General features: G+C 44.4%; 4 protein-coding genes and 1 long non-coding RNA gene across 19 annotated transcripts in view; 2 read left to right on the top strand and 3 right to left on the bottom strand.

Annotated features, from left to right (window-relative positions):
• PSMD11 (proteasome 26S subunit, non-ATPase 11) overlaps positions 1 to 1,534 on the bottom strand; it is a 30,362-nt gene extending 28,828 nt beyond the window's left edge. The window contains exon 1 of the mRNA XM_060082004.1: positions 1,407 to 1,534. Within this exon, the coding sequence (XP_059937987.1) occupies positions 1,407 to 1,497 (91 nt within the window). The 5' untranslated portion in view covers positions 1,498 to 1,534. The remainder of the gene's footprint in view (positions 1 to 1,406) is intronic.
• A 53,790-nt stretch (positions 1,535 to 55,324) lies between these two features.
• On the bottom strand, positions 55,325 to 70,939 carry ZNF207 (zinc finger protein 207). 6 transcript variants are annotated; one of them, XM_060081228.1, is made up of 12 exons: positions 70,763 to 70,939; positions 69,208 to 69,334; positions 64,589 to 64,727; positions 63,707 to 63,877; positions 63,512 to 63,587; positions 62,937 to 62,984; positions 61,783 to 61,853; positions 59,600 to 59,757; positions 58,323 to 58,415; positions 57,076 to 57,318; positions 56,319 to 56,478; positions 55,325 to 56,176 (listed from the first exon to the last, which is right to left on the bottom strand). In XM_060081228.1, exons 1-12 carry the CDS (start codon positions 70,801 to 70,803, stop codon positions 56,016 to 56,018), a joined length of 1,488 nt encoding a protein of 495 aa, XP_059937211.1. In that variant the 5' UTR covers positions 70,804 to 70,939; the 3' UTR covers positions 55,325 to 56,015. The 6 variants fall into 6 exon arrangements, with proteins under 6 accessions (XP_059937211.1, XP_059937212.1, XP_059937215.1 ...); XM_060081229.1 differs by having other exon boundaries at positions 63,707 to 63,874; XM_060081232.1 differs by lacking the exon at positions 58,323 to 58,415.
• Positions 70,940 to 74,961: 4,022 nt separating this feature from the next.
• Positions 74,962 to 92,521, top strand: C18H17orf75 (chromosome 18 C17orf75 homolog). Of its 7 annotated transcripts, XM_060080919.1 has the most exons (11): positions 75,033 to 75,051; positions 75,127 to 75,248; positions 76,124 to 76,204; positions 79,317 to 79,442; positions 80,348 to 80,488; positions 80,733 to 80,790; positions 82,850 to 82,969; positions 83,751 to 83,815; positions 83,969 to 84,105; positions 84,922 to 85,025; positions 87,121 to 88,336. In XM_060080919.1, exons 6-11 carry the CDS (start codon positions 80,779 to 80,781, stop codon positions 87,334 to 87,336), a joined length of 654 nt encoding a protein of 217 aa, XP_059936902.1. In that variant the 5' UTR covers positions 75,033 to 75,051; positions 75,127 to 75,248; positions 76,124 to 76,204; positions 79,317 to 79,442; positions 80,348 to 80,488; positions 80,733 to 80,778; the 3' UTR covers positions 87,337 to 88,336. The 7 variants fall into 7 exon arrangements, with proteins under 7 accessions (XP_059936901.1, XP_059936897.1, XP_059936900.1 ...); XM_060080918.1 differs by lacking the exon at positions 87,121 to 88,336 and adding an exon at positions 92,325 to 92,521 and having other exon boundaries at positions 74,962 to 75,248; XM_060080914.1 differs by lacking the exon at positions 87,121 to 88,336 and adding an exon at positions 91,745 to 92,182 and having other exon boundaries at positions 74,962 to 75,248.
• On the bottom strand, positions 92,189 to 137,659 carry RHBDL3 (rhomboid like 3). Of its 4 annotated transcripts, none has more exons than XM_060080909.1 (9): positions 137,514 to 137,659; positions 135,981 to 136,004; positions 121,996 to 122,154; positions 117,920 to 118,144; positions 114,565 to 114,713; positions 112,345 to 112,457; positions 106,986 to 107,086; positions 98,825 to 98,885; positions 92,189 to 95,850 (listed from the first exon to the last, which is right to left on the bottom strand). In XM_060080909.1, the coding sequence occupies exons 1-9, from the start codon at positions 137,622 to 137,624 to the stop codon at positions 95,579 to 95,581; spliced, it is 1,215 nt and encodes a 404-aa protein (XP_059936892.1). In that variant the 5' UTR covers positions 137,625 to 137,659; the 3' UTR covers positions 92,189 to 95,578. The 4 variants fall into 4 exon arrangements, with proteins under 4 accessions (XP_059936892.1, XP_059936895.1, XP_059936893.1 ...); XM_060080912.1 differs by having other exon boundaries at positions 92,189 to 94,289; XM_060080910.1 differs by lacking the exon at positions 135,981 to 136,004.
• A 430-nt stretch (positions 137,660 to 138,089) lies between these two features.
• LOC132479060 (uncharacterized) lies at positions 138,090 to 142,800 on the top strand. Its single transcript, XR_009530448.1, has 3 exons — positions 138,090 to 138,181; positions 138,938 to 139,034; positions 142,163 to 142,800. It is a non-coding gene; the product is annotated as an uncharacterized LOC132479060 (long non-coding RNA).
• The last annotated feature ends 927 nt before the right edge of the window (positions 142,801 to 143,727 follow it).

Raw genomic sequence — 143,727 nt, 5'->3', positions numbered from 1 at the left:
CTCACATTAGTTCTAAATATTAGTGTGTATTCACAGGAAGAAAATACACATTGAAAATGACTCTGGTTCTTAACTAAAACTGACTTAAGTCAAGATCAGAACTTCAAAAGGAAACACCCTTTATTTACCAATATCAGCCATTCACTGATGCATCGTAACCCCCACTTCCTCCCTTTTTCTAGTAACCCCAAAGATAAAGACATCAAGATCTTGTCACTGTCCTTCCTCCATGAAAGTCGAGAGTACCAAAATTCAACGGACTAATGAGTCGACATAAAAGCCAACAGCCTTGAGGTCCCACATACACGTGCAAACTACTTGTTGATTCAACCCGAAATCTTCTCAAGCTACATTAAAAAAGATCAGACTACTACATGTGCAGTGAAGAGCTAGCCCATGCCCTAACTGAACCCTTGATGGCTGAACATTAAACGCCCTCTCTGTCATGATAAATTTGTTTCTGGTCGCACCTGAATCCCAGCAGAAAACTGTCGGAAGCGACGGGCTCCGGCTCCCATTTCAGTTTTCCAGTCGTGTGCAAGGTGTAAGGCAATCATACTACAGCGCTAACATGTTTTTCTTTGATTTTCTCCAGCAACGTGCAGCCGGCCGGTTCCAAAGAGTTCCCAGAACTCCGCGGCTGACAACTAACTCCCCGAACTCTCTTCCACCCTCTACGGCAGACTAGGACCGATTAGTCACCTCCTCTGGCCGGGCGGTCCCACGCCAACACCTCGCTCTCACACCCTACACGGGGGGCAAAGGAACGTCTCGGTCACCTCCCCAAACCAAATGCCAATCCGAGGTGTGTGTCCCCTCGGTATTTCAAACCACACTCAGAAAGAGACCCCCTGAAGTGGAGCCTTCCGCGGAGGGGCTGCGAAAAGTAGCAGCTCCCAGCGTCCTGGGGAAGGAAACTCCAAAAGAACGAGCGCTTGCGCTCGCGCTCCCACCCGAGCAGGCTGGGCTGAGAACAACGGCGGGAAATGCCTGTCCAGAGCGGGTTTCGCCAAGGCCCTCAACTCGAGGCGCTCAGCCCAGTTCGCGACCAGCCCACCGGCCAGCACCGCTCGCGGTCCCGGGCCAGCCCGCACGGGCCAGAGCGGGAGACAAGGCTGGATAGTGGTGGGGCCCCGGCTCGGCCCACTCTCCCACACCGCGCCAAGCCCACCGTGAGTCAGCAGCCGGCGAGTGAGCGCCGGGGTTGCCTCGGGGCTTCCCACCGGGGTGGGGACCAGGAAGCCCCAGGGAGCTCCGAGCGGCCTGAGCCCCCGGCCCGGCCCCCCTCACACACACAGTGAGTCAGCAGCACCAGAGCCCGCTAGCCTGGCCCCGCTCCGCCGCCGTGGACCGACACAGGCAGAGCTGGGCCGGTGGGGCCGGAGAGGGGGCGCGGCGACCCTTACCGATGGAGTGGAGGATGTCAATGGAGGCCTCCCGGTCGGTGCTGAGTAGAGACTGGGCTCTCTGGAACTCCACCACTGCCGCAGCCGCCATCTTACCGCTCTCACACCGTCCCCGGCCGAGGCCGCCGACGCCGGAAACACACGCCCGGAAGGCCCACCCTCGCGGCTCTCCCCACTCCCCTCATTTGCCCCGCCTCCTCCACTCCCAGAGCACCACGGGAGTTGTAGTCTCTCCGCGGGGCGGGGAAGGAGGGATGTAGGGGTGTGGATGAGAGCTGGGGAGCTTGCCGCCCACCAGCGAGGCTCTCCAGCACCGCCCAGCGGCTACCCACGAATAAAAGAGGCGGTGTCTAGCAATAGGAGCCCGAGGCTAATCCCCACCCACCCTAAAAGAGGCCTCTTAACCCCGACTCCCCTCGCTCGCCCTTGACAGGAGTATGTGAGCACCCGGTGGGTATCCAGTGAAAGCTGTTTAGCTTTCTTTGTAGCTTCCACATTCAGCCATTCATTCACGGCAATAAATGATCTTATAAAGTGCTCACTATGTGGCAGACAAAGAATAGCACCATTCAAATGCGTTCAAGTGTTCGGCAACACGTGGGACTCGCGCGCGCGCGCGCACACACACACACACACACACACACACTTTCCAGGCTACAATCCTACAGAATCCTAGCCAGGCTGTGATTAAACGCACCAGTGTTAGAGAAAACTGATGTTAGAAAGTAAAATATCATCTTTGCCCCCATTCACTCAATCCCTGTTGGGGGGTCACATAGAAATCTAACAGCTACTCCAACTCCCCAGATCAATAAAGAAAAAACGGATTTTTCCTTCCAGTGTCTCCAGTGCCTTCAACTAAAATCACAGATATCTGAAAAGCTGTCAAGTAGAAGGGAAAAAAAGACATTCTATGTGCCCACTGAGGGTTGAACTTAAAGGAGTACTAAAACATATACAGGCAGTGCAGTATGAGGAAGATACTCCTGCAGGTGAAGACAATCCAAAAATGCAATATACTGGGACTTCCCTGGTGGTCCAGTGGTTAGGACAACACCCTTCCAATGCAGGGGGCATGGGTTCAATCCCTGGTCGGGGAACTAAGATACTGCATGCCGCAGCTCCCAGCCAAAACAAAACAAAACAATATGCTGTCCCCTAATGGAACCTGTAAAGGGAACCAACTTTGCACTCCTCTGTGTCTGGGTTAGGCAATTTATATGTCTATTTCCTTTTACTTTACCAGCAATGCTCTGTGAAGAAGATATTATTTACACCCCATTTATAGATGAGGAAACAGGGGGTTTTAAGTGATTTGGTGAAGCTCGTACGGTAATTGACAGCACTGAGAACTGAGAGTTAGGGAATGGGTTCCTAGTTCCTGGATGTGTTCAAATGAAAACTGGATAACGTCTCATCAAGTTGTAAACAGGATTCATGACATTGATTGGGGAACTGGATAGAATGGCTTCTAAATGTCTCCTAAAACTGAGCTTTTCTTTGCTCAAAAAAGGCATTCCTCACTTCCCAATTTGGTACGCAATTAATATTGTACCAGAATGTTAATGGGCTGTACAGTTACATCCCCAAAGAACTTGCTAAAAAGTGACTAGGCCAGTCCTGTAACCTTCATCCACTCCCAGCCTACAGCAGGGAGACATAAAAATTCTAAAGGAATTCATTAGAAGAAATCATAGAATAGGACAGAGTGCTTACCTCACTACAAAAAGGGGGTACCACAAAAGACTAGGGGTGTCTGCCAAACCTCTCTCCCAAGCTGGTGAGTCTTACTGACTGTAGGAAATTTTAAGTTCATCTCTGCGCAACCACCATTGTGAGAGTTGGAGGTGAACCAGGTATGTTTCTCCAGGAGTTTGGGGCCTTCGTGCACATTAATGAAAAGAGTCACCCACTTTTGGACTGCAGAATTCTGAATTAGTGAAGTTGGTTGATACACCCCACAACAGGACAAGGAGAAAGGGCAGCAGTGAGGCAGCCTCCACTACCTGTGTTTGACATGGGCCAAGTGCAAAAGTAGATTACCCAGGACCATCTTGAAAGGACCTACTCAGTAGGGCCATCTGCCAGAGTGAGGAGACCTATAATAAAAGGCTGGAATGATGGACTTCAGGAAGCATTCACTGAACGGAGACTGTGAGGTCCACCAGCGGAGCTGCCAAAGAACCCACAAATGCTTTCACCAAGAGAGAATCAGCACCTATACTTTCAATCCAGTAACCATCATAGCACTCTGTTTTACTTTCTACCTAGGACATAACACAGTCTGTGATTTTATTATTTCACCTGTTTAAATCTCATCTCCCTCCACAAAGTTTCAGGGACCTCATCAATCTCGTCCACTTATAGTCCCAACTCCTACAATAGCAGCTTGCACAAAGAGCAACCACTCAATAAATATTTGTTGGGTGATGAGTGCTAGAATCTGTCCTTCCACAATCTTCTGCTGCCCTAAATGTCCATGTCCTACACTATGTGACTATTCACTTGAGCCATTGCTGACTGGATTGGGGTGAGTGTGAGAGGGCTGTCACAGATTAACCAGTGACCTAGGGCATATAGGGACTGGCCTGAAATGATTAGCTGGACCAATACAATTCCTCCCTCAGGAATTGGGGAATTGAGACCCTGAGCCAGTTAGCCAAGGGAATGAAAATCAAAATCTGTCACTTGGAACCAACTAGAGCCAAGTTGGTAGAGAGAAAACTCAGTAGATGAGTGGAGAGAAGCAGAAATATCATGGAAGGAAATCCAAATACCTCCATAGAAGGCCACCTCAGTTCCTAACAACTTTCTACTTTCCAGTTCTTCTCCCATGAGGTCCACCCACACCATATTCCCCATTCTCGAAATACTGTGACATTTCCTTTCCAAATATCTTCCAATCCTTATTATTATGTGAAGAAGAAAGGTCCAGTGAGGTGTCGTTATGTTTTTAATGGCTCTCTATTAAAGATATTCCTTTATCTTTCTTTTTAACAAAGTGAGAGGAGGCAACAGTATCTAGATGGAGTTTAGATTTCCTTGTTTTTGTTTTTGTGGAGACATACTAGTTATGGCCAATAATACTACTGGTTTTCCATTGAAGGTAAAGACATAAAATTACAATGAAAAACAAAGTGGGTCAATTTAAATAACTTTTTCCCTGTGGACATGGAAAAAGTCAGGAATATGTACAATAAGCAAATGACTATTTGGGCTAGAAAACCAAATCCTGATTTTAATATCATTGTGTAGACAACCATATAACTTTCCTTATCATTCTTTTTATTCCAGAATCACATCTCTAATTGGAAGACCCAGTTAGTCCTTTAGGTTCCTGCCCTAGATTTATAATCTTTAAAGATGACTTTCAAGTTACTCCCGGCAAAGGCACTACATGCTGTAGAAGAAGAGTACGGAATTTGAAGTCAGACAAACATGGAGCACAAATCTTTACTAACAACTAATTGTCAAATTACTTAAACTCTCTGAGTTTGGTCATCATTAAAATTATTTTAAAAATCTACTTCACTTTATGGTTGCACAACAATGTGAATGTGCTTAATATCACAGAACTGTGCACTTTTAAATGGTTTAAATTTTAAATTTTATTATGTATGCTTTACCACAATAAAAAAATCTACTTCACAGAAGTATTTGAAGATTATATATATATATATATATATATTTTTTTTTTTTTTTTTTTTTTTTTTGCGGTACGCGGGCCTCTCACTGTTGTGGCCTCTCCCGTTGCAGAGCACAGGCTCCGGACGTGCAGGCTCAGCGGCCATGGCTCACGGGCCTAGCCGCTCCGCGGCATGTGGGATCTTCCCGGACCAGGGCACGAACCCGTGTCCCCTGCATCGGCAGGCGGACTCTCAACCACTGCGCCACCAGGGAAGCCCGCTAAGGGAAGCCCCCTAAGGGAAGCCCCCTAAGATTATATTTTCAAAGACAGTGGAACACTTCACCACTATGACTGACACATATAAGTGCTCATTAAATGGCAACTATTAAAATAATCATCAAGTTGCTGAATAAATTAGCTGTGGCACACACCACTCCCCTTCCTCAGGGAGCCCACTTGGAGGGCTAAACAAATCTAATTGGTGATTTTTATAGCAATAGAGGGGCAAACAACTGTCAATTCTGTTTCCCATCTTAGACTTCCTCACCCTTGGTCTGGCCTCTTTTCCCTCTCTGTCAAGCTTCTTTCTGTCCCAGGAAAACTCCCAAACACACTACAAAGCCCTAGTCTCCCCCATGCTATCTATAGTCCAAAGCTATTTCTTTCCTCTCTATACTTGTTAATTTTTCACTCAGCTTTCTTTGTATCCCATAGTTGAGCAAATAGGGGAATGCTATAATGTACTATCCTGCTAACACAAGAGTATATACTCCTCCTCTTTCTTCTGTGCCTATATTCTGTGCAGCAGACAGGAAGCTAAGGTTAAGAATTCTAAGCTAGTACTGATCCCTCAACTCTACACATTCCCTGCCACTGGAGCTATAGAGAGAGAAAGAGAGAGGGACAAAAAATAACTAAAGAGTACACAAAGTATGTCATTATTACCTTTTCACCCCTCTTTGGAAATCCTTCTCTCACACTGCCACCTCTCCCCAGACCTCCAATACCTTGCTGTATTTGTGTTTTATTATGGTTCTCCTTCAGTGAAAGTCTGTCAGTGATAAACTTTGTCTTCAACTGAAATGTCTTTATTTTACTCTCATTCTTAATCGATTGTTCCAGTGGGTACAAAGTTCCTACACTGACACTTATTTTTACTCAGCATTTCAAAGATATTAAAGATGACTCTTCTCAGTCTAATTGAAGTTCCTTCATAGGTAATCTGTCTTTTCTCTTTGGTTAATTTTAATATCTCTTCTGTCCTAGGCTCTCTACAGGTTCACTACAAAGTATTTACACTCTGATGAAGACTTTCTGAGTCTGAGGATTCATGCCTTACATGAATCCTGTAAATTTCTCAACCACTATCTTTTCACGTACTGCCTCCTCTACCTCTCTTCTCTCTGGAAATTTTTTTAGACATAAGTTAGATCTACATTGTCCAACACAGTACTCACTAGCCACATGTGGCTAGTGAGCACTTGAAATGTGGCTAGTCCAACCTGAGCTGTGGTACAAATGCAAACTATCAATACACACTGGATTTTATTAAAGACAGGATGGAAAAAAGTAAAATATCTCATTCACAATTTTTATACTGATTATATGTCAAAATGATCATATTTCAAATTAATCTCACACGTTTCTATTTACTTTCTTTAATGTTGGTTCTATGAATTTTAAAACTATATACTTATCTCACATTATATTTCTATTGGACAGTGCTGTTAGACTATCTGCTTCTTTTCACCATATTTCTTATCTATTCCATCTCCTCATCTCTCTGTGCTACATTCTAGGTAATTTGTAGAAAGTTATTTAATAGTTCACTGATTATATCATCAGCTGCTTCTAATCTGCTATTTAGTCCATCCACTAAGCTTTAATTTTAATGAAATTTGAAATATATATTTCCATTTCTACAAGATTTATTTGGTCCTTTTTCCGAACTGTCCCTTTTTCAAAGTATTGTATTATTATGCTTTGGGTTCCTTCTTTCATGTTCTTAATCATTTAAACCAGTCTATAATCCATATCTGATAATTATTTGATGTTCTTGGGGATCTAATCCTACAGGTTGTTGTGTCTGCTGACTCTCCCTCCTGGAGGATTGTCTCCTCATGTGTTTGTAATTTTGGATTGTGAGCTCATCTTCAGCAGGGTTTTATCTTCCTTATTCCTAGAAGACCTGGGTTGGGTTTGCTTCTGCCAACCCGTCCTGATATCACTGTTTCATGACAGTAATTTATGTTAGTTTTCAGACTTTGGGGAATTCCTACACTCTACAGATAATAACAGACATGAAGAATAAAGGCATCTACCAGAAAGATAACTGATGTCCCTGAGGTAAGGAACCTAACAAATAAAATGGGAAAATCATTCAAAGAAATAATTTTTGAAAATTTCTCTTTTACAAATGAAGAAATTAGTTATAGATGGAAATAACAAACCATGTTCCAAGAAGGAAAAAAAAGACACAGAATGGTGACACCAATCTCTATCCTAGTTGAGTTGCTAAACATCAAAGAAGTCTTTAAACAAACAGACAGACAAAGCAAGTCGACTAAAAGGGGTGAAGTGAAGTGGGAATCAGTCTTATCTCAGATGTCTCTAAGGCAAGATTCAATGCCAGAAAACAGTGAAATATTGCCACAAATTTGAGAAAGAAAGAAAAACGTGGCCCAAGAATATTGTTAAATATAAGAGAAACAGACAGATATTCTCAACCTGAAAAATATCAGGGAATACAGGACAAAGTGCTTTCCTAGGAAAAAAAATATTGACAAAAATCTACGGATTAGGGACTTCCTTGGTGGTGGAATGGTTAAGAATCCACCTGCCAATGCAGGGGACACAGGTTCGAGCACTGGTCCGGGAGGATCCCACATGCCACAGAGCAACTAAGCTCGTGCGCCACAACTACTGAGCTTGTGCTCTAGAGCCCATGAGCCACAACTGCTGAAGCCCGCGCACCTAGAGCCCGTGCTCCGCAACAAGAGAAGCCACCACAGTGAGAAGCCCGCGCACTGCAACAAAGAGTAGCCCCCGCTTGATGCAACTAGAGAAAGCCCATGTGCAGCAACAAAGACCCAACCCAGCCAAATAAATAAATAAATAAATAATTTTAAAAATTAGTGGTTTAAAAAAATTCTATGGATTAAAACAATGAACTCAATAATGGAAAGGCACTGCTGACAGTAAGCAGTGATTCCATTTAAATATAGAATTAAGACTGAACAGGACAAAAAGTAAATGTCATAAACCTTGACAAATAATAACATCAAAAACGGGTGGGGAGAGAAGACAGAAAGTTTATCAGTGTTAACTTCAATTTCTTCCTCTATCCATAGTAAGAAGTTAAGCAAGTATCCAAAAATAAAACATGTGGTAAAATATACAATGATTTCAATTATTTAATGTTTTTAATGTCCTTTTTCTTAACTTTGAAGTGTCTGGGAAATAATAGCTCTTCCAATGAAGAAATATTTACTGAAGTTCAACCATTTCTTGAATTTTACTTTCTTTTTGCTGTTGTTAATTTCTGAGGAAAAAAGTAAGTAAAGTAGGAATTATAAAACAAACTCTTACATTCCTACCACTCAAAATTAATAATTATAAATGTGTCGAATGTGATGCATTGTTTTAGGGAATAAAATATTAAAGAGAGATAGCTAATGTCACTTTTAAGCTCCATTCTTAGTCCCATCTCTCCTATGCAGAGCAAAAACTTTTCCATTCAGTTTACGTAGATAAACAGATAAATAGATATCAGTAACTGATATATAGTATTGCCTTTTGGGAACAATCATTTTTTATTTATATAATGGTAGCATATCAAACATATTATTCTGCATCTTGCTTTTTTCATTCATTGTTCAATGAGCTGCATACAAGAGCTAGTTTATTCCTATTAAAACAAATTCCACTGTGTGACTATTTCACATTTATTCATGCATTCCACTATTAATGTACACTTAGACTGTTACCCTTGGATTTTTTGCTGTTACAAACAATGCTCCCATGAACATCCCTGCACAAGTGTGAAAGTTTCTCAGTATACCTAGAAGTGTAATCATTGGATTATAAAAACAGGCACATTTTCAATTTTATTAGATACTGCCAAATTGCTCTTCCAAATGACCACGTGGTCAATACACCCAACCCTCAAAAAAAAGGAAAAAAAACTTTTTTTAAGAAAAAAAAATACACCCAACCCTTTCTCAAGTGGTGTGACAGAATCTCATTTTCTCCGTATCTTCAATAGTACTTGATATTTTGGGCCATCTAAGTGAAATAGTATCTTGTTGTTTTGTATTTGCCTAATACTAATAGGGTTGAGATTATTTGCATGATGGCAGATGGAGTCTTCCTTTTAAAAAATGAAATTTCCTCTTAAAAAAGTTTTCTTCTATATATAACACTTTGGTATTAAATTGCTACTCTAGATGACTTTTGGCTACTATTTGCCTACTGTATCTTTTTCTATTTAATATTTAGGTTTTTTATGTTGTTTTACATGTGTCTCCTGTAAATATCATATGGCTAGATTTTGGTATGTGTGTGTAATTTTAATCCAAGCTGAGTTTTTTTAAAAGTAGTGTATTAAAAAAAAAAAGTAGTGTATTTACTGTGGTAACCTACATGGCAGGGAAGTCCAAAAGGGAGGGGATATCTGTATGTGTATGGTCGATTCATTTTGTTGTGCAGTGAAGGCTAACACAACATTGTAAAGCAACCACACTACAATAAAAATTAATTTTTAAAAAGTAGGGCTTCCCTGGTGGCGCAGTGGTTGAGAGTCCGCCTGCCGATGCAGGGGACGCGGGTTCGTGCCCCGGTCCGGGAAGATCCCGCATCCGCGGCTGGGCCCGTGAGCCATGGCCGCTGAGCCTGTGTGTCCGGAGCCTGTGCTCTGCAACGGGAGAGGCCACAACAGTGAGAGGCCCGCGTACCGCAAAATAAATAAATAAATAAATAAATAAATAAATAAATTTTTAAAAAGTAGTGCATTTAACCCATTTTCTTTATGGTAATTTATAAAATAAATTTTGAGCAGTCTACTTAATGTATTTTCTCCTTTTTATCTCCCCATTGCCATATTCCTGACTTCCACTGAATTGATCATTTATTCACTCAGTTTTTTTCTACTCTCTTTTGTTTGTTTTTGTTTTTTGGCCACACCATGTGGAGTGCAGGATCTTAGTTCCCTGACCAGGGATGGAACCCATGTCCCCTGCAGTGGAAGCGCAGAGTCTTAACCACTCTGGACCACCAGGGAATTCCCCCTCTACTCAACTTTTAATCTTCTACATGGCTACCTTTAAATTGTTATACATATAAACATTATTTTTCTAATAATATCTAGAGGTAATCAATATCTGTATCTCCCCCTTGAAAAGACAGGGTTCCAAAATCCTTGGCATGTTTTCACTTCCTCTTGCTGAGTGCTTCCCTGCCCCAAAATACCATACCTACCACATTGTTATGACTGGAATTTTGGCTCATAACTACTTTAAGACTTTTAAATCCAATTAATTTTTAGACAATAAGTTCTGCTCATTAATTTGCTTACTGTTTCTTCTTGTACGTCATCCTTGTTCTTGCAAAGCACATCTTCTGTCAAAGAAACCAACTTTAAAAATGACATACCTGTAGGAGTACCCTTTGTGTGCACCTAGGTTGGAGCACCCCTAGGGTAAGGCAGATGTTTCACTTCTGGATAAAACTGGACCTGGGTGTGAGGCTGCAGAAAATCTAACTAAAATAACTAAACGCAGTTATTTCAGAGTGAATTTGTGCGTGGTAAATTTTCTAAGCTCCTTCTGTGCCTCTAATTATTTACATTTTCTCCTCAAATTTGTGTGATAGCTTGGCTGGAATATAATTCCTAATTGCAACATTTATTTTCCTTTCAGCACTCTGAAGAAATTGTTTGTGAAATGGGCAGGTATAATTCTGACTTAAAAAGAAATGTGGGACTTCCCTAGTGGCACAGTGGTTAAGAATCCGCCTGCCAATGCAGGGGACACGGGTTCGATCCCTGGTCTGGGAAGATTCCACATGCTGTGGAGCAACTAAGCCCGAGCGCTGCAACTCCTAAGCCTGTGCGCCTAGAGCCCGTGCTCCGCAACAAGAGAAGCCACCTCAACAAGAAGCCCGTGCACCGCAATGAAGAATAGCCCCAGCTCGCCACAAGTAGAGAAGCCCGCGCGCAGCAACGAAGACCCAACGCAGCCAAAAATAAATAAAAATTTTTAAAAAAAGAGAAATGCGACATGAAAAAATTTGTCTCTTGGTTGCAATCTTGTGGACCTAAAAATACTTTCTTTATGCAAGAGTTGCAACATGCTGTGAATTGCCATTCTCTATGCCAATAAGAAATACAAAGATAACAAAACATTTACAATCCATCCAGGTAAAGAAAGAGCCTTGATCAAGGAGAGTAAAAGGTCTCAAGTTAAATTTGACATGCTCTGTTTTCTATCATAAGTTACAGCCCTTCTTGCTGTGCTTTGTTGCAGAGATAATATCTCCTTGAGATAGCAAATTGTTTTATGTCAAACCTTTCCTTTTAACATGTGAAATAAAATCTCCTCACTCGGGGCTTCCCTGGTGGCGCAGTGGTTGAGAGTCCGCCTGCCGATGCAGGGGACGCGGGTTCGTGCCCCGGTCCGGGAGGATCCCACATGCCGCGGAGCGGCTGGGCCCGTGAGCCAGGGCCGCTGGGCCTGCGCGTCCGGAGCCTGTGCTCCGCAACGGGAGAGGCCACAGCAGTGAGAGGCCCGCATACCACAAAAAAAAAAAAAAAATCTCCTCACTCCAATGTTTGGGTTAACTCCAAAGCTCGTAAAACATGTTTCAAAAAATTGCATAAAATCAAAATATCAAATGTAAGAAATATTGGTCCATAACATATGCCTATTATTATTCATTTAAATTATAAATTGTCTCAATTCTTTTATGTATGCATTTTCCCTCCAATGTATAGATAATGTGTAAAACTTCTGGGCAGAGAGAGCAGTTCAGTTTTCTGGCCTCCCTGTGCTATCAAGCTTGAGCTTAAAGATACATCATGAAGTCTTCTAAAAAAAAAAGAACATAGCATGAAGCGCTGTTTTTCCCACATGCTCCACAGCATTCTTGTGTCAGATGTTGCTGAAGAAAAGTCACATGCCAATCTGATTCTTATTCTTTTCTCAGAAATCTGCTTTTTCTCTCTGATAACTTTAAGAGTGTCTTTTATTTTTTGATGCTCTAAAATGTCATTATTACATGACTCTGTACAGGCTTTTTCTTACTTATTCTGTCCAGCAATTATCTCCAAATCTATAAATCACAAATAAAATTCAGGTTGTTTTTCTTTGAATAAAAACAGTAAAAATACTGTAAAATGTATATAAAGGAGAAAAGTCCATGAATAGCTGAGCTTACCTTAAAAAAGAAGAGAAAATGGGGAAAAGGAGGCTTGCTCTACCAGATATTAAGACATATTGCAGGGCCATAACAGGTGGGTATCAGTGCAATAGACAAAAGGAACAAGGTAGAAAACTCTAAGAAGGACCCATTTATAATGGGAATTTGATATACAATAAAGGAGGCATCACAAATCAATGGGGAAAGATGAGATCATTTATTAGGTGGAGTTGGAAAAACCTGCCCACTACATGGAGAAGAATAAAACTGGATTGCTACCTAACATTATCTATAAGCGTGAACTCCAGATGAGTTAAGGGAATAAATGTGAAAGTAAAACCATAAATCAAACTCAATAAAATGTAGGATGAACTTTGTGACCTAGAGACAGGGAAGAACTTTAAACGTCAAAAGCACAAACCAATACAGAAAAACAATCGAGAATTTGATTATATCAAAATTATTTCTATCCATGAAAGATACCACATAAACAAAGTTAATAGGTGACAGAATAGAAGGAGGCATTTGCAAAGTCTAAAACATATAGGGGATTAACATCTAAAGTATACAAGGACTAAAGGTCCACCTTTCTGTTCAGCCATTCTCAGCATTGCTTTTGTCCCCATGTGGTTGCAAGATGACCACTACAGCTCCAGATAGTGTATCCTCACACAACTGCATCCAAACACAGGAAGCAGTCGTTCCTTGTGCGTCTCTTGGTATTGTGGAGAAATACTCATAGAAGTCGCCTAGCAGAACTCCTGTCTGGTCCCACTGGTCAGGACTGGATCACACATCAATGCCCCAGTTGCAAGGGTGACTGGAAAAACAATTGGTGGGTATGTTCAGCAACTATGGTGGGAGACAGCCTGGCCAGCAGGGGAGAAGGGTTGGAGAACAGCAGTTAGAGGATTAACAAAAAACGTTGCCGTATCTGCCCTCCATTTTCTCCACTTTCTCCTGTCACTCCTATTAGATAGATGTGAGCACTTGATCTACCCCGCCATGGCTTTCATTCCTCCACCTACTTTCTTTTCCTACTTCGTTCTGAGAGAATTTCTCCATCCAGTTTTCCAGAACAGTATTCACTCTTCTGTGTATCCACTCTGCCATTCAACCCATCTGTTGTTTTATTTCAAAAAGTATGTTTTTCATTGTTAAGATCTCCATTTTACTTCATTTTTGTAATGCCTGTTCATGCTCTGTGGATGCAGTATCCTTGCATCTCTCTGATGATATTATTCTAAAGGTCTGTTCCAATTCCATTAGCTTTGTTTCCTCAAGTGAAGTTCTTCTTTTTTTAAATTCTATTTCGAGGTGCTACTCAAGCATACGGGGATTATTTACCCAAGATCTAGTTTTTCCACTGAGATCAGTTTTATGGTATGTGAATTATACCTCAATAATGCCGTTTTTTTGTTTTTTTGTGGTTTTTTTTTAAAAGAAGGAACTGATTGCTTACACTTCTGCCTCTGAGAGGAGTACTCAGACTTTTCCTTGGGCCTCTGAAACTACACTCTGTACTAGCGAGGCTTGTTTGGAAATCCATCCTGTGCAAGAACTGGAGCATTACTAGCCTTACAACCATTTATAAAGGGCTTTGTGGCATCTACAACTTGCTCCATTTGTTTTTCCTCCACTGGGCAGAAGTAAAATGATTAAAAATAAGGATCACAAGTCAGAACAGGACTCAAAGTGCTAGTGTTACTGTAGCTAGAGGCTAGCAGTGAAGTGACATCATGCTCTGCCTATCGATCTTAGGAGCTCCTTGGCAGAAGGGAGCTTATCAAGTATCCGATAGTGAAACTCTCACATATATTACTTCACTTCATCCTTAAAGCCGCCTTTAGTAGCAGGCACTACAGATCTGTGTTTTACAGATGAGGAAACTGAGGCTAGTTTAGAGAAGTTAAGGAACTTGCCCAGAACCCACAATAAGAAAGTTGTGGAGTCACTGTAAAGCACCAGGGAATTATACAAAGATCAAGGAGAGGGAGAAGACATAAACTTACCTCACCTGAGACAACTCCAACAAACAAAGCCACTCAGATGTCACCATTCAATGGCTGTGTTCTTGGCAGGCATTTTGATACACAGGCATTTGGTAGCTTTTCTCTGGAAGTCTCCATTTCTTGATTCTTTTTTTCAGAGACAATTTTTCATGACCTTTTTATTACCTGAATCATCTCATGAGTATTTCACTGTCCCTCTCTGAAGAATATTATAAGCCAAATAAATGTCCTACCTTTACCTGATGGTCTGGTGCAAGTTAGTAAATTCGAGGACCTCTTCCCTGACTTTGCTTCTCAGGACCTGATGAACACTTCTTCAAGATATGGCAACACAGAACCACCAGCATATCATCAGACCTGTGAAGTCTAGTCAGGGTTTTGTGTATCTCAGAGAGGGTCTTTCAAACTCATGTTTATTTTTAGGCATCACAGGGAGTCTGTTGTCTTTTATCGACTAGAGGTCGCTGCTTCAGTCGGTTTTAGCCATCTTTAGTAACTCATACTGCCGCGCCCCCCCCGCCCCGCCTCCACCACCACAAACACTGATGCACACAGAGCTGCAAGGTTTCATCCTGCACAATGCTTCTCTGACCAGCCTATAGTTTACCATTGTTTTGCCACCAGCCTATAGTTTACCATTGTTTTGCCACAGTAACAAGACCTATATAACAGAAGCCTGGTCTCAGATAACATCAGGACTTGCCTCCAGTTCTTCTGACTTCTAGCCCAGGTTCCCTTTGCATTAGTCCATGCTGCATCTTATGTAGATGATTCTGACATATTATGTGTAAAATCTGGACAGAGCTGTATGGTTACTAGACAAATAAACCGTCTGCATTAAGTTGGTAAGTCACAAGCTACATTTTTAGAATGTTTCTCTTCTAATTTGGCTAATTCAATAATACAGATATCTGTCCAAATTTTAAACAAGAATTTTGTGCTGTCAGAATGAATTTTCCTAGTAGAAATTGTTTCTGGTACAAGGTGGTAGCATTTCTGTTATGTAATGTATAAAGTAAATGTATTCAATATGTATAATCTGAGTGACTAGTAACAGCTTTTCCTGATATCTCACAGTTTCTCTTTGTTCATCACTTTAATCAGTGAGATTAAAAGACAGAGATCTTACATATGACTCCTCATACACCTGGGTTTTCGATTCCATCTAGTATCTATAAATTTCCCTTTTCAAACCACCTCCTTAGGATCCTTATCAGAGAGCAAGGAACAGAAATTCTATGCCATTAGATCAGCAGAAGGTAAAAAGTACTCTCTACATATTATTCCATTTAATCCTCCCAACCCTCTGGAAATAGACATTATATAACAACAACAAAAAAGCACATTGCTATAAAAGATCAGAGGTAGTATTCAAATCCAGGTATTTCCAACCTAAGAACTCATGTTCTTCCTTCTATACCATGAGTTAAGAAGCAGACACATTCATGTAATAATATGACACAACTGTAACATAATTTCTCATAAGAAAAATATAAAAATGTTCCCCCAAACTCATGGTTCCTTTTATTTAATATAAAGAGAAAGGATTCTTGTTAGCTAGTAGAAAAGCTGGAGAAGCCTTTGGGAAAAAATAGCAATTAAGAGAGGCCTTTAAGGATGGATAAAATGTCAACAGGTCCTGAAAATATAGCCATCAAGTAAATTCGCCATGCAGATTCACAGGGACTGTCTCTCAAAATCTTATCACTCTGAAAATTCCTCAGGACTCTGAATCCCTGCTCATCTTCAGAGTTCTCTCCATTCCATCTGCAAATGCTCCCTGAGCCCCACCCCAAACCAAACTTTCCTTTATAAATTTTCTTTCAAGACACTTAGGGTTATCATCGTTTAAAAATAGTCTATTAAAAAAATAAAAAAATAAAAAAATAAAAATAGTCTATTAGCTCTGAGGCATAAGACTTTTTAACAGCACTCTGAATTCTACTCATCCCATGCATTCTGATTCAGTTGCATCTACATAATAGTGTCTTATCTTGGTTTGTACTTCACAAGATTTCTTTCAGAGCCCTAATAAATATGGCCTGGTCTCTATTCCTCCTCAATAGCAATTCCTAGTCTAAAAGCTAAAAGCAGTAGGCCTAAGGATGTGTTTATTTAAGTGTAATACGAACTGGATAAAGAGATCTAACAACAAAGCTAAAAAACAGAATGCATTTCCTTTGATGATCAAATGTTAACAACACACAATTTCAATAACTGGTGCAGTAATATTTTCATGAAAATTTCTTTGTATTAACAATGGAAAACTAATGTTAGAAGGGAACTCTAACTCTTTACTGAGTTTACATACCTTTGAGGTACAAATAAAATGTGCCAAATATTGCTCCAGCTGTTTGTATCACTGATAGTAGAATAACTACTTACTATAAGCTAAGCACTGTGGTAAGATTTTATTTAATTTCCATTACCCTATAAAGTAACACTAGTGCTTTTTTTTACAAATGAAGAAATTGAGATTGAGAGAAGTTAAGTCACTTGCCCAGAGTTACAATGCTAGTCAGAGTCAGGATTTGAACCCAAACACTCTTGATTTGAGCCCAAATCACTCTGATGACAAAACTTCTGTTCTTTCAGTTACAGAATGCCACCTTCATCCCCAAATCCTGCACAAAAGAGGAGGTCAAATTACAGAACCAACATGAGAGTTTCCCAAAATTATCAATTATCTCACGATGTCCCCACATGTGGGATGATGGTTAGTCACTAATCAAATCTGCATCTGAATTCCACGAAAGCAACCAGATATTACTAGGCAATGTTAACACATGCCCTCTACCATATATTGCAAATCTATCATCCAAAGGCCAGTCCTGGTGGAAAATCCTGACTTGGCCTTGGTAAGGAGATTAGCAGAGCCAGAGGATCTCCCTGAAGGCTAGCATTCTCTGATTTGATGGTAGCACTGCTCAAAATAATTCCATTATTTCCTTGGGTAGAGTTCTTACATCAGAATAAATTATCAGAATAAAGGGAGCCCATTCCAAAAGAAAACCAACTCCTAATGAAGCTTTTGTTATGGTGCTCACAGGGTCACTTCCACATGAAGTAAGGAACTCCACACAACACATAAAAGAATCTGCAGGGACTTCCCTGGTGATCCAGTGGTTGGGAATCCGCCTTCCAATGCAGGGGACATGGGTTTGATCCCTGGTCCGGGAACTAGGATCCCACATGCCGCTGGTCAACTAGGCCTGTGCGCCACAACTACAGAGCCCACACGCTCTGGAGCTCACGTACCACAACTAGAGAGGGGCCCACGTGCTGCAACTAAGACCCAACACAGCCATAAATAAATAAATAGATAAGATAGTTAAAAGAATTTATTTAAAAAAAAAGAATCTGCAACAGATTTGTATATTTTTCCTTGGTATCAGATCTGTATTGGTGTAATTAATATGTATATATGCTCCTGAAGGAGCACAAGTGTATTTAATATGAATGGACTATTTATTCATCACTGACGCCTAACTGAAAAAAAAGCAAATTTTTCTGAGTATATAAGAGACATACCCTAGGGGCTTCCCTGGTGGCGCAGTGGTTGAGAATCTGTCTGCCAATGCAGGGGACACGGGTTCGAGCCCTGGTCTGGGAAGATCCCACATGCTGCGGAGCAACTAGGTCAGTGAGCCACAAATACTGAGCCTGTGCATCTGGAGCCTGTGCTCCACAACAAGAGAGGCCGTGACAGTGAAAGGCCCGCGCACCGTGATGAAGAGTGGCCCCCACTCTTCATCAACTAGAGAAAGCCCTTGCACAGAAACAAAGACCCAACACAGCCAAAAATAAATAAATAAATTAATTAATTAATTAATTTTAAAAATCGACATACCCTAGAGGAATGGTTTCTCTCTTTCTCAAAATTTAAAAATACCTTTCTACTTAATTATGTTATTGATATGCTACACCCCTGTGGAGCTAATAATAATAATAATCACAGATTTTCTGTTCTTCATTTCAGGGGCTTTTGTTTTTGCTGAAGTTTGACTCTTTTCAATAGATTTGCCATGTTTTATTTCTCTGCATCTTTTTCAGATCTAAAAATAACAACATAAGGGCTTCCCTGGTGGCGCAGTGGTTGGGAATCCGCCTGCCAATGTAGGGGACGTGGGTTCGAGCCCTGGTCCAGGAAGATCCCACATGCCGCAGAGCAACTAAGCCCATGCGCCACAACTACTGAGCCTGCACTCTAGAGCCGGCGAGCCACAGCTACTGAAGCCCGCACACCTAGAGCCCATGCTTCACAACAAGAGAAGCCACCGCAATGAGAAGCCTGCACACCCCAACAAAGAGTAGCCCCCGCTCACCACAACAAAGAGTAGCCCCCGCCTGATGCAACTAGAGAAAGCCCACGTGCAGCAACGAAGACCCTATGCAGCCAAAAATAAATTTTAAAAAATAAAATAAAAATAACAACACAAAGCTACAAAGCATTAATTATATAAAATATTTCTAATAAACGAAATTGCATTTTGGATGCAAGGGGCCAAATTATGCACATAGATTAATTACTCCTTCCACAAACACAATATCAAGGAGGGTGGCCTAGGTTCAATGTTCTAATATATCACTCAGATTTTTTGGAGGAAAAAAATTATAACTGTGGAAAATACAATTTTCAAAAGTATATCAAATCAGCTATATAAATTATGAAATACAATTCCAAAACAGTGTAAAAAAACACCAATTCTTCCTTGAAACAGAAAAATGTAATATATCAACACATTGTACACCTTACCTTACACAATGTTACATATCATTTTTCTCTCAATAAAGTTGGAAAAAAAAGGAAAAAATATATAACAGAGTATGAGTACCATCACTATCATTAACACCTCCCAATAATCTGTCTCTCCCCTAATCACTGTTTCATATAAACACTTCTGACTGTATATTCCAATGTTGTCTGTTGATGTTACCTGAGGTCAGAGTCCTTGTCTTATCTTTGGTTCCCCAAGATCTAGTACAAAACCTACTCTATAAATGATCACTGAACTGAAATAAACATCCTTTATGTATCTCTGAGGCACAAGTGAAATAATATATGCAAAAGTACTTTGGAAATGACATTGGATTTGTCAATGATTTCTTGGATATGAAAAAATAGACAAACTGGAATTCATAAAAAATTTTTTACTTTTGTGCATCAAAAGACACTATCGAAAGAGTAAAAAGGCAACCCACAGAATGGGAAAAAATATTTGCAAATGATATATCTGAGAAGGGATTAATATTCAGGCTATATAGAGAATTCCTAAAACTCAACAGCAACAACAACAAAAAACCAACCTGATTCAAAAATGGACGAAGGACTTGAATGGACATTTCTCCAAAGAAGATCTACAAGTAGTCAAGAAGCACATGAAGGGCTTCCCTGGTGGCGCAGTGGTTGAGAGTCCGCCTGGCGATGCAGGGGACACGGGTTCGTGCCCCGGTCCGGGAAGATCCCACATGCCGCGGAGCGGCTGGGCCTGTGAGCCATGGCCGCTGAGCATGTGTGTCCGGAGCCTGTGCTCCACCACGGGAGAGGCCACAACAGTGAGAGGCCCGCGTTCCGCCAAAAAAAAAAGGAAAAAAAAAAAAAAAGAAGCACATGAAAAGACACTAAACGTCACTAATCATTGGGGAAGTGAAAATCAAAACTACTATAACACTTCATACCCATTAGGATGGCCACTATCAAAAAAACCCCCAGAAACAACAAATGTGAACTGTTGTTGGGAATGTAAGCTGGTACAGCTGCTGTGGAAACAGTATGGTGGTCCATCAAAAAATTAGAAATAGGGACTTGCCTGGAGGCACAGTGGTTAAGAATCCACCTGCTAATGCAGGGGACACAGGTTCGAGCACTGGTCTGGGAAGAGCCCACATACCACGGAGCAACTAAGCCCATGCACCACAACTACTGAGCCTGCACTATAGAACCCGTGAGCCACAACTACTGAGCCTGCGCGCCTACAGCCCGCGCACCGCAACAAAGAGTAGCGCCTGCTCACCACAACTAGAGAAAGCCCAAGAGCAGCAACAAAGACCCAACTCAACCAAAAATAAATAAATTAAAAAAAATAAAGTTGTCTTAACGCTCCAGGTTTTTTACTTTTTCATACAAAATTTTTTTTAATTTAAAAAAATATTTTATTTATCTGCATCAGGTCTTAGTTGCAGCATGTGGGATCTTTAGTTGTGGCATGCAACTCTTAGTTGTGGCATGTTGAATCTAGTTCCCTGACCAGGGACCGAACCTGGGGCCCGTGCATTGGGAGTGTGGAGTCTTAGCCACAGGATCACCACAGAAGTCCCCCATATAAATCTTAGGTTATTGTCAAGTTCCAGGGAAAATCATTAGGCATCCTGTTTAATTTATAGATTTGGAGAGAACTGATATTTTTCTGATATTACATCTTTCCATCTATGAATCTATCTCCATGACGTCAAGACTTTTTTGTTCCCTAATAGTATCTTGCAAAATTTTCCATTGCATCTTTCATTAATTTCTGAGTAGCTTATGGTTTAAGTCACTATTATAAATTGGATCATTTTTCTATTACATATACTAATTGTTACTTGTAAGAATGCTAATCTTTATATGTTACTTCGCTGAACTAATAGTTTTAATAGTTTGTAGATTCTCTTGAAAATTTAGTGTAGACTTCCTTTACAATCAGGACAGCTTTTTTTTTTTACTTTTCAATTTTAGATCCCTTAGTACTTTTTCTTGTCCTTGCACAAAATTGAATAGGTGAGAGCAGCAACTTCTTGTCTCGGCTCTGTCTTTGATGTCACTGTTCCTAAAGTTTCAGCATCAAGTATGCATTAACTCTAAATTTTTTATCATTAGCAAGTTAAAGACATTCTTTTCTATTTATTGTTTGCTAAGTTCTTATCATGAATGAATAATTTTATCAAATTCTTCTGCATATGAGCTTATCATATGATTTTTCTCTTTTACCCTGTTGGTAGATTTTCTTATGTTGAATTAGTCATTCATTCATTCAACAAATAGTTATTGAGTGACTGTGATGTACCAGGCACCGTTTTAGACTCTGGGAACAGCAGGGAACCAACCGGCAAAAACCCCTGCCCTCATGGAGCTTAAATTCTATTTGGGAAGACAGATAAGAAACAATAAAATAAAATACAGCACAAGTCATAAGTGCTCTGGAGAAAAACAAAGCAGAGCAGGAGGGTAAGGAGTGCTAGCTAGAAAATGAAATTTAACTAGGATAGTCAGGGAAGGGCTCACTGGAGTGACATTTGAGGGAAGATCAAAGAAAGTCCACGGTAGGCTGAAGGAACCACAGGTGCAAAGCCCTCAAGGCAGAACTTTTAATTTTGCCACTGAAGAATTTTGAGCACAGAAGTGATGACTTATATTTTAAAAGAATTTTTAAATTCTTGCATTTCTAAAATACATCCTCTTTGCCCATTATGCATTATTTTATTACACTGCTAAATTTGTGAGAATGTTGCTTTTCTTTTCTCTCTACTCCTGAGATTGGTTTTCTAATGTTTTCTTTTTTTTTACAAATTATTTTTTTTTTTGCAGTACACGGGCCTCTCACTGTTGTGGCCTCTCCCATTGCGGAGCACAGGCTCCGGACACGCAGGCTCAGCGGCCATGGCTCACGGGCCTAGCTGCTCCGCGGCATGTGGGATCTTCCTGGACCGGGGCATGAACCCGTGTCCTCTGCATCGGGAGGCGGACTCTCAACCACTGCGCCACCAGGGAAGCCCCTAATGTTTTCTTGAACACCCTTGCTCATCCTTATATTAAGGTTGTAATCTTGCAAAAAGCATCATAGAATGAGTTGGTTGTTACTGTTTTTTTCCCACTACATGTACTAACTGTAATGCATGTACAAGAATGCTTTTGTTTTTTGTAAGCTGTTTTTCTTCTTTAATCTGTTATACTAATTTCTGATTGAGCTGCACCAAAATTTTCCACCATGACCAGGGAGTCTGTCAATTTCTCCTTGCAGTTGTCGGCGAATACACTGGAAGGTACATAGTTTTTTACTTTAGTATCTTCTTAGATTTCTTTTACCACTAGGTACTGTCCCTCCTTATCCTAATTAATGGTTTTTGCCTTAAATGTTATCTTGCCTAATAATATTGCTGCACAAGCTTCCTTTTAGTACTTATCTGAATTGTTTTCTCCTTTATTTTCAACACTTTTCAAAAATTAGGCTTTAATTGTGTCTCTTGTAAGCAACATATAAATGAATTTTTAAAAATCCAATATGACAAACTAATCTTTTACAGGAGTTGATTCATACTTTTGACTACTGATGTAGCTGGATTTATTTCCCTACTTTATATAGTTTTCAATATATTTGTTATCCTTCTGATTCTTTTCTCCTGCCTTCTATTGAATTGATAGATTTCTATATTCCCTTTTATAGCTCTGCTTGTTTGGAAATTATAGATGCCTTCTTTTTCTGTCAGTAATTACTTTTTTTTTTTTTTTTTTTTTTAGTAATTACTCTTTTCTTTTTTCCTTTTTAGGCTGTGGCATGCGAACTCTTAGTTGTGGCATGTTGAATCTAGTTCCCTGACAAGGTATCGAATCTGTGTCCCCTGCATTGGGAGAGCAGTCTTAACCACTGGACTGCCAGGGAAGTCCCTATTCTTACTTTTAGAGGGCACACTTAACTTTACCTTTATTCTAAATATTCTTCAGCTATGTTTGCCTTCCTCCTGAACATAAAGAGGTTCTTAGTGAAGAGGTCCTCTCTCACTAGAGCAGATGTTCTTCGAGTGTGTTTCCCAAGACCCATTCAAGAATCTGCAAGGTTAAAGCTATTTTATAATATTACTAAGATGCTGCTTTTTCCCCACTCTGTTGACATTTGCACTGATGATATGAAAGCAATGATGGGTAAAACAGCTGGTGCCTTACATGAATCAGGACAGTGGTACCAAACTGTCCCAGCTGTCATTGTATTCTTCATTGTCATGCACTCACAGAAAAAAAAGCCAATTACGCTTAAGAGTGCCCTTGATGAGGCAGTAAAAATTACTGATTTTATTCAATTTTGACCCACAAATGTCTTTTTAAAAATCTGGGTGATGATATAGGAAACATGCATAAAGCACTTTCGCTGCACACAGTACAGTGGTTGTCTCTTGGAAAGGCACTTGTGTGATTGAGTTTAACAAGCCACTTTTTTTCACAGAACGTCATTTTTATTTGAAGAACGACTGACAGACAAACTGTGGTTCTGCAGACGTGGGTATGTGACAGACATTTCCTTGAAAATGAAGTGATCTTGTCACTTCAAGGAAAAGAAAAAAATTTAATCTGTCAAGCAGAAAGGCTATTAATATATTCCCTTCTCCAACTACATGTCTGTGTGAGGCTGAATTCTCTACAGGTATTTCAATTCAGAAATAAGAATTTATGAATAATGTGATTCATCTATAATAATATATACATGAAAATGAATACCCGATTCATATATAAGAACCCAGTTGTCTTCTAAGCCACACACTAAAGACACTGGCAAAAATGTACAAAATGCCACTCATTAAATTTCTATCTTGGGAAATATTTTTTATAAAAATGTTAACATGTAGTGGGTTTATTATTTAGTATTTTTTAAATATTAGTTTTAATTTCTAATATGGCAAATATCAGTTGATATAACCCATGTAACAAAAGCTCTTTGGGTCTACAATAATTTTTAAGAGTATAAAGGGATCCTAAGACCAACACATTCAGGAACTGTTGGTTTATTTCAGCTTTCTTATCACAAAATAAGTGTCTACTTTGCAGTCAATAACTGATTTAAATGTAGACTTGTCAAATCAATTTCTATGTTCAGATTATTTTTTTAGCCACCACCTCTCCTACTGCAGAAACTGCGTTGTTTTTTTTTTTTTTTTTTTTTTTTTTTTTTGCAGTACGCGGGCCTCTCACTGTTGTGGCCTCTCCTGTTGAGGAGCACAGGCTCCGGATGCGCAGACTCAGGAGCCATGGCTCACGTGCCCAGCCGCTTCGCGGCATGTGGGATCTTCCCGGACCGCAGCACAAACCCGTGTCCCCTGCATTGGAAGGCAGACTCTCAACCACTGCACCACCAGGGAAGCCCTGCCTTTGCTTCTTTACTCCCACATCTTCTCTCTGGATTCACTTTTCTCCTTGCAGAAATGTATCTTCTAATAATTTTTTAAAATAAATTTATTTTTGGCCGTGTTGAGTCTTCGTTGCTGCACGCAGGCTTTCTCTAGTTGCAGCAAGCGGGGACTACTCTTCGTTGCAGTGTGCAGGCTTCTCATTGTGGTGGCTTCGCTTGCTGCAGAGCACGGGCTCTAGGCGCACAGGCGTCAGTAGTTGTGGCACACAGGCTCGGTAGTTGTGGCGCACGGATTTAGTTGCTCTGTGGCACGTGGGATCTTCCCGGAGCAGGGCTCGAACCTGTGTCCCCTGCACTGGCTGGTGGATTCTTAACCACTGCACCACCAGGGAAGCCCTCTTTTAAAAATTCTTGTGAGGTTCTGTACTAAACTCATGTCTAAAAATGTTTCTAATTTATAGTCATTCTTGAATGTTATTTTAGCTGTGGATAAAGTTCTAGGTCAATAAATACGCTCTCAGCATTTGAGACATTGTTTCCTGGCCTCTATTGTTGCTGATGAGAAGTGAGCTGCCATTGTAATTGGTGGCCCTTTGTATATAAAGTAGTGTCTTTTTTTTAAATTTATATATTTATTTTTGCTGTGTTGTGTCTTCATTGCTGTGCATGGGATTTCTGTAGTTGAGCCGAGTGGGGGCTACTCTTCGTTGTGGTGCGCGGCCTTCTCAATGTGGCTTCTCTTGTTGCGGAGCACGGGCTCTAGGTGCTCAGGCTTCAGCAGTTCTGGCCTGTGGGCTCCAGAGTGCAGGCTCAGTAGTTGTGGTGCACGGGCTTAGTTGTTCCCCGGCATATGGGATCTACCCAGAGCAGGGCTCAAACTCATGTCCCCTGAATTGGCAGGTGGATTCTTAACCACTGCGCCACCAGGGAAGTCCAAAAACTAGGTCTTAAATAGTGTTTTGAGCCTACTTTGATACCCTTAAATCATAGATCTACTTAGTCAACAGGCTACTTGTCTGGTTTTGGTTTTAAAAGACCCAAAAGCCACGTTTTTCTCATTTAGTCTCACTGGGCCCAGTTTTTTATAAAGCAGCAGTCCCAGGCCGAAAGTCAACAGTTTTACCAGCTTGCTTTCACAAACTGACACCCATCCCAGGCCCTGGCTTTGATCACTATTCCTAGCTCTTTTGCCTCGGTCATGGAGCTCTCAAAAAGATTTTTACAAACAGAGGTCATGGTCTTGGCCACCCTGGCTCTAGACCCAGAGCCCGAGTTCCCACTCACCATGAGGGGTTTCTCTTCTATTTTTAGTCACATAAATATATTTCCTTTTATCTTAATCATTTTACATGTTATTGTTAAGTGTTTGAGGCAGAGGAATTGTGTAGAAGCATGAACTCACTTTAATATCTCAGAGGTAATAACTTTTAAAATACATTTTAAAAAATGATACATGTATTTTGTAAGCAGAAAAAAAGCTTTAACAATTTTAACATTTACTCTTTACTATAACAGAGGCAAATAAAAAGTGGAGTTATGGATGCAAAGAGGAGAAAGAGCCAAATGCTTATCACGGGAACTGGAAAAAGCTTCACATTTCAACCAGTTGTTTGCCCACATCCTAAAATGGTCTATGGATTCACTAGAACCATAAAGGAAGAAGTGAAACAAATACTTAGTCATATCTAATGAACTTGTTAGAAAAGAGTGATGCAATACTTGGTAGAAATATCTCATCAGCGATGAAAATGGAAGCTGTTCCCCTGCAGTAGTGCAGTGGAGCCAGTCCTGTGTGGGGCAGGAGGTGCCCAATCAATTTAGTTTGCTTCATCTATGTGTCTCTGGTCTGCTCTGTCCTTTGTTATACATGGCAACTGGGGCAGTTTAGCAACTCATTAAGAAACACACAAGAAGACGGGCAGCAGATGGGGAAGCATCATGGGCTGGGGCTCACAGCAGTGGTGACAGCCAAGCAGTCCCCAGTGAACTAGGTGTCAGGTAGGCCAAGAAAGAGGGTCAAGTTCTGAAAACTGGAATATGGCAGAGAAGGTGGAAATAAGACAAGTGCTCTGATACTAAAACACACTAAAGTCAGAATGAGTTCAACAAATGAGGGCAGGGAGGAAGTCAGTCCCAAGCCTGAGGTTTAGCTGGGTTTGTGGTTGAGACTGACTGGCTCCAGCAGTGGAGATAAAGGACCCAGGTCAGACAAGGAGTCATACGTGTAAGTCCATACATTCAGAGCATGAGACCTATCACCAACATGGATGAAGATCCATGAAACTAAACTTTAGATATTAGTGCTGTGCTCTAGTTCTAGTTTTTAGTATTATAAGTGGACATTAATTCACAAACAGCAAACTATAGGAACCTGCCTAACTCCTCAAGAAAGAAGCAATTTGCATACAGAAAGAGATATGAATATAAATTCAAGGTATTATTAAAGACAAGTTCATTCCCTTTTCTCCTGTCAATTACCTTAAAATAGTAAAACTTTAAAACAATATACCCTAGACTCAATAGTACTATTAACTCTTTCAAAAAACAGCAAAAAAAAAATCTACTTCAGATCCAAATTTCTTGGTCAAGTAAAACTAAGAGATTGATCACTAAATTACAAAAACAAATCCGTATGTAATAATCTAAACTATTAAATAAAGGTTTCTTCCCACCAATGCCAGAAAATAAAATTTTCATGAGTTGGCCTCACAAAGGTTGTGTCTAGACCAGAAATGCCCAATTAAAACAGACATAATCGAAGGTGCTGAGTTCTGAGTGGTTAAGCACTATGGACAAGGTACTAGCTAGTCAGAATGGTTACTGGTAAGGTGAGTTTCAATTATTGCCTGGAAGGGTAACAGCAGTGTCATATTAAACATTTACCCAGGGCTTCTTTTAAGCATTTGGGGAGGTGACATACCTTAAATATTAATGTTATTGTTTATTCATCAAATATTTATGGAACCCATACTATGGACCCAAACCCTGTATTAAGCACTAGATCTGGTTCTCAAGGAGCTTACCATGAGTTACATTGTTAATAAAAGCAATATTATTAACAAAAAAATTAAAATAAATTATGTGCTGTGTGCCAGATATTGTACTAGGTGTTTTATATTAGTATTTCACTTAATCCCATTTTAAAGGTGATAAAACTCAGGCTTAGAGATTGAGTAACTTGCCCAAGTTCACAGAACTAGGATCTGGTGCTGTAATTAGAACTCCAATCTGTTCCAGAGCCCCAAATCCTATCCATTATGCATATTGCCTCTGGTAAGGGAGATAAGACATAAAGAGCATAATTATCATATAAGGTCAAAAGTGAAAAAGGAAAGAAGAATTGTAGATAATTAAGGACATTCAAGAAGACAAATTTCTTCCAAGTGGGTGAGCAAGGAATGGTTTTGTGAAGCAAGTGATATTTACAAAAATTTTTGTCCGATGGATAGGATCTGGTTGTACAGAGAAAGGATATGAAGGACAAGGTATAAAAAGTATGAGTGGTGGAAGGCGTGTTGCACCGGGAATCGGAAGATCAGGTTCAAGCTTTATTCCTCCTTAACTGTGCACAAGAAGCAAGCCACTTACCTCTCTAGGCTTCAGGTTATTCTTATGTAAAATGTCCAGTATGGTTCATTAAAAAAAAAAACAAAAAACATAAGCTATATGCAAGAAGAAAGTCACAGTAGAGTCATTTATAAAAGTAAAATCTAGGAAACAACTTACCAACAATCAAGAAACGGGTAAATAACTCAAATTATTATGCAGCCTTTCTGACAATAATTGTGGATACTGTAGCAACATAGAAAAGTGTAACAAACAGCAAATAAAAATTATTCACCACTGCACTATTACAAACATACGTATGACCAAAACTAAAGCATAGTATACAGAAATAAAATTTGAAAAATAAAAATACACATGCCAAATCTGTTCCCCAGACCTCTTAAAGCAAAAAAACTCTAGGGATTCTCCAAGTGACTCTGATGTATACCCAGGACTGGGAGGCATCGATAGGATATCTAATGTTTCTTTCAACTTGAACATTCTAATTCTTTAAGTGCATTTCGTATACCATGGCAAAGCAGACAAGTGCTAAGAAAAGATTATAGAAATGTACAGGGAATAAAAATTAGTTTGGGGTAACTGCACCACAGGATCTGTCAAAGAGAGCATGAAGGAACATGAAGGCCTTGATAGGCTAAGGAGGGGTTTGGACATCATGCTGTTGGCCATAGGAGGTTATCTATAGCTTCTGAGCTAAGTAAAATAGTGAGAGCAGCACCAGCTCTCTGGAGTCTGGAGTCTTAGCAGCCTTGGGGTTTCTGCTGCCTTTGGCTGGCATCATTGGATTTAAAGGGCCCTCACTGGTCTCCAAAAATGTCCCTAATTTTCTTATGAGGACAATCTAAGATAGCTCTTAGGGAGAGGAGGGATGTCAGTTACCTAGCATATTAGGTGGTACTATATTCTCCCTCACCTGAGGCAGACTTCACTAACCAATCACAGTACTCTTTCCCAATAAGCCCAGTTAGCTTCAAAATAATTCTCAATACTTCTCATAGCCCTCCAGGAAGCCAGGAGACCCTTCTAATGGCAGAGATTTTTCCATCTCCCTACTTTTGAGCCTTAGAAGCAGAACCTACCCCTTCAATCTGGCTAAGAAGTGCTCCAAGGATTGGACAGGAACTCTAACAGTTCTAACTTCCTTTTGTGGGTGTAAGTACGTCACAGGTTCATCTTATACCAAGGGAAAAAGAAAAAAAACGGCAAACAGGAACGTAATTCCTAGTTAAGGTAGTGAACTTTAAGGATTAAAAATAAATCATATAAAAGTACAGACAAAAGTAAATTTATCTATAAAGGAGGAGTATGGGGGGAAAGCTGGCTTTGGTCTCCTTCTTAGCTACATCACATGCCAGTAGGTACAAAACTTACAGAATATTGATGGGAATTCTTTATCCAGACTGTTGATCACGTTTGAAGGCAACAGAAAAATGTTCTCAAATACGCAAAGAGTCAAGAAATACACCAGCTATGTACACTTCTTCTCAAAAAATGTATCTGAAGATATCATCCAGCCAACCAACTAATGAAAAAAGAAAACACGCTTTTGATTTGGAATGTGTGACATGAAAGGACTAACAGTTAATATTTGAACCTTTAAGGCTAAACAAGTAGGAGGATGAGAAGAAATATAAGTATGATCATTTCTTCACATTTAATACAGTGAATAAATTTTATTCTTGATGAATCAAGAAATATATATGAATATTATTTAAAGATACAAAAAAGTAACCATAATAAAAACAGAGAAAGTGACAAGGATTTACTGTACAGCACAGGGAATTATATTAGGTATGTTGTACTAATCTATAATGGAATATAATCACAGAAAAAAGTAACTGAATCACTATGCTGTACTCCTGAAATTAACACAATATTGTAAATCAACTTTACTTCAATTTAAAAAAAGAGTCTATCATTTAATTTACCAGAAGATGGGAAGATATACCAATAATACATAGAGAAATGTGTGGAGGAATATGCAACAAAACATATTAACATGTTATCTCCAGATGGCTGGATCGAGGCTCTTTTTTTTTTTTTTTTTTTTTTTTTGCAGCACGCAGCCTCTCACTGTTGTGGCCTCTTCCGTTGTGGAGCACCGTCTCCGGACGCACAGGCTCAGTGGCCATGGCTCACAGGCCCAGCCGCTCCGCGGCATGTGGGATCTTCCCAGACCAGGGCACGAACCCGTGTCCCTTGCATCGGCAGGCGGACTCTCAACCACTGCGCCACCAGGGAAGCCCTCTGCTCTCTTATTCTTGAAATTTCACCAGTTCCCCACCTCACAGCCTTAGGACTTGCTGCTCCCGCCACCTGAAATACTCTTAACCTATCTTCACATGGCTAAGTCCGTCTCTGCAGGGCTGTCTCTCTCTCTCATTACTTAGATACAGCTCACATATGATTTATTTCCTCAGAAAGGCATTCCTTGATCATCCAGTCTAGAGCAGTCCCATCCCCACAAATCACTAGTATTTTACTGTCTTATTGTGTTCATGGCACTTTATCAGTATCTTAAATTAAAAATTATCTTATTTTTTCTTTGAATATTGTTAATCTTCCACACTAGAAATGGAAGCTCCATGAGGGGAGGGGCTTGTCCCTTCTGTTTCAATGCTGTATCTCCCCTTAGGACCTTGAAGCATACTTTGGCACATAATATTTGTTGAAAAATGTATATCCATAAGTCAATTCTGTAATCATAACAAAAAAATAAAGTTATTTACTTTTGAGAAATGAAAGAAATAAAAGCAGAGAGAAGTTAGTTAAAAAAGTGAAAGGTAAGACTATACTAGGATATCATTTTATGCACACTTAATTGGCAAAAAAATGTAGAAGTATGAGAACCTTAAATGTTGGAAAGGATATGGCTCAATGGGAATTCATATGTCACTGGTGGAGTATAAATCAATTCACTACTTTGGTAAACAATGTGACATTCTCTTATAGAGTTCATCATTTGCATATCCTATTACCCAGCAATTCCACTGCTGGAGAAACCTCTTCATATGTATGCACCAAGAGACACACGTTATACCACAACACTGTAAGGGCAAAAGAACTGGACTCCTAAACAGACATCAAAAAGAAAATGAATAAATTCTGGTACATCAGACAAAAGTGGAAATGAATGTACTGCAACTACCCAAAACAACATGGATGAATCTTAGTATGATTTAGCATAATCCCCATGATTCCAATTTTATAAAGCTTAGAAACAGAATTAAATACATTGTTTAGATGTAAGTAGATGTACAAATAAAAACAAAAGCAAAAATATGATAAACATGTTCCATATATTCTTTTGTGTCAGCTATTTAAAAAAGGTTAAATAAGGAGACTTCCCTGGTGGCGCAGTGGTTAAGAATCTACTGGCCAATGCAGGAGACACGGGTTCAATCCCTGGTCCAGAAAGATTCCACATGCCAGGGAGCAACTAAGCCCGTATGCCATAACTACTGAGCCTGTGAGCCACAACTACTGAACCTGCACACCTAGAGCCTGCAGTCCGCAGCAAGAGAAGCCACCGCCATGAGAAGCCCGCGCACCGCAACAAAGAGTAGCCCCCACTCGCCACAACTAGAGAAAGCCTGCGTGCAGCAACAAAGACCCAACGCAGACAAAAAATTATTTAAAAAAATAAAAAGTTAAATAAGAAAAAAAATTGGACCTCACTTTGGAGTTGACCATATCTATCATTCAAATATGAATACTACACTTTTAGGAATTTTGGTTACAAACAATGAATTTTTTTAAAAAATGTATTAGTTCTAAAAAGAAAAACTTTAAAAAATTACAGTAGGCCTCTGACTTAAAGCTAACCATATTTTACAACTGTATTTCCTATATATAGCAGAGTATGTCTTCAGTAAATATATATTTGCTCAATGAATGACAGGTGACATAATTGAAGGACTATTAATAAAAACAGCTAACTTTTATTGAGCTAGGAACCGTTTTAAACACTTCACATAAAGTGTTCCATTTAAGCTTCATAATAATCTTACGAGGCAAGTCATATATATTATCCCCACTCATGGAAGTACTAGAAAGTTCTATGAGAATATAAAGAAGAGAGTACTTGTCTCAGCACCAGAGGGTCGAAGATTATAAAAATGTCCTAGTTAGGAGCAAACTGGAGCAATTAAACTTATTTCAATACAATTTGAGTTTCTGAAGTTACATGCTTCACTTTCTTTTCTTTCACATTTTGATGTAGTCTGTCAGCAATAAAATTAAGGCAAATGTATTGTTAGGCTCATGTAAATTTAGAAAATTGTACCCGGTACCCTTTACAAATACTGAATTCAAAAGTACAGCACTATTTACGTTGGAGAGAAGAAAGGAAATTACTAGATATCATTTGGTTGTATACAGTTTAATTAGTGAAAGAATTGAAGGCGTGAGGTATAATAAACTGGTTCATTTTCAGGAACTTAGGAAATTCTTGATAAAATGTGAATGCACAAAATTTTAAGGAAAACTTCTAGAATGAAATGGGGCTTTGTGATGACTAAATATTTTAGAAATGTGCATTACAAATTTCCAGTTTAAAGATGAAAAATGTCCTATCACCATGGGAACCCTCTCTCCTTCACTTCTAAAAAGAATTTCAAGTAAACAAGACCAAAAAGTGATAAACATATATAACTATGTTTAAAAGTCCGCAATAGGGCTTCCCTGGTGGCGCAGTGGTTGAGAGTCAGCCTGCCGATGCAGGGGACGCAGGTTCGTGCCCCGGTCCGGGAAGATCCCGCATGCCGCGGAGCGGCTGGCCCCGTGAACCATGGCCGCTGGGCCTGTGTGTCCGGAGCCTGTGCTCCACAACGGGAGAGGCCACAGCAGTGGGAGGCCCGCGTACCACACACACACACAAAAAGTCCGCAATAAAAACAGTCATATTATTTAAGACATGGTAGTCTAAAGTATCACATTTTATTTATTTATTTATTTATTTTTTTTTGCGGTATGCGGGCCTCTCACTGCTGTGGCCTCCCCCGCTGCGGAGCACAGGCTCCGGACGCGCAGGCTCCGGACGCGCAGGCTCAGCGGCCATGGCTCACGGGCCCAGCCGCTCCGCGGCATATGGGATCCTCCCAGACCGGGGTACGAACCCGCATCCCCTGCATCGGCAGGCGGACTCTCAACCACTTGCGCCACCAGGGAGGCCCTAAAGTATCACATTTTAAAAAATAAGCACTTGCTACTAATTTGGGTGGGTTACAGGTTCTAATTTGCCCCATCCTACATCTGCTTCAAACAGCTGCTTCAAGCAGTTCATCTCTGGATCTCTGTAAAATGAGGTTAGACTAGATCTTTAAGGTGTCTTCTAATTCTAACATCCTATGGTTCTATAAAGACAGTATTTTTAAGCAGGATAATTTTTAAAATTCCAACCTTCAAACCAGATACAGTAGTTCTGATCCCAACTGTAAAACTTTTTAACTGCTAGGCTTAAATTAAAATACAAGCTAGGGCTTCCCTGGTGGCGCAGTGGTTGGGAGTCCGCCTGCCGATGCAGGGGATACGGGTTCGTGCCCCGGTCTGGGAAGATCCCACATGCCGCGGAGAGGCTGGGCCCGTGAGCCATGGCCGCTGGGCCTGTGCGTCCGGAGCCTGTGCTCCGCAATGGGGGAGGCCACAACAGTGAGAGGCCCGCGTACAGCAAAAAAATAAAAATAAATAAATAAATAAAATACAAGCTAAATGTGTCTCCCTTTCCTGATGGGAAGCTGAGAAGAACCAATTCAGGTGTCTTGGGTTTCCCAGGACTAGGGTTTTCCCACCACTAGAGTATTTCTTAAGAGAGAAAATACCAAGGTTGAGTCAGAAGCAATCGAAAGAGATCATATGAAGAGGGCCAGGGAGAACAAGAAAAGAATAGAGGCAATATGGATAAATATCCAAGTAAACTCCCTCACGAAGACTTCATTTTGTAGATATCAAATCTCTTAATATTTTGTATCCCTTTTAACTACTTCCTACCCACTTTCTCCAAGTTTTTTTAGGTGAAAACAAAACACCTCAAATTTAGTTTTTAGCTATGCAAAGGGGCTCATAAATATTTTTGAATGAAAATCGGAATTCTGTCTCTATCCCTGGAGATCTTAAAATTCTTTTTTCCAGTAATATAAGAGGCCCTAAGGTACTTGGTCAAGAATACATTCGTCTAAAAAAAAAAAAAAAAAGAATACATTGGTCTACAACTTGTACTAATTTTTATCTAAAAGCATAATTAGTTTCATGAAATTTATATGAATAAGATGATACACATGGGACTTCCCTGATGGCGCAGTGGTTAAGAATCCACCTTCCAAAGCCGGGGACACGGGTTCGAGCACTACTCTGGGAAGATCCCACATGCCGCGGAGCAACTAAGCCCGTGTGCCACAATTACTGAGCCTGTGCTCTGGAGCCCGCAAGCCATAACTACCAAGCTCACGTGCCACAACTACTGAAGCCCGCGCACCTAGAGCCTATGCTCCACAGCAAGAGAAGCCACTGCAATAAGAAGCCTGCGTATGGCAACAAAGAGTAGCCCCCGCTCGCCACAACTAGAGAAAGCCCATGTGCAGCAACAAAGACCCCACGCAGCCAAAAATTTAAAAATAAGGACTTTCCAAAGAGAAAATATAGAAGAAAAAGAAACATTAAAAAAAGAATACTTTCCAGCAAAAACTCAGTCAAGTTTTTAATGATTATAAAAAAACCCAGAAGATATAAGATTAAGGAGACAAGTACCAATACTCTTTATCCATTCACTAACTTTACCAAAATGAAATCCTCAAGGAAGCACTTGAGTACTGAAATACACTCAAGAACACCCAGTTATTGGTGTTTTTGGCACCTTATACTCTAAAAAATTGAGGATGCCCAGATGAGGTCAAGAAGAAAGCACTTGTAATTTACTTTAAAATACTTCAGTATTTGCAATGTGGCAAAATGTATTATTTAGGTTAAGCTATAACCCAGGTGCTAATCAAGAATACACAGTCCCTGAGTGGTCTAGTGGTGTTTTAATTAGGAAACATAACCAGAAGCTGTACCTACAGGCCAATCTGACATCTGTAGTTACGTGGATCAGCTACAATTAAACAGTCCTCACTCCTGCAAAAACAGACTGGATAAGAATTATGAGGCCTGTATCCTTTACTCTTCGATTTGATACTCTAGGTTAAATTTCCATACGATCCTGTATCTAACAGTTAATTTTGGTTGATGTTTGCCCAGAGCTTTCTATAAGAGAGCTCGACCTCTGAAATTTTATAATTTTCTCCGAGTTCACTTTTCATGGTAGATGGTGGTTGGATTATTTAGAGGACAGACAGCTGCAACCTGCTTAAATCAATCTGCTTCTTTCATCTGGACACGGGATAAATGTTTGCCATGCAAACAGTGGCGTTTACTATATGCTGACCTCTCTGCAATAGATTACCTTTCTCCCACTCCATCTACTGTCCGCCCAACATCCTTCAAGACTCAGAAGTAATCACTTCTGTACAGTCTTCCCTCTTCAACCAACCACCACCAGGCTGAGTTACGAAGTACTCCATTTCTATTTTTACAGCCCTTCGCACACCACACTCTTTACACCACATTTTACATCACTAAAACCATTGTCTGTTTCTTCCACTGGACTGTATGCTCAATGAGAACATGTGCTATTTTCTTAATTATAAAATATTGCAAACACATATAAGTATATCCACATATACACCACCTAGCTTTAGCACTTTGCTGTATTTGCTGCAGATCTTTAAGAAATAAAATATGACTTGGGCTTCCCTGGTGGCGCAGTGGTTAAGAGTCCGCCTGCCGATGCAGGGGATACGGGTTCGTGCCCCGGTCTGGGAGGATCCCATATGCCGCGGAGCGGCTGGGCCCGTGAGCCATGGCCGCTGGGCCTGCGCATCCGGAGCCTGTGCTCCGCAACGGGAGAGGCCACAACAGTGAGAGGCCCGCATACCGCAAAAAGAAAAAAAAAAAAAAAAAAAAAGAATCCGCCTGCCAATGCTGGGGACATGGGTTCAATCCCTGGTCCAGGAAGATCCCACATGCCGTGGAGCAACTAAGCCCATGAGTCACAAGTACTGAGCCTGCGCTCTAGAGCCCGTGAGCCACAATTACTAAAGCCAGTGAGCCACAACTACTGAAGCCGCGCTCCTAGAGCCCATGCTCCACCACCAAGAGAAGCCACCACAATGAGAAGCCCGCCCGTAGCAACAAAGACCCAACAATGCAGCCAAAAAATAAATAATTTATAAAAATGACAGATAATAGTTGAAACACTTTACCTCCACCCCCAACAAGAAGTAACTTATACCCTGTATTTGGTATTTACCATTCCCATGCAGCTCTCCATACTTTTGTTACATACATCTGTATGCATAAACACTAGTGTTGCATGTTTCCAACATTTAAATGCTGTAACATTGTACATACTCAACTTGCTTTTATCACGCATTTGATATTTATCCAGGTTGATAGTTAATTTTAACTGTATTTTTTTGCATTTACCTATACATATTTAAATTATTCATTCCTCTACTGATGAATATTTTGGTTTCAAATTTTTCAGTTGCAAATAATATCACAGTATTTTTGTACATCTCCTTGTGCACGTATGGTTTCTATAAGACATATATCCAGAGGTGGAGCTGGTGGATCTAGGAATATGTCATCTCCAATCTTACTCATAATCTTGCCAAAATGCTCTCCAAAGTGACTGAACTAATTTACTCTATGTGGCAATATCTTCTAAGAGTTCCAAGATATTCTCTGCTTCTTCCTTTAATAACAGATCCTCCAAATTTTAGATGGGTGCATAGCCAACTGAAATATATAGTATCTTTTCTCAAAAATTTTTTAACTATCTGTGGCCATGTGCCTAAGTTCTGGCCAATGGGATGTTAATAGAAGTCGGGCCACTTCTAGGTGATACCCTTAAAAAGATGAGATGGACCCTCCCCCTTCTTAATTGGTATGTGGATATGATGGCCATAGCTGGAGTAGCTATCATGAAACCAAAGAATGAAGGTGCCTACTAAAGCTGACAGATCAAAAAACTAAAAGAAGCCTGTGTCATAAACATTTTATCAGCTCTATGCTTGGAATGTTACGAGAGAAAAACTTCCACCTCACTAAACCATGTTATAGTTGGATTTTTGTTACAACAGTCAGAACGTGTATCCTAACAAAACACACTCCCATTGGCAGTGTGTAAGAACATATGTTGTTCCGCATCATTGTCAACATTTTTATCAGACCTTAATTTTTGCCAAATCAATATAGGTTTTTGAAATGGTATTCTACTGCTTTAACTTGTACTTTTATGACTCCTAGTGAAGTTGAGTCATCTTTTCATATTTATTGGTCATTCTAGTCTTCTCTTTTGTGAAGTTCCTGTTGATACTTTGCCCATTTTTCCACTGGACTGTACTCTTCTTGTCAACTAAAAGCTTTAAATATTCTGGAGATATATATATATATATATATATATCAAAATACTTCTTCCTGACTTAACCTTACTGTTGTGAGCTAACTTCAGTTTTCTTAGCTGTCCAACAAGGAGGTTAACATGGTTTTACAGCATTTTAATTTGAGTATATGTAGACTGGGAAGGTAATTCTTAGTTCTGAATATGAAGACATCTTTCAGAAAGCATCCAGAATTCGCAAACATACTTCTAAAATACTACATGATGGATTTTTCTTATAAAAGGCACACAACAATCAAAAAAAAAAAAAAGGAATTCCAGAGACTGACACTGTCCTCAAAAAATCGTTAGAACTAAAGGATGTAATAAAGTAGGCAAAGTGAAAGAGAGAGACAGACTGACTCCAAGTAAAAAAAACTTTACTGAAAAGGAAATGTAATCATATTACACTTCATGGCCTTTTGAGTAATATTTACTATCATAAGAAATCTGTCGATTTCTAATTTTAAAATCTGTAAAAAGAAATTAAAAAATCTATAGACAAAACATGTTAATTATGTTTTACAGAAAATGCAAATGCCCGAGCCTTGAGACTGCAGAAAGTATAGATGTGCAAAGTAAAAAGTGAAAGGTAGAGAAGGAATAGAAGAGTAAACGATGATATCTTTATGTTATTAAGGAAGGAGTTGAGATACTGTCTTTAATTGATGGAACAAGGAATAAAGATATGTTATAGAGGTAACAAACAGTGGAACAAAAAAAAAGTGATATAATTACATAAAGAAGGATAGTATAGATGGAATAAGCTAAATCATTACTTAAGACAGTGGAAATCAACAAATGTTAATATTTATAAGTCAGTAACAGAAAGATGTCATTTATACATACTGAGAGGAAGCCAAATGAAAATACTATTAAAAGTAGTTCTTCCTTGGTACTGTGACTGGGGGTGGGGCAGGGAACTATTGCCTTTTTTTTTTGGCCACACCACACAGCTTGCAGGATCTTAGTTCCCCGACCAGGGATTGAACCCAGGCCCATGGCAGTGAAGACGCCAAGTCCTAACCACTGGACCGCCAGGGAAGTTCCCTATTGCTTTTTTTATTTGATCCACATCCGATTTTTAAAAGTGATATACAATACTTTAAACAAAAATTTACTGTTTCAAAAAGGAACAGTATGGGGCTTCCCTGGTGGTGCAGTGGTTGAGAGTCCGCCTGCCGATGCAGGGGATGCGGGTTCGAGCCCCGGTCCGGGAGGATCCCACATGCCGCGGAGTGGCTGGGCCCGTGGGCCATGGCCGCTGAGCCTGCGCTCCGCAACTGGAGAGGCCACAACAGTGAGGCCCGTGTACCGCAAAAAAAAAAAAAAAAAAAAAAGTAACAGTATGAACTCTGTACAAATTTTCAGGGACCATGTAAAAGATTAGGCGCTCTTAGAAATTATGAATTTCTGGAGTTAAATTTTTTTTTTTGGTCTCACTACTTGCTTGCTGACTGAGAAACAGACACCTGAGGTATGCCTGTCAGTATCCTCCTGACAGTTATCACAGCTTTTTTGATTTGAGAATTGAGATCACAGAGATGAACCTATTCATTTTATTTTTTTATTTTTTCTTTTTGAGGTATGTGGGCCTCTCACTGTTGTGGCCTCTCCCGTTGCGGAGCACAGGCTCCGGATGCGCAGGCCCAGCGGCCATGGCTCACGGGCCCAGCCGCTCCGCGGCATATGGGATCCTCCCAGACCGGGGCACGAACCCGTATCCCCTGCATCGGCAGGCGGACTCTTAACCACTGCGCCACCAGGGAGGCCCGAGATGAACCTATTCAATGCAACAAACATTTATTGCCCACTATGTGCCAGGCACTATGAACCAGAGGTAGAATAAACACCAGGGTAATAAATTTAGTCACCTACTTTAACTGTTTCCAAGATATGACTTCCACCCAAACAATTTACTGGTTGTTCTTACGTTTTACTTTCATGATCTCAACTCTCTTAGAATAATACTGCACTGCCACCAAAACCCTTCTAGGAACTGAAATCCTGATGCTGAACACTATTTATTCCCATCTACAACCTTCAACCCGGTCATAGTGGCCAATTACTAGTTCAACTGCACCACTCTTGTTCCCCGACATCATGCTCCATCAAGGTGAGATCATTTGCTTGTCCATTATCAAACCTTCCTCTCTGGGACTATCTGGGTTTCCTGCTATTGACAGCTGCTATATAAAATTCCCACAAACATCAGCTTCTATCCAAGAAGCCCCACACTGGTGACCCACAGAAGAACTGGTCTGAAGGTGTGTTTGGCTCATAGTTTCATTTAATTTTTAAAAAAGAACTACCTTTTTGCCAAATTCAAGAAGATTTCTAACTTTTCTAGGAAAATGAAATCGGACAACCCTGACCAAACGTTACACATGGCATGAACCTCATTCAGAAGGGTCAGGACTTCACCACTCTCCAATTGGCTCGTTTCACTCATTTCTACTACCTATCTGGTTCTAGGTATTTTATTAATAGTTTGCAATCCCTAGTCCAGCTTACCTTTATTCTAAATTCGAGCTGATCTTTCACCATGTAGGAAAGGGGAACTTTTTATTCTGGTAGACATCCTATAGGAAAAGTTACTTCTCAAAAATCCTTCGAATCTTCCTGGAAAAGCACAAACTACACTGTTTCTCAGAACAGTTTTGTCCAAGAAACCTTTACCGTTGGAAAGGGTTATTCATTAGCCAATCAATAAGTACCTTCTAAAATCCTGCTTTAAAAAAAAATCCTGCTCAAAAGAACAGCATGAGTTAGTCAGATTTAAACTGCACAATGCTCAAATAAGGCACATGTCTATCTGAACCGCTAGTCTGCTCTGATGAAATCAACCCACTATTGACAAGTTAGTTGAAGTCAGCAATTATTAAGTGCCTCTCTTTAAGTACTGAGTTGGCCAAAAAGCTCATGCGGCTTTTTCTGTAAGTTACAGAAAAAACCCAAACGAACTTTTTGGCCAACCTAATACCACGCAGCAGCATTCTAGGTTTTAGAAATATAATGAACAAGACACACACTTCCATTCAAGGAGGCTGCACTCCAGTCCAAACAGGCAACATTAACGGTTGAGTACTTGGTGTAATGAAAGCATATATGAAGGTCATCGTGAAGGCTCAGGAATTTTTAAGAGGAAATAACCTCTAAACTAAAATTTGCTAAGTGTAAAGATGAGGATGTCAACCAAGACAAGAGGTAATGGGAGGAGACAGGGTGTTCAGCCTAAGAGAATTGAGAGTTTGAACTGAGTACACAGGGGAAATGCAAAGAAGTGAAACTGGGAAGATAGGCAGTGGTCAGATTATGAAATGTCTCCCAAGCCAAATAAAGAAGTAAAACCTGAGTATCACTCTTCACTCCTACCCTTTATGGCACTTCCAATCATTCAAGTTTTATCCTGAGGGAAAAGAGAAGTCATTAAATGAGGAACAGAAAAGAAGCTTAAGAAGCACCAAAAGGAATCATCTAGAGAGCACTGAAGAAGGTAGAAGTTGCTCTGTAAAGACATTATCAAGACAAGCACAGAAAACAAGCACAGACTGGGAGAATACATTTGCAAAAAAAAAAATCTGATAAAGGACTTTGTACCCAAAATATAAAAACAAAATTATTAAAACTCAGTAAGGAACCAACCCAATTTAAAAATGGGCCAAAGACCTTAACAGAAACCTTACTAAAGAAGATACATGCATATGAAAAGATGCTACATGTTATATGAAGGAAAAGCACAGTTAAATGAGATACGACTACACACCTATTAGAATGGCCAGTGTCTAGAACACTGACACCACCAAATGCTAGCAAGGATGCAGACCAAGAGGAGCCTGCATACATTGCTGGTGGGTATGCAAAATGGCATACTCTGGCAGAGTTTGGCCGTTTCTTATAAAACTAAACAATTTTTACTATACAACCCAGCAATTACATTTCTTCACACTTATTCCAAAGGATTTGAAACCTTATGTCAACACAAAACCCTACATATTGATGTTTATAGCTTTACTCATAACTGTCAAAACCTGGAAGCAACCAAGACGTCCTTCAGTAGGTGAATGGATAAACTGGTACATCCAATTGAATATTATTCAGCACTAAAAAGAAATGAGCTAACAAACCATAAAGACATGGAAGACCCTTAAACACTTATTACTGACAGAAGCTTATCTGAGGCTATATACTGTATGATTCCAATTGTACGACATTCTGAAAAAGGTAAAACTATGAAAACAAAAAAAGCTGTGATTGCTAGGGGTGGGAGTCGGGGAGATGAATAGGCAGAGAATGTTGAGGGCAGTGAAAACGCTCTGTATATTACAATGATGGATATGTCACTATACTTTTATTCAAACCCATACAAAGTACATCTAGTGAACCCTATGGTAAACTACAGATCTATAGACTGGGTGATTATGATGTATCAGTGTACATTCATCCATAGTATTAAAAAAAAAAAGTACCATTCTGGTAAATGATGTTGATAATGGGAGAGGCTATGTGTGGGGGCAGAAGGTATATGAGAAATCCTGAACCTTCCTCTCAATTTTGTTGTAAACCTAGAACTGCTCTAAAATATAAAGGAAAAAAAAAAAAAAAAAAAAAAAAAAAAGGCAGTTGGTGGAATTCCAGAGCACAGTAAAAGGGGTTACCATGAAGAATTGGATACTGAGTCCAAAGCAATAAAGGGTGTAAATACAGGTTATTTTATTTTACTGATACGGTATCTAAAAGTTAAAGGCTTTGACTTTTTATTACCTTCATGAATTAGGAAGCAAAGCCATGAGACAAGTACACATATGCCGTGTGCGCTGGCATGGGAAGGAAGCAGACAAGGATTTGAAGACACATGGAACAAATGAGCGGAAAAGGTGACTATATCCTTACACAGAATTGCTTTGCAGCACCATGGGCTCAGCAAAGGTTGAAATGCTTATGTTATCCATCTACCGTGTATGATTATACCCTATTAGACAACAACTTGCAAAGTTGTGTGATTGCTTCAGTAGTGGCACTACAACCCATATTCTTCAAAAAATATTAATCATTCACTCAAAAAAACCAAAAAAACACTGAACACCTATTACGTAAGTAGTGTGCCAAAGACTTCAAAAAGGAACTTTCAGGAGTCAGTAAATTAAAGCAGAGGGATAAGTCATGAGACCAAATGGAACAAATGAGCTTATAAATAACGGTTTTGTTTTGTTTCAGGTAATGAGCTCACTGATCCTACCTTTCAAACTCCAGGTACAAATAAGCTGGATGAACAGCACACTCACTCTGCCAACTATTAGAAACTGACTATGGAAAACCAGTTTTGGGGAAGGTTTTATAAAGAGTTCAGTTATGTAAAATAGGATTTACCTGGGCCTAACAGAAAGGTTTTTGAAGCAGGGGAGCAGTCTTACTACTGAAAAGTGCCAGAAAAAACTGAGGGATTACAAGACGTTGACCAAGTCAAGTCTGAGATACAGAGGGTTGCCAAAACGTTTTAAGCTAGCCCTTGTGAACAGGAGGAATTCCAGTTTTAACTTGACTGAGTCGATAGCAGTCAGGCCCAATTACCGTTCCTGAATCCCACTACTCCCCATCACCAGGACAACAGTGGCACTGAGGAAATGGTGACAGCGTCTGGTGATCTGGTGGTAGACTGTGGATGCTTCTGAAGAGACGTGGAGTCCAAAACGAAACTCTCATCAGTGAAGATCAAAGGCATTCCAATTCCTAGAGGAAATGTATATCCCTAATGTGGTATTCAAGGACCTTTACAGGCACACCTTAAGTTTTCTTATTCTCTGCAACTTTCACTCACATACCTCTTTATATTGTTGGGTTTTCTAGTCATTCCCTTAACACTTTTTCATATTTGTCCAAATCCTAACAACTCTTCAAGACCTAGTTCAAATGCCACCTTTTTCCCGACACAAGGCAGGTGGAATTACCGTCCTCCAAACTTCCTCAGAGGGCATTTTCACTTTCTTGTGTTAGCATTTATCCTTAAAACTAAAAAGACTGAAGCTTTCTCAATGCCTTTACCAGATCCTCAATAAACATTTCCTAAATGAACGGTCAGGTGTAGGCTAAACCATGTGTAAGAGTTTAACTTTCAAATCTTTACTTTTTTTGTGCTTAGGTTTGGCATCATCTAACTTCTCCAATGATCATCTAAGCCATAGTAATTCATAACATCAGTTATTCTTGAGTTCTGTTTAGAGCCAGGTTCTTGCCTTCTAACTAGTCCCTACTGCCCACCAATCCCCCCACCCTCATACAACTTAGAATGAGCTTTTAAAAATCATTTATACTACTCACCAGCTCAAAGTCCTTCAATGACTTCCATTAGAATAAAATTCAAACCATGACGTGTGATTTGGTCTACCTTTCCAAGCTGCACAAAGGTCATCCCAATCTACCACTCATATACATTTTTTGTTCCTCCAAGGTGCTATGCTTTTCCATCTCAGTTTCTGCACATACTATTCCTTCTGCCTGTAATACTGTTACCCAACAAGACTTTTTGCAATGGCTGGCTTCTTAAATCAACTCCAAGGTCCCTTTTGAGATGTGTTCCCTGTCTACCTGTACACAGGAGAGTATCCAAGCATGTCATAGGCATTCATATTTACTAAATGAAATTTTTAGGTTTTCAATAACTGCCTAGCCCATCCCTAGCCCTGCCATTTCCACTGATCCGTCAGGCAAGGCTAAGTTGTTTCACACAGTAACTTTTTCTCATAAGTCTAGGAAAATTACCATCATTTTAGAGAAGTTAACTTGTTCAAGGTCATAATACTACTAAATGATGGAGAAGGATCTGATTGCAAGGTCTAATTTTATGCCTATAGTCTAAACCACTATGCTACTCCTGGCTCCATCTACTTGTTCAACCTTAATACCTAATCACAATTACCCCATACCCACCGTCTAAACCTCATTTACCCTTTAAATACTTTCTCCCAATACACATTCCATATTTAATAAAAATAACTTTGTATTCTATTTCCCAAGGTATACCAAAAACTGTTCAGGACAGCTGATGTGTATCATTATAATTCATTCTCAATAGAATTTGTTCTGGATACAACTTAATAAAACGGGCTCAGACAAGTATCATTAATAATAAATGAAAAAAATTTTTACTCATCTTTGTTAAGAATAAGCACTCAAATGTTTATGAATGGTCAATCATTACCTTGGAACAAAAAGAGGCTTGCTTTTAATAATGCAGAAGCAAAAATCCTTCAACCTTTAAAAGAAAACACAAATTGAAAATTGCTTCCAATATGAAAATAAAGCACCATTTCTCAAATGGTAGTTTTGGCTTTCTTAAAGCCTAGCAAGCACTCCCAGGTGACCTCAAAAGAGAAAGAAAATAAACACTTCATTGTCTTTTGTGAGCTCTAATAATTACATGGCTCCATACACTAAAGAACACCTAGGAACATCTCTTCCATCCAAACCCTACCAGTAGGCTAAAATTTAATATAGTTAACTACTATAAATGTGGTCATCCATTTTTCTTATGCACTAGCTTCCAGGTGCTATGTCAAAGTGACAAAATGCACTACTACTTGTGTAAGAAAAAATTTTAAATACACCCTGCCCCCCAAAATCCCAAGTATTAACTGCTAGTATTTTTTTTGCGGGGGGGGGGTGCTGCAGGGGGCCCAAGCTGCGGGCTTGCAGGATCTTAGTTCCCTGCCCAGGGATGGAACCCAGGAATTTGGCATTGACAGCGCTGAGTCCTAACAACTTGACTGCCTGGGAATTCCCCCATGATTTTTTTGGGGGGGTCGGCTAGAGTTTTAATGTTGGTAATAATTTAAAGCTAGTATTTAATTACAACCTTTATATCAGAGAGTTCACTTACTTAGAGGTTATGCCACTAGCCAGTATTTTTTTGTTTAGCTAGACCCTTTAATCATACACATAGACTAGCATTTATCCTCCCTTGTTTGTTTTGTTCAGGTCCTCCTTACCATCGTATCACACCCCTGTATGACTTGCTCTTCACTTCCCTCCTTGCCAGTACAACGCTGGAGTGAAGCCTGGAGACTGAATGGAGGGAAGGCACCCGTCCCCAACCCCCCAACCCCGGTCCCAACCCTTTAAGATCTTGTAACACTTCACAAAATAATGCTATACCCGTTTAGAAAACTGTAGACATATCGCTCAGATATAAATCACCTTCCCTGCTGTAGTAATTAAATGTTTTCACTTTAACCTCTATTTACTCTTCTTATTAATAGTAATGCAGTACCAGGGAGGAGAGATTCCAAAATCTCACCACCTTTTTCTCTTATTTAAAAACCACTCCTTCCATGAAAATCCAGCATTGGCTTAATATTATTATACGATGATTCCTACAATATTCCAGAAAGAGCACAAAGATTTCTTTCCCATTTTTGATCAGTTGTCTATTGTCAGCTTTAACTGGAGCTGAAAAACAGAAGGCCTACATAAACCAAAAGTCATCACTGAGTTTTAAGATAGGGAGATTTAAATAATTCTTTTTGAAGATATTTTCTTTGCCCTGAAAAAACCCTGAAATATGAAATTAGTAAAGCACCATACAAAATAAAAAGAAAACAATGCAGACAAAGGAGTAAGGTACGTTTCAATTTAATCAGTGTGCACACAAATTTGTAAAAATTCTAGACACATACATTAAGTCGCAAAGAAGATTCAAGAATTCTTGCTCACATCTAAATATTAGCTTAAACTGTGGAAATTTGGCTACTTATTCTCATCACTATTACATGCATTTGGTTACATACTTACCAAATTTTCAGTGTCTGCTTATCTTTGCTAGGAAAGAACAGAGTTCCTTAGAAATTTACTTCACTTTAAATCTTAAAGACATAAATTGAGGGTCCACACTTTGTGTAGTGCTTATCTAGAATACAACATTACCATTATCACATATTTAAATTATCAAAGTTCAGATTTATTTTAGAAGACTATCACTGTTCATACTAAAAAGCATGAGTTGACTTTTTATTATTGGCTTACAAAGATCAAAGCAGGAAATACAATGTGAAAACATCCTTAGATAAACTGACGTTAGCTAGGACGTGGCTAAAAGCTAGAGAGAAAAAATCCATGTGTTACAATGACAGAAGGGATTTAACAGGGGATCAAGTAACTAGAAATATGCTCAGGCTAATTTTCACTGGTATACACAGTCCCAGAAATCAGTAGTCCAACCCAAGTTTTTCATGCAAGGTTAGAATGATTTAAGAATACATTTGAAATTCTCAAGCCTCACTCAGAGACTCCTGTAAGCAATTAGTCTGCATGACCATTTTGGGCAAGCTTTCCTTCAACTCTATTCCCAGCTTAACTACTCAAGAATCACTGGACAGACAGAAATTCTGGTCTTTAAATTTTAAACCTACGCAACATGGCAACCAAAAGCATTGAGGAAAAAAATCACTTTTGCCTGTCAACTAAAAAAATTTTTAAGTTAAAAAAAATTTTTTAACACTAGTTTTGAGTAAAAACATCTTTCCTATCTCACCAGAAAGAAATAATTTACATGTTAAAGTTTTTGCAGTTATATAGTCTATTAACTGAAGGTCAGGAAAAAAGTGAGCCCCAATTATTAGAGAAACATCAGGAGGCAAAATAATCACCTTTTTAACATTCTCGATTCAGGTAATAGAGTGTAGAAACTCATACACTTTGATCAAAGTGTCCAACTTAAGTTAAATTTAAATGGAAAAATAGTGATATATAAAAGTATAAAATAGTACTCACCAGAAAAGCAGCTTTAAAGAGATGGTTTTAAGGAAAACCATTTCCACTGTATCTACGCCATTTCTTATACAGATTAAACTGTGAAAGGCAATGAAACTTAAGCCCTTAGGCAATTTTATATGTTAAAAAACAAGTGGACATCTTATAAAATATATTTTATTATCGGTTGATAAATCAAGGTCTTTATCACCATCCCAGTTTAATAGGAGTAAAAAAATCAGTAGTTGTACGGTCAGACTCACATTATACAACATTACACTTAAGGTGAAGAGGAAGCCATACAGAATAGCAGAATGGTTCAGGTAGGCTTGTATAAACTAAATTGTATACTTTCTTCTTCTTTCCTCAGTATTTAAAATTTTTATCAACATAAGAGCACAATATTTAAAGGTTAAAGAAAATCTCTGAAGGATGGTTCAAGACAACAATGAACGCTGGTAGAACCAATGAAACTAATAAAAACTTTCATAACCTGTTATGTCCTCACTGCTCCTCAAAAGGAATACACAAAGAATGTGTCTAGATTTCTTGATGGGTAGTCAGCTTTCATCTGAATATTAAAAAGGTTCTTCTTAGTTCAAATTAAAATGAACCCACAGTGGTGGTGCACCAACAGGTTATAGTTTACAAAAAGGATGAACAAAATTAGTACTTACAACAAGAGTTACTAAAAACATCTAAGAACAAAAAAGCAGTATAAAAATATATTCTGGCATACGACTGCACACCATTTATCGCTACTAGAGGTGAGGAAACTTGACTTTTTATCTGTTGATTCATACTGTAAAAAGTTAAAAGGTAAGTATGAGTACCAAGGAGTGGCTTAAGTAGGAGACCCTGGACCCAAACCCCCTGCACTCCATATACCAACATGAGCATATAGCCAATTAAAACTTTCAGTCTTCCTTCTATGTACAACATATCTATTTAGGTTTAACCGTAACCCAATAATAAAGGAGCAGTATTACACCTTTATTACAACTAAGGTGAGCAAACCTAGAGCTACTTTGGCCCAAGTACTGAGTGTTTAAGAAGTGTCCAATGTCATACTCACATTTAAGTAACTGCACAGCTTTCTTCCTGGTGTGGGTTATATGGATATGTTTGAAAAAAATAGGAACATCAGGTACTTACAGATTAAACTAACCTGTACTGGCAGGGCTGTGGGATTTTTCTTCTCTACCAGTAAGTAGCAAATGCTGAAATTCTGCTGCTAGTTAACAAAAACACAAATTGTATTAAACTAAGGAGTTCAATTCATAGCTTAAAAAGTCAATGTGCATAAAATTTCCTCAGAGCCTGACATTACTACATTAAAAAAAATTTCCCTGTCTTACAAAAAGTACCTTATATTGGCTACTAAATTTAGAGTGACCTTATGAGAATCAGTTAATAATACTGTATATCCCTTGGACACCTCTCAATTTTAATAAATTATATATTCCAGTATGTGTACTATAAAGATATGGATTACTCTAAAAGGAGAGGGGGGTACATATATCTAGGAAAAAAAATCTCTGCATGATAATTTCTACTTTAAGTACATGTAGACACATCCCACAGAAACAAGTAATTTCTAATATTTTAAATTCAACTTCTAAAATACTTGACTTCATTTCCATATATTAAAGGTTTTCAATTTTAAAAGCATGGGCTAAAAAGTACATTCGATTGCTTCTCCTAGAAGTACACTAACAAGCTAATAGCTAAAAGGCAGGGTATGCTCAGTAACTAAATCTCCCATGTTTTCCTAACTCAAACTTACAGAAATTTTTAATAACGTTTCCCTTGGTCCACTTGCGTAGTTAAGCAGACTTGTATTATTAGTAGAAACTGGAAAATGACGTGGCAAACCTTGTTTATTTTCATCTGATTGCCAAATTATTTATAAATAAAAATATTAAGAATGAGCTACATTATAATAAATGATTTGATGAAATCTTGCATAACAAATGTAAACCAAGACCAAAATACTATTACCTTTCATTACATTTAAGGTTCTTAAAAGTCTAACAATACTGTACAATGGCCTCTCACCCAAATCACTACTGGTTTGTGTGTAGTAAGCTGGGCAAACAACATTCTTCATTTTTATCCAAGTTGAGCATCAATGAATTTCACTGCCAGTTCCTCACATTTAAACAAAAATGAAGGCATACGTTTCTTAACTATAATAATGGTTAAAAAAAAAAAAAAAAAAAAAACCAGACACAGTAAGAATGCCAAAAGGCCTGGAGGATTCCAATAAAGGACTTCCCCTTTTTTACAAACAAAGCATTACACAAACCCGACCAAACACACAGCACATTACTGAAACTGTGCCGTATCACAACCTTACATACCATTACAGCATTTGGAATTAATGGCTGGGGTCCAAGTAATCAATTGTTAAAACAGTTTACTCACATGTATCTTCTCTGTAGTTAATGTGCCCAAAATTACAACATATACACAAACATATATTCTCATGATAAAGCTGATTATTTGCCTCCTAAAGAACCTAACCATGAACAGTCTTCATTTATAATACAGTGTTCAATTTGCTTCAAATAGAAATAGTTCAAATTAGCTTCAGTGAAGATCTCCTTTGGGTCTCCAATTTCTGCCTTAATATGATTTCTATATCCTGACTCGTAAAATGTAATTTCCCCTGAGAATATACATCAGATCAGTTGAATAGACTTAAAGAGAGATGGTTCAAAAATTTCAAACTAATACAGTTTCAAGCTATTATTTTTCCAGAGTTGGGAAGAAAATGAAAAGCTCTTTCTTTTATGGCCAAATTATTATGCAAAAATGTATGAAGTCCACAGCAAGAAAAACAATGCTTATAAAAAGCAATTCTCCTCTGAGCCTTACTGAAGAAATCTAGTTTTTTAAAAAATGATACTTTCAAACTTATTTTCCTACAAAAATGCCAAGTAAGAACATGAAAACACTTGGAAATGTTGGAGATCTTTAAAGTATTAGGGAGCTCAAACTGAGGTCCTGCTTTCCCCATTTGCTATGTATTAGTTTGAATTAGGTTCATAACAGGGGATGCCTAAGAGCCAAGATATTAAAAGTATAGTTCTGAAATTCAACATTAATTACAAAATTATGAATACCCACTATGTGCATGACACTATATATAACATCATTAAAGTAGCTGCTTATTTTGCCAAGAAATATCAGATGATTGCTATACTATTAAAACAAAAGATCATTTATTAAAATGATTCAGATGACAGAAAACAAAATACTGAGAAAGAAGGCTAAAAAGGAGTAACCTATACTAATATTCAAATCATGAGATAACCAGCAGAAGTGGGAGAATGTTTACTTACAAAACTCTGCCTTATAGTCAATAGTCTTATAATGAATCTCTTCTTTTAGAAGATTTCCATAAAAGAGTAAGAAAACCAGTTTCATTTTGGAATAACATACAAAGGTTATTCAATAAGGTAGATAAATACCACCTTTAAAAAAAGACATACTTGATTTACACAAAATTTTAGGGAACATGTTTACTACTTTTTAAAAAATCCCCTAACCGATACAAGTGTCAGTTTACTTAAACAAAATTTCATCTCAGTAAAGAAGTGACTTCAACATTTCCTTTCAGTAATTTACCAAGTTTTACCTGTGGATATGATACCTGAAAGTTAAGTAATTCTCAAAACTGTATTTGTCTGAGTCAAAGGACTACAAAGATTGAAGAACCTACATCTTAGATATCTGTATCACCTTCAACAAATTATGTCACCCTTAGAAAATCCCTCCCACCCCAGTACTCAAGCATTTAAGAGGGTATTTCAATTATAATTATTTCAATGATCACTATTAGAATTAGGACAAGCAACTTCACTCTTGAATATTTCAGTATATTGGGGAATGATGGATGCAATAGAAAACAACTCCAGCTGAGGAGTCTTAAAAGATGCAGTTATTGAGCAGGTAGTAAAATATTCCAGTGGAATTTTTTTGTTGTGACACAATTCTTTTTTCAAACATTAATATCTTTTTTCCATGATTCAGTTACAGAGAAAAGCTTATATTCTAATTACAGAGGTGAAAATTTGGAATTCATTTAATTCATATTTCTTCTTTATGCTTCCAAGAATTAAAACCACAGAGAAACACAAGCCTGGGTTTGCTAAACATTGTACTATAAGTGAACTGTTACTGTTCAGAGGAAAATGCTATCTGCATAAAACAGTGGCTTTAACACGGGAAGGAACAAAAGTAATCCAAGTTAATGTTTTGGCCTCTCTTCCAGTTCCCCCGTTACTTGCCCACTACAACATACACACATAAACACAACTTTTTCCACCAAATAAAAGCAATTTTTAGTTGGAAACAAACACGGATGTTTTTCATGTGTGCATATTGCATCAAGTATTGTTCAGTAAGGATAAAAATGAAACTCAAAATAATCATTCCAAAACCACAATTCAATATACTAAACTTTACTATGTGAAACAATTTCAGTTTTTGGCTGCCTGAAAATTTGTAATCCATCCATACTGATACGTGTGTAATACCCAGACTCTTATTATATCAAATGTGTAGTGTATACGCATACATACCACACATACACACCATCTTCCCACTTTTCACAGGGCTCTACATTAACATTTGCTCTAATGTGGTGAGATTTGGAAATATTAAAAATCACAAGTATTTCCAGATGACCTTTCAACCTTAACGTTCAATGCATAACTTTGGGATTAAAAATGCAGATTTCAGTATCCAGTGGCATTTCCAATGATTATTATCCTTGAGGTTAAATTTAATAGTTTGAGGAGAAAATAACCAGTAAGATTTTCCTAAAAGTGAAAGGGAAAATTTGAATGAAACATTTCATGCCTCCAAATCAAGAACGTCAAATTTTGTCAATTTACTCAAGTTCAATATAAATAACACCAGCTTTACTGAGGCTGTTAAATATTATGTAACACAAAGTAAATTACGTAAAATTACATATGTCAAATACTTTTTTCTGTTTATTAACACCACAGTCAAACGTGAATATTAATATAGAGCCTTCTCTGCCAAAAGAGTATAAAAATCCTAAATTTAATTAAATTTAGGGGCCTTCACCAAACTTGCTGCAAGTTTGGGGACATGAATATCCAACAGCCATAAAGCTGTGAAAGCCCCTATAAGGAATAAAATAAATCCCACTTGCCTCAGACTGAACAGGGCAACACTGAGACTCAGCCTCAGCCTGTCCTATGGCAGGGCTATAGGAAGAAGAAAATTTTAATTTTAGAAAAACATTACCCAATTAATTTAAGACATGCATTAAAAAAAATCCCAATGATCAAGCAAGCAAAGGAAAAAAGAGTAGCTCTTAAAAAAAAAAAAAAATCTACTGTCCATTATAATTCCACTCTGAGCCCATACTTTTACTGGGAATCTCGCCCACCCCTGCAAATAACTAAATTTAATTAAACTGAGTTTAAGTTCAGTATGTGACTTGATCAGTGGAACAGGAGTGCTCAAAGAATATTTACCCCATTCCTAACAGTAAAAGTGTGAAAGATTGCTAAAATAGTAAGTATTCAAATCAAATGATATCCAGCAGTCACTCAAAAGCTGATCCTCACCTGCTGGTCTTGTTACTGTCATACACACAATAGAAACTAGTGCCAGACAAAAATCGTTTTTGTTTTTTTAAAGAAAGTGGTAACAGTGGATATAAGGTAGAGCCAAAACTGGCAGCCCCATTAATCTTACAACTTCCTAAATTATGGCAATCACAATGCCTGCCGGTATATACCAAGTCCCCAAAGCTGTCTTCTGTGAGGGCAGATGAAGTTTATTTCAACTCAACTCCATCTATTCTTTAAGAAAGCGTTAAGTCAGAGTTAATTATTTCAACATAATTTGTTCCACTCGTGATTTAACCACATCATGGACCCCAGAAGCAATTAGGTAAAAGATATTTTCTAGAAGCTTAATTATGCTCTGATGCATGCACAAATTACACATTAAATATACCAAATGGGCACCATCTGAGCCATATACCTACAAAATACAAGAGGAGATGAATGATGTGCCTAAGTGTTGTGCATAACATTTTGAATTAACTTTTATTTATTTATTTATTTATTTTTAAATAAATTTATTTATTAATTTGTTTTTATTTTTGGCTGTATTGGGTCTTTGTTGCTGCTCATGGGCTTTCTCTAGTTGAGGCAAGCAGGGGCTACTCTTCGTTGCGGTACGCGGGCTTCTCATTGTCTTGGCTTCTCTTGTTGCAGAGCACAGGCTCTAGAGTGCAGGCTCAGTTGCTCCGTGGCATGTGGGATCTTCCCGGGTCAGGGCTCGAACCCGTGTCCCCTGCATTGGCAGGCGGATTCCCAACCACTGCGCCACCAGGGAAGCCCTGAATTAACTTTTAATTAGAATTCTATCACTTCTTTAAAAGTGGCAATATTTTCTCCTTTCTGACCTCAGAAAGCAACAAACCTCAATATATTGGTCCTCTTTGCATCAAATGCAAATCAAGCTCTGCATAATTTTTGAAACATTACTAACCCATTTTTTCCTCTTCCTGATCCCTCTCCCCCACTGCTATAATCCATTCGTAGTTTGTTGATAAGCATGTACATGAAATGCTTGAGAGATATTTGGTGTGGGAGAATATTTCCTATTTAATAATTCTAAATTATGCCATTTTTACCATAAAAGATTTTCAACACAGGTCTTTCTTTGGCAGTATGATAAACATGCTGCCAAATCTAAGTATATGATAATTTCAAAACTATTTACGTAGACAGGCGTTTGGTGAGAAAGGGGTACAGACTTGGCTGCTGGCAGCAGGAAGAAATGCATTCTTGGCAATACATGCATGTTGCCTTTTCAAACTACGAAATTTTTTGACCCTCAAAAATAGCACAGGAGCTGTAAAACCACTGGAGCAAAATAGATTTAAAATAACACTCAGCTTTGTTAATACTTACAATGTTTTGTTTAAGATGAATGACTTTACTTGTCACTTATATACACTCTTTTATGATAATTAAAACATCTTTCAGTATTTTCTTATATGGCTAAAGCTTTCTTTTGTTTAAACAAAACTTCAGATTCTGTGCCTTATACCTACACCTTCACATAAAGGTTATAAAGAAATGTTATTTTCTCAGCTGTCTTAACTTTATATTGAGGAAAACTAAACCTGAGTTCATAATATATTAATAATTATACTTTGTACAGATCATTGATACTTAGTCATAAAAGTACTCTGCAAAAATGAAGATCAAAAAAATGGATGCCAAAAAGAGGTCAACAAGGCTATTAATATGAGACTTGCAACGTAAGATACTGAATAATAGCAGTCATCTCTACAGCAAAGTTCTCCACAGAACACAGTTGAACATTCAAATTTCCAAGGATGAAAAGGTTAACAGTAAAAAGCCATTTAGGCTTAATAATAACAGAAGGCAGCCATTTAATCAAAGAAATAATGTAATCTTCCAGGAACATAATAAAATAAAAAATTTCAAATCCATCTGTTAACCATCTTAACAGAGGCACATTTAGATTCTCATAATAACATTAGAATATATACCAGTCATTAACAGTACAGAAGGCTATTACTGCATGCACCTAAGCTTCTAGAAGTTTGCACCTGAAAAGCTTCTGAGGTCCACACAGTACCGCAGTCTCAAAAATAATCAGAAGGAAATGAATGGGTCTGGCACTAGGCTCTAAACATCAGCAGGAAGGAAGGAATATTAAGGTTTACATTTCAAATATCTATGATAGCTAACATATATTGGCACACCAAGGGGGTGGAAAGGTGACACAATACAAAGATTTCATACCCATGTAATGACTCATACGTATATCTAAGTTTTTCTGTCAACTGAAGCACTAACATACAATTCTACATATACTGTCCAGTTTAAAACATGCAGCTAAGGAACAACCTACAATTCGAAGACAGAATCCAATGATATATCAAAACTGCATTGGTATAACTACGAATTTTATTATGTGGACATCTACTGTGGCATGCATCTGTACAAACCTTTCAGGCAGTGGTCCACAGCTGGGTTATGAATAAAAAAGGCATAAATTTTTCTCTCATTTTATTACAATGAAGTTTAACAGTACAGAAAAGTCACATGACCTTGGTGGGTCAGATTACTTAAACCCTGAAACATGAGGAACTCTAAATACATTAAATATTGTTACACATTCAGACTTCCAATGTACAGGTAACTTGAAGACAGTTACAGCCCTCACCAAGCTAGGTTGGGGACATGAAGTCCAACAGCATCTGAAATGCTGTGAAGGCATAACTTTACAAATAGCAACATAAGCTTACAGAACTTGCCTTTATTAGGGTGGTATGTTCATGTAATTCCAGCGCCTTCACAATATAACGAACCAAATTTACTATACTTCACTTCTAAAAACCTAGATGAAACATGAAAAAGAAGCCATACAGTATAAATTGCAACTTCAGGAAAAGTTCCTGCTTTATTATTCCAAATAAACTTTCCCATGTAAAATAAATGTCCAATAGTTCCTGGTATGTGGGAAGATAATGTTTGTTAAAGTCACAATGAAGCCTTATTGACGGAAGCTTGGCTATATAAACAGCACAAGTTGAGAAAAGGTTTAATCTCCAAACCTATTAGACTGGATGAAGTAAGATCAGTAACGGCCACCTTGCGACATTACAGGAGGTCTCATTCCCATCGGAGGTCGAGGAGGCCCACCTTGGTAAGGGGGCACCATTGGCGGTCCCTGCCCATATGGCGGCATAGCACCAGGAAGATAACCTGGCATGCCTTGATGATGACCACCATACTGACCTAAAAAACACATTTAAAACACAAAAAAATAGATTGAGTCTGTGCCTTGTACTTTTAAATGCAATGCATTTTACAGATAAATCTGCTTCATGTGTACACTCAGAAAATCCACTAAATAAAATAAACGTAAAAAGAGGAATACCATGAGGCGGCATTGGGGGTCTCATTCCTTGTTGCTGTGGGATGCCTGGCTGTGGTGGCATCATACCTCCAATTGGTCCAACAGGTGGATTACCAATGGGAGCCTGTCCTGGTCGAGGGAGATTACGTTGATACTTAGGTAACTGTGCTCTTCTCTCTTCCTAGGAATAAAAATATGTGAAATGTGAAACATCTGAACACAGAGAGTTAAGCATGAAGGTAAGCATCTAAAGTCTTTATATTTACAGAGTGAGAGTAATTTTTAAATGTTCCCTTACATCCCAATTACTTTCACCCCACAAACCAGTCCAACTTAAAATCTTGATGCCTTAAGAAAACTTTACCTATTTTTGTATTTGAAGCACGTTATATTGAACAACTTTCCAGAAATTATACATTGCTTCAGCAAGAAACTGTGTAATGAAGAAGGTATATGGACTGCAAGGGACCTACAGACTCTTATCTCACACTTGTTTCTTCAATTAATTAAATTTATGAACAACAAAAATAATTTTTGAGAGAGTAAGAACCCAACTTACTGTCTTCTTTTAGAAATAGTCTTAGGGGGGATGTATCTAAGATCAAAACATGCAATATTCACTTTGTTTTGTGGTTCTTAAAAATCAGAATGGTAAAAATCACTTAGCATTCAACCAGATCATAAGACCACTGGTACTCAAATTAAAACTTTTCAAATGGACAAGTTGCTACCACAGTACTCAATCAAACTCTGCTAGTAAAAAATGTAAACAACTTACCAGCGATATATCCTCATCTGGATGGATCAACTTACTGGTTGCACTGGTCGTGGTAAGTGTAGCAGGCTTACTTGTTATTGAAGCTGCTGGTTTAGCTGCAGTGCTATTTGTTGTACTAGTGGTTGAAGCTGTAGACTGTGTATATGCAGGGAATGTAGGCTTTGGGGGTTCTGTAGTTGTTGCAGGAGTACTATTTAAGGGCTTGAAATCTGTACCAACAGGTCCTTGGACAGCTGCCTGAGCCTGTAAAACATTATCTTTCATCAACAAAACTTCAAAACCCAAAACTGAATACATCTACTACCTACTTAACTTAAAAACAAGACACTAACATTCAATAAGGGACAAAACTTAAAACAAAGTTAAAATCATGAACAATCCACAAAATTCAAGATAACACATAATACCAAAAGATGCACATCCAAAACACAGCAGTGGAAACAAGAAACAAGTTAGACTGCTTATGTAACTTCTCAGATATCATCTATCTCCTCACCAGAAATTACTTAATTTACAAAGCTTTGTATTTATTCCTAACTGAAGATATTATCATATAATGGAATAGCAAATTTTCTATTATCATCATTCTAAATTCCTTTTTAAAATTAATCTACCAAGGAGCTCGAAAAAAAAAAAGTTAGAAATTATAGAATACAAATGTTTGGATAAATTTCAGTTACTAAGTATAGCATAAATAATAACTACCAATGGTGACACATTAAAGATATGTCCTTCAGAAGTATTCTTTATATAGTAATACAATGCCCTCCCAATTAACAATGGCTAGATTATTATGATGGACTAAAGGGTTTAGTAAGCTTTTAAGTATAAAGTTACCAAATAATAAATTTGTTACTTTTCATAACACTGAACATCTGAAACATGTAAACTAGGCCAACTTTTAGAACCAAATGCAGAGTATTAAATTTCCTTACATTATTATGTGATGCTTTAAACAGCATAAAACAGAATAGCTTAATCATGCATCAGGCTAACCATTGGCCACTAAAATGCATTTACTGCTTACATGCTTTTAACCCTTTAGAACCATAGGAGTTTGGGGTATATTTTTTTCTATTAGTATGTGGTTCAAATTTTCAAATATCATTGATTTATAAGCCATTAATTTTACTTTAAAAAGATTCAACATATTTTTGGGAAAAGATTTAGTTTTAAAGTAGGGTCCAAAGGGTTAATGAAGTTATAAAGCCATTTTTAACAATTTTAAACTGCAACTTCCTGCGTACTTGTGCTGCGCTAGGAAACAGAGCTTTAGAAGACGCAGACAGACTTTCTGAATTGGATGAAGCTGTACTTGAGCTTGTTACAGGTGTCCCCATCTGTAGCATAAAAGAAAGGAAACAATGAAAAGTCTCCAAACAAATGGGTGAAAATAAGCCACGTGGTAGACTTTTTTTTCAGTATAGATTGCATTTTTCTAAATGCAAAATACAATGCAATCAAATGTTTTATATATAGAGGCAGGCAGTTAATGCATTTACAATAAACAGAGTGACACTATGAGCCTCAAAAAAACTTTTTAAATTCTACACCAATAAACCTAATTAACCACAGGTTTTTTCCCCCTTAAACTAATGTTTTACACTATGATATTTCAAAACTGAAACCTTAAACTGAGAATTATGATGCATTATTGACACTTCAATCCAATTCTCCATTGATAACTACAATTTTTGCCAAGTTATTAATAGGATAAACAAAATAAACAAACAATAAACAAAATCCCCCACCTCAAAAACATAAATTAATGTACTTAAAAAATAATGCTTTTAATTTAGCAACTACAAACAGAAAAAGAAAAAAAATTGAAAAAAGAAAACATCTAAGGGATAATTTTAAGGTGAACAATGAAGAACATACATCTTGAGCATCTCAATTCTGAATGAATTAAATACATCTGCTTAACTCTGAAAACAAACTGGGGGGAAAAAGCAAAGGTAACAACCATTATATACATACTATATATAAAAGAAGGATTTTTTGCTTCTGAGTTCTGGGGAGAAAAAAAAATAAAAGGACAAGTAGGAAATGAGTATGACTAGGTCAAAAGACGTTAAATGATGCCCTTCCAGCAACAGTGAGGCACTACTGTCTGTCACAATTCTAAAGGAAGAGCCCAAAAATTATTTGCTAAGGTCTTAGGAGTTTTTGACTTTGGTTTTTATTCTACTCATAGCTCATTAGGTAAAGGAGGACCTCATAACATTTTTATGTATTTAAGTTCCCAGAAATTAAATTTTCATTTCTAACTAAAGCTAAGAATAACCAGAGTTCACAACTACAAAAAAATAACATACTACACTATTTTCTGGTTCCAGTCAACCTTTTATAAGGAAATCAATGTGTGCAAAAATGGAAGAGAACGCCACTTCTTCAGTATAGTTAATAAATTGTATTAAGAAGATTACAATTTTTAAAATGACTTGACATTTTCAGAGTTCAGTAAACAACTTCACTTTACCTTTAAATGTAAGCACGCTCTTTTTCAGAAATTTCACCTTACCTGTCCTGCACTGGGGAAAAGAGGCTTAGTAACTGGAGGCTGTGGAGCTGGAACTGTTGCTGTTGGTGCAGGTGGTCTGTTAAGAATACCTGGCGCTGAAACAGCCTGTGCTTGAGTCATTGGAGGAATTCCAGGTCGTGGAACAGGAGGGGGCATACCTGTAGAGAAGAAATACTGGAGTGGGACCCAGTTGCTGAAACATTTAGTTCAGAAAAAACACTTCCTCAAAACTTTGCCATTAAAACATACTAAATTAAATTAAAAATGATTCTAGGAAATTCCCTGGCAGTCCAGTGGTTAGGACTCGGCTTTCACTGCTATGGCCCGGGATCAATCCCTGGTGAGGGAACCAAGATCTCATAAGCCGTGCGGCACAGACACACACACAAAAAGATTCTATATACAAAGTTATCAATACTGATGACTGACTGCTGAACTCAATGAAGCCCAAGTACTTAGGCACTTGCCCCCCGGGACAGTTTTGCCTCCAACTTTCTACACCTTTGCGTCTCTTCAGAATTTTGGGACATGAAAGATACCACTAGAAACCCTGTATATGGGCAAAGCCAACAATTAGGCTTATTGATATTACTGATGCAACAAATTTTTGAAACATAGAATTATTTCAATCATCTAACAGACAGATGTTTCCAGAACTCTAATGCAAACTACAGTAAAAACTGTTAATAGGTCATATACCCATAAAAGTTATTCCAGAAACTAAGTTATTCCTTTAAGTGTGCTTTAAATACACAAATTTTCCTAAAATATACCACTAGGCATTCTTTGAAGTTCCTCAATTAAAACTTTTACTGACTTCACATTACCAAATGAAATTGGTTATTTTTCTGTATTCATTTAAATGCCTAAAATTACCTCAGAGCATGATGTGAAGCTGTTGCCTATAAATTAATGGTTGCACTGGCATGATTCAAATTTTGCTGCTGCTTTATTTTTCTGTTCCTTTTACACCAACTATCACTTGAGTACATCTGCATCTGCTATGGACTGCAAACCAAACTTGCTAGGATTAAAACGCTAGGCAATGGACTCAGAAAGCCTCACGAAGACCTCTGTGGCACATTTACTGGGCTAACCAAATCCCTTTCCCCACACTGTAGGCTAAAAAGTCAAGATACTTTATTTCCCAGGCTTCCCTGCACCTAGAAGCTCCATTAGACATATTTCTGGACGATGATATGTAAGAGGCTAAGGAGATTCTGGGAAAGTTACTTTGTTCCCTAATACAAAAAAAAGGAAAGCACCCTTTCTTGCCTGAGATCTTATAACTACTGAGTTACATGTTTGAGAGAGAAAGCTAAGGTTGGCAAGTGCAAAATTTTTAAAGTATGGGTTCTTGTTATCACTGGAGCCACTGAGTCTACCACTTTTAGGTTGAGTGAGATAATAAATACCTACGTTGTTTAATAGTTTGTTGGACTTCTCTATTACTTGTTAAGAGTCTCCAGTACTTGCCTAAAATATTCCTAACAGATATAACCACTCTTAAGTCGCAGGCTCAGTGACTCATTCTGGTTGCTTTGAGGACACTTTTACTATCTATTTCAAAACTTGGAACTCAGAACAAAACAAGATAATCACATTTCTCACAGTAATTTTTTTTTTTTTTATTTTTTTTTATTTTTGCGGTATGCGGGCCTCTCACTGTTGTGGCCTCTCCCGTTGCGGAGCACAGGCTCCGGATGCGCAGGCCCAGCGGCCATGGCTCACGGGCCCAGCCGCTCCACGGCATATGGGATCCTCCCAGACCGGGGCACGAACCCGTATCCCCTGCATCGGCAGGCGGACTCTCAACCACTGCGCCACCAGGGAGGCCCTCTCACAGTAATTTTAAAAAGAAGTCACTAACCTATAGAAACTTTAAAATTACACCAATTTTAAAACTGCACCTCGCAGTGGTTGAGAGTCTGCCTGCCGATGCAGGGGACATGGGTTCGTGCCCCAGTCCGGGAAGATCCCACATGCCGCGGAGCGGCTGGGCCCATGAGCCATGGCCGGTGAGCCTGCGCTCCGCAACGGGAGAAGCCACAATAGTGAGAGGCCCTCATACCGCAAAAAAAAAAAAAAAAACTGCACCAATGCCCACAAATCGACTGTCTAAAATACTTAAGAAATAAAGCACTTCTGTCATATTAAAAAGGAAACTGTCTAACATTTCATACCTGGTGGCATACCAGGCATCAGAGGTGGTATTCCCGGTCCAGGTGGCATCATTCCACCCATTGGCATCATTCTATTAGAAAGCAAATTTCAAGAGACAACTAAAGTTAATTAACAGTATAAAACATTAGAAAATATTTTGGCTAAAGCCTGAAACAACAATAGATAAGACTTGAATTTGACCCCTAATATTGAAATCAATCAAGCTGAAAGAACACACAACACACTAAAACAATTCTATCAAAATAAATTGCCTAAAAACCAGCGAACTCTTTGGTTTACCAGTTAAATAGGGGAAAAAAATTCAGTCTTTGTTAACAGAACATTTTAATACATTTAAAGTCACTGAGAACAATTATTATACTCTCCTTAATATAAACAAGAGGCCTTATCCAAAACGTGCGTAACTGGAAAACAAAATCACCTTTTGTCTCACTTGGAAAATATCCACAGAATATTAATCAAAAAAACAAAACAAAAAAAACCTCTTTATTTTACAGTTATCAGATTTTTTCAAAAAGAAAATACTGAATGTACTCTGTGGAGTAAAGATTTGTCTTGGACAGGCACGGAAAAACTACCATCAAAATTAAAGATAATCAAAAGTAAACTCAGAATCCCTACTTTTCATGTACAAAGTTCCTAACACTAAACCAGGACTTAAAAACACAACCCATATTTGTTTTCCTTTCCTTAAAAGAGCTCACCTTCAAATATCAGGGTCCAATTCACTTAAAAAATTATAAGTTTGTGAACTAATGATTTAGGATTCTTATCAGAATAACTTCTATATATAGATTTTATTAGAAAAAAATCAATTACCTTCTATAGTAACAGAGCACGTAATTTGGCAAAGGAATATATACTCTTTCTTAAATATCAACCCTTTTTAGTAAGTCCCCTTACTCTTAGCAGTTTGGGGAAAACAGCTGCACAATTAGAAAATGCTTTGTTTATATGAGTCTATTACGATTTCCTCACAGATGTTTTAGTTCCCTCCTTTAAGAGATCTGTGTCAATCAGTTTGCAAAGTTTAGAAGTTTTAGTGAGGAAGATTAGAAAACTTCTGAAGTCAACTTAATAGATACCATTAAACACACAAAAAAATGACATTATGATTATACCTCCTGAATTACATTACGAATGAGATGCTTACATGTTTTCACCGCAAAATGACTGGGTGTATTTTCTCTGATGATGCAATCTGTGAAAATGTATGACAAAATCAAAATCTAACTGATTTTCAAAATACAGTGGGAAAGTGTATTGTATACCTCTCACATCCAACAATATTTAAATAAAAGTGATGGGCACGAGCACCTCATATTCATTTTAGTTCTTGATGACTTGACAAATAAATCATTTACAGAGTTTGCTTCTTGTCACAACTACAAAGTGTCATGGACAGTTTTGAATCTCAGAAACTCAAATCTACAACCAACTACTTTAATTACATCAGATGCAACTGAAGCAGAAGGCTGCCTACATACATCCTAAAACCCAAAAAATCTATGCTCTTCAGAGTCAAATTTATATTCCTTAAATTTATTAGTAGATCCCTTTATTAGGTAAGTTTAATAGTTACAGAGCCCATACCTTTTAGAAGCAAAAAGAAAAAAAAAAAAAAAAAAAAACACAGCAAAGTAACATTTAAGTGATGTAACACACCCAAGTTGAAAAAAGATCATTACTAGGCACAAGCCCACAAGTCAATTAAAAGGGTTTTCTTACCCAGGTGGCATTCCTGGCATAACTGGTGGCATTCCTGGCATCAGAGGAGGAACACCTGGCATTAATGGAGGTATGCCTACAAACAAGAATTTCAACCAAAAAAATAAAAAAGGGTTAAGAGGAAAAAATTAATACTTCTAAACGGTATCAACAAAGAGCTGAGAATGTTAAATTGTAAGAAGCCTTATGTGCTACCTGGAGGCATTCCTGGTGCTCCTGGAACTGGTGGTAGTCCTGGTTGTGCCATTGGGGGGATATAACCTTGTTGAGGTTGAACAGGCTGTGGCTGAAATGAAGTTGAAGCTGCAGAGTCATCATCATCATATTCATCAGAATCCTCTTGCTGCTTCTTTTTCTGACTCTCTGCTAAAAAAGTTTCAATTAATTTTTCCCGTAAAGACAGAAAACCTAAGCAAGTTTAAGACATGCAACATTTAAAATGTTTATTTCAGTGCAACTAGCTCCTGAGACTTCTCTTCCAAAAAACCTCAATTAACACTGCTCTTCACTCTTTACATGTTTTTTCAATATGTATTAAGCAAGACGGTTAACATCCTTTCCCTATTCTATGGCAGGTAAAGAACATTTTCCTAAAGCAGTTATACTTTTAAAAAACAGCTTTCTATTCCACTCCAGAAGGTAAACTGAAAACTAGTCTGACCTCTCCAGAATGCTTTTCAAAACAAAAGATTTCATAGTTTATTAGTAAGTGTCTATCATTTGGATAGGAGAGGGCTGCAAATCCCAAGTCAAATACACCACTAAAAAAAATTTACAATTAGTGGTTTCGTAAATCAAAACAAGCTACCTTCCTTTTCAAAGGCCTCAACACTTGCTAAATCCACCTGGCATTCAGTTATGAGTAAAAATATAATAAAATGTATGGAATGATCCAAATGCTACCACATATACAAATAAAATACATTAACTTTGAACATAAGACAAAAAAAAAAAAACCCTCAAATTGAAATTCGGAATAGACCTAACATCTACCATTAAATTTATACTTGAAAATATTGTAATACTGCTCTCACTAGTTAAGCTGTATCGAGAAAAAGCATACATCTTAGCATTTACCTTGTGTTTTCTGTTCAAGAAGTCGTCGTCTTTCATCCATGTCTTTTTCTGGAATACCTTCCATACCATATATTTCCAACTCTATGTCTGTTCTCCCAGGTATTGCATTTGGTACTGCATCTATTGTCTCTTTATGCACCTAACATTAAAAAACAAACCAAAACACCCCCACACAAACAAAACAAAAACCTTCCATTAGATAGACAAAAGTGCCTCATGAAAGTCTTTTAAAGAGTAATTTTAAATTACTCAGAGACCACTTAGTATAATGGTTAAGAATGACTGGTTCCATAGTGAGACTATGTGGATTCAACCCCCAGCTTTATGGCCTACTAGCTATGTAAGATTAGGCAAATTCTTTGACCTAAGCCTCAGTTTACTTCACCTAGTCAGCACCTAACTTCTGGGATCATTTTTAGGATTAAAAAAGATACTGTGTATGTAAAAAAGCACTTGGCAATGTGAAGCACATAGCAAGGGCTCAATAAACAATTTCAAGTTTACCTTATAACCTTGATTGCTTGAATTATTAACAATGAACTAATAGTGCTACTCAAATCAGGGAAGTGTGAAGTCTGAACTAAGTAAAGCTTATGAAGTCTTAAAATTAAGTATTAAAATAAAGTAAATTTTCCAAGAATGTATCCTGAGACAGCTAGTAGCTACAAACCACAAAAGTGACATTTCCAATTAGCATTACCCGTAACTAATGAGTCACCTGAAGAGCTTAACACTGCCACAGTAGTGATCCTGTCACCTTCCATCTCTGAATTTATTTGGCAGATCACAAAAAGAAGTCCTTCAGAGGTTTTATTGTCAAATAAAACACTGGTGATCTAGCACCTTTTTTCACTGTATGGTTTTGCTAGATCAAACATTTCTAACCCTCAAACGCGAATAACTTTTGCCAATATGCTAAAATCCCTGTCGGTCTTGGTTTCTTCCGCAAAAGGTATTAACTTAGGCTAAAGGATGTCAAAGTAGTTTGCCTAAAATATCAGTTTCACCTGGAAGCTTATTAGAAATGCAAATTCTACGCCAATAAAAATTTTTTAAAAATAAATAAGAAATGCAAATTATCAGGCCACACCTGAGCCCTACTGAATCAGAAACTCTTGGGTGGAACCACAAATCTATCTAACAAGACGTCAAGGTGATTCCTTTGCATACTCAAGTTTGAGAACCACTTATTTAGGTTAATGACTTGGATATATTGGTCCAAGTAATACTCAATTTTTCTTTCCTTCCAAGACACTTTCATGGAAGAATAGAAAGGTAGTTAAAGAAAACTAAGTATTTTCCTGGAGGAGTATCTCAAAGATTTTAAAAAGTGATATGCAAATCAAATTCACAAATTATATTATTGTGATTAAAAGATCCATGAATAAAGCTACTCAATAAGTGACAATCACCATTTCCGAAATTTTTTGGAACATGTTACTTCTCTTGATGAAGGCAGATGAAGTAACTCATATATATGTTCTCTGAAAAAATACAATTACATTCACATACACATTAACTAGTTTTCACTACATTTCTAAGTAATGAAGGAAAGAAATATCTTAATTAAAAGGTATTGGAAAGAGAAGAAAAAAATAACGCCATTCACTCAAAATCTTCCCAACCTTATGTTACAGCCAGAATTAGATTTCTTAGTCTTACATAGTAGAAATTAGTATGGTCTCGGCTGAAACGATAGGAGCAAACATTGACGTAAATCATCTAAATTACTAACGTCCTAATCTAATCTATAAAACTCCAGCATGTGTCTGATTTAACTGCCATGCCTATCTCTCAGGCTGCTGTGAAATCATGGGAAGAACATATAAACAGAAGCACTTAGTCAATTAAAGATTATTACTAATAGCTTCTTAACTAATCTTCGAGCTTCCACTCCATTTCTCTGCTCTTCTCTGTAGTACAACTCCTCGAAATAGCACCTCTACTTTCCCCTCTCATTTTCTCTTGCAAGCATTCCTATCAGCCTTTCATCCTCTTCATTCTAGGAAATCACTGTTGGCAAGTGACCAATGACCGCTACTTTGATTAATCCAATCTTAGTCCTGTGCTTAACTAACCTACCACCAGCGTTTGGCTTAAATAAACAACTCACTCCTTGAAACACTTCATTTGGCTTCCACGGCACTACTCTCTTGGGTTACCTACCTTTTCAGTCTTGATTGGTTTCTTTTCATCTTCTGACCTCTAAATGCTGGGAGTGACCCAAGGTAGTGTCCTTGGCACCACTTTTCTATCTATATTCTACTCCCTAAGGACATATAATATCATGGCTTAAAACAGCCATCCTTATACTGTATCCCCCCAAATTTCTATCACCAGCTCCAACCTCTCTGAACCGCAGACCTGTAGATTCAACTGCTTATACGACATCTCCATCTGGATATTCCACAGACTTTCTCAAAATCTCAAAACTAACATCATACCCACACTCAAAATGAATTAACATAAGATGATCTGATTGCCTCATCCCTAAGCCTGTTTTTCCTGCAGCTTTCCACATTTCAGTACTGTCGTCCCTTGATGTCAAGGCATGACTGGTTCCAGGACCATCCCCCCCAATACCAAGGATGCTCAAGTCCCTCATATAAAACGGCGCAGTACAGTTAGCCCTCTGTAGCCACGGAGTCTGCACACGTGGATTCAACTTACCGCATTTCAATTGCGGTGTAATACGCAGATGTGGACACCAAGGGCCAAATGAATACAGTCACTCACTTTTCACACTGCTCAGGCCAAAAACTTTCAGAACATCCTCCACTCCTCACTTTCTCATACTCCACATCTAATTCATCAGCAAATTCTGTCACCATCACCTCTTGCCTGGAATACTCTTGCCTGGTCTCCTAAGTGGTCTTACTGCACTCTACAGTCTACTCTCAACCCTGCAGCCAAAATGACTCTTTAAAAAGTGTGCCAAAGCATGTTACAACTCAATTAAAACCTCCCATTTCACTCAGTATTAAAGAAAATGGCCTACAACAGCCTGCAAGCCCTCCTATGTAAAGTAGCACATTGCTGACCGTGCCCTCGATATAGGAGAATGCTCCTGACGTGAAGGTTTTCATTTGCTGTTCCCTGGAATCTCTCCCTCACCTCCTTTCCGATCTCTGTTCAGATGTCACTTTCTCACTCAGGCCTGTACTACCTTGTGGCCCTCCCCTACCCCCCCTACCTACTTTTAGTTTTCTCGGTCACGTATCAGCATAAAATTAAATATTTACAGGCTGTTCTCCTCCACAATGTACCTCTAAACCCCACAAGGATGGCTTCCATTTAGTCACTGCTGTATGTTCAGTGCCTCACACACTGTACAGTACTGCCTCACAGAAACTCTGTGATAAATGGTTACGCTCTGCGTCTCTACTACCCAATACAACAGTCATCCACCAGGCCCTTGTGGCTGCGCACAGGAAATGTGACTATAATGTGACTGAGGAACTGAAGTTTTAATTTTTTTTTTTTTTTTTTTTTTCTTTTTGCGGTACGCGGGCCTCTCACCGTTGTGGCCTCTCCCGTTGCAGAGCACAGGCTCCGGATGCGCAGGCTCAGCGGCCATGGCTCACGGGCCCAGCCGCTCCGCGGCATATGGGATCCTCCCAGACCGGGGCACGAACCCGTATCCCCTGCATCGGCAGGCGGACTCTTAACCACTTGCGCCACCAGGAAGGCCCTGAAGTTTTAATTTTTAAATTTCTTTTTAAAGAGCCACAAGTAACTAGTACCACAGTGGAAAATTGTGGGTCTCATATTTTTAAATGGATACTGAATTGCTATTATAGCGACATAATTGGAGTGAAACAGATCTTTACAAACTTATTTTTAAACTCGGAGAAGCAATATCTTGTTTTAATTTACTTCCCTGCCTCCTACCAACAGTAGTTTCCAATGAATGGGGATTTGCTCATCTCGCATCTCTCTAGAGTCAAATTAGGCAAAAATTCAGGCAGCTCTAGGACTGTCAGTAGAAGTAGAAAAAGTAGAAGTAGTCGAAGAAATAATGTTGAATAAAAAAGGTACTTATTAGATCTTCAAAAATATAAATTACAAAGCCCTCCCCACCCAGTAGTGAAAGAACTCAAGAAACCTAGAAATTACTAAATCAAACACCATGCCGCCATTCCAAAAGAGGTCCATGGAATAAACGGTAGCCTAGCCCCAGGCAACAGATTATAACAAATCGTTCAAAGACAGTGAGTAATGGCAGTTAATTATGTACTAATTCTTATGGGATTGGATTTGGTCAGACTGCCCACAAAATTTAAATCACTGATCCTTGTTCTCTTAGCCAAGTACTGACAAAATACTTCGTGATCTCAACGTAATTGTCACCCATCTAAATCTAGGATAAAAGGTATTATCAATAATTGAAAGGTAAATACTAGCATAAACTCTTTAAACATGAAAAATCAATTGTTCATCTTCTCAATGGCTAAAGAACAGGGTTTTTTTCTATTTTAAAGCTGACTGGCCATCTTATTTAATCTTTTGCAAGAAACAAACAAAAACCTCTACAGCTATCACAGAGAAATTCAAGATTTTTTCCCCATGTTGTTTCCAAACTGCAAGAGAGCAAAAATTAAATAGAAGAAACTCCTTACCTGCATGCAATGAATAGCTAAACCAGGTCCTGTATACAATTTCTTATGACATATATGACATTTAAAATGCTTTGCTTTTTGGTGCTGTATAAGGATCTTCTCATCATCAAAATCTCTATTACAATACCTGATCACTACTGTTAAGGTACAAAAATAGCACAATAATGACACTGCCTATAAAAAATAAATCTGTAATGAAAGAGAATAGTAGTAACATTAAAAACAGGCAACAGCTAAAACCAACAATACTTTATATAATAACTAAGGATTAACCTGCCACATAATTTTGGAATTTTCAATGTCCTGGAAGCTCACAATCTCTCTTCACCACCCCTAAATAAACACATCTCAGTAGGCAATATAGTTTTGTCAAACTCCCGCGTTTCACACAGATTTATGTGAAATTAACTTTTCTTTTGTCCAGTGTCTCAACATTTACAAATGCACACCGTGAACTGAAAGGGTTTAAAATGTTTTTTTTAAAAAACCCAAAGTTAAGGTGGACAGAACTTCAAAAATTAGAAGATAAAAATAATCGAAATACTAAGAATTTACCTAACATTTAAAATTTAATGTTTATATTATTTAGAATCTGAAAATAAGTCCATTCCAACAACTTCCTATGAACAATCCACAAAGTTGCTTGCAATTCCGTACGAATTTGTCGCCCAAAAATGTATTTAAACTCACAGATAAGTTCTGTCAGTAATACTGAGAATTCTTCTCTCCCTTGTCAGATTTTCCTAAAAGCGCTTTACAAAATCCATAACCGATTTTCAACTATTATATAAATAAATGCAGCGTTTTTAGGTACCAGACAGTAAATAAAATCAATTGAAACGTAAAGTTTACTAACGTTTCCGGGGGGGGGGACCGACGCCACGTTTCCTTATTAAGAGGCACTTTCTCACTCCAATAAAACAAGTAAAAAGATAACAAGAAACCCCATCCTGTACGAGAACGCTTCTCCAAGATTAAGGCGTCAGTGGGTGGGAGGCGGAAGCTAGATCTTCCCCCCAACCCCCCGCAAAAAAAAAAAAAAATTGGGGGTGGGGAGGGCGTCGAAATCAGGGCTAACATAAGCCTTAACTAAACCACCGATTCTACAAAAAAAAAAAAAAAAAAGAAAGAAAGAAAAAAGTGGGTGACCGACTCCGGAAGCTCCCCCCTGATCCGCCAGAGTCAATAAGCGTACTATACTCGAAGGAAGTCCCTTTGTTGAACCGTCCCCAAAACAACGGAGTGTGGCAGAAGACTCCTCAGGGGACTCTGTCCTTGGTGAAGGGGGTCCAAGCCGCCTCCCCGTGGGTCAACGCTCGCACCAAACCAAGACCCTCCTGAGTCACGAAGTCCCACGACCCACAACTGCCAGAGCTTCTCGCCCCAGGGACCCCATTTTCCGAGAAACCTTCCCAAATCCGAGTCCAGCCACCAAACCACCGACCCCGAGGCCTAGATCCCACTCTCCGCCATAGGCCAAAGCCAGGCCTCCCCGTCCCAGTCACCACCAACCGGCGCCCCCGCTCGGCCTCGACTTCAAACCGACAAAGGATACCAGCACCACGGCTTCAACTGCTTCTTCTTCTTGCGACCCATAACTGCGCTCTACCGACAGAAAAAAAAAGGAGGAGAAAACAAGCAGGAAAAACTAGCCGAAGAGTCTCCCACTCTCCCGACCCAACCGCCACCACCGCGTCCCACAGGAAACAGCCACAAAATGGCCGACGCCCTCGCTCGCTGCTCTGCCTCCCGTCAGGCACTGCGACCGGGGGCGGTGCCAGGCAGGGGATGGTCACATGACGAGGCCTACGCCCTGAGTGGGCGGACACTCGCGCCTGCGGAGGGCCTGCTGCCATCTTGTCCGTGCGTCCGGTCCGGGTTCTCCCGTGCGTGTGAATTACACCGGGTTTACTTTGTAAAAGAGTGGGTGGGGCTTCCCTGGTGGCGCAGTGGTTGAGCGTCCGCCTGCCAATGCCGGACACACGGGTTCGAGCCCTGGTCTGGGAAGATCCCACATGCCACGGAGCAGCTGGCCCCGTGAGCCACAATTACTGAGCCTGCGCGTCTGGAGCCTGTGCTCCGCAACAAGAGAGGCCGCGATAGTGAGAGGCCCGCGCACCGCGATGAGGGGTGGCCCCCACTTGCCACAACTAGAGAAAGCCCTCTCACAGAAACGAAGACCCAACACAGCCATAAATTAAAAAAAAAAAAAAAAAGAGCTGGTGACACGTACGTGCGCCGCGACAGCGCGAATTGGAGGAAAAAAAAAAAAACCTCAATAGGTTACCAGAGTAATTCAAGGTAAACTACAAATAAAGGATAATTGAGACAGAATTTTTCATTTTGTTTCATTTCCCGGATTACTCCTCTCTGTAGTAAGTGTTGGACGTTTGCCCACTAAGTCGAAGAAGTCGCAGTCTTTGCCTTGTAATTCACAGATCGGTGACGGATGCGTAAACGACGCAGCGTGGCCACCGCGGTGACGGAAATTCGAGGTGCTGCGGAACCTCAGAGGAGAGGAACCGTTTACAGGGCCTTGGCGGTCATTGGGCTATCGAGGAAGGTTTCCTGCAGGGTCAATGGGAGCAAACGAGGTGGAGGAGAGGGTATCTCACTAAGGGCGCAAAAAGTGCACGTCTTTGAGCCTGAGCACCTGAAAAAACACTAGAGATAGTAGGGTTGGAGCTTGTAATGAAGAGGCTGATGGCAAGAGATAATCCTAGGGAGGCTGGCAAAGGCGACTTCCGGAGATTCTCCAGCAGCCTGAGGAGCTGGATTTTATGCTGAAGTCTCTGGGAAGCAACAGACGAGTTTTAAGAGCGCAGTTAGAGAAAAACGCAAATAAGAGTATAGCTGGTTAAGAGTCCAGTGCTTGGGTTCATTTTCCACCAGTGCCACTGCCTATTTGCATGGCTTTGGGCAAGCCACTTAAACTTCCTCTGTCTGCACTTATAACAGAGTTTGGCATAGAGAAATAACTAGTAATGTAAATTAGATGTTACTATTAAAAGGAAAAAGTAATAGTATATATCCATGGAGCGCTTATCGTGCGCCAGACAAGGTGGTAAGTTTTACGTTACTTGTCTCAACAAACCTGTGATGGAGGTGCCATTGTTATCACCCGGTTAACACAGATGAAGAAAAAGAGGTTTAGGGGAGTTGAAGCAGGGAATTCCCTGGTGGTCCAGTGGTTAGGACTCCTCACTTGCACTGCCGAGGGTCGACCCCTGATCGGGGAACTAAGACCCCACAAGTTGCGGGGAGAGCAGCCAAAAAAGGGGGGGCAGGGAGTTGAAGTAATTGACACAAAGTCACAGAGTTAGTAAGTATGAAGCTGAATTAGATTTGAGTTTTAGAAAAAATCGTTTTGCCTACAGTGAGAACAGGGGATTGGTGGAGGCTGAAAGGCAAGTCATAGAGAATGTGACAGTAATCTCGATAAGAGATGAAATTGGTCTGAAGTAGGGAGTGGTTATATATAGAAAAGCATTTACTCATTCTTCCTAAAATAAAAAATAAGATAGTTTTACATGGTGCCCAGTGCTCTACCAAAAACAAAAATAAAGAAGGAAGGTGCTGGAACAATATAAGGATGTCCACTCTTGCCACTCTTATTCAGCATTGTACTGCAGGTCCAGCCAGGGTGATTAGGCAAGAAAAAGAAGTAAAAGGAATCCAGATTGGAATGGAACAAGTACAACCATTTCTATTCAGAGATGGCATGAGTGTGTGAATAAAAGAAAAAGCCCACAAAGAAAAAGTAATGTGTTGAAATCCTACCCCCCAGTACCTCATAATGTGACCTTATTTGGAAATAGAGTCTTTACAGAGGTAATAATGCTAAGGTGAGGTCATGGGGGTGGACACTGGTGACTGGTGTCCTTACAAAAAGAGGAAATTTGGTTGCAGAGATAGGTACAGAAGAAAACAATATAAAGAGATATAGGAAGGAGACCACTATAAATCAAGGAGAAAACCTGGAACAGACTTTTCCCCATAGCCCTCAGAAGGAACCAACCCTGTTTTCACCTTGACTTTGGACTTCTAACCTCTAGAACTGTGGGACAATAAATTTTGTTGTTTAGGGTGCAGTGGTTAGGACTCAGCACTTTCACTCTGGGACCCCAAGGTTCAGTCCTGCAAGCCACACAGCCAAAAAAAAATTTGTGTGTGTGTGTGTGTTTACACCACTCAGTCTGTGGTACTTTGTTAGTAGGAACCCTGGAAAACTAATACAGTTGTTTATAGAAAATTCTAAAGAATACATTTTTTAAAAATCTAGAGCTAATAAGAGTTCAACAAAGTTCACAGTACAAGATCAATATACAAAAATCAAGGGGCGGGCTTCCCTGGTGGCGCAGTGGTTGAGAGTCCGCCTGCCGATGCAGGGGACACGGGTTCGTGCCCCGGTCCGCGAAGATCCCACATACTGCGGAGCGGCTGGGCCCGTGAGCCATAGCCGCTGAGCCTGCGCGTCCGGAGCCTGTGCTCCGCAGCGGGAGAGGCCACAGCGGTGGGAGGCCCCTGTACCGCAAAAAAAAAAAAAAAAAAAAAAATCAATTGTACTTCTATACACTAGCAACAAGCAATCTGAAAATTAAATTAAGAAAACAATTCTGTTTACAATAGCATCAAAAAGCATAAAAATTAGGAATAAATTTAACAAAAGTTCTGAACTATACTCTGGAAAACCAAAATATTGTAAGAAATTAAAGATCTAAAGAAGTGAAAACAAACAAAAAAACAAAACAAAACAACCCTGAGATTAATTGTCCAATAATTTTAGGTCAAGTCATCCTCAATTCAATTTTGCAGTATTAAGAGCCCCAGAGGGACTCCCCTGGTGGAGCAGTAGTTAAGAATCCGCCTGCCAATGCAGGGGACACGGGTTCGATCCCTAGTCCAGGAAGATCCCACATGCCGTGGAGCAACTAAGCTCGTGCGCCACAACTACTGAGCCTGTGCTCTAGAGCCCACGAGCCACAACTACTGAAGCCCACACGCTGAGAACCTGCGCTCCGCAACAAGAGAAGACAGTGCAATGAGAAGCCTGTGCACCACTCGCCACAACTAGAGAAAGCCTGCGGGCAGCAATGAAGACCCAAGGCAGCCAAAAATAAAATAATAATAATAAAAAAAAAGAGTTCTAGAACCAGAGTGGGTTTGAATGCCACTCTGCCACTTATTAGCTATTTTACCATGGACAAGTTAAGTAATACTGGCCTTGGTTTACTCATCTGTCAAATGGGATAATATTTACCTCATGGAGTTGTGAGAATTAAATGAGTAAGTATTTGTAAAGCACTTAGAAGGGTTCTCACACACAGAAACTGCTCAGAACATGTTAGCTATTATTTTTCTATATAAAGTTAACATGGGATGTAGGTGTACTTTAATATCTTTGATATGGTGATAGGGTGAAACGTGCAAGAAAAACATGCCTAGGCGTTACAAGATCTTAAAACTAATTCAGCAAACAGTTCTTGAGCACCGTAGGCCGTGGGCTAGGACAGAAGATATAGCAGTGAACAAGCTGACATTCTACTGGGAGAGACATAGTAAACAAATACATAACGTGGGGGGTAAGTGCGATGAAGAAGAAGGAAATATAAGGGGACGGGACAGAGACTGATGGGACAGCAGTAGACGTGCGTGTGGGATGTGTTTTGCATAGGGCACTCAAGTTCTCTCTGAGGAAGTGACGTTTCTGCAGAGACCTGAATGATTTGAGAGAAGACATGAAAATCAGGGGGCGGTCCAGCTTCCTCGCCTGAGAGCCCGGGAAACCGGCGGAACGCAGATACGCGAGGGCCGGGAGCCGGAGGAGCCGGGCCACCGAGGACTGTACGGCAGCGGGGGAGCGGTTTGGCGGGGACACAGGGCCGTTCAGTGGCCGCCGCGATGCTCCCTTCCTTGCAGGAATCGCTGGATGGGGATGAAAAGGAGCTAGAGAGCAGCGAGGAGGGTGGCTCCGCTGAGGAGCGGAGACTCGAGCCGCCGCCCAGCAGCCACTACTGTCTCTACAGCTACCGCGGAAGCAGGTGCAGCGCCCGGCCGCCCTTGTGGCCCCGCCCCGGCCCCACCGTCCGGCCCCGCAGCCCGGCCCCGCAGCCCGGCCCCGCAGCCCACCCCGGGTCCCGCAGCCTGGCCGCTCTCAAACGCCGTCTTCTCCCCTCCCAGCCAAGGTCTCTGGCCCTCAGGGCCCTCCTCGCCTTACGCGGTACTTCCGGGCCCCCAGGTCTTTTGTGCCTGGCCCTCCCATGCCTCTGCGCTCTGTCCTTGACATCTTCCAGCTCCTTCCTGTCGCCCCTGCCTTTTGTTTAGCGCAGTGCCACGCACACTCAATAATGTCAATTCCCATCCCCTGTCCTTCCTGTCATTGTCTCTCCACTCTCCTCCATCCCCAACCCGCCATCCCTACCCCCACGCCCACCTGCTAGTTACCCTCTGTCCTTTGCCTCTTTTCCCTCCGCCCCAGCAGACTTCCTGGGGTTCTTCTGGCCCTGTAAAGTCTGTTTTTGTTTTTGTTTTGGCCGCAGTGCGTGGCTTGGGGGATCTTATTTCCCCGACCAGGGATTGAACCCAGGCCCTCAGCAGTGAAAGTTCCGAGTCCTAACCAGTGGACCGCCAGGGAATTCCCTGTAAAGTCTGTTTTTAAGAGTAAATTTCCTTGACTCTTCTGGATGTTTAATTTAGCCTTTCCTCCACCCCTTAAGTGGCCTGGAGAGAGAAGGAGCTCTTGTCTGAGCTGTTTTATGGGTTTTCCCTGTCAATGGACGCAGTGGAGGATTCAAGCACTTCTACCTTGCAGCATTTTAGTTGACTGCCCCTATCCTGCTTGCGGGGGGTGGGGCCCCATACTCCGCTTGAGTTAGAACCCATAAGTTGATAGCTGACTTGCTTTTGCGGCGTGCAGATTGGCACAGCAGCGAGCGGACAGTGATGATGGAAGCCCAAGTGGCACAAATGCAGAAACTCCCTCTGGTGATGATTTCAGGTAAAAACAGCTTGGCCATATCCCGCGTATGTGCTTTTCTCTTAAGGGCATCTCTGGCCTGCAGATGTCAGTGGGTACCCTGTCTCCACGCAGCTTTCCCTGAGTCAAACCATCAAGCCCACCTCTCCCCTAGGAACCTCATCTTGATTTTATTCATTCATTTAGCCAAGGCTGGGACGGATCCAAATACCCTTGTGATGAGCCCCAGGGTGATTAGCCACACAGTTAATCTGAGCTTCTTGATTGGAACTCCAGTAAATATTCAATATAAGTATCAAGAAATTTAAAATCCTCCTTCCCCCCCGCCACTGAATACCCTTTCATAGCTGCTCTGCTGCACGCTACAGTGTAAACTCCAGGATAGCAGGGATTGCTGTCTCTTGTTCATCGATGTCTCCCCACCTAGTACCGTGAGTGGTACCTGGCACAGGGTAGATATTTAATATATACTTACATATATATGAATGAATGAACCTCAACACTTGATGGATGCAAAGTGGAGTATAATACAAAAATATGTTCATTGAGTGACGGGATGATGGATGATTTAAGGAATTTTTCAGGTACTGTAATAGAACTGTGGATATATATATATATATTTTTTAAGTCCTCATTTTCAGAGATACCTAATGAGAAATGTAGGGATGAAATAATATGATTCCAGAAACTTGCTTCAAAATAAGTCTGGGAAGTGGGAGGTATGGACAATATGGGAGTACAGGTGAAACAAGATTTTTTAAAAAATAATTTTTATTGCAGTATAGTTGATTTACAATGTTGTGTTAGTTTCAGGTGGACAGCAAAGTGAATCATTTATATGTATACATATAACCACTCTTTTTTAGATTCTTTTCCCATATAGGCTATTACAGAGTATCGAGTAGAGTTCTCTGTGCTATATACTAGGTCTTTTTTGGTTATCTATTTTATATATAGTAGTGTGTAAAAGTCAATCCCAGTCTCCCAATTTATCCCCCCCCCCGAGCTGAAACAAGATTGCCCATAAGCTGATAATTGTCAAAACTGGGTGTTAGGTACAAGTGGGTTCATTATAATATTCTCTCTACTTTTTATTTGTTTGAAATTTTCCATAACATGAAACCAAAGATGTGAGATGTATTGGGTTTATACTTTATATTGGGAAGTTTGGTGATAGAAGAGCTTTTCTTCCTGCACATTCAATTCATAGTTTCTGTTTATATTCTAATCTCAACCAAACTGAAGTGTTTATGTTTAGCTCATAAATGATCACTAAGCTAGCTTAGTGATCATGGGTAGTAGGTAGTTGGAGGATTGAGGAAAGAAGAGGAGGCATGAAACAGTGATCTCGAGGGACTTCCCTGGTGGCGCAGTGGTTAAGAATCTGCCTGCCAACGCAGGGGACATGGGTTCGATCCCTGGTCCAGAAAGATCCCACATGGCACGGAGCAACTAAGCCCGTGCGCCACAACTACTGAGCCCACGTGCCACAACTACTGAAGCCCACGCGCCTAGAGCCCGTGCTCCACAACAAGAGAAGCCACCACAATGAGAAGCCCGCGCACCTCAATGAAGAGTAACCCCTGCTCGCCACAACTAGAGAAAGCCTGCAAGCAGCAACAAAGACCCAAAGCAGGCAAAAATAAATTTTATAAATAAATAAATAAATAAATAAAAAGTCAATCCCAATCTCCCAGTTTATCCCTCCCCCCCCAGGTGAAACAAGATTGCCCATAAGCTGATAATTGTCAAAACTGGGTGTTAGGTACAAGTGGGTTCATTATAATATTCTACTTTTTATATGTTTGAAATTTTCCATAACATGAAACCAAAGATGTGAGATGTATTGGGTTTATACTTTATATTGGGAAGTTTGGTGATAGAAGAGCTTTTCTTCCTGCACATTCAATTCATAGTTTCTGTTTATATTCTAATCTCAACCAAACTGAAGTGTTTATGTTTAGCTCATAAATGATCACTAAGCTGGTGTGTTTATTCATGGGTAGTAGGTAGTTGGAGGATTGAGGAAAGAAGAGGAGGCATGAAACAGTGATCTCAAGGGACTTTCCTGGTGGCGCAGTGGTTAAGAATCCGCCTGCCAATGCAGGGGACACGGGTTCAAGCCCTGGTCTGGGAAGATCCCACATGCCGTGAAGCAACTAAGCCATGTGTCCCACAACTACTGAGCCTGTGCTCTAGAGCCCACGAGCTACAACTACTGAAGCCCGCGTGCCTAGAGCCCGTGCTCCGCAACAAAAGAAGCCACCGCAATGAGAAGCCTGCGCACTGCAACGAAGATTAGCCCCCACTCGCCACAACTAGAGAAAGCCCGCGCTCAGCAACGAAGACCCAATGCAGCCATAATTAATTAATTAATTAATTTATTTAAAGAAAAATAGAGATCTCAAAGAGTTGAAGAATGAGTGAACCAGGAAATGTGATAGCTGGGCAGCAGTAGGGCCCACTGGAGGCTAGTGGTCATTTATGTATGTATGTACGTATGTATGTATTTTGGCTGTGCTGCACGGCTTGCAGGATCTTAGTTCCCCGACCAGGGATTGAACCCAGGCCCACGGCAGTGAAACCACCAACCTAACCGCTGGACCACCAGGGAATTCCTAGTGGTCATTAATTTAAAATGAGACTAGACACTGTGGATATGGGTTTTTGTCCAACCACATTCAGCTGCATAGGTGCAGATGCAGAGTAGGTAGACAGCTGGACTAACCAGGGCTGAAGTTTTGCTAAGCAGGTACAGGGAGGTGAAAACAAAGGGGTTGAATGAGAATGTGTGCAGGGGTGTGATTACAATGACTGGAATTTATGCTGGGTAAGGAGGAAGGAGGTGAGGATGAGAAACTTGAGGCTACTGTGAAAAAGATATAAGGTCAGTGGCTTGGGGGTCCCAGTGGAGTCCTAATACTAGAGAGAATGAGCTGGAAAGATACAACTATTTTAAATGGATGAGGTAGATCATACTTGGTGATATACATTCCTAGAAGCCTCACCAACAGGAGTCAGATGGAAAGCTTTGCCGAGTCCTTAGTGAGGGCTTTTAGCGATGTCCTGTCTGACTTACGGGGTGTAAATGCAGAGTCCACTGGTAAGGAACGTGTGTCTTTCATTTGTCAAGCCTCTCCTTGGCGGATACTAATCTACCATCTGAATTGGAGCCAGAGCTGTGCAGTTTCATTGCTAAGCGTCTTTCTAAGGGAGCAGTCTTTGAAGGGCTGGGTAATGTTGCATCTGTGGAGCTGAGGTAAGTATAAAATGTGCTGTATCCTGAAGTTTTATTTCTGAGCTAAATATGAGAAGTGGTGAGAAACTCCAAAAGATCAGTACCTACTAGACCTGCAAAGTTCATCTTTGTTCCCTGGCAGCTGAGCACTGGGCCTCCCACACTTCGTGGAATGGAATTAACTGAATGGCAGACTCTGACTCCTCAGTTTACGTACATAGTCTTGTACTTGGAAGAAAAGAGCTCATTACCAAAACTATAAGTGTATACTTGACAGTTGTAAAGGGCTTTCACAAGCTTCAATGCCATTCTCCTTAGAAAGGGGTGATAAAGCAGATACTCTTACTTCCATTTTCAGATGAAGTAATAAACTCAGAGAAGTTGAGGTCCCAAGGCTGGTCACATTGATGGAATTCAGGCTTAAATATAGGTGTCCTCAGTTGAATTCCAGCCATCTTTCCACTACACCCCTTGATTGCAGTTCACTTCAGACCACGATATTGGCATCAAGTCCTCTCAGGAGTATGATGCCACATACCAAAGATAAGGCCATTGGATAAACACTTCACATCTGCCTGGAGCTTCAGTGATTCGTGAAGGTTTAGGGGAGGGAGAAAAGATGATTATATTTATGTGAACATGGATAAACTATGAACAAGAGTGAAATTTGCATGAATTTTTCACATAAGACAGGAGAATTCAAAGAAATTCCATGTTTGTTAGGTGCTGCTTCAGCTAAAGCCCATTATGGTATATGTTCATTTTTCTCTGTTGTTACAAGTAAACCAAGAAGTCTGGGAAGGTCTGACCTACTGAGCAGTCTAATGGTATTGCCAGATCAGGATGACCAGGGCTCAGAGGAGTCTACAGAACTACATGCATGAGTTATCAAAATAATATATTTAACCTTTTTCTTTCTTTTCTAGAACTCCAGGTTACCGAGTTGGTTGTTATTACTGCCTTTTCCAACAAGAAAAACTACTTTCCCAAACAACAACAGACTCTGAACATAACTGTTCAGCGTATGTGGTCTGCTTTTTAGGAGGGTCTGAAAAAGGACTTGAGCTATATCCTTTCTTTGGTCTTTAGGGTATCAGGAAGGAAAATGTTGGCAGGCAAGTAGAGGATTATTACTAGCAACCTCCGAAAAGGTTTTCTACCTCTTATGCATTAAGTTCAATTTCAGACCTCCATACGACCAGTTTGTCTTGGCTTGTTTTAATTGACAGTTATTTGAGAGATTTTTATATTACCTATTGAGAAATAAAACCCTTTCTTGATTCATCCTTTATTGCTTCCTTAAGAACATACTTTCAGGCTTGAATTGGACAAGTATATTCAAGGGCTGAAAAATAACATGAACTGTGAGGTAAGATGATTGCATTAATTTTTTTAAAAGAGTTTCATTCTTTTTTTAAAATATTTATTATTGGCTTCCCTGGTGGCGCAGTGGTTGAGAGTCTGCCTGCCGATGCAGGAGACACGGGTTCGTGCCCCGGTTCGGGAAGATCCCACATGCCGCGGAGCGGCTGGGCCCGTGAGCCATGGCTGCTGAGCCTGCGCGTCCGGAGCCTGTGCTCCGCAACGGGAGAGGCCACAACAGTGAGAGGCCCGCATACCGCCAAAAAAAAAAAAAAAAAAACCAAACAAAAAAAGTAATATAAAAAAAAATATTTATTATTTATTTGGTTGTGCCGGGTCTTAGTTGCAGCAGGTGGGATCTTTAGTTGTGGCATGCGGGATCTAGTTTCCTGACCAGGGATTGAACCTGGGCCCCCTGCATTGGGAGCGTGGAGTCTTAACTGCTGGACCACCAGGGAAGTACCTGCATTAATATTTTTAAAGACTGAGATGATTAACATTATGCGACTGCTATACTTGTCAAATCATCCAGGTGGACACAGACACTTAGAAATTCTGAAAATGTGCTACTTTGCGGGCTAATAGGTGCTTGGGGGCTTCCCTGGTGGTGCAGTGGTTAAGAATCCGCCTGCCAATCCAGGGGACACGGGTTCGAGCCCTGGTCCGGAAAGATCCCACATGCCGCGGAGCAACTAAGCCCGTGCGCCACAACTACTGAGCCTGCGCTCTAGAGCCCGTGCACAGCAACTACTGAGCCCGTGTGTCTGGAACCTGTGCTCCGCAAGAAGAGAAGCCACTGCAATGAGAAGCCCGCGCACCACAGTGAAGAGTAGCCCCCACTCCACACAACTAGAGAAAGCCCGCGCACAGCAATGAAGACCCAATGCAGCCAAAAATAAATAAATTAATTTAAAATGGATTTCTGTTTTAAAAAAAGAAGAAAAAAAAGAAAGGTGCTTGTTAAGGGAAGCAGGGAACATAGTCCTATAAGTGCTGTAAGTTTCACAAGACCGCTTCTGAAGTTTTGCATCTATGAAAAATTCAATTAAATTCAAAGGTATATAGTAACATGCCAAGCGAGGAAGATGACGTTCTTTTCCCAATTTCTAGACACATAAGATTTATATTCTGGCCAGAACTAATGGCCCACAAAGCCTCTGGCACCAGAGACATGCTATGCAATGGGATGACTGTCCTTGAACTCAACCTCAAAGATTTTTAGAAACATCCCATTTTTCATTAATCGATCTTTTATGAATTAGATACATCCGTATCAATTCCTTTATCCATACCTTTTAAAAACTACGCATTTGGTTGGTGGCAGTTAAGTCATAACTCTTAAAATTTACTCCCCATTACACGTGGTAATAATTCCTTTCACTTGTCGTGCATGTGCTTACAAGACACTGCAGGAGGGGAAAGGATAGCATAGGAGTGAGCCCGGGATACGAGTCTAGGGGGAGCTGCTCTCCCAGGCTGGAGCTCTCCCTCCAGCCCCAGGGAGCAGCACAGCCAAGGAAGCCAAATGAGCTCCTGGCAGCGTGTCTGACACCCAGAGTGGGCTTGAGTGCTTTGATGCGATGACTTGTATCCTTCCCTGTTCGCATTTCGAGTGTGAACGAACTATCTGCATTCTCTCAGTCCTTCAACAGGCACTTTATAAGCTCATCCATGGACGTTTCAGACGCTCTGCCAGGTGCTGGGGAGATGAGGAGTATTAAGAGAGTATCTCCAAGAGTTCACAGTACAGTGGGAGGAGACTGACATGTAAATGCCCCAACTCCTTTCAGTGAAGAAATAGCATGGAACCCTATTAATTCAGTCTCTTCATTTTATATAACGCATTTCTTAGTGTGTTTTTAAGAAATGCAGTACTGAATTAATCCCCACTCTGCCCAACAAGCCCAGCAAAATTATATCACAATTCCTTTTTTAAAATTTGTGGCGTTAGCTTAAAAGAAGGTGTCTGTCCCCAGTTCTTTTCACTGTCAAGAGTATCATGAAGAAAATGTTAAGTCCAAGGTGAAGGCTGATATCAAAGCAAATGACATTCTCTCTTGATCTAGGAAAGGGGTGGGGAGAACCACGTACAGTCCTACCTGAGCAGCTGGTTTGAGGATGTTGTATGCCCAATCCAAAGGGTGGTTCATCTCTTTCAGGAGCAGCTTACCTTTCTGCTACATGCTGTAAGTATTGCCCAAACAAAAGCATTTCCTTAATTGAGAATCGCTTTGGCCGAGTTTGGATTATTTAAAGGCATACTTATTTTCTCTGAACATTACCTTCCCCCCCCCGAATATTCATTCAGACAATGCCTGCATTAGGATAGACCACACTCTATTTATTCAGATCTAGAAAGTTACACTACTAAGGTAGAATTGCAAATACTGAGTCTTCTAATAGGATAAAACGTTTTAAAATAATTACCTTTTTTATTTTGGCCGCGCTGCACAGCATATGCGATCTTGGTTCCCCAACCAGGGATTGAACCTGGGCCATGGCAGTGAAAGCCCCGAATGCTAACCACTAGACCAGCAGGGAACTCCCTAAAATAATTACTCTTTGAAGTGATCTGGAAGAGGTGTAATTTCCAAAATAATTTGAGAAGGAAAATGGAAATCAAAAGTGATTCTACCTATATAAAAATGTCCAAATAAAAAATGAAAAATTCACTAAAATATCCAGACAATGGGGAAGGCTCGAGTAAATGGCCAGGTTTTTCATGTAAATATGTGGTAGGTAGATGCAGCTGAGGCTGGATGGCCCCACAAGCCCAGGTGGTGAAGCCAGGTTTCAGACCATTAGTGAGCAACAGCTGAACAAGGCTCTGGAGAGCTCCCGGACAGTGCCCAGCAAGCACTGTCTAGCGTGGTGGTTATTGGGGGAGGTGATGTTTAGTCACAAGTGGCTGCCTAACAAGGAAAACTGGAATACATGTGTCAGTTAGGCTTTATTTTTCTCTCATAGGCTCTGAGTTATACTCCTGTTGAGGTTAAAGAATCAGATGAAAAAACAAAGAGAGACATTCACAGGTAAAGAACAGTTTTGCAAAGAGAGAACCTTTTCCACAGCAAGCCTGATATTTATGTTTTTAACACCCACCCCCGCTCCCAATGCAGAATGAATTTGCTTCCTCCTTCCCATCCTGTAATATAGTTTGTGCAAAAGGATTGTGTGTGTGGCAGGTTTCTGAGTGTGGCCAGTCTCCAAGGCCTTATTCACGAAGGCACCATGACGTCTTTGTGCATGGCCATGACGGAGGAGCAGCATAAGTCTGTGATCATCGATTGTAGTAGCTCCCGGCCTCAGTTCCACAACGCAGGTGAGCCACAACCCCGGGAGCAGGCTTGTGAATCTCCTTTTTTGCGCTGAGAACAAATGATGCAAACTTATCCTTCCTGTCTTGTGCAGTTTTACATGTTTATCCCCAAATCACCAAAAACAATAGCAGTTCTAGAAACGTGGAAATCATGTCATGCCTTGCAATTCTTCTCCTAGGTATATAGAGAACTCTTGTATATGTACACAAGGAGACAAATACAAGATGTTCATAAGGGCACTGTTTGAAATAGCAAAGAACTGAAAGCAACTTAAGTGTCTGTCAACAGAACTGATAAACTGCTCTGTTCGTACAATGGAATACTATATAGCCGTGACAATGAGTGAACTAGAGCTATATGTCTCAGTATAGCACACAAACGTATTATATAGTGCAAGAGCCATGAAAGAAAAATACAGCTTTAACATATGCAAAATAATACTATATAGGGCTTATAGATAAAGTATGTGGCAAAAGTTTAAAGAAAGACATGGGCATGATAATTCTTTCTGATGGGAAAGGAAGGGGATGTGATTGGGAAGAGGCACATTGGAGCTTCAACCATTTTGGTATTTCTTAACCTGGTGGTGAGTTAAGTTTTTTTAGACCATTATAGAAGTCTTAAATAATTCATTTTAAGAGTTTTTATAAAGGAGGAAAGAATATCATAATGTATACAAATATTGAATCATTATGTTGTGCACCTGAAACTAATATGTCAATTACACCTCAATTTAAAAAAAGAAAATAAATAAAAAGAAAGGAAGAATAAATGTCTTGTGATTTCACTTTTATTTATTTTTCTAAAATATTTTATAGGAAGCAATCGGTTTTGTGAGGATTGGATGCAGGCTTTTTTGAATGGTGCTGAAGGAGGTAACCCTTTTCTTTTTCGACAAGTCCTGGAGAACTTTAAACTAAAGGTAACTGATTGGCTGTGTGCCGAGTGCCACGCATAGTCTTTGTCTGAACTGTAATTAGTACCCGTGACGGAGTAACAAATCTGCTTTATAGCTATAATGTCATTCTCAAAACTAGAATCCTTAGTGCCAGTCTTCCCACACCCAGTGACCACTGGGTACCTAAACTTTTCATCTTTGCTAATCTGACAGGGTGACGATGGTTTATCACTGTTTTTATTTGCTCTTTTATTTATTTTTTATTTTTTGGCTGTGTCGGGTCTTAGTTGCAGAGCGTGGGCTCTTCACTGCGGCGTGCGGGCTCTCTGGTTGTGGCGCGCGGGCTTAGTTGCCCCAGAGCATGTGGGATCTTAGTACCCTGACCGGGGATCGAACCAGCGTCCCCTGCATTGCAAGATGGAGTCTTAACCACTGGACCACCAGGGAAGTCCCTTTATTTGCATTTTAAAAATTCAGTTTATTTCAACCAAAACCAAAACAGTTCGCCCATTTCTCCCACTCCCTACCTCCTGCCTCTGGTGGCCTGAGTCTGTTCTCGAAGTCTATGAGCTTGTTTTTTTTTGTTTTTTTTTTAACTCTCTATATATTTGGATTCCACGTGTAGAAGAGATCGTGTGGTATTTGTCTTTCTCTGTCGGACATGTCTCACTTAGCACTTAGCACGGTGCCCTTGAGGTCCATCCGTGTTGTCACCGATGGCAGGATCTCATTCTTTTTCATGGCTGAGTGGTATTCCACTGGGTATACATACCACAGTTTCTTTGTCCACTCATCCGTCAGTGGACACTTGGGTTCTTCGTGTCGTTGGTGATGCCGCAGGGAACATGAGGGTGCAGATACCTTTTTGAATAGGTGTTTTTGTTTTCTTCAGGTAGATGCAGAAGGAGCATTGCTGGATCGTATCTTTTTCATTTGGATAATTACCTTAGGGGATATTCCCTAAAGTGGGATTCCCAAGTCAAAGCGTTTGAATGCTTTGGTTCCTATTACAAATTGCCAGCTTGCACTTCAGAAAAATAGGAACAAATTACAGAATGGCCAGCAATGTGTGTGGGTTTTCTATGCAGAACCTAATATAACAGTTTGTATCAATCTTATTTATTTTTATTAATTTAATACTGGCACTACATAGCTGTTCAAATCTGTCTTTAATTATTATTCAGGCTGAACATTTTTTCATGTTAGTTTACTATTTGCAAATAAACAAAAAGACACATTTCAATGGAGCAAATCTATCCACTATGATATAGCGACATTATAAATTGTAAAGGCAATACTAATGAAAGATGTTACCTGTCATTCTTTATATGTAAACAATATCTTTATAGTTTTTGATAAATTGTCAAGTAGAGTCTGGGTCTTAACCATAAATTTGCATTATTCTGTATCTATTTTGTACCATAAGCCTTATTCACAATAATTAAAATAATTTTTAAAAAACAAACACAAACTAGAATCCTCAAAAGGCATTCCATTTATATTTTTCAGTGGCTTCTGCATGTGTACCATTGCATATCCAATTAACTGGATTGAATGCTTGCTTATATTTCAAGGATGTCAGTCTTATAATTTGTGACATACCTTAGTTGGAAAGCACAAAAAAAGGAGTTCCATGCCTAAGTGTTCAAAATTTTGGTGGGGAGGCATGTTGTCACCTTATTTAGGAGATTTGTAAAGTATTTTTACTTTATATATATAAAAGATTTTGTTCTACCAAGGGCAAAGCGTATTAGCAATAAAAATGACGAAAATAGGGGCTTCCCTGGTGGCGCAGTGGTTGAGAGTCCACCTGCCGATGCAGGGGACACGGGTTCGTGCCCTGGTCTGGGAAGATCCCACATTCCGCGGAGCGGCTGGGACCGTGGGCCATGGCCGCTGGGCCTGCGCGTCCGGAGCCTGTGCTCCGCAACGGGAGAGGCCACAATGGTGAGAGGCCCGTGTACCGCAAAAAAAAAAAAAAAAAAAAGATGAAAATATTCAAAAATAAAAAGCAGACATTTCAGTAACATATGTTGAGTTCTCAGCTGGATAGGAGATCTTTTTCAGGCTTCATTATTATCTCACTAAACACATATTTAACTGGGTAATCTTTTTCTAGGCCATACAAGACACAAATAATTTGAAGAGATTTATCCGGCAGGCAGAAATGAATCATTATGCTTTGTTTAAATGTTACATGTTCCTAAAGAACTGTGGTAGTGGAGATATCCTTTTGAAGATTGTTAAAGTGGAACACGAAGAAATGCCCGAAGCCAAAAGTGTGGTAGCTGTCCTTGAAGAATTTATGAAAGAAGCTCCTACCCAAAGTTTTTGATCACATGTTTTGAGATGATTATATTGTGAAGTTACGCAAGCCTTGGTGTTTGAAATTGCAGTTGTTATAACTGTCATAGGATTGCTATTTCAGATTATTTGAAACATTCTAGGTTTTTTCATGTTGTACTTTTAAGATTAAACCTAATTAGACATATAAATCTGAGGAAAGTCTTCACTGAGCCCTAGAGAGATGTGTGTTAGAGTTGTGAAAATTTTACATTTGCTGGTCTCATAAATTCTAGACTTCAGGGAGTTGTTGCTTAAAAAACTTCAGAGGTGATTTTGTGGCTTCTGTGAGGAGTTTGCTGCAGTATTTAGCAAAGTTTCCTCCCAGAAAAATGATAATACTTCTTTCTCAACACACTATAGCTTCTTTTAAAAAAAGTACTCCTAGTTTTAGGACAGATTAATACCACGACACCATTTCAAAAACAGATCTGTGCATCCTGTGGGTGCTTGATAGATTTTTTTTGTCTGATTGATAATGGATGGATGATGAAGCCAGCTTTCATGTCAATATGCAAATAAATCATGAGTGTGTAAGGAAGTAAATGAGCTTTAAAAATAGATGTACTCGGGCTTCCCTGGTGGCGCAGTGGTAGAGAGTCCGCCTGCCAATGCAGGGGGACATGGGTTCGTGCCCCGGTCCGGGAAGATCCCACATGCCGCGGAGTGGCTGCGCCCGTGAGCCATGGCCGCTGAGCCTGCGCGTCCAGAGCCTGTGCTCCGCAACGGGAGAGGCCACAACAGTGAGAGGCTGCGTACCACAAAAAAAAAAAAAAAAAAAGATGTACTAGCTTCAAGATAAAACATTATCTCTGATGGAAAGCTACTGCAGAAGTGGCCCCATCACTTTTCTTCATTTGTTCACAGGTATTTGCCAAGAGCCTATTTTTTTTTCTTTCAGATGAAAATGCTGGAGTTTTTAAACAGAGTGTTAAAAAAGAAACGAAGTACATAAATTTTACAAGCAAATGTAACAGAGATTCTTCATGTCAGGGTTAATCATTACTCTTAGTTTTTTGTACATTTGTTGCAAGCCTTAAATTGTTTTATTCTGAATCAATTGAAAGTGTTCTCAGAGCCATTTATAATTCCCATGGAAGCCAACTGTAGCTACACACATATGACTGCAGTTTGTTCTGCTTAGCTCTTTAATAAATCCATTTGATAATGATTTTTGTTTAGAAGATCAGAAGTCTTGTGTTCTCACTGCCCTCAGGATGCTCAGAGGAACACAAGCCCATAAAAATTCTCTCCTACACTCATCTAAATTCACATTAAGTGCTGAGTTTTAACTTTCCAAATGACTGACAATGGCCTTCTGCTTTCTCTTATACTGAAGTCTAGAGACATGACTCACTGAGCCATTTCTTTTCTTTAATGAGAAATACAATTCAGGATCCTCATAAAGGCTTTCATATGGTTTTAAACTTTAATAACTTGGATCATAGTCAGTGTAGGAAAAAAAATCCAAGTAGCATCTTTTTTATAGCATTAAATTCAGAATGACTATGGAAAACAAGCGATTTTATGGCACAGCCCTTGAATCTTTTTCTAATGTAGGGTTGCCCACTTGGAAATCAAATTTTTAAATAAACAATGCTAAGACATCAACATTTTGAGTCTGGAAAACATATTTTTCATTTTCAAATTCACATATCATTCAAGAGTCCATGTTGTAAATAGCATTTAAAAACAAATGTATTACCTGCTTCAAGTCGTTTATGGAAAGAGTCAAGGCATAATTACATATTCTTTATATGTACTTTTATATATACTTTTTGTAATGTAAGCTCACTACATTACACAGTTATATATAAAACAGTCTTATTTTAAAAGTGTATGATAAACTGTATATCACTACTGTAGACAAGGAGAATAGTGACATGGAGTTGAATATCTTGTGGGCCATGAGAAGAAACTCAAAGAGCTCATGACCAAAAACATGTACTGTATTCAAATTTTAATAAGCTAATATATTAACTTTTAAAGTTTTAAAAAGCATTTGTTCAAGTGTGGAATACATTATGTATTATTTGTGTGCTATACACAGGAAATGTATGTTTGTCACATATCAAAAATGGTCTCAATTTATCTGTAATTATATTTATAATAATAATAATAAAACAACTTAGCTTCTCACCAGCACAGTCATTTTTATTCAGTGAGCTCAATTCTCCAGCCTGACATTTTTATTAATTCACAACAAGTTTATGGGGGAAATTATACTTGTTAGGCTAAGGAATTTGTTGAAGGAAATCAAATCACCTGCTGGGAGACACCTTTCTGCATCTTGCAGGAGGCATGAGGCAGAGTGTAGGAGCAATTCCCATCACAATGTTTTATTCATTGTCCAGTAAAGTTTACCTTTCGAACTCAATAACCCAAGTCAATTCCTTTCACTCTCATTCATTATTAACCATGACAGAATGCCTCTCCTTTACCAGAGGATCACTTATACCAGATGCCAGAAAAGCCTGCACGTGTCTCAGAAATAAGATTCAGTTACTGGGACTACATTTTCCTAACCATGTGTCTTCTTAGTAATGGAAACCCCACTGGCTTCAATGAAGTCTTTCCATTTGGAGGTCTAAGAAGGCAGCTCCAGTCCTCTATCTGCTAAACTTCTTAAATGTGCCTCATGGACTTCATACCACTCTGCGCTGGCATAAATGCTAGATTTTGGAAATTGGGGGTGATAGGGGGTGATAGCTGCTGATTTTCTTGTGACCTACCTCTGGGAGGGCTGACAAAATGGAAATCCTGTTAAGTGAACACCGGAGTTCCTGTTCCAAGGTTCACGGCTGTGACCAATGGCCCTAGGCCCAGGGCAATGAGACTGGCTCTTTAAACAAACACCCTGCTGCTTCTACAAACTTAGTGTCCTTAAAGTTCTATACAAACACCCGGAGGCTGAGAACACGAACTTTGGAACCAGGCAGTCTTGGGTGTGACCCTACTAGCAAGTTACTGAACTTCTCTAAGCCTTCCCCTCATGTGTCAATAGGGGTGTACTTACACCCACTTCACACCAAGTAGCTGTGCAATTAAATGAGAGTAAGATTGAAAGTGCCTCTCGCCCAGTGCCCTGGCACATAGTAGGTACCCAGTAACTGGTCTTCATAATTACCTCATTATCGGTAAACATTAAGTAATGGGAAGAAAGAATCTTCATTAAGTAGAAGGGAGGAAGCCGAAGAGTGAAGAAGGAAGTGATAAGAGGCCAAGTCCAAAGCTGGCTTAACGACTTTTGGCTGCCAGGGAGCTTACCTTTAACTGCCTCGGGTGTCGGAACCTGGAACTGAGTCCTGGGAACACGGCTGCTGACAGGATCCAGACTTTCCTTCTAGGGGAGTCAGTTCTCCACACTCCAAACAGAAGTGGGTTCCTGGAGCTTTAGGCTGAACCCGGCTCTCAAGTTTGTTCTGGGGTGACTTCTGCCATCCCAGAAAGCATTTAAAAATATTTGTAAATGATACACAGGAAACTGATGTGAAAACATTTAAGGGAAACAACTCCCACAGTGAATTTAACAGGGTTGTTTAATCCTCCAGCGAAAGTTATGAATGGCAAAACTACATACACTGCCGTCAGCTTAGAAAAACTGGTGAGAACGGATCACCTCCTCAGGTTTCATCCATTCAAAGCCCACTCGATTGTTAAACTTACCAAGTACCAGACTCTACCTTAACACTTAATGCTCCTCTTATTTTCCCCTTCTTTTTTTTTTTTTTTTTTTTTTTGCGGTACGCAGACCTCGCACTGTTGTGGCCTCTCCCCTTGCGGAGCACGGGCTCCGGGCACGCAGGCTCAGCAGCCATGGTTCACGGGCCCAGCCGCTCCGTGGCATGTGGGATCTTCCCGGACCGGGGCACGAACCCGTGTCCCCTGCATCGGCAGGCGGACTCTCAACCACTGCGCCACCAGGGAAGCCCCTATTTTCCCCTTCTGTATGCGAACTGTCCTTGCCCTTTTACCCTGAGAACATTCCTAATCGCTTCTCAAGATCAGGGTGCTGACAGCCTCTAGAAAGACCTAAAGACTAGACCATTGGGGTAAAGAAGGAAGTACCTAGGATATTTTGAAGACAATTCCTCCAATAATAATAGTCAAAATATTAAGCTCTCATTGGGGTACCGTGTAAGAGTGGAAGGGGAAGGCAGGGCACCCACCAGGACAGCTGGCACAGAGTTTCTTGACCTGAAACTATGGATGAGTTTCCTTATTCACAGCCCTCTCCCCCTAAATCGTACACGAAATTGTCTATCTGTGCATTTTTATGGGCAGAGAAATCGTGCTTTCATCAACCACTCAAAAGAACTCAGTAATTCAAGAAACGGTAAGAACCACCAAGCTGGGCTTCCCTGGTGGCGCAGTGGTTAAGAGTCCACCTGTCAATGCAGGAGATGCGGGTTCGAGCCCTGGCCCGGGAGGATCCCACGTGCCGCGGAGCAACTAAGCCCGTGAGCCACAACTACTGAGCCCACGTGCCACGACTACTGAAACCCTGGCCCCCAGAGCCCGTGCTCCACAACAAGAGAAGCCACGACAATGAGAAGCCCGCGCACCGCAACGAAGAGTAGCCCCCGCTCGCCACAACTAGAGAAAGCCCGTGCGCAGCAACGAAGACCCAATGCAGCCAAAAATAAATAAATAAATAAATTTATTTAAAAAAAAAGAACCACCAAGCTGGAAACACCAGCACCGAGCACGGACGCCCCATCTGTAGCGCATACATCGTAGACCCACCCCCACTGTTGTCCACACTCTCCCCCTCCCTAACCCAAACTGAGATGAAATAGAGTCCAATGGCAGCCCTTGAGGTCACTTCTTGAATAACCAATGGCTTAAAGAAAAAAAAAATCTTTAATGGAATCTGTGCTCAAATAATATGTTACAACAAAAATATACAGAATATACACAATATAAAAATATTTAGAAACAAACATTGCAGCTTGTGTTTTTTGTTTCCACTTACTCAAGTCCTGGGCGGAGGAAGATCAGTGTTGGGCAGTTTTTTAAGGCAGAGGAGTTGCAGAGCTTTCCGGCCAGCACTGGGAGCCACATGAATGATGTCAGGAAAGGGTTTCCACTGCACCCGGGAACCGTCATTATTTGCAAACGAAATTGGACGCTGGGGAAAGAAGATCCAGGCTTGGCGAGCAGCAACTCCCCTAATCCTCTGGGCTAGAATGATTCTCATGGAAATTGAGAATCCCATTAGCTGTCAAAAGCGTCTCATTAGGGAGCTTTTCCTAATTAAAAAATGAATGATGAATGGTGTCATTAAACCGAAATTGCTCCTCTGAAGGTTTGTTTTCCTTTCCCCAGTTTCTGTGATTCCTCTTCCGTCGGGAGGGAGGGAGTCTAGGGCTGCTGTTTGGGGAACCTCAGCTTTCAATCTCTGGAGCCTGTGGATGAAAGGCAACCGGCCTCCACAGCCTGAAGATTCACTCCACCCTCTGCTTCCCAGCACCCTGGCCAGGTGGCCCTACTAGAGGCGGGAGGACGGAGGATGACGGGGACGTGCTGCTGGCAGGTGCTGGGAGCTTGGGAACAGAGGGACTTGCCGGGGAGAAAGCCAGACTCCAAAAGTAAAGCCTTCTTACCGGACAGCTGTCTCCCGGCCCTGGGTTGGAGACCTGAGTGGTGTGAAGTGACTACTGTCATCACTGGGCAGTCTTGCTTGGAGCGATGGTTGGGAGAGGTGGTGCAGGTGGGCGTTAAGCACAGCAAAGAACTTCAGGGGTATTTTTGGACAGGGAGCAGCTGGGGCTGGAGGCCTGAGGTGTGGAGGAGGCTCCCTTAGCACATCCCAGACCTTGCAGGGCAGACTTAACAGGATGGGAGATAGGACCTCCGCCTCAGGCAGTCCGTCTCGGTAACAGGCTTCCATCTGAAACTCTGAAGGAACTGGGTACTTCTCTGAGGGCTTTCTAGACTCTTCTGGTTCACAGTCTTCTTGCCCCTCTCCAGGCCGCATCAAACAAGAAGGCCCCTCTCTGCCCCCTCCACCCACATCCCAGAGCTCTCAGGTGCCAGGGTCTGGAGGGGGAGCCCTGCCTTGCAGCAGGGCACCAGCAGCTTCTGTCCCTCCAGGAAGGGACAGCGCCACTCAGGGTTAGCAGTGGCGGCAGCCCAGGGCTGAGGCCCCCCCCCCATCCTCACCCGAGCCTTCTTGGCCCCCATTCCAGCTCAGAGTCTCCTAAGAAGCAGACTCTTCCAACTACACCTGTCTCTCAGGAGGGCAGAGGGTGGCTGGCAGGGCACAGACTGGCACAGCTCAGCCACACCCAGGCTCATCCCCTACCCTGGGGCTGGCAGTCCTCAGCACAGCGTTGGCACAAGTGCAGCAGGACCTCGGGAGAAAGATGCGGGGACCAGAACCACCTACTGTTGGGCAAAGCCAGGGAAGGGCTTGGCATGGCTTGGGGGTGTCCCTGGCTAGGAAGACCCTGACCATTTACATGCGATCACAGTGGCCCAAGACCCCCAGATGCTTGGCCTGGCTGACTCTGGACCTTGGTATATTTAAGGGCTCCCCATTCCTGCACGAACGCAGCCTCCTGGGCTGTCAGTGGCTGTGAGCTCCCAGAGCGGCATAAAGGGAACTGCGTAGTTTGTCAAAGGCCATCCTCCCCACACCCTCCCCTCAGGGTGGGCACAAGCTTCTGTCAGGGGTCGTTGCCTCAGCCTGGTTTTGCCACTTGTGTAGTAATGGGTGGGGGGATGGATCTGATCATCTCCATGTTCCCTCCCAGCTCTGAGCATCTGAGTCTACGGGCTACCCTCACCTGTGACACTCACCCAAGCACCCTACAGTTCTTCTCCAGGAGCAGTTCTCCATCTGAATTGAGTTCCTTTTACTGTAGCCCCCTGTGCCCTCAACTCAAAAGGGCACTTGGCCTCCACATTCCTGCTCCAGCCTCTCCTGCGCCCCCAAAGCTCCTAAGGGAGATACAACAGAATCTTTTCAGATAGGGAGTCTATTCTAGATGAGAATCAGAGCAGAACTTGGCAAAGGCGAGGAAAACCTCAGCATCCTGAGGGTCCCTGGAAAGGCCCGAGGTCTCCCTCCACCACGGCAAGTCTCCCACGGTCAGTGATTCTCAGAGAGGCTACTGGGACCCTCTCTGAGAAAGGCAAGAAAGGCCAGTAGCCTCTCTGAGAAAGGCAAGGAAGAAGGGGGCAAGCTCTTTCCCATCTCTCAGCACCCTCCTTCCTCTCATGCAAACTCCCGCCCCATCCCCCTCTGCCCCTCGCAGCCTCCTCTGCAGCCTCCAACTGGCCTCACGTTCTTTCCCATCCCACGTGCATCTGCCCACCAGACCAAACACACACACACACACACACACACACACACACGCATGCACGCACGTATCAGAACACTGGCTCTATAAACAAAGGACAGGCACATTGGGGGGTCAGGGCAGTAGAAGGGGAGGAAAAGGCCCTGGACATAAAGGCATGGATGCTGGGGCACTGGTGTGAGATGTCAGCACCCAGGAGACGCCCAAAGTTGATACCCTTCCGCGGGGGGAACTTGGAACGAAGTTTATTCCCTCCCGCTTGGTTTCCTCTCGCTGGGTACCTGCAGGGCAAAGGTGGGGCCTGGAGTTACACAATCGCCCTCCTCTGCCCACCCCAGGCACTAGAGGCCACATCCCAGCACCCACTAACATGCATGGGAGGGCACCCTGGGCCCCCCCAGACCAAAGTCGACATGTCCTCCATCATCAGGCCCCCTTCCACTCCAGAGCTCCAGACCCAACAGCTATGGAGGGAACACTTCCTGGCCCACAGTGACCTCTGGGCTGGACAAGGGCCCGCCTGGCTACTACAGACTCAGGCCGTCCTTACGCGCTTAGATGTCTCAAGGTGGCGATGAATGAGAAGGCTGGTGCCCAGTCTATGACAAGGGAGGGGACCCCTGTACACGTGGGACACGCCCAGCCCGAGGGGACGGCCACTCTCATCCCACCCCAGGCCTTCACCCTGGCCTGAGGTTTTCAGAACCATCTAGAAAAACTACAGAAGCCACAACCAAATCCTCCAACAGGTGCCTTTCAGAAAAATGCCTCCACTCTGTTCAAATCGGAACACAAATATTACAGCGGCCCAGCGTCTCTTGTCCTCGCCTGCCTGGCCTCACTGAGCTGGTGATGAGCAAAAGAACGCGACTGCTGCTTGCCGACGCTGCTTCTCCCTCCCCTCCCTGACCAAGGTCCTCCAGGCCCTTAGGGGGGCGGCGGCAGCTTTAAGTCCAGCAGGGTGTAGGCAAAGATGTTCCAGAAGACAGCGAACAGCACAAAGACGGTGTACATGGCCACAAAAATCCACCACAGCGACTGGTCCTGTAGCCTCTGCTCGTAGTTCCTCAGGATCACCACGCCCAGGGTGATGCCTACAGCCACGCCACCCAAGTGCGCCACGAAGCTCGGGTGAGGGCACGGGGGATAGGCTGATGGGTGGAATCGCAGCCACACGGCCCGCCCAAACTCCATACTCACTGCGAGGGGAGGAAGCACAGAGAAGTCACAGGAGGGCCACGGGGCGGGGGCTGAGCAGGAGGCCTTGCAGTCCATCCATTCATCCAGCCGTCCACCCACTAAGGCATTCACTACCCATCAGGCCAAGCACTGTTTGCTCTGTGCACTGGAAATACAATCGTGGAGACAACACACAAGCCTCTGTCCTCCTAGCGCTTACAGGGTCTGGAGATGGACCAGCATATAGTTACCTACGTAAGATAATTTGAGTGAAAGAAATTCTATGGGGAAAAAAATAGGTGATTTAAAATCAAGGCCACATTTAAGGAGGGGGATTCTTTAGTTTGGGGAATCAGGCCAGATCTTCCTAAAGGACTGACATCTGAATATCAAGAGAAGACCCTAAGAAGAGCGTTCCAGGCAAAGGGGACGGCTCTGTGAAGAAGCCCAAAGGCCCTTGCACCCCTGCAGGCGTGAGTCCTGGAGGTTCAGTTTCCCCATCTGTATGAAGTCTCAGCCTCTAGGTACCAGGCTGCACGGCCGGGACATTAATAACAACCTCAATACGTGCTAGCCCTTTACATGTTATAAAGTGTCTTCATGTACTAGTTCAAAACCCTTAAAGAACCCTCAGAACCAGTGCTTTTGTGGCTGGAAGGAAGGGATGAAGGGAAAGACGGGCAAAGAAGGGATGGAAATAAACAATCCCAGCGAAGGGCTGGAATTTAATCTTAATGGATTCTAGAACGCCCCCATCCCGCTCTCCAACCCATCGCTCTCGCACGACCTTCTTGGGTTGGCCAGTCCAATGGGGATGTACTCTCTTGAAAGGATAAGTGCTGGGAAATTGTGCCATTGCATTACCTACCACCCAAAAAACACCAAGTTGTGGGGATTCTTATCCCCATTTGACAGACTAAAGCCCTTGAGGGGAATTTTCTACTTCTTCATTACCAGTTAATTAACCAGGGCACCTCTCTCCACACTAACCGTCCCAGAGATGCCAAAACCTCCAGGGATGATCCTTCCCCAGGGGAATTGCCCAGCCTCCTGGCCTGGACCCTGCAACTCCAGGGGTGGCCAATAGATGGCGGAAAAGGAGCGGCGAGGGACGCCCACCGTGCCCTCCCACACGCCTCCCCAGGCCCTGGGGCATCTTCCTGCCTTTGCTTCACAGGCCCTGCGGTCCGCACACGAGGTTTGAATAGCATTGGTTCCAGCTCCAAAACCACATTTTAGTTTTTACGGTGCTTGGAGTTGGATTCTTCTAAACAGCAAGACTTATCATTCTGTTCCTTTCCTTGCAAACAAAGTCAGTCTGAGCAAACTGGAGGCTATGCTCCCCAACGGCTCCCAGCCCACTGCCCCTCCACGGCCCACCATGGCCCTGGCTCAAAGAATCTGTGAGTTTTAGGGCTGGAAGTTCCTCTCTGGGATTAGAGATCCTCCAACCCCATCCAGGAAACGGAGACCAGAGGGCCCTGAACGCCAGGGGTACAAGGGGTGTAAAAGGGGATTTAAGTGGAGCCCACCCAGGCCCCTGCTCCTTTGTTCTGGCTCAGTCTTCCTCTTCCCCGCACAGCAGGTAGCTGACCCAGGCACAGACAGTCCAGGAGCTCCTGCCCAGCCTGGCTAAAGTGTGGGGCATTAGAGATGACACAGGTTGGCTCTGAATACTGGCTCTACCACCTCTAGGGCGGGTGACCCCAGGCAAGGAACTTCACTCTCTGAGCCTGTAAATTAAGCCTGACAAAAATCCACTCTTCATAGCCATGTTCTGGGGACTGAATGAGAGTCTGTGTGTCCCTCCTCTCTCCTCTGTTCAGACTCATCTTTTCCCATCTCACAGTGAGCCTCTTGGCCTCTGGTCTCAGCCCCCTCACTCAACATCCTCTTCATCCTGCAGCCTGAGTGACTGCAAACTCAAAACTGTCAGTATCTCTCTTGTTTAAAGGCCTCCAGTGGCCTCCCAGTACATTCAGAAGGAAGCCCAATTTTTCTCTTTGCATTTCAATCCCTCCATGACCTGACTCCAATGACCTCTTACACAATCACACACAGTCCTGAACCTCCTGGGGCAGTTTTGTTAACTGACTTGCCAGCCATGAGCCTTCACCCGGCCGTGTCTTTGATCCTGCTGCACCTGAAGTGTCCTCTTGCATCCTGTCTCCCTGGCAAACACCTGCCTGTCTTTCACACTCAAAATGCAGGTAGACTCTGCAGGTAGACTGACTTCTCCCAACTAAGGCCCCCATGGCACCTGTTCACGGGGGTTCATGGATTAGCTACATGGATTCAGCTACTGCTGAACTGCCAGTTTTAGAGTGTGTGTATGTGTGTGTGTGTGTGTGTGTGCGCGTGCACGCGCATGCATACAGGCACTTTTCTGGAAAGGAATCCTGAGCTTCCAACAGGAGATCTCAAAGGATCAACTCCTTGACCCAAAAGGCTAGGAAGTTATTTTTCTCACAAGGAAAAAATATTTTTTTTTCCATTTCTTTAACTCTTTATCTGTATGAGATGACGGATGTTCGCTAAACTGAATGGACTAATCATTTCATGATGTATGTAAGTCAAATCATCATGCTGTACACCTGAAACTTACACAGGGCTGTATGTCAATTATATCTCAATAAAGCTGGAAGGAAAAACATTTTTTTGAATAAAAATATTAAAGCCAGACATTTTTTTGAAATAAAAAGAAATAAAAGCCAAAAAAGGTTATTCTTCTTGATCTGACCATTGAGCTGGACACTTACCCTGCATGCCCTTTTCCGTTTGCAGATTATACATCAGTGAAAAGCTGAAGAAAGGTTAGGTAGCAGCATCGTAGGCCAGACCCTCTCGTAACATCCCCACTGTGTTGCACACTGTGGACACGTCTCCCTTTTCTTTTTGACCACAAGTCCCAGAAGGGCAGGAACTGTGCCATCTCTACATCCCCCAGGCCCAGTACAGGGCTCCCCTCCCCCAGCCTGCCCCGTCAGAACTTACTACAGATCAAGGCCACAGCCATCCGAAGCAGCTTGAATTGACACTTCATGCCTGACCAGTTCTAGGGAAAAAGGAGAGAGAGTTCCATTAGTTCCAGATCAGACCACTCCTCCGCAGAGGTAACCCGCTTAGGAAAACCTGACATTTACAAAAATCATCTCCATTAAATCCTGAATGAGCTGGTCGTGGCTTTGTCCCAGATCACACCAGCATGGCTTTGAGATTTCAGGCAATGGTAAGTTTATTAGTGTCATAAAAGCTCTCAAGCTGCACGAACAGAGGAAGAGAATCTAGATCCTGGGAGATGACAGTCCTTGTTTCCCTCACACAGATGTCTTGACGGTTGCCTCAACTGCTGGGTCCCATGGTTGCAAAGGGATGCAGGACAGCAAAGCAAGCCAAGTTAAAGCAGAGCCATCAGGATGATAAAAGAACTCAAAATCCTCCATCTGAGGAACGAATGAGGAGATGACTCAGGGGTCAAGTTCACTGACGTCAAGTATCAAGTGAGTCAACGCAAGGAAAGGGCATATTCAGTGTAACCTGTAAGCGGAAGACTCAAAGGATGAAAACTTCAGAGATTTTTTTTAAGCTCAGGATAAGCTTTCATTTCTGATAAGCTGAGCTGTCCAAAGATGGAGTGATCCATGGGATGGTGAGTTTCCCATCATTGAGGGGTTCACATGGGGGCTTCGCATCACTCAGAGGGGATGCTCAAGAGAATCAGGCATTGGAAAGGGGGTGGGCCAGATGGGCTTCAGACAAATCCCTCTTTCCCCTGAGAATCTCTGAACCTCCAAAGCAGATAATCAGAGTATAATTACTCTCCTAACAAAAGGACTGTTCAATTTACAAAAGACTGCGCCACAGGGCTCCTTTGAGGGGCACTCCTGCAGCGCTTTCAAAGCTCGATTCCATTTACCCAGAAGCAGAAACGAGCCTGGCATCTCCCTGGAACACATCAGTCCTAGGGAAGGAGGCAAGTGGGAACAGCCGGGGCTTCTGTGCCCTCCCACCCACCTCCCCTGCTTCTGCTGCCTGGCCCAGGCCCAGCTCAGGGGCACGTCTTGAACTCCTTTGACATTGGGGGACCCATGCGTGAAACTTGACAGAGGCCCTGAACACTGGCATGCACAATAATGTCTATGGAAGCTTCAGTGGACCAAGCAGGATGCCGGGAAGCTGCCAAAAAGACAGAGAAATCCTGCCACGTTCGGCTTCTTGCCCTTTGCCTCCCTATTATTCCCTATTATTCCTCAGTGACCTGAACCTCAAAAAAGGCGAGGTGAGTGACACACGGCCCCTCTTTAGGTGGGGGAGTCTAATCTCTGCTTGCTGACATGTTCTGTGCTAAGGAGCAGACGGCAGGACAACGTTGTCACCTGCTGGCGTCTGCCCACAGGGGACCCTCGCTGGGAGACAGGCAACAAAACGGGAGTTGGTGCCCTCCACCGGATCTGGCCACCTAATCCGAGCTAGCTCATCTGGCCGAAGGTCGGTGGCCCCTCAGCTCCTCTCCAAGATGAAGCCCAAGGACGGGAGGGTCCTTGGGAGTCACCTGATGGGCCATCTCCACCCAAAGGGACACCCCTGCCAAGAAGCTGACAAAATGGCCCTCCAGCCCCTGTGACCGGGAACTCAGCACCTCCTGAAGCAGCCCCGTGAAGGGGCCCCAATCACTGAAAAGTTCGTCCTGCTATTGTCCGGCCAGGCTTTGTCTCCCTGTGAGGTCCACCCATGGGTCGTCATTCTCCCTTAAATGTGACACCCATGTTCACAGCAGTGTTATTCACAACAGCCAAAAAAGTGGAAGCCAGCCAAGCGTCCATGGATGGGTGAATAGAGAAACAGAAGGTGGTATATCCACACAATGGAATAGTACTCAGCCTTCAAAAGGAAGGAAATTAAGACACACGCTACAACTTGAATGAACCTTGAAGACATTACGCTAAGTGAAATAAGCCACTCACAAAAAGACAAACAGTGTTTGATTCCACTTGTACAAGGTACAGACTACAGAGGTAGTCAAATTCATGGAAACAGAAAGTAGAATAGGGGTTTCCAGGAGCTGGGGGAGGGAGGAATGGAAGTTATTAAATGGGTATCGAGTTTTTGTTTTGCAAAATAGAAAGAGTTCTGTGGACAGATGGCGATTCATATGGGTATAGAACACTTCTAAGATCCCTTTTCCTCATAAAAACCCTCTGAATATTTTACCTGAAGTCTCTTTCACTGTGTTCTGAGTGACAGTATCTGGCAGAGTAAGTCTAGAATGTACTGGCCGCTCTCTCCTTCAGCTGAGGTCCAGGCCCCTCTGGGCCCTACCTGGGATCTGTCTAAAAAAGCACTGTCTGCATTTTTGGTCTGGCAAGACCACTGGTGTGGTGGCTCAGAATTCCTTTTTTCTAGTGTCCTCGTGTGTAAATCTGAGATGACAACAGTACCTAACTCATTACTCACCTCATGGTTTGTTGCGAAGGTGAAATGAATTAATGTGTGTAAAGAAGAACGCTGTCTGGCACGTGGTAAGGGTCATCTAAGTGCCTGATAGTATCTGGACCTGGGGCAAAGATGGTGAGTTTGCCCTGCAGAGCGGCTTTAAAACTTCAGAATCTCTGCTAAGTCAGACAGAGAAAGACAAACACTGTATGATATCACTTACATGTGGAATCTAAAAACTTCAACCAACTAGTGAATATAACACAGAGAACAAATGAGTGGTTACCAGTGAGGGGGGGGAGGGGAAATATAGGGAGGGGGGAGTGGGAGGTACAAACTACTAGGGGGTAAGACAGGCTGAAGGATGTATTGTATAATATAGCCGATATTCTGTTATAACTATAAATGGAAAGTAACCTTTAAAAATTGTATAAAAATAAAAAAAAAATTTTTTAAAGAAGCTTCAGACTCTCCATGACCTTGGAGGAGGCCGGGGAGCTCCAGTTTTGCAACATGGCTCCCAGGACCAGCTTCATCTACCATACCTGCCCAGCCCTGGAAGGCACTGGAGTTTGCCAAGCTGATCCAGTCACCCGCCCTCTGATCTGCACTTGAGGGTCCAGGAGGGCAAGTGTAAGGTCACAGTGAGTTAATGTCGAGCTTGACAGGGTTCCCAGTCCAGGGCTCTGTCCGCCCACACTTCCAAGACAGGGTCACATTCTGTCTGTCTATGCTGGCTGCCCCCAGAGCTGAGCAAACATCAGTAAATGAGCAGCCTCCCAGCAGCTGAGGGGTTAAACTAGAAAGTCACTCCTTTCCACCAGCTGCCTCATCTCCCCCCCTCCTGCCCATTATTCCCTCCAATAAAATAAGCACAGTGAAACAACAGGAGAGAAGGAAAAAAATCTCACACAGAGACGGCGCTGCTGCTGCTATAAATGTTGAAAAGCCTGCAGGCCCCTGGGGAATATAAACTTTTTTCAGGTCCTTTAATTTCATTCTCTACCAGAGCCTCACAGGGTGAGATGGTAACTCACCAATGGCAAACAAGGCAGTAACCAGTCCCCTCGGCATCTTGCTCACCCAGCCAGTCAAGAGCTGAGAGGCTGAAACCCAAGCGAGAGAGGTTCTGTTCCCAGACAGCTTTACATAACCCCAGTGGAAACAATTTCTTGTCAAATCACTTCAAGAAAACCCAACACAGAAAACAAGGAAAGCGTGACACAGATAAAAAAGAAAACATGACACAGATAAAATTACATTTTATTAAGTAAAAATCCTACAGAAGGATTTTTACTTAATAAAATGAACCTTATAACAGAAATCTTCTGTGACTTTTCGACAACAATCTTTCCTTGTGCTTTGACAGTATGGTTCCATTTGCGAAAATTTAGATCTCAAATGTTTTAGAAAAACAACTATCATATGGGGCAAAGTTAAAGAAAATATCTCGTATATTTAAAAATGAGGGCTACCCTGGTGGCGCAGTGGTTAAGAATCCGCCTGCCAGTGAAGGGGACACGGGTTTGAGCCCTGGTCTGGGAAGATCCCACGTGCCACGGAGCAACTAAGCCCGCGAGCCACAACTACTGAGCCTGCACTTTAGAGTCTGCGAGCCACAACTACTGAGTCCGTGTGCCACAACTACTGAAGCCCGTGAGCCTAGAGCCCGTGCTCCACAACGAGAAGCCACCGCAATGAGAAGCCTGCGCACTGCAACGAAGAATAGCCCTCGTTCGCCGCAACTAGAGAAAGCCCACGTGCAGCAACAAAGACCCAATGCAGCCAAAGATAAATAATAAAATAAAATAAATAAATTTTTAAAAATAAATAAATAAAAATGAAACTCTGCCCTATGGGCCCCAGCAAAAGGCAATTAATAAATTATTCAATTATGTGTGTCTTTATACTGCTAGAATTTAAAATAAGAAGTCTTGATTACAGGTCTTTAATGCCAGCCAGATCATTTGCTGAAATATTTTCTAGATTTATTCCTTTGATGTAAACAAGCATTTTGAAACTCAGAGTGTTTTTTATGAAAAATAAGACACACTTTCATTTAAGGCAGAATCTCTCACTTAGAGTCCTGAGAACAGAAGTGTTCAACATTGTTATGCATCTGAAGCATAAAGGACACATTTTCAGATTATTCTCTGTACAGATATCAGGTGGAATTTATAAAGATAAAGAATTATATGTATAAAAATATATAGGGCTTCCCTGGTGGAGCAGTGGTTGAGAGTCCGCCTTCCGATGCAGGGGACACAGGTTCGTGCCCCGGTCTGGGAAGATCCCACATGCCGCAGAGCGGCTGGGCCCGTGAGCCATGGCCACTGAGCCTGAGCGTCCGGAGCCTGTGCTCCGCAACGGGAGAGGCCACAACAGTGAGAGGCCCGTGTACCACACCCCTCCCCGCCACACACACACACAAAAAATATATATATATATATAAATACACACATATACATACAGGGTCTCCCAGCTGTCTGGTGATTTGTCACATGAAAAACATTTTCACATCCAATTTTTTCATGTCTTTCTCACAACTACCTTGTGAAGAAGGCATTCCAGATGACAGAACAGAGTCCCTGAGAAGTTAAGGAACTCACAGTTATTAACATGGTGATACCAGTCCTCAAATCCAGATTTCCTGGATGTCAAGTGCATGTTCTTTTTCCTTTTTGTTCTGATGAGGTGCTTTATTGGGACACACAGACAAGTCTTCATTTTGGAATTAAAAATTAATAGTCTAAACATATACACACTACTATATATAAAATAGATAATGAACAAGGACCTACTATATAGCACAGGGAACTCTACTCAATATTTTGTAATAACCTATATGGGAAAAGAATCTGAAAAAGAACAGATATATGTATATGTATAAATAAGTCACTTTACTGTACTCTTTTTTTTTGGCCGAGTGGAATGTGGGATCTTAGTTTCCCGACCAGGGATCGAACCCCTGGCCCCTGCAGTGGAAGTGTAGAGTCTTAACCACTGGACAGCCAGGGAAGTCCCTGCTGTACTCCTGAAATTAACATAACACTGTAAATCAACTATACTCCAATATAAAATAAACATTTTTTTTAAAAAAAGAACTCTCTCCGTATATTTGCTAACATTCTGGGGGAAAAAAAAAAATCGATGGTCTATCTGTTAGGTTGAACCACATGAAACTGCCAATGCTTAAATGCTTCTGACCCACAGAAATGGTAATTTCATATGGTGTGTCCTAATGTATCTCTGAATTGCTGGGCACTGAGCTAGCCTGGGTAAAGGCAGCCTCTTGATGAAAGGAAACTGACCTTCTAAGGAGGAAGTGAGTGTTTTTCACTGTCCAATAAGCACCACACAACTTTCTAAGGGAAAGGCTACCTTATGTCACACTCCAGGGGACCCCAAAGCTCCCCGTTGGTCAGGGAAAGCCACGTCCTTCTGGAAGATCGCTGGGCTCTTGGGTGGGACAGCTCATCTGCACAGCCACAGGCTACTTGCAGAAAGAAACATAAACTGGAAGAAAACTGCTCTCCCACCCCCCTCCTCAACCCCATGCCCCAGCCCTCGGTCCAGGGTCCTAGAGGTGGTCTGCCCTCACCACAGGAACTTCTGGGGCATCGGGGCTGCTTCCCAGGCGGTGGGAAGGGGTGCAAAAGGTCATCGTTATGAAGTCCTGTTTACCTCTTCTTTCTTAGTTGTGCTGGCTTATCCCCTTCATACACAGATGCACCTTGGGGGGAAGGGGAGGGGGAGGGTGGCCTTTCCTCCCCCTGCAGAAAGGAATTGGGGCAGGGGGAGGGGGGAGTGGCAGAAGCAGAATTCAGAGGAAAAGCTGTGTCTGGGGAAAGCTGTGGCACTGATACGGAATGACCCATTTAAAGGGCCATGTGAGGCGGCCCTGGGCTCCCAGGTGTTTAGCAGACCAAGCCAAGCACCCCGTGTGTAAACACACTGTCACACACCCAGCCGCCCCTGCTGCAGCTCTCTTTCTCTCTCAGTGTACAGAGGGGCCTTTGGTGCAAAGAAAGGGGACGGTGCTGAGGAGCAGGCCAGGTGACAGTGGCAATAATAATGAAGAACTGGGGGTGGGGCTTCCCTGGAGGTCCAGTGGTTAAGACTCGTGTTTCCAAGAACTCCATAAACTGTCACTGAGCATTCACACATCTGCCGCGTGGGTGAAGACAGTGATGGAGGAGAGAGGTGAGAGCAAGAAGACCCCAAAGAGAAGCTACTCCTTTCCTGACAGTCCCTCCTGCCCTCCTGCCCTCCCTCCGGCCCTTCCCTCCCTCCTTCCCCCCAATTTAGTGGGCACCCTCTGCCATGTGTCCAGCCCTAGTCCAGGCACTGGGGAAAAGATGAGTAAGATCTGGGCTCTGCCTGGAGGCTCCTGGGCCAGTGGGGGCATCAGGCAGGGTAAGCCAAGCACTGCCAGTGACTCCTCTTTCAGCCTCCAAACTTCAGACTGCTTCTAAAACAAGGAAGCCGTCTTGACCTCCTCTGAGACTATCAGATGGCTTCCAATTGCTTGCCTTGAAGATCCTGTCTCTGTTCTGAGTCTACCCCGGCCTCTTCTGTGGGGAGTCAGGAATTCAGTTCACACTTATACTGAGTGGTTATTTTCACTTTATGTCACTGATCCCATCTCATCCCATTTCACAGATGTAGACACTGAGGCACAAAGCAGTAAAGTCATTTGCCCAAGGTCACTCTTTAGGAAATGGGTAGCTGGGATTCAGATCTAGGAGGAATAACAGCTCCTGCTCTTAGCTAGTTACACTAGATTGCCTTTCAGGAAAAGGCAAGGAAAAGCAAGAGAAATGGAATGACGGTGTCCAGTCGCTTTGAGGGGCTGGTGGAGGAGAGCGACACTAGAATGATTGCCAGGAGATGTGGGTTCAAGTCCCCATTTTGCCACAAATTTGATTGTGGCTTTGGACAAATCACTTAACCTCCCAGAGCCTTCTTTCCTGTTTGGGACTTTTGGTGAGATCATCTGTAAGATCCCTTTACTTTTTCCTTTTTTTTTTTTAATTTTTGGCTGCTTTGGGTCTTTGTTGCTGCACGCGGGCTTTCTCTAGTTGTGGTGAGTGGGGGTTACTCTTCGTTGCGGTACGCAGGCTTCTCATTGCTGTGGCTTCTCTTGTTGTGGAGTATGGTCTCTCGGCGCGTGGGCTTCAGTAGTTGTGGCATGCAAGCTCAGTAGTTGTGGCTCACGGGCTGTAGAGCACAGGCTCAGTAGTTGTGGCACACGGGCTTAGTTGCTCTGAGGCATGTGGGATCTTCCCGGACCCGGGCTCAAACCCATGTCCCCTGCATTGGCAGGCGGATTCTTAACCACTGTGCCACCAGGGAAGTCCCTAAGATCCCCTTACTTTTAACAACCAATGACAAACAACAAGTTACAATTACGACGCATGCTAGTGGTCAAGGATTTAAACTTTTTAAAGTCACTGAGTAGCAAACAGTTGGACTAGGAAGATGGGCAAAGCCATGGCTGGAGAAAATATGAATCATATATGGAAGGGCCCCACTGGAAGTATCCCGGCAGAGGGTGAGGAGTGTCCTTGAACTCAGCTACTGGCCAAGGCCACCTGGTGCTTGCCAAGCCCGGGCTGGAGCGTGGAGGAGGATCTAAAACCCGGCTCCAACAGATTAACGCCAGGCCCAGTGACAGCACAGGGGAGGCCAAGAGAGGGTTGCTGGGACAGGGGGTGCTCACCATCACGATGTTGGCCAGATGGGCAGAGACAAGCGCATACACCCCTCCAGAGGAGCCCACCACTGGTGCGGTCATGTCAGCCACAGACACCGCCAAGGACCCTGGTACAGAGAGAGACGGAGAACTCAAGGATGCTGGAGTCGGCTTCCCACCCCAGTCCCAGGCCCTCGGAGGCTGCAGCCTCGGGGCTGAGACCCCAGAGCAAGAGGCTCGCTCTCTTCCTCCCTTGATCCCGTGTCACCTCGGAGCTTCCTAGAAGATTCACTTATGGCTGAAAGAACCATTTGGTTCAAACTTCTCCTTTTACAGCTGGGAAGATCATCTGCCTGGCCCTCCAGCCTCCCCTTGGGCCATCTCAGGGTTCCGAGCAACGACAAGAATAGTAGCAGTAGTGCTTGCACAAACAGCCACCCCTTATGGGGCAGCGTGTGTCAGACACCGGCCAAGCGCTTTACAGACATCCTTCCCTTTGACCCTCAAGCCCACCCTCTGAGGCAGAGGTACTAGTAGCCTCAGTGCAGACAGGAGGAGGCTGAGCCCAGAGTCACCTGGTCGGGAGGGCGGGAGCCAGGATACCAGTCCAGGTCTGCCTGACGCAGAGCCCGGTGCTCTCAGCCTCTCTAGCAGCCACGCCCCAGGCTGGGTCAGAGGTCAACCTCCACCCTCTACCCTCGCTCTTTCTCCTCAATCGCATCCAAAAACCTGCCTAGCATCACCTCCCACCGAGTGAAATGACAACAGGCCAACAGGATCTCCAGAGCGGGGCTTCTTCGGAGGAAAAAACGTCCTTGAGAAGTCCCGGGGGAAGAGAGAAAGATGATGTCATACCCTCTGGGGGAAAGGAATGGTAGAGACGCTTGGTCCGGGGGATGATGAACTTTCATCCTGGGAGGGAAGCTGGGCAGAGAAGAAGATGGGAAATGTGTTGCTCTGGTCTCATTTAAGTGTGATCAATGCTTTGGCTTTCAGGGAAGGACACAGGAGACTAAAAATAACTGGGAGTTAGAACCCAGGGCTCAGAGGATGAGAGGTGGCTGGCCTGGGTGAGTGTGCAGAAATCACCGCTGGAAAATGTCTGCAGGCTCAGGAGCCGGTTAGCTGCTGCCTGGGTGGAGAGAAGAGGGCCAGGCAGAAGGCCAGATTCTGCAGGCCCTACAGGGGTGGAGGAGGGTTCACTGCTTAGCAGGAGGCAAGGCATGGCCCAGCCCGGGAACCAGCGTGCCGGACACCCTGGGCGTGGAGAGGCCCCTGCCACGTCATGTGCCTTCTCCCTGGCGTGCCGCCACCCCCAGACCACTCTCAAGGCTTCCTGGCTCACTGAGATCCTTGGAGGAAGAGATCCCCACAACAGATTCTTAGCCTCAAGGGGAATGTCGTCTCTCAGGAAAATACAAACTGTCACGAGCTAAGGGCACCGAAGTCCTTCTCCCCTCCCAGGGCAACTATAAATCTTTCTTCTCCCCTTTCACGCTTTCCCTCTGGCTTTAATTAGGTATTGATCTACTGTCAGATAACTTTCTTTTTTTTTTTTTTAACTGCCTAGCCTTGGGGTCAGCCCTATATAACAGGAAAAAGAAAAAAAAAAAAAAAATCCCAGGGTGGCCAACGGGCAGGCAGCGGGATCTGCATGACAAAGGATTCCCACGCTCTCACCCTCCCTGGCGGCAGGGCTGGCTGCAAAGGCTGCACAGGGCTGGCTGCCCAGTAATTACCGTCTGGACAGAGGAAGCCCCAGCCTCCTTGGGGCTGGCCTCTTTCCTCCACGTGAGTCCCCACAAACCGGGCCAGATTCTGCTCCCTCGGCCTCCCCGGTGGGATGCACCAGGACAGGGAGGCGGCAGAGAAGCCCCCAGGGTCCAGCTTCCGTGCACTGACCTTTCCCTCACCCTGACGATGGATGAGAGTCCTGACCCCAGGACCAGAGGCCAGTCTGGATTGTGGCAAGATTATGGGATGGGGGCGTGACTGGCTACTTCTGTGGCCCTGGGCACAGCTCCTGCATTCTTTGGGCTTCAGTTTTCACATCTGTGAAATGAGGAGGTTAGTCTAAGGCTTTCTAACTTTTGAGCAGGGAGACACTGTTTTCAAAGACACCTGACTCACACCCCTACCCCATGGTGCAGAGAGCTGCTCTGGGACCTGGGGAGTAAAGTTTGCCCCCCACTGGAGGGCATCTCAAGGGTTCCTTCCAGATCAGAAATACAATAATCCAAGTCTTGGCCTAAGATCCAGGGTCTGAGGTTTGGATCCTGGTTCTAGAATCTGGAAGGTGACAATCTGGATCCACCTGCCCTCCATTTGTGGTAGAAAGACTTTCCTTAAGCGACTGCAGATTAGCCCTGGACTATAGGGACTAAGAGAGGTCAAGTATAAATGTATGTATTCATATCAATAAAGTAAGACAGGTCATCTCAGGACAGAAAGCCAGGGCCAGGCAGGATTCCCGATGAACTGAATGGATCACAGTTCAATAAAGGCCAGTGTGAACTCCTGGAGGTCATGGGGGCAGAGGACGGGGAGAGAAAGGCAAGCCGGAGTGACACGCCACACCTGTACACAGCAGACAAACCAAAGGATCAGTGCTAGTCAGGGCTATGAATTTTCCCCCAAAACCCTGGGTCCATGCCAGCACGGGGATGAATTGGTGACTTTGCCATAATGCACAGCTGCGATAATTTTAGCCTGGAAAATTTACAGCAGGTGTTCTCCAGCATCTCCCTTAGTCATTAAAAAAAAACCCAAACAAATCCAAATAAAAATTGGCAGAACATCTACCTTTAAGCAGTACAACTTTATTTATGTATGTACTCTTTCACTTCGTTTACAAATATTTGTTGCTTACCATGTACCAAACCCTGTGCTAGGCTCTGGGGATGCATCCATCGCTTCTGATCTATATAATCTATCATAAAGCTGGGCAGAGCAGCGAAGAGACTGGATCTTAAAGTATTTAAACTCAGCCCTGTAATCATTAGCCGGAAGTGAGATGCATGTTGACTTCAAGCACTGGCTAGAAGCCCCGGGCGGAGGAAGGGTTTCCACTCCAGTTCTAGGGCTTCTTGGCTGAGCAAATAGAGTTGATTTTACCTCTTTGAACTGCCTATAAAATGGGGGTGTCAGCACCTACCTCATAGGAATGTTGTGATGAGAAGAGCAGATAACATACGTGTGAACCATTTATCACATACCTGGACTACTAGACACACTCAGCAGAGGTTAGTTATTATCGTTACAAAATGCGATGGCCTTGGATTTGGAATATTTTCATTGGGCAGGAATTAGAGGGCAGGGGTCCATGTCTATTAAGACCTCCCTTGGTTTCTGACAAATTATGTGCATAAAGGTTAAGGCCTGCCTTTTAATTCTCGTAACACTATGACAGCGTTAGAGCACAGCCTTTGAGGTCAGATAGCCTGGATCAGAGCCCAGCTCCACCACTTATGACTGTATCTTCCTAAGCAAGTCACTTAGCATCCCTAAGTCTCGGTTTCTGTATCTGTAACAGATGGAGAGTTAACAGTTCCTGCCTCATGGAGTTGTCGTGGGGATTAAATACAGCCTGCACAGGACAGGCACCTGATAACTATTGGCTATCCGGTCGGGGTCTGGCTGTCTGAACGGGCCCCCCTCTCTGAGGAGGGATGCACACAGAGCAGAGAGGAAAGAAGGGGTACAGGCAGGTCAATCAACTCAGTCCTGGAGATCAGCGATTTGATATGCGGTGACCAGAATGCCCTCTGCTCTGAATCAATGACTCAGATAGAACAGTGCGTGTCATTTGCTTTGCAATACAGCCCCACACCCTCAGGTTTAGTTGGAAAGCCCCCATCTGCCTTTACACCATCTCCTTCTGCACTGGCATCACTGGGAAGTGATACCTGCACTGTCTTCCCGCTGGGTGTCGTCTGGTTTGGGCGAGGCCTGAGTCATCTTGAATCTATGTCTGTCTTCTAGGTTACTGGCTCTCCCATCTAATTAACTACCAACTGCAAGTGTTACGAGCATCTTTCCCGTTCCTCGCCATTAACCATCTGGGTCTCTGCGTATGTAGGTATGGAAAATGAGGCTCTAAATCCCCAGATGTCGACACTCAGGGGTGTGTCAGTGGCTAAGGAAGTCCGGCACACAGAGATGTTCATCAGACCTTTTTTCAAGGGTGCAGAAGGTGCTGGATTCTGGGAGAAGCTGGAGTGAGTGCTGTCCAAGGTGGCCAAGTTTTTAACCTCAGCACAGGAGTGAAGGAGACAGCGCTGGGCCAATCTCCCAGGCTGAGGGTTCACGAACTAGCAGACCAGCCTCTCATGGGATGGGGGGGTGGGGGTGGGGGTGGGACCCTTCCCTCTTTGATTCCTGAAGTCATTCCACTTACTTCCAGGGTCCCTGCCTGCCCACTGTTTACAAGGCTGACGCTGCCCTGCTCTCCTGATGACAACTTCAATGCCACTCAGAAAGGATTAAGATCTTACTTAAATGTACACACAAAGCTCCCCTGGGCACAGCTGTCAAGGGGGGAAGAGCTGAGGCGGCAAACCTTGTAAAGAAAAAAGCCAGCGATAAAGCTGGAAACATCACGATGGAGATCCCTCTGTTCAGAAAGAAGCCCAGTTGGTGCAGACTTTTCCTGCAGAAACCTGTTCTGCTCTCCCCACCTCATCCCGGTCCACCTCCCCTGCCACTGGGGAGGGGGACAGGGGGCTGGCCACTATCCTCAAGGCCACAATGATCACTATCATCACCTGCCACGTGCCCTGAGTCAGACAGGGCCCCAGACTCCTCCAGCTGGCACGAGTGCACACTACCTCCCAGGCCAGACTCTCTCCGGCCAGCCGTGGGTCAATCAAGGGCCAGCCCGGGCAGAGGCAAGATCCCCCTTAGGGTACAGGTGCTGGCCTGGCCAGGGGAGGTACCTGGCTCCACCCACTCCTTGGATGTCCCCACAGGGATCTCACCTCCCTTGCACGGTTTATTTCATCCTTCACCTCACTCCGCCCTCCTCACGCCCGGCAGGCAGATCTCATCAGTTCCCTCTTAAAGCTTAACGGGGCCAAGAGAAGGTAAGGCATTTCCCCAAGTCCGCACAGCTGCAACACGGCAGTGTGAAGACCGAAACTCTGGTCAGTCTGCCTGCTCCAAATCCTGTGCTCTCCCCGCCTTTGTCATCACATGCCTCCCTCTCTGGGTGGCAGTTCCCTTTCCAGTATCCCCAGGGAAGTGGGGAGATTTGCCTGGAGGCCAAGCCTAGTGGTCAGGAGCCTGGATGGTGAGGGTCCTCCGGAAATTGGGGCTTGCTTGACCTCATGGGGTCTCCTAGCCGCCCTGGGGAGGTTCACCCCTGGGGACACGGGGCCCACCTGCCTACCTGCCACGACACCAGCCACATAGACAAGCGCGATGCGGGTTGCTCCGTGCACCATCTCCAGGGGTACCCCCACCAGGAGCTGCAGCACCACGTTGAGTCCCAGGTGTTCTATCCTGTACAGAGAGATCACATTCATTCATCCATTCATTTAGCATGCCAAGACGCTGGGGATCCAGTAGTGAACAAGACCCTATAGCTGGGAGTTCCCTGGTGGTCTAGTGGTTAGGATTCAGTGCTTTCATTGCTGTAGCCCAGGTTCAATCCCTGGCTGGGGAATTTTGATCCCACAAGCCATGCTGCGTGGCCAAAATTAAATTTAAAAAAAAAAGACCCTATAGCTGCCTTTGAGGAGCTCACAGTCTGGGGGGTGGAGGGGAAGGAATTACAATGCAGATAGACCATTTTGGAGTGTTCCTTACACCCTCCCTGTCAGCTGGGACAGGAACACAGGTACAGGGCTGGGTGGTGACTGGCAGTGTCTGCACTTGCCAATAAGGGGTTAACAACGGTCAAGATGCAGCAACTCCATCAGTTGACACAAGAGAAGAAGCTGAGGCTCAGAGAGGGGCACTGACCGACTTAAAGTCACACAGCTGGTTAGTGGTCAGGTTGGGACCACGGCCCTGGGCTCTGATGTGTGGGACCTGGTCCATTATCCAGGCTACTCAGTCGCTCTGGCTCACTATTGTAAGACCTACTGATATTTAAAGAGAAAGATGTTTTCCAAACAAGTGCAAGCATGAAAGATATCTGTTAGAGCTTAGTATATCAAAGTTATCCTCCAGTTCCTGTTGTGTCCAGATCTTGGCTCATGAGGAGACTGAAGCATGAAGTGCCTCCCCGACCCTGCCCCTCAGCCTGTGAAGTTGAAGCTGGGACACAGCAGGCAAGGCATCCATCCCCTCAGGCTCAGAGTGGAGACATCCATCAACAACCATCCAGAAGTCTCCTCACGCCAAAGCACCTTTCCCAGCACGTGCAGCCAGTTAGGGGGTGGCTCTTGTGCCCCCTTTGGAGGCTCAGCAGGAAGGGAGGCGCACAGTGGAGCTTCCTCTTGGCCACTGTGGGTCCTTCTGCCAAGGAAAGAGCCATGCAGGCCGGGATAATCCTCTTCCCATTGGCAACCCCAGGGACAGGCACCCACAGGGCTTTTCCAGGCTTTTCCTTTACTTCTCTAGAAAAGTCTGTAGAAGACACCACAGAGGTCTGGTGTCTGGGGACTCTGATTTCCCAACTCCATGCTTCTACTATGTAAAAACAGTCTCCAGCCAAGACTGTGCTCTTCAAGGGACTTGGACCTGGGTGGTCGCCTGGTCCTTACCATGGGGTAGGAGGTACCAGTGAGAACTGATTGCACTCCAGGCCCCAAAAGAGGCCACATGGCTCTACCAACAGAAACTTTAAGTATTGCTAGAGTTCCTCAAGAAGACTCATGCCACCACATTGCGAGACCTCCTTTCAATAAATCTGTCCTTTATTTCACTTATAGGGCACTCACACACATGGTTTATGGACAATGAACCTGGTGGCTGACCACATTTCCCTCTTTGCTTTGGCCGCTAGGAAGTTCAGAATAAATTTATAACCCACTTACAGCAAGTACATAGCATCACATGCTGTGTATATGCTAAAAAGCTCTCTGTTGGCTTTTTAGCATTTTCCTCTCTCTATTTTCCCTTTCCCATACACTTTGTTTTTAAATAAATTTATTTATTTTATTTATTTATTTTTGGCTGCCTTGGGTCTCCGTTGGGGCACACAGGCTTTCTCTAGTTGCAGCGAGTGGGGGCTGCTCTTCATTGCGGTGCACATGCTTCTCATTGCGGTGGCTTCTCTGGTTGAGGAGCATAGGCTCTAGGCACGCGGGATTCAGTAGTGGTGGCACACGGGCTCAGGAGTTGTGGCTCACGGGCTCTAGAGCGCAGGCTCAGTAGTTGTGGCGCACGGGCTTAGTTGCTCCGTGGCATGTGGGATCTTCCCAGACTAGGGCTCAAACCTGTGTCCCCTGCATCGGCAGGCAGACTCCCAACCACTGTGCCACCAGGGAAGCCCCTCCCATACACTCTTAATAATTTACTCATACAGTTTGGTATTACGTAAGTTTCAAGAAGCCACCTCAAATCCTGTGTCCAGGTAGATAAAATATATATATATATATTTCAGTCCAGGCTCTCTGGACCAGTTATTTTCCCACAGGGACTCTTGATAGAGTGTACTCACCCCGCATGCATGAAGATGTACGTCAGGTAACGCCAAGCCTGTGCTCGGAGCTGTGGATGGTAAACCAGTGAGTTCTTCAGGTATCGTGGATGGGTTACCTGCAGCACAAATTGGTCCAGCGACACCCCATTATAGAGGAAAAAGGCAACCTGGATGAGAGCACAGGATGAAGAGAGCCTGTTACTAGGTGTGAAACTGCCCAGGAACCCCTCTTGTGCTGACATTTGGAATCTCTACGGAAGTTGTCGTCTTTCCTTCTCAGAGAAGGAGGGACATCCCTACAGCCAGAGCCAAGCTAGCCCTGCACCATCTCTTGCCCCACTTCTGTTTGATTATTTTGTGTTAAATGTTCACAAAATGGTCTCATGGTCTCTGCCCACATTTCCTCGGTGTTAAGCAGGAAGGGTTTGTAGGATTTTAAACTTTAATTCTGATAATAACTCACATACCCACTTGGGGGCTGAGGCAATTCCACATAAGTTGATTAAAAAAAAAAAAAACTGCGGTAAAATACACATAAGGTAAAATTTACCATCTTAACCATTTTAAGTGTACAGTTCAGTGGTATTAAATACATTCATAATGTGCAACCATCACCAACATCCATTTACAGGATTCTTTTCATCTCGTAAAACTGAAAAAAACTCTATACCCATTAAACATTAATTCCCATTCCCTGCCTCCCAGCCCCTGGCAATCACCATTCTGCTTTCTGTTTCTATGAATTTGACTACTCCAGGGACTGCATATAAGTAGAATCATACAGAATTTGTCTTTTGTGATTGGTTTATTTCACTCAGCATAATGTCATCAAGGTACAGCCGTGTTGTAATACATGTCAGAATTTCCTTCCTAATAATCCTCTGTATGTATCTACCACATTTTGTTATCCATTCATCTGTCAATGGACACTTGGGTTGCTCCCACCTTTTAGCTATTGTGAACAATGCCGCTATGAACACAGGTGTACAAATATCTCTTTGAATCCCCGTTTTCAATTCTTTTGGGTATACACCCAGAAGTGGAATTGCTGGACCATGTAATTCTGTTTAATTTTTTTGAGGAACTGCCATACTGTTTCCCACAGTGGCTGTACCATTTTCCATTCCCACCAACAGTGCACAAGTGTTTCAATTTCTTTGAATTCTCACCAACACCTCACATAATTGTTCTTTTTTTTTTTTTTTTTTGGCTGCACTGTGTGTCATGTGGAACTTCCCCGACCAGGGATTGAACCTGTGCCCCCTGCAGTGGAAACATGGAGTCTTAACCACTGGACCGCCGGGTAAGTCCCACATAAGTTAATTTTAAAGATGACTGATGTGTACTTGTTTAAGCCCTAAGAGAGTATTTATCTGAACTATTTTTTCCTGGAACTCTTTTTCTTTCTTTAAATATTATTTATTTATATGGTTGCGCTGGGTCTTAGTTGCAGCAGGTGGGCTCCTTAGTTGCTGCTCGCCAGCTCCTTAGCTGTGGCATGTGAACTCTTAGTTGCGGCATGTATGTGGGATCTACTTCCCTGACCAGGGATAAAACCCAGACCCCCTTCACTGGGAGCATGCCACCAGGGAAGTCCCCTGGAACTCTTTCTAGAATGCAAAATTCATGTCCCTTAATTTTAAGGATGTCTCAGGTATTGATCTGGGCTGTAGGAGTGATGTCTTCTCCAGTAATTGATAGGGATTTTGCTCCTATACTAAATGGTCCCAAATTCTCATGTTTCTTTACGACTCAGGTTTGCTTTTACATTTTCTTTTGTCCTCTCCCGCAATGCCTGGGTGTCAGCACGTTGTTGACCAGGTACTACAACAAGGTTCTTACTTCCTATTGTTGGTTGGTAGGGGGCCCCTTCTAGTAGCTTCCCACCATGTTCACTCTGTTACGGACTCAGAAAACCAGGTTACTAGAACTGTATGTAAAACAAAAACCTTGGGCTTTAGTATAAGGACTCTGAAACAGTTACTTCATCATTTTCCAGTTTCTTCTAGATTGGTGGCTCGAGATTACACAGCTGAGGTTTCTGAAAATCTGAAACCAATCTGGACACAAGATCTGACTCCTCTGGATGACCTTGGGCAAATTATTTTAATTTACTGGTCCTCAGTTTCCCCATCTGGAAACGGGGATACTAATTCTTACACTTCCACGGTGATCGTGAGGTTTAAAATTGATAAAGCACGTGAGAAGCAGGCATGCACTGAGGGAAAGCAGCTGTAATTAGTGTGTGGCTAAGCCCTCCTGGGCTGAGCCTGGGAACGGCTCAGGCCTCCCAGCAGCTGGATTCCCGGGGCTCTCTGGGAGCCATTCTGTCCACCTAACACCGTGGGTACAGGTGGCCTGGGAGCAAATACAGCTTCCAAGACAGCTTGTTATTATTGGTCCTCAAATAGAAGTTAATAAATAGACCAACACAGTAAGCGCTTGGAAAACAAGTCCAAGAATATCTCAGAAAAATCACAACTTCCACATGTACTTGGATGAAGCCAGAACAACAGAGGAGCTCTAGCCTGCAGTCCAGATATTATGATTTAGAAAAAAAGAAGAGGGACGCCATGAAGCATAATGATCCCGCAGTTTGATTCGGCAGGAACTTTACAAGAACATATGCAGGGGCGGTAAGTAGGCCCCTGGTTCTGGAAGAGAAACGATGGAGATTATAAAACGCCCCAGGGAAGCCAAGCATCGGTTCGTTCAAGAGCTGGGGTTGGGAGGCCCGCTGGTTCTTGGGCTGAAGAGCAGAAAGCATTCAGAGTTCCTCATACAGGAGCGCTGATTCAGAAGGCGGTACTTTGGATTCTGCTGCATAAGCATGAGACTTTTAGAATAACAATAGATATGGATGATTTCCTAAGGGGAGAATGTTCTTGCAAAATACGTGAAGCCCACATCTACCTGTTCATATATGCTCCCTCCCATATGTATTTGTGCAATGCTTTTGTGTTCAGAAAGCACCACCTGCCGTTCTCTGGCTCTAAATAGGGGAGTCCTGTGGGAAAAGGAGGGCAGGTCTGGTTATTCCTACTTTACAGGTGTCCCAGGGGAGCACCTGACTCGACCACGTTACTCACTGCAGGAGGAACTAAAAGAAGGTGTCTTAATGAGTTAGCCTGGCTAAATCCCCCAATCAATGAACTACTGCCATTGTTTTTGCTGCTGTTGCTTTTGGTGGAGGTGGTCACATGGGGATTTTGCTGCAGGGCGTATTGCTTAAGGTAATGAGCTTTGTAATCTCTCTATGGTCTGGGGGTTATAACAACACTTGCGTGCCCTGTAACAGGGCCTGACTTGCAGCAACTTGACCTCAGATATCCTCTTGACCCTCCAGCAGCCCCTCCCCAACCCTCGTCCTTGCCTCCAGCAGTGTTACTGTGATCATGAACCAGGGCGGTGGGCAGCAGGTGTAGCTGTCGTAGTACCACTTGCGGTCAATCTCCCGGGGCAGGGTCTCGTATGCCACGTGGCGGATCAGTCGCTGGGAGAAGTTCAGCCCCTTCTCCTCCAGCAGGGCCTTGCTGCAGAGCCTGCGGTTGCCCTGCAGGATGGCCTGGCGGAAGCTGTTGGACCGCTTGTTGCTCATCTACACAGGAAACAGGGCAGGGGAGGGGGGTCAGAACCGGAGCCTCAGGGGAGCCCCATCCCGTTTTCCCAGCCAGCACATTCCTTAGACCAACCAGGCCTGATTCTACCTTCCTCTTTCTTCTGTAATAGTTAACAAGAAGTTAAATGTAATAGTTAACAAGAAGCAATATTCACTGAGCTCTTATGTGTCAGGGGCTGTTCTAAGCACATCACAGCTTGGCTCATGGATGCAACTAGTCTGCCTGCTAGATAAAGACCATGAATAACCCCATTCCACCAGACAGGAGACCAAAGCATAGAGAGTTTTAGGAATCCATCAAGTTCAAACCCAGTAGGGCTCCAGAGCCTGTATTCATATCCACTATACCTCCCTTCCACCCACCTGTCCATTATCCATCACAATTTCTTGAGCAACTACTAAGCATCAGGTGTTGCCAGACATGGGGATACAGTGGTGCTCAAGACAGATAAGTAACCAGCAATAAGTAACGGTTCGGAGTGAAGGCTGCTGCGGGAGCACACAGGAAAGAGTCCAACCCGGTCCCAAGGTAGTCAGGGAGGGCTTCCTGAAGGAGGTGGCATCAGTGAGAACTGAAGGATAAGTAGGGGTCAGCATCCTCGGTTCCCGGAACCAGAATCCAAAGCTGTGCTTGTGGAAGATCATCAGCCCTGAGTGCCTCCATGGGAACTGTGATGCTCAGGGAGCCCCAGGACTGGCCCCTCCCCAGGCAGAGTCCTGGCTGCCTCACCCAGTGGTCAGCCTGACCCCCCGAGATCAGAGGCGGTCCTACTGACTTCCAGCCTCCCAAGGCTTCTGTTACCTCCCATCCACCCTCCACGACCACACTCTAGACCCTTCCTACGGAGAGATGTCCTAAAGACACAGCTCTCCCAACCCCAGAGCTCACAGTGCCACCCAGGGGCTGCTCTGTGGTTGCGGGGTGGGGATTATCAACATATTCCTGGGACTGTGGGCCCAGCAGGAACATCAGGTTAAAACTGAAGGCAGGAGTCCAGACAGGGCAGGGAAGGTGAGCCAGCCCAACCAAGGCATATGGGTTTGAAGCCCTGTCAGGGGGCAGGGAGCTGGGGAGGATCTGGGTTCAGACCAGGCCAGGTGGAACAAGCCTCCATCTGCAGTGCCCCGTCCCCTCTCCTGGGTTCTGCACACACCTGAAAAATCTGACTTTAGCCTCCCCCATCCAGCAGGCCTTCCTGGATGAACCCCTTCCAACGATGGCCTATTCCCATCCCCTCCACGCCTGCAAAGCTTGGGTCTGGTTCTTAGTGGCTTGGTGGTTCTGTAAATGCGGATGGGACTTGGGGCTCCATGATCACTACAAGCCCAAGATAAGAACATGTCATCAAATATGTTTGTAGCCGTCCTCTCCCCCAATCCCTGGATGTGTACGTGCACATGTGCGTGTACCACACATATACTCTCAAACAATACATCTGCAAGACCCGTGGTGGGAAGGAGCTCAGCATAAATACAGGAGAAGCAGTGTGTACACACATACACACTCACCATTCACCTGTGCCCCGATGTGCCTAGAACTGTGCTGGGCAGAGCAGCAGCCACAGTCTCTGGCCTCACAGAGCATTCAGGAGAAACAGATGCACAAATGGCAGCAAAAGAGGATGTCATCTTCATTATTTGGTGCGTAGTATTATCCCCACGTTATAAAGACGGGGGTGAGAGCTTGGAGAGCGTAAAATTTTCTCAAGGACCCACAGTTAGTAAATCACAGAGTCAGGATTCAAATCCAGATCTGCCTGACTCCGGAACCCATGCTGGCTCATGTGGAGCTTTTGTGCCAATTAGATAAGGGAGCCTCTCCTTCCAGGTGGATGCACCTATTCCAGGCCTTGCTGAACAAAGCCCAGGCCAGATTTCAGTCCCCATTCCTCTCTCTGCCCGGCATCCTTGTGCAGTCCACAACCTGCACACCCATACATGACAACCCTGGCCACTCAGCTGTAATGCAATGTGGTCTGTGCTATAAGACAGGCCTGTGCAAAGCACTGCGGGAGCTCTGGGTAAGGTTGGTTCATTCTGCCTGGGTTGGGGTGGGAAAGGGCTCACAAAGGATGCAGGGGAGTTAACCTGGTAGCAGAACTTTAGAGGCGACAGAAACTTTCAAACACTTCTTATTTCATCCTTGCCACAGCCCTGAAGAGGGTCTCCTCTGGCTTCCTTTTACACATGGGAAGACCGGGGCTCAGTTTTGCCACTGAGTGGCAAAGGCAGAGCCTGTCGCAGGACCCAGGCCCACCTGACTCCAGCCCCTGAGCTCTCTGCCCTGCCCAGAGCTTCCCCCCTGGTGAACCCCTTCTTAATCTTGGCCTCCAGGGCAGCCCTGCTCACAAGAATCCAGGCTATGGCTGGCTGCTCCAGCTCAGAATTCAAAGAGAGAAATCTCGATGGTAACAAGGAATCTGCTGTTGGGAATTCACACAGACGACTCCACGAACCCCCAGCTGGGGAGAAGCAGCTCCCCTGGCCCAGCCATGCCTTCACTCTGCCCTGGGCTGAGCAGGACATGCAGCAAACACGCTGGCGCTGGGGCTGTGGACGAGCCAGTGCAGGTTCAACTCCATGGCCTGGTCTTTGCTGGCACTGCTGGGTCCCCAGTCACGGGGCTCACCTCCACGGCCCATCCCATGAATCCCAGCTGTCCCCAACTCCCCTGCTTATCTGAGCTCTGTACCCCCGCCCTCTAGGAGATCTGCTCCCTGGGTCCACTCTCAACAGCAGGTTTCTTCACCACTAAAAGCCCTACAGCTGCTCCTTGCAATCACGCTAACCTCTGGGCAAAGGCAGGTCCTTAATCAAGAGGCAATTAAAACAACGCCAAAGCCCACGCATCCACATCAGAAAGCAAACCTGGCACGATGGCAGGTCCTGGCTCCTCCATCACTGACGCTTTTGAATTCCAAGAGCCTGGGGACTTCCACACCAGTCATTTCATGGGTGACAAGAAGAGGGGCGACTGTTTCCATTTCACCAATAGGGAAACCAAGTGGGGCCTTCCAGCCTCGTGTTCACCCTGCTAGTTCATGCAGCTTCTACTCATATGCCATCTACCCCACAGAGGGATGCTTCCTGCTTAACCCCACTGAACCCCACTCCAATCCCACCATAGTAGCCCCCAGAACAGCACAGCAGTAACCCCACTGAGGAGGAAGTCCCGACTCCAAGACACCAGACCACTGGGCAGGATTCACGGGCCTCCCGTCTCCAGCCCCTCCGACAACCCAGGACAGCTGCCAGCAGGTCTGATGAGCTCCGGCCTTCACCCATGTGCCCTGCTGCTCCCGAAAGGTCTGCCCTGATCCTCCCAACATCCACTCCCCATCTCCTCTCCTGCCAACAATAACCTCCCATCTCCCACTCCCAATCCTTCGTTTCCATGGAAATGACCCCACTCCCAGCTCCACGGGTGGGCACTGATTGGTTTGATTCAATCAGCACAACCCACTGACCCAATCTAGGCCAACTGGAGGAAGGAAATCCCAGGCCTCACGTGGGAGCTACCATACGAAAAGTCCCTCTCCTCCCCTTCGTGGTGAGGCCTGAGGGCATGAGGGCTGGAACAGCTGCAGCCACTTTGCTGCCAGGATGGTAGAGTCTGGAATTGCCTGGGGCTTTTGTGAATAGTGCTGACACTGCAGAAAGCAGAACTGAGATAAAGAGAAATTGGGTCCTTGGTGATTTCCTTTCACCTGCTGAAGCCTGGACTTTTTCAGTGCTGCAGACCAACAGATCCCATTAATTATCCAAAAGGATCCTCTAAGCCACACCCCCAAACAGGCCTCTCCCAGTGGCGAGGGGCCCAGAGCGCTCACCAGGTTGACAAAATCCTGGTAGCAGATCTGCCCATCGGCATGGCTGTCGGCGAGAGCCAGGAGCACCTCCCTCTTGTGCGGGTCCAGCTTGGAGCTTTGGCTCTCCAGGAGGCTCCGGAACTTACATGTGCTGATGTAGCCCGTGTTCCCAGGGTCAAACTGAGGGAGAAGCACACACAGCAGCGGGGTCAGCAGGGCTCCGTCCCCCTCTCCACACCGCCCTGGGTGCCCCATCACGGTCACCACTCACGGCTCCTGTCTCCAGCCCTCTGCTGACAGAGGGCTAGGCGGCATCTGGGATGTTTCCAAGGCCCCCAGGGGAAACATCCAAATAGGGCGGACCACCACTTACAACCCTAGAAGGCCCTAGAGACCTCTGAGATGGCCCAGCGCAACCCTGTGGTGCGTGGAGAAGGGAAACGGAGGCTCAGAGAGGTTATTACTCTCTGCCCTTAACTCCTGACCCTGGACAAGGGGAAAGAGGGAATGAAAAGGCGATGACCGGAGGAAGATGAGGAAATCTGGGGCCTGGTGCAGAGGGACTGAACGGGGAAGGCACGAGGCCCCGGGCAGTGGGGAGCACAGCCTGGACAGCGCTTCTGCATCTGCCTGCCAGCCCCTCTCCCACGCCTGCACCCACGTATACCCCACAACCTGCACACAGGGCTCCCCAAAGACACTGTGCTCTGAGTGTTTGGTTGTTTTTTTGGTTTTCTTTATTTGGGGGCCATGCCACACAGCTTGTGGGCTCTTAGTTCCCCGACCAGGGATCGAACCCGCACTCCCTGCATTGGAAACGTGGAGTCTTAACCACTGGACCGCCAGGGAGGTCCCTGGTTGGATTTCTGACGTTGCCCTTTTCCCTCTGCAGCTTTGCACACGTGGGTGCCTCTGCCTAAGACTCCCTCTCTCCCCTCAGCTCCCTGGGAGACTCCGACTCACCCTTCCGACTCCTCAGATGTCCCGCGTCCAGGGAGCCTTCCCTCAATACATGATCTGCTCCCCCTGCATGTCAGACAGCCCTCTGGCCTCCACCCTGCACTGGCCTCCATTTTCAACTCCTTGCAGGTTGGTGCACAACTTATCCCCGGGGCTTATAACACAGAGCCGGGCAGAGTCGGCACTCGGTGAAGATTTGTTGGGTGAACAAGTGGATGTTTGGGTGAAAAGACAGGTACCCATTTTCCATGGAAAGGCTCACAGGTTCAGTTAGAAAAGGGGCTTATTCACCTCTCCCGGAGAAGCACATAAGCTTTCTGTCACCCTTCCATCGCCTCTCTTTCCCTGCTCAGCACACACTAACCAGCTGCCAGTTTGCCCAGGGAAGTCCTGTTCACAAACCGCGTCCCCACATGAATTCACTGCACACGGAGGTGCTGCTGTGGGTTGCTGAGATTTTAAAAGGCAGACAGACGTTGCGGACGTCTGCGTGTGCATGACAAGGGAGCCCGGAAGACCGAATCCACCTTTCCCTCTTTTCTGGATAAGGTCAGTGAAGACTATTTTCGGAAGGCTGATGCTGTGTGCAGCCTGTCTAAGACAATCCAGGAGAAACAGCCAAGAGTCACAAGTCATGACTCCTTCAATTCTCCCCGGAACTCAACGAGTGAGGACATCTCTAATGAGCCTATTTAAGAATCTGCCTGTGTACCCAACTCCCCACTCAAAATACCAGATTTCAGGGATGACACCTCTTCGGTTCCCACCAGCGAGTACGTCAGGAAACTCACCTACCCTCTGTTCCAGAAAGATCTTTACAAGTAAAAACGCCTAATATTTGCTGAGTGTTTTCATGGGGCCAAACATCATACCAAGCACCTCACGTAAATATATGATTTCTTTGACCTCCAACCGCGACCTTATAAGCAGGTCCTATGATTGTCTCCATGTCACAGATGAGGAAGTAGAGACACGGGAAAACGACGAGCACAGAGAGGTTAAGTGACGTGTCTGCAAGTGGCAGAGCCAGGATTCCAGACCCGGGCAGCCTGGCACTGCCTCTAACCACTGGCTGCCGCTGACCGTCAGCCTCCAGGGCCTGCTCTGCTGCTCAGAAGCCAAATGTCAAGGGTCAAAGAGGTGAGTGCAGGCCCGGGAGTGGAGGGGGCTCCAGGAGCCTCACGGGCCCACTCTACACAGATTTTTAAAGCAGGAAAGAGCTCAAACAGCAACAGTTCTCATCTCCTTATAGCTCAGACAGGAAATGACGCCTGGAGTGGCAAAGTGGCGACGGCAGCTAGGGAAGGTCTCCTTCTCTGCCTGGGACTCCTCCCGTCTCCACAGGCTGGCACTGGCTACAGGGACTCACCAGCCTGGCCCCTGCCTGGGCCCACGTGGCCCTCATACTGGGTGGGCTGACGTGGGGGATGAGAAGCAGCCCTGAGCCCTGGGAAGATGCATCCCCTCCCTAACCCTCCCCTGGAGCACAGGGCAGGGGGCAGTGGGCTGCACAGGGCAGGGAGCCTCTGCTGCCCAGGCCAGGGGAGGGAGCCAATCCCCGCCCCGGGGGCCCATCCGCAGCTGGGGGGGGGCGTGGGGTGGAGGCGCTGGAATCAGGCAAGGGCCTGTCTCCCTCATTCCAGCTCCAGACAAAGGACCACCTGCTCCCCTGCTCTCCCTCCCCCTCCAGGGCTCCCTGCTGTCGTCCTAGTGACAGGGGCTGCCCTGTGGCTCCTCCCCCTACCCCCCACCAGGGCCTGCCAGGCCTGCCCCTAGCACATTACAGGCTCCAGACCGCAGAGAAGGAGCTGGAAGCAGGCCGAGCCTCCCTTCTCTGCCAAAACTGTACCTTTCATGCCAGGGCCAGACAGCCCAGACAATGGGGGGGGGGTCATCGCTACGCTAATAATGAGGCCTCAGGGATGAAGGAGGGGGACTGGGGGAGCGGGTGGGAGAGGGAGGGAGGGGCCAGCTGCCTGGGCTCCACAGACGTACACGGGACACCTTCCAACCACCACCCCGAACACCTGGGAAGATGAGGGCAAGAGCCCCGGCTGACAGGGGGCAGGGGGCATGGGGCGCGGGGCGGGGGGGTGGGTAGTGCCGAGAGAGGGAGTGAAGGGGAGACAAAAAGAAACACACAGAGAGGATTCGTGCAGAGGCGGAGAGAGGTGGGTACCACCGCCCTGATGGAGCTTCTAAAGGAGGCTGCAAGCAGCAAGGCAAAACCCCACTCTGGTCTCAGCCGCTTACCAGTTTGTGTAACTTAGGGTCAACATCTCGGGCCTTAACTGCCTCAGCCTCATTCATCAAGCAGGGGGGAGCGTGCCCTCGGGGCGCGGTGGGCTGAAGCAGACGCAGGGCTGTGCTCTCCAGGGCCCAGGGCTGCCCGGACTCAGCGTCCAGCTCCACTTGCCTCATTCGAAGCGGGGAGGGAGCAGCCCTGCCATGGAGGCTTGGCCGACCCTCCTGGACACCATTCCCACCTTTGGGCCTCCTCAAGGGCAGCTTTGGGGACAGGATCATACAAGCACCATGGTTTGGAGCTTTGGGGGAAACAAACCGTACAAATGCAATTTCCTTGTCAATGATGTACTGAAGGCCCCAAAGCTCCCCGTCCTGGGTGCTCCATGACCCGGATTCACCCACTTTGGGCGGAGGGGGGGCTCTTGGAATGAGGTCTAGGCTGGGTGGGCTGGAGACAACCTGACCAGGGTTGGTCTGGGGGTGGCGGGGCAGCGGGAGGAATGGGGCTGTGAACAGCCGCAGGCACAGGGGCCCCTTGGAGAGCCAGGAGCATCCTTGCAGCTGCCTCCCCAGCGCTGTGCAGGTGTGTGTGTGTGTGTGTGTGAAGGGGGAGGGCCGGGTGTGTGTGTGTGTATGTGTGTGAAGGGGGAGGGCCGTGTGTGTGTGTGTGAAGGGGGAGCCACGTCCACACTCAGCCTGCATGGAGGCTGCTGACACAGAAGAGGAGGAAAACACAAAGTGACGAGTGACCCTCCCACAGCTCCCGCCCTCCTGCCTTGGCCTTGAAAAGAGCTTCGCGACTCCAGGGGCGCTTAATCCCACCAGCACCCAGCCCTCTGGCCCCTTAATCCTCTAGGTCGCCAGTTCTCCCCACCCCCGGCGCCCCACGCATGCTCTGCCATATACATATCCCATCTCCCACCCTGGGCCCCCTCCTGGCTCACTTATGACTTTGGATGCAAAAAGGACCCACCGGATTCTCTCTCTACTGTTGCCACCGAGGGCTCTTCCCCTCCTCTGGGGCAAGGAGTTGGGGGACAGTTCTGGAAGGAACCCCGGCCCCGGCTGCTGTGCCATCTTGGGCAGATCATTAACCACACTACCTCACTTTCCCCCTCCAGCATGTAGTAGGAACTCTCCCTTCTTGGGGCGATGTAAGGTGGTCCATCCCCAGCCCTGCATACCTAAGCATACCATACGCAAATGGGGGCTGGGGAAAGAGACATCCACAACCCACACAGCCCATGGGGGCAGCTGATCTTCAATTCTGCATCCTTGCTCGGTCAAAGGGCTGACGGGAAATTTGGAATGAGGATGAGGCAGCTCACATGGCGGGGGGAGGGGGGAGGTCTGTGCTGTAGGAAGGACCTGGTGACACTGGAAAGGACAGCAGGTCAGGGAATTATAAGTCATGATCCAGGAGAGCTGACAGGAACCTCAGTGGTTTTCAAACTGCTCTGCAGACTTCTAGGGGCTGGGGGACTTCCGAAGCCCAGCGAGGCGGGGCGGGGGTTGCCAAGCGGCCCCATTCTGAGTTGTTTTCTGTGTCGGCCTTCTGCATACTACCTGGCTGAACAGCAATGATGGTGGCTGTGTATGCAGAATACCCGCCAGGTATCAGGCGCTACCTCATCGAAACCTCAGGTCACCCCCCCATGTCTTGGTTTGTCTGGGACAGTCCTGGCTTCTTATACCTATTGCCTGAGCATGACTTTTTTTTTTTTTTTTTTTGGCTGTGCCTGCACAGCTTGAGGGATCTTAGTTCCCTGACCAGGGATCAAACCCGTGCCCCCTGCAGTGGAAGCACAGAGTCCTAACCACTGGACCGCCAGGGAAGTCCCTGGGCATGATTATTAACAGTACCCCTTTCACCCTCAAAATCATCCCAATCTGGATAATAAATTATGTGGTCCCCCATTTAAACCTCACAACAACCCTACGAGGTAGGTGTTATTTTACACGGCAAGAGAAGACTTGCCCAAGTTTGAAGAGCTGGTAATTGGTGCAGGTGGGCTCACATCCAGGTGGACGGGCCCAGAGCTTGCACTCCCCCATCATTAGGATGCTGTGGCTAAAAAGGGTTCGAGAGACCCCAGTTCAGTCCTCCCATTCGTTCATCTAACAAATACTTGCTAAGGATCGACTACGTGTCTGGCATCACACTCGCTTTATGGACGGGGAAACAGGTGCAGAGAGCAAAAGAAACTAGTTCAAGGTCACAGAGCAAGTTAGTGGTCAAGATGGAAATAGTTCAGGGTTCCTCCATAGTGGTTGGCTGGGCCAGCATTGCTCTTCCTTGTTTTTCTCTGTCCTGTTCTGTCATATGAAATATAACTGGCTCAGGGTTTCCCAGTGTGTGTTTTGTGGAACACCAGGCCCAAGATGGTGCATGAAATAAGGGTGTTGTGGTTCCAGAAGTTTGGGAAACCCTTTTGGAAGGGCATGATGTATAAAACCATATTAAAGGTTCTTTAAGATCTTACAGTGGAGAATCCTGTCTGATTTTGTTCAACCCAGCATTTCCCAAACTTACTGGGTCTTTGATCATAATATTTTTTCACAGTAACACTCCATGGGACACAATCCGGGGAAAATGCATGAATCCATAGTAGAGTTACTTTTCCCTTTTGTGAAACCAGGCCCCTTTGTCAGTGGTTCTGAACCAGCCTTTCGCCTCCATCTCATGAGTGGCGCAGGCCCTCGAGGTAGCTGACACTTTGTCCGGAGTCCTCCAGCCAAGTTAGAAGCCTGCCGGATCCAGGCCCCAGCCAGAGGGGTGAGGAGGGTGCCAGGCCCCAGGAGTGGCCGAGCAGGAAGTGACTGGCCTAATGGGCTGAGCTGAGCTTCCAGGGAACCAAGCCTGCAGGGTCTGGGATCTGCCTGCTCAGCACCCAGGACAGCAGCGCCACTTCTCCCCTCCCTGCTGCAGGCCCAGGAGCCGGGCCAAGGCTTCAGAATCCACCCAGCAGCAGCAAAGCAGAAGAGAAAGAAGAAAGGAACACGTCTATTTTATAGCTCTTATGTTATGTGTGATCTGCACCGACTCATTTCCAGGACAATTACATGTCTGGTCTCTTCTCTCTCCCAGGGGGACCTCTCCCTCTCCTTCATCTCGAGAGGTCCATGTCCTCAGTGAGGGGTGTGGGAGCCCAAAGGTAGCACCTGGGGAGCCATCCTTGTGCAGACCTCTCACGCCTGGAAGGTCGGGACCTGGAGTCTAAGGAAGCCTCCCATCTCAGGCCCCACTGTCCCCTCTCTGTCCACTGAGACAGAATAAGCCCTGGGAAAGGACCACATGGTGTGCGTGCTGGGGCAGAGGAGGGTGCAGGCAACCGCCCCTCCCCACTTAGGGGGTTACCATGGCTCATCTGCTGGCTCCCTGCATCATCACCGGCTTCTGAGCAGAGCGGAATTAATGAGGCTGCCCAGGGGTTTCCAGCTCAGCAGAGCTGTCCCCATCCAAGAGCCAGAGCCCACCAGGGAACTCAGGCCCATTCAGGGATATTTACAGCCCCATAAATTAGGCCCAGGCCTGCAGCTGCTGAGGTCAGGAGGCGAGGTTAGGGGAGTAGCAGCTTTCTCTAGGGCTTCTGCCTTGCAAATGAAGATGTTAATTCACCCCACAGAGAAAACGACCTCACACCATCCCCTGACTTTCCCCCCAGACCTGAAATACTCATTGGCACAAATATTTGATTGCTCTTATTCTCACATCAACCCTAGAGTATAAGTGTGATTAGTCCCATTTAACAGATATGGAAACTGAGGCACACGGAGACAAACGACTTGCCCAGAGGCATTTCAGTGAGTAGAACAGGGTACCATCGGGCCTGCTTTCAGCTGAAGCTAGGAGTGGATTTATAAAGACCTCAAGCCTCCCTGGGAAGAAGAGAGACCAGTTCCTAAAAGCCAGGCTCTGACCCCTCCTGCTCTCCAGTCTCCCCACATGGAGGCACGAGGGGCTCTGGTGCTCCCCTGGGATTTGGCCAGGCATCTGACAGCTGGGGAAGCTTCAGCAATTCGAAGATTCCCAGTTAACATTATTTCTGTTCTTCCAGCTGCCACCCCAGGGGTCCGGGGGAGGGAGCTCATGCCTCTCAAGGGGCTTCTCCCAGAAGCTCCAAGTCAGGCTCCTGAACATCCCCCCCATAAGTCAAAGAGCTGAACGCCAGGATCTGAGGTTGGCAGGCTGATTAGGAAGCTAGAACACCCTTCCCTCAGCAGAGAAGCGGAGGACAGCCTGGCCTGAATCCAGGCTGAGCCGCTGGACAATTGGCAAATTTCCAGAAAACTACCCAGCTCTCTCTCTGTCTCTCAATACCTGGGCCATGAGGAGGAGAGCTCTCAGACTTTCCCTGGAAGGCAGAACGCTGGGGTCCAGTGGGGGCCGCCTCTTTCCTCCAGGCCCTGCCCATCTCCACCCTGAGAGAGAGCCTCCTGGAAGACCCTGCTGCTCCCACTTCACACCACAGAAGGCCTTGGAGGCACACAGACTCTGGGGGGGCAGCTGGGGGCTGTGACTCAGAGGCAGGTCCCTGGGGTCCCAGGAGCAGACGTAACACCTGTGCTGCCTTGACCAGGTCCAACCCTCAAGGACACCTGGGGACTGAAGCCGAGTCACAGCCGTAAAGGCAGGAGTCCCAGGGGAGCTGCGGGCCGGGAGAGGTGGGAGCGGGTTCGAGCAGGGAGGGGCCTTAATCTGCCCCATCCCACCCCCTTCAGCCTAAATTCATTTCCTCCTGCTGCTTCTCCTGAAAGCCACCAAGGGATCCCTCTGGTTCCCCAGAAAAGAGAGATCCAGGGAGAAGGAGGGGAGTGGGTTGTCCACAACTTGAGATACACATCAGCTCACTTTCATAAGAGAGAACAGCGCCCTGGGCCCAGTCTCACAGTCGACCACCAGGAATTGCCAAATCTGAACACTGGGCAGAGCAGGCCCGCCCTGGGGTCTGGCCACGTGGTGCCTGATGCCTCGTTCTCGCCCTCACCCTTTGCCATGCAGGCAGCCAGTGAGCGGAGGGAAAATGCTTGGGCGTCCACGTTCCCCCAGGCAGCCTCTATCCAAACACTTCTCTCCTTTCTTTGGAAAGTTCAAGGGGAACGTGGTTTCCAGCTCCTGCCCTGAAGAAGTCAGCTTGATATGGTGGAAGGAACCCCAGACTGGGGATCTGGACACTTTGATTCAAGACCTAGAACTATTATGTGCCAGAGGTTATTTTGAAAACGGTGTTAATTTCTTTAAATTCCAGTAACGCGGTAACCACCACCACATTTATCAGGGGCTCACCACACACCGAGCCACGTGCTATATACACACACCCTCTCATCAGGCCTCACCACAGCCCTGAGGGCAGGCAGCTTACTGATGAGAAAACCAAGGCTTGGAGAGGTTACCCGGCTTGCCCCTTGTCACACAGCGAGGAGGAGAACTGGGACCCAAGGCAGACTCCGTGTCCTCCCCTGCCTGAGTCACTCAGGGCGCCAAGGAAGCAGACGGAAGCCTGCGAGGCCCGGGGGCAGGAACACCGGTCAGAGAGAGAAAGAAAGTAGAGCCGGACTCTAGTTCCAGCTCTGACATTACTGCACCAAGTGACCTCAGAAGGCCTCGGACCTCTGTTTCCTCATCTGCAAAATGAGCAGATCGGACAACATGCTTCCACCGACCTTCTAATAATCCACAGTCCTTGAGGTGGCGGCAGCCCCAGAAGGGCTGACACAGGCGAGGTGGCCGCACAGTCAGGGCCTGCCCCTGGAGCAGACATTAGAACCCAAGACAACATGTGCAGGGATGGAGCTGAACTTGTTCGCTCCAGCATGCGCGTGCCTGTTCCGTGTCAGGCAGGCAGGAAGGCAGCAAACCACCTCAGCTCCCGTGGCCCCGTTGCTCAACCGCTATCAAATGCATTTCTGGGAGTGGTCAGGGATAAAAGGGTTAATTCAGCATGACTGCTGGGGTCACTGGGGCAGGAGCAGGGTAGGGAAGCTGGCTTTGCGGTGGAGGGAAGTCCACAGACTCTAGGGGCCTGGACGCCACCTGATAAGGGGTTGGAGATGCAGAGCCTGAGTAAGGGAATCCCTCTCTGCTGGTTCATCCTGTGTCCTGGGGGCTGACTCTGGGGCAGGTGCTTTCTGTGCGGCTCTTCACTAATCCATGCAGCAGTCTCAACTGAACCTCTTTCCAGCTCCCAGAACCCTCTTAAGCCAGGCTGCAGGGTTGTAAATGAGGTAGGCTTCAGGGTCAGGCTAAGGGAAGACCCTCAGGCTGGAGGCAAGGGGGCTGGACAGGGGAGACACTTGGGGAAAGCAAGGAGAAAAATCCTCCGGGCGCAGAAGTGGCTCTCTCTCCAGGAGCCGGGATTGGGAAGGAGCTGGTTTAGAGGCAGCGGCCTTCCCTATAGGGGCCTGGATCTCAGAAGCAGCCCTGTGCTTCTTCCAGCAAATTCTGGTTCCTGGTCAAAAGACAGTTGTCAAACGTCCACTGGGGATTAAGACTCTGCGCTTGCACTGCAGGAGGCAAAGGTTCGATCCCTGGTGGGGGAACTAAGGTCCCACATGCCACTCGGCATGGCCAAAAAAAAAGTCCACTGGGTATCAGACATCATCACTAAGAGAGTTTCCACTTCCATTTAACTCCCACAGTCATCCCTGGAGTTAAAGATGATCCCCCCCATTTTAGAGATGAAGAAATTGAGGCTCGGAGAGCTAATGTCACTGACCCCAATCACAAAGTCAGTAAGGCTTGAACCCAGGACTCTCTGACCCCACTTTCAGGGTTCTCCCCAGCAGCCCACACAAGCAGCTCCGTGTTGTGTTCGTAGCATGTTTATAATTTTGGAGGGATAGTCAAGACTTGTCTGCTTCTCTTTTGGGAGATAAGCAAAGTTAGGGTCCCTTCTTGGAGTCTGGAAAATGCATGCTCCTAGTGGGAAGGAAAAAAGGGAGACAGGATCAAGTTCCTTTCAATTCTCCCTTTTCCCTCTTGCTTGTTTGAGCTTGTAAAGCAATTGTGCTCTGTTGACTGCTCCAAACCCTTTTGCTCATTAAACATTTGGAGATCTTGAAGGCATTTGTAAGGGTGAACCTGGAAATGGTTTTCCAACCCTGGAAGGCTTTTATGGGTTAACGGGCTCCAGTCCCATATCTGCCATGGACCTGCTATTTGACCTTCGGTCCTTGAGGGCACCTCCCTGGAGTTCAGGAAGGGACTGGGAGTGAAACTATCAGAGCATAACCTGAAAAAGAGGATCTTGTAGGAAACCTGTGGGAGCGATAACTAAAGGGTACATTACCTGGGCACAATTGTAAGTATCAGGGGAATAGATCAGAAATCAAAAATAAACCTCACCACATATAAAAATTTACCAAATGATACAATTTCTCAATATATAAAGGAAGGCTTTCTTGGGACTTCCCTGGCGGTCCAGTGGTTAAGACGCTGTGCCCTCACTGCAGGGGGCATGCATTCAATCCCTGGTCGGGGGAACTAAGATCCTGCATGCCTCGTGGAGCAGCCAAAAAGAAAAAAAAAATTTAACTAAGTAAATAAGTAAGTAAATAAATAAATGAAGCCTTTCTTAATAAGTGATGCTGGTGTAACTGGATAGGAATAGGATCTGGATGGAGTAAAGAGTTAGACAATTTTTTTTTTTAAATCAGAGAAAAAACAGTAGGAAACAGAAGCACATATTTATGCGATCTGAAGAGGGAAGGAAAGTGTCTCAGCTCCAAAGCAACATAAGGAATCATGAAAGAAAGGCCCAACAGATTCAACTGTAGAAAAATAAGACATTTTTACCATGATATTACACTATAATGACGGGTTAATATTTATGGTAACTTTAAAATCTAGTATTTAGGAAAACCACCCAAGGATATGAAAAGACAATTTCCTTAAGGAGAAGTTCAAACAGGGAACAAACACCTGGAACATCTGGGGGTCAACGTGATGATCTTCAGGGTTCCTGTCTGTTGCAATTTCTGGGACCTGTGAGGAAACACTGGGGAGGGGGTGAGGTTGGGTGGCGTGTTACACCCCTGCTTGAGCAGACCAGACAAATGTCCAGGATGCCGGGGGGTGGGCGGCGGCCAGGTAAACTTCCAAGGGACTAGGGTCACCTGTTTTCTGCACCTCCAACTCCCCAAAAGGCATTCTGGCCATTGAGTTGAGGGGTGACCACAGAGGACCAAAAGGCCAAGGTCATGGCTTCGAGCCCTTGGATCCAATTAGGGTCATGTTGGGTCAAAGCTACTCTACATGCTGAAGAACCAGACAACACAGAGGCACTGGTCTAATTCCATTCCTAACACCTGGAAAAAGGTCCCAGCTGATCCTGGTTTGAAACCAGGTGGCCGCTGGCATCCCCTTGACCCAGGATGGGAAGGAGGACTGCCTGGGGCCAGCCTCCCAATCCAGTGACCTCAGGAAGGTGAATTCCAGGGCCACATTAGTTTACAGGGATTCTGACGGATGTCATGTGAATCCTACCCCATTCAGCAGAGTTTGACCCATCAGGGTTATTTCTGTAAGAAAATGTGGGAAGGCTGCCTGCAACCACCAGCCAAATATTCTTTCCTGAGTGCACCAAGTTCACCATCACCAAATCCTTCCTTTAAGTAGGCCCAGAGGAAGCGTCAGAGAGGATAAGACCCTTCAGCTTTCCAAATAACCCGGCATCCTTCTGAAGTTGTACATCCATTTATGAAGCTTCACACTGGCTTTGCATTCAGCCCTATCAGGGGAACGGTCCAGGGGGGCTGCACAAAGGAGGGGGAACAGACGCAGAGGGACTGGATATCTGCCAGAGGTCAGGCCCCCGCTCAGGAGCAGCTCTTCTCAAACACAAAGCGCCCACAGGAAGGAAAACAACAGAAACAGGCGGCTAAAGCCGCGTGAGGGCTGGGGAGTGGGCCTAAGGCAGAACTTATGAGAGAAAAAACTGTCCAGAGTAAGTTTTGGGAGTTTCTTTCTGAGAATTAATTTTGTCTGTCCAGAATGGTTTCTGAGTGGGCCTTCCCAGAAGCAGGTGGATGCTCTTTGTGACACCCAGGATCTCCCTACAGTGGGAGAAATGGGATTTCATAGACCACGTGCTGATATTAGGTGCTATACATTCTCTCTGCTCCCTCAAGCTCCAGATTCTTTCCCCTCAAAGTTTTCCTCCATTCGCCCAAATAGTTCGTCTTACAATGTAAACACACGCAGGGATTGGCAAAGGAAATTAGTCAAAATGAGAAAGACACAGACAGAGGGGAAAAAAAGAATGATACACTTTGTTCTAGGTTTCGATTCTAAATCTGGCAGGAGGTGTGAAGGGCTGGCAGCTTGCTGGTCGTGGCATCTGTAGCAGCAGGCAGCTCCCTCCTGCCTCAGGGCGTCAGGCCAGAAGCTGCTGTACTCTTAAGAGCCGGAGGGAGAGATGGTGTACCCCAGAGGGACAGGAGCAGCAGGATGCTCCCCAAGCCACAGCCAGACCTTGTGTTAAGGTGGATGACAGCCCCCAATCCCCACCCCAGGCCCACCATGCCTTTCAAGCGGAATTCCGTGTTGTCAGTCCCACTTGGCCATCTGCATTGAGCTGACTCCTCAAACTGAACTGGTCGGAAACCAAAGTTGTCAATTTTACAAACCCCCCTGCCCCCAGCCTGACTTTTCCTTCTCCTCCTAGGGGCAGGACCTCCAAGTTATCCATGGGGTTCACCTCAGCTATTTGGGTCTAGCAAGATCTTCCAATTCTCTCGTCACCAGGTCCCTCCTCCTTTCCACTCCCACTGTCATCTTCCAAGTCAAGGTGCTTGTCTCCATTCATGGCAGCAGGCTCCGGGCCAGCTCCTCTCATCCCTGCAACCCATCTCACCTCTATCCCACTCTCACACAGGATCTTCCCAAAGCACTGCCTGGATCTGGTAACAAACTTGTCAAAAAAGCTTTCAAAGGCGTCCCCTGCCTCCAACAGGTCTGGTCCGTGCTACTTTTTCAGCTTTATCTACCTCTCCAACCCAACGCGTTCCCTCTGGCCCAACCAGACTGGTCTCACACACTTCACGGTATAGTCATTTTCACCCCAGGACCACAATGCTCACTATTCCCCACACCGGGACAGCTCTTGCCACCTCTCCTTCTGCATCGTGAAACGGGGAGGGAGAAGGAAACACATAACAACAGCACGCAACAGGAGTACCAAGCAAAGAAGAGAACCATTTCCCTGCTGAAGGTCAAATGTCCGTCTCCCGGTTCCAAAGCCAATGCGTGGCACTTCCAACTCCATCCACCACGCCTAGGCTCTAAGCATTGCGAACAATCACATACAAGTTTCCAGCTATGACTCCCCCATCCCTGCAGCAAAATTAGAGTCAGCTTTCAGAAGTGCTCATATCGAGTCGCCCTTCAAGGATGGCAGAGATTTGACTCCAGTGGCTCTCTGACGGTGGAGGGCGAAGAGGAAAGGGGACGTTAACCTAAGCCCTTCCCCCTCCTCTCCATCCCCAAAGGTGATCCCCTGGCATACAGAGAACGTCCCAGGCTTTCAATACATATTGTCCAGTGTCTCCCTGGTATAAAGCCGGTCCCGGTGAAGTGGCGTTGGGAGGAGGAGGGAGGGAGGGAGGGAGGGATCTCTCAGGGGAGCCCGCCCCCCCGAAACCTGGAGAGCAGGACCGTTCATTTCCAGAGCTGCGTTAAGCCACGCCCCCACGTCACCGTCTCAGGAGTGCAGAGCTGGGGAAGCCCACGCAAGCAGGGAGACTGCGGGGAGGGCTGGAAGGAAGCGGGGTGGGGGGAGAGGATTTAACTGCTCACATACCTGATCAAACAGGACTTTCCAGTGCTGGTAGAGAGGGAGGCCATGCAGGAGAGGAGGAAGAAGAGAGAAAGAAAGAAACACACTTATCACCAAGGCCTCTGTAGCCTCCCAGCTGCTGCCCAGACTCAGGGACCCGCGCGGACAAGAGATCAGGAAAACCTGGGAGAAGCTTCCCAAACGAGTCTACACATAGCAAAGGTGGGAGAACTCAGGTTGGGGAGAGACAGCGTCCCTCATTCTGGGACAGGCAGGAGGAGGGATCAGCAGAACAAGGGTGATCCTCAACAATTCCTAAATCAAGTCGTCCAATTCCGTCCAAGGGCCTCTAATAACTTCTGCTGGCTAAAGCTTAGGTCCGTGGGAATGCACGCCCAGGTGCAATTCCTGCAATTCCATCAGATCTGCTGCAAGGTCTCCACCTGCTGGGGGCCAATGACCCCTGTGAGGAAAATTCGCCCCTGCATAAGCATGAACATTTTGCCTGTAGTTTGGGAGGAGGGGGTTTCTGCCTGCACTGAAACCCACCCCCGGCCTCTTTCCAGACTGAGTCTAAGTGATGAGCACATGAGAGTCTCCAAGCGTGTTGGGGCCAGAAGCAAGTGAGGGGTTTAAGCACAAGAGTTACAGGGGATACAACCCAATTTAGACTTTCCGGCTGAGGTCTGGTAGGTTGAGGGCCTGGCTTCACTTCCCTGTCCCCACCCTGAGAGGGAACGGACAGGACGTCTGCCCAATTTTTCACGTCTGTTAGCAGGTTAGCCTCGGGAGGGAGAAGCTTAAGAAACTCCAGTTCCCAGGACTCCCCAGTGCCGGCTCTGCCCACAGCTCCCAGGACCGGAGGGAGGGAGACACAGGCAGCAGATGGCAGGGAAGCCCTCTAGGGCAGCCCCTCCCTATCCTCGCCCAGGGGACCGTCGCTGGCACCGACGCGGTCTGGGGCTCCTAAGCCCCACTCTGGGAGCAAAAGCGCTCCCAGCACTCCTTCTCTCCCTCCTCCGGCCGGGCTCAGGGACAGGGGCCAGCTTGAATTTCAATCATTGTCGCGACAGGGCAGGTGCCGGGCGAGAGCTAATCCGGGAGCGGTGAAGGGGGTCACCAGACCGGTCTGCGCCGCCGGGTTCCGGGGACTCTGCGGCGCCCGCTCCTTCCCCGGACTCGGAGAGCCCGCAGGTCGCGAGTGGGAGGGGAGGGGAGCCAAGCCACTGCTGTGACGCGGCCGCCTCTGCGGGAAAACGCCGTGTCCCAGGCACTGCACCAGCCGCGAGGAGGGGTCTCCGGCGGCCGACGGGTCCCCAGCACGGCGGTGGGCGCTGCGTTCCGAAGGGAAGCCCGGGGAGCCCAAGCGGGGGGTGGCGCGCGCGTTTCGGGGAGCCCGGTCCCTCCGCCCTCTCTCGCCCGTGGGGACCCGGCCAATCCGGGGCTCTCCCGCGTCACCCTGAAACCTCCCAGTTGCCCCGCGGGGGGCGAGCCGGGGGCAGCTCTCCCCCTGGAGGCCCCCAGAAAGTTTGCCCGGGCGGGGGAGAGGGCACTCACGTCCTCCGGCGCCGCCGGCGGCCGCTCCTCGGCCTCGGGTTCCAGCTCCTCGATGCGCTCCGCCTCGGCGCAGGCGGCCACTGCGGGGCCCGGGCTGGGGTGCTCGCCCATGCCGAGGCGGCGTCCGGCGCCGGGCGCGGCTGCGGGGCTCGTCCCGGGGCGCCAGGCTAACTTTGCGCCGCGGCGGCCGCGCCGCTCGGAGCTCTCAGTGCGCGCCGCGCCGCCTCCGCGCCCGCCCCCATGGTCCCAGCCCCCGCGCCGCCGTCTTGCGACCACGGGACGCCCGGCCCTCCGCCGCAAACTTCTCGGCTCCCGCGGCCCCGCCGGCCTCCGCCTCCGCCCCGGCCCCAACGCCCGGCTCCGAGGCGAGGGCGCCCTTGGGCCGGCCCCGGCCTCCCGGCTCCCCGCGCTGCCTTCCCGCTCCCCGCTCCGCACCCGAGTCTCCTCCTCCCCGCGGACTCTTCGGGGGCGGTGCGCAGGCGGGGGCGGGGCTGCTCCCGGGACCGCCGCCCCTTACCACCCCACCCCGGGCGCCACCACCCGGGCCAAATCGGTCAGAGCGCCGCGGCCCAGGGAGGAGGAGGGCTGCGGCGGGCTTGGCGGGGAAGTGGCTGCACGGTCCCGGGCGGGGATGACCCCATCCCCACCTGCCTCCACCCCGGGTTCAGGTCTGTCTCTCAGGACTGGGTCGGGGGTGGGGGTGCAGCGTCTACTTGCCGGGACCCACCGGGTTAAAGATGACTTGGAGGCAGCAGACGCGTGACGGTGGCAGGGGCGAGGTTTTCACTAAGTTGGCAATGTCGGAGTTAACCGGGAGTGAGTTGGGGGCCGGAGGCTGGGAAGACAGGATGCCCTGACCACCCTTCCATCTCTCTTCACTTCGGTCTCAGATCCTGGGAGGTCCAGGCAGGCTCAGTAGTTTAGGGATGAGAGAAGTCAGGGGAGTCCCGGACCCCAGACCCTAAATCTTTCCCTCCCCACACCCCAGAGCTATGTGACAGTGCCCTGGCTTCACTGGACCAGGTTGACAAAGGTAAGACCAGGGAAGTGCCCCAACTGGGAGAGGGGAGGTAAAGCAACTACAGCAAGTAGGAATCAAGTTAGACCAGAGGAAAGGGGGTTCTAAAGAAAACAATTGGTGCCGTTTCCTTGCAGGAAAGACCTCCCAGGAGAGACTGTCTCCCTTAAGCAGAGGCCGTGCCTGGAAATGGTGCCAGTGGCCGGCTGGGACAGGGGCCCGGCTCTCCCAGGGGGCTCAGGGATTCACTTCTGGTGATGTCCCACAGTCAGTCCCCAGCCCACACCTCCTTCCACCCCTCTTACCACCACCCACTCCCCCACCAGCCTTTGCTCCTGTCCCTCTCAGAAACTGACGCTCTTCTCCAGTCGTGAAAGTTGCAATTAATGCTCTCATCTTCCCAAAGCAAACACATAACCCCAGGATCCAACCTGTGACCATCTCACCTGACAATGCCTGCTCCCCCTAAACACAGAGAAGGAAATTAACTCCGTTCTAATTAGGTGAGTTTGCTACAGACACCAATTTTCATCTCGGTTTCAGAAAGTGTGATCATTCCAACTATTTTTGTTTCTCACCACCCTCCCCCCAGCCCTACTCTACTAAGTCAAGATCCTGCCAAGATTTCCTTGTAAATAAAACTGCATAGGGTGTGATTTTGAAAACAGCCTTCAGGGGACAGAAGAGAGGCCGACACACTTCTTCGTGGAAAGCCCAGAAGGACAAGGGGTGGCTGGGGGCCCTGAGGTCAGTGTCACTGCTGGGTGACACCACCCGGGTGCTGGATGTGTTACACTTAGATCTTTGGGGCTGGAGAAGTGGGCCAGGAAGTGGGCGGTTCCAGGGGAGGAGAAGAGCTCAGAGAGGGCTTGGTCTCTGTGAGATGCCCAGCAGCCCTGGGCAGTGTTCTGACCCCAGCTGCCCTTTGGATTCTGCCTGTTCTCCAGCCCAGGAACAGCTCTTATCAACCTATCCAACTCTTTCATCTTCTCCAGTGGAAAGGACCTCAGCAGGCTCAGTTCAGTTCCCTGAACACTTCTTTTTCTTTTTTTTTTTTTTTTTTTGGCTGTACGCGGGCCTCTCACTGTTGTGGCTTCTCCCGCTGCGGAGCACAGGCTCCGGACGCGCAGGCTCAGCGGCCATGGCTCACGGGCCCAGCCGCTCCGCGGCATGTGGGATCTTCCCGGACCGGGGCACAAACCCATGTCCCCTGTATCGGCAGGCGGACTCTCAACCACTGCACCACCAGGGAAGCCCCTCCCTGAACACTTCTTGAGCTCCTACTAAGTGCCAGTGACAGAACTTTGGGAAGGGAGAGGTGGATAGCATCCAGACAGTGACCTTCAGAAACTGTTTAATTGGGGGTGACAGCCAGGGAAGTCCAGGGGGTACAGAAACCCAAAGGAGGGGGGGTTCCTGTGGGTCCAAGAGGGCTTCCCAAAGGATATGCCCCAGAACCAGGCAAAGTGGGACATTCCAGGCAGAGGGAACAGCATGGGCAGAGGCTGGGCTTGGGAAGCAGTATGGTTTGGGAGGGGAACTACAAGCAATTTGGCAAGGCTGGAAATGAGAGCAAGGTGCTCAATGTAAAGAACCCAGCCTGGAGTGGAGTGTCTGAAGGGCTGTGAGTTTCCTGAGAAAGAGGCTTGGACTTTACCCTGAGGGCAATGGGGATCCATCGAAGGATTGTGAGCAGGAAAGTAATATTTAAAAAGATCCCTCCAGGGACTTCCCTGGAGGTCCAGTGGTTGGGACTCTAAGCTTTCACTGCCGAGAGACTGGGTTAGAACCCTGGTCAGGGAACTGAAAAAAAAAAAAAAAAAAAAAAAAAGATCCCCTACAGAAGGCTGGCCTGAGCATAGGGAGATGAGAATGGGAGGTGCCATCCAAGAGTCTTGAGGGCAGCAGCGAGACTCTGGGAAGTATCCAGAAGGGTATCTTGTTCTTCCTTCTGTCCTAGAACATTTCACCCCACCTTGGCAGACTGTTCCCAAAAGTCTCCTAGGGAAGAATTCCTGACCTCTAGCCAGAATCCTCCCTTCGGGAGATGGGTTCCCTCTCCCTGGCCCCTGCTGGAAGGAGCATGGCCATCTGGACTTGGAGACGAGCTGTGACATCCAGCATCCCCTATGGACCTGAGGCCACACTCACCTTTCGCCCTCAGTGTTGCCTCAGCCTCACCAGCCAGCTCATTGGACCCCTCAGCCCCAGGGGAATGTGCAACTGGGAATAACCCCCTCTCCAGCAGGTAGTGGGATGTGGAGCCTGGGTCCTGAGGCCCAGAACCTCTGAGGGGTGGGAGTGGCCAGGCTCTCTGATAGCTTTTGTCCCCCTCTGAGACAACCTGAGGATCAGCACATTCTGAGCCCTGCTGGGGACAGAGGAGAGAAGGGGCACGGTGACCACTCACTTTCACTGAACGGTGCACGGCCAGGCGCTCAGAGATGTTCACGGGCTCTGCCCTAGGGAACCCCGGGTCTACCTGGAGATGACAGCAAGCAAGGGCTGATTGGCATTTACACCCTGCTCTTCATTTTGTAAGAGCTCTACACTCACGACCTCTCTTGAAGTTCCTATCCAGACACTAAGTCAATGCAGAACAGGATAAGAGCTTGGGAGCGAGCGGTTCAAACCCTGAAGGATCAAACTAAGCTCAGAGGGGCAGGGGCGTGCTATTGAGATGAACCTTGAAAGGGGGGGCAGCTTTGTGTGGAAGGGTTTCTCTGTGGAAGGAGCCACTGCAGTAAAGGCACAGAGACAGGAAAGCCACGGACTGTCCTGGGAACAACTCAGGACAAAGTGGGGATGGCCAGGTGGGTGAGAAACTGTCACAAAAAGTCTTTGAGTACCAGTCTGAGGAGGCTGGACCTTGCTTAATGGGCGATGGAGAAGCAGTGGTGGCTTCTAACTGGAGCAGCATTTTAGGAAGATTAAGTTGGCAGTAGCCCAAGAGAGCAATTCAACTAACACATTGCGAGTGTCCATTCTTTGCCAGACCCTGGCAGAGGTGCTGAGAATACAAAGGGAATAAGACCCAGGCCCTGGCCTCCTGGGAGAAAATTAGATAATCCTCTAGTAACAGCCCAGTGGGATAAGTGAGGAAGAGCTGTCTGGGGGCTGAGTGTCTAAGATGCACCCACCAAGACAGGGAAGGGGATTTCTTTAAGGACCTGATGTTCTGACCTGGGGTGGGGGAGAGGCTGGAACAATGGGGCTGCCATGGGGAACCAGGAAAGCCAGGAGGAACCACTGGGAGAGGGAAGGCGGGCGGTGAGGGGAGTCGGGAGTTTGTTTGTGGACACCGTGAGCTAATGAGAAGCCAGGGAAGAAACATTAAGGGCTGTAATTACTGCTCAAAGCAAATGGCAGCGCCGAGAAGGCGGGTAAACGGGGGTGACTTTCTCTCCAGAACCTCTCGGCTTCAACAACAGTTTCCCACCCAACAGCCCACGCCCTTCAAGGTCCTTTCTCTCCCCAAAGCAAACCTAAACTGACCCTCACAGTCCCCCCTGCCCGCGTGGAGCTCCATCTTCTGAGAAACCTGCAAACAGCCCTGAGCTGCCCGAGATGAAGACATGAGTTATTTTTGACTGAGATCCAAGCCCCGGCCCTGAATTCTTTTGTCTTCCAGGAATCCCCCAGTCATGTTTGAAGTCTGCAAGTCCGAACAGCGGGCGCAGCTCGGGGAGGAGACCGCCACTTGGAATCCAACCACCCTCCATCCCCAGCTCCAGCATTCTTCCGTTATTGCCCGCTGTCGAGGAGATCAAACGGAACATGACTGCTAAACGGACTTTTTTTTTCCCCTCTCCTTTCGTCTCTTCCTCTCTCACGCCAGGGCCAATTTTCCAAGGAACTTAAATCATTACTGAAAGACGTCTAGGTCCACAGACACCAAGCCCTTTCAGAGACAGGCGTGGGCACCCAAAAGTGAAGCTCAGAAAAGCAGAGGAAACATTCCTGGTTCCAAGATTCAGCCAGCCCCACATTCAGGGAGACTCTCAGCTACTTTGCTGGGTCTCCCCTTCCTTCTTGCCATCTGCTTGGGGCTAGGCTGTCCCCAGGGTCCCATTTCTGGATTCTCTTTGGGCCTCCAACAGTCTGTGTGACCTTTGGTTATGCCACAGGCAGGCCCTGTGTCCTTAGCAAACAGCACGTTCATGTGCAATCGTGTGCCTCTCTGATGAATGCTCTCTCCTCCAGAAGCCTTTCCTCAACCCTCCAAGCCCAAATGGACCACTGCTTCCTCTGGATCACTTTTTTCTTTTGACCTTGCATTAAATTATCTAAGTTTTGTCTTCCTTGTATGAAAATATATATTCCTTGAAGGAGAGATTATGGCTTATTCAATTTCGCACCCATCACAATACACAACATTGCACACCGTAGGAGCTGAACAAATGTCTGTTTAATGAAAAACAGAGCATGTCTCTTGATCTGACATGGAGTCTAAATACATAGTTATTACTCTCAGCCTTCAACAAGAAACAAGTTTTCTGTTATAGAGAAAAGATTTTTCTGCATAATAAAAATACAATTGTATCCCTGCTGGCTTTATTTCAAAGCACTTACACATTTGTCATTCATTCCATCCTCAAAAAGCTGGCCTTTTAGAGGTAGCAGAACAGGTACAAATGGGGACAGTAAGATCCCCAGGCCCAGAGGAGGTTCGATTCTCCGTTTCTCACCAAATTTCTTATTTTAAGAGTGAAAGGCCAAAGCCCCGACCACTGACCGCAGTGACCTTCTACCAAGGCAAGCGGGTGGGGTTAAGTCAGGGCACCCGGGGGGGCTTGTCCAGCTGCAGGCTAGTAGGAGTCAGAACAGTGGGGGGTGCCTCTGGCTGTGGAGCAAAGCCATTGGATTGTTTTTCTGCTTTGTTTCTGTTAAGCTACATGTGCAGTGCCCCCAGGAGGGGGACTGCTTTGCTGTCACTCCCCACTGCACAGAGCCAGACATGAGTCTGTGCAGAGTGAAAGGGACAGAGAGAGTCTGGAGGCAATTTGTCACAAAGCCCGTGGTGAACCTCCTGCTTGAGGGGCCACTTCACGAGGACAAGGACTTGATTCTGTCTGCTTACAGCAGAATCTCTGACTCCTAGGACGACTCCTGGCACCTAGAAGACTCACAGCAAGTATGTGCTCAGTGAATGGACCTGTCCTAGTCATACTTCTCCAGGCCTGGGGAAGGCCTCCC

Source organism: Mesoplodon densirostris, chromosome 18 (genome assembly GCF_025265405.1).
Source record: "Mesoplodon densirostris isolate mMesDen1 chromosome 18, mMesDen1 primary haplotype, whole genome shotgun sequence".
NCBI lineage: Eukaryota > Metazoa > Chordata > Mammalia > Artiodactyla > Ziphiidae > Mesoplodon > Mesoplodon densirostris.
The sequence above is the reverse complement of the archived record's forward strand: the minus strand, read 5'-3'. Positions and strand labels throughout refer to the sequence as shown.

Excerpts from the sequence above, each read along its gene's own strand:
- RHBDL3 (XM_060080909.1), bottom strand. The coding sequence starts at position 137,624 with ATGGGCGAGCACCCCAGCCCGGGCCCCGCAGTGGCCGCCTGCGCCGAG. Across the intron at positions 112,458-114,564 it reads TACATCTTCATGCATGCGGG|GATAGAACACCTGGGACTCA; the intron begins GTGAGTACACTC and ends CTCTCTGTACAG. Across the intron at positions 98,886-106,985 it reads ATCTGGCCAACATCGTGATG|AACTGGTCAGGCATGAAGTG; the intron begins GTGAGCACCCCC and ends CTTTTTCCCTAG.
- C18H17orf75 (XM_060080913.1), top strand. The coding sequence starts at position 75,109 with ATGCTCCCTTCCTTGCAGGAATCGCTGGATGGGGATGAAAAGGAGCTA. Across the intron at positions 79,443-80,347 it reads GTTGCATCTGTGGAGCTGAG|AACTCCAGGTTACCGAGTTG; the intron begins GTAAGTATAAAA and ends TTTCTTTTCTAG. Across the intron at positions 80,791-82,849 it reads AAAATAACATGAACTGTGAG|GAAAGGGGTGGGGAGAACCA; the intron begins GTAAGATGATTG and ends CTCTTGATCTAG.
- ZNF207 (XM_060081228.1), bottom strand. The coding sequence starts at position 70,803 with ATGGGTCGCAAGAAGAAGAAGCAGTTGAAGCCGTGGTGCTG. Across the intron at positions 57,319-58,322 it reads TGTTTCCTAGCGCAGCACAA|GCTCAGGCAGCTGTCCAAGG; the intron begins GTACGCAGGAAG and ends AATGTTTTACAG. Across the intron at positions 56,479-57,075 it reads CAGATGAGGATATATCGCTG|GAAGAGAGAAGAGCACAGTT; the intron begins GTAAGTTGTTTA and ends TTTTATTCCTAG.